At 41.2% G+C, this 144,179-nt stretch overlaps 2 protein-coding genes and 1 pseudogene across 22 annotated transcripts; 2 read left to right on the top strand and 1 right to left on the bottom strand.

Moving 5' to 3' along the window:
- The first annotated feature begins 19,608 nt into the window (after nucleotides 1-19,608).
- Nucleotides 19,609-21,632, top strand: LOC112930935 (U2 small nuclear ribonucleoprotein B'' pseudogene; annotated as a pseudogene).
- A 21,541-nt stretch (nucleotides 21,633-43,173) lies between these two features.
- RNF146 (ring finger protein 146) lies at nucleotides 43,174-65,748 on the top strand. Of its 14 annotated transcripts, none has more exons than XM_072764784.1 (5): nucleotides 43,713-44,215; nucleotides 44,496-44,624; nucleotides 53,996-54,052; nucleotides 54,193-54,297; nucleotides 63,996-65,748. In XM_072764784.1, coding segments are annotated over exons 4-5 (1,080 nt in total). In that variant the 5' UTR covers nucleotides 43,713-44,215; nucleotides 44,496-44,624; nucleotides 53,996-54,052; nucleotides 54,193-54,295; the 3' UTR covers nucleotides 65,074-65,748. The 14 variants fall into 14 exon arrangements, with proteins under 14 accessions (XP_072620863.1, XP_072620857.1, XP_072620917.1 ...); XM_072764767.1 differs by lacking the exon at nucleotides 44,496-44,624 and adding an exon at nucleotides 61,578-61,653 and having other exon boundaries at nucleotides 44,148-44,215; XM_072764762.1 differs by lacking the exons at nucleotides 43,713-44,215; nucleotides 44,496-44,624; nucleotides 53,996-54,052 and adding exons at nucleotides 43,174-43,286; nucleotides 61,578-61,653.
- On the bottom strand, nucleotides 50,943-112,253 carry ECHDC1 (ethylmalonyl-CoA decarboxylase 1). Of its 8 annotated transcripts, XM_072764712.1 has the most exons (8): nucleotides 112,139-112,219; nucleotides 111,348-111,417; nucleotides 111,104-111,249; nucleotides 104,719-104,940; nucleotides 101,071-101,213; nucleotides 93,383-93,435; nucleotides 91,418-91,498; nucleotides 67,163-68,164 (listed from the first exon to the last, which is right to left on the bottom strand). In XM_072764712.1, the coding sequence occupies exons 4-8, from the start codon at nucleotides 104,936-104,938 to the stop codon at nucleotides 67,756-67,758; spliced, it is 906 nt and encodes a 301-aa protein (XP_072620813.1). In that variant the 5' UTR covers nucleotides 104,939-104,940; nucleotides 111,104-111,249; nucleotides 111,348-111,417; nucleotides 112,139-112,219; the 3' UTR covers nucleotides 67,163-67,755. The 8 variants fall into 8 exon arrangements, with proteins under 8 accessions (XP_072620807.1, XP_072620813.1, XP_072620820.1 ...); XM_072764706.1 differs by lacking the exons at nucleotides 67,163-68,164; nucleotides 112,139-112,219 and adding an exon at nucleotides 50,943-51,800 and having other exon boundaries at nucleotides 111,104-111,244; XM_072764719.1 differs by lacking the exon at nucleotides 111,348-111,417 and having other exon boundaries at nucleotides 112,139-112,242.
- Nucleotides 112,254-144,179: the final 31,926 nt, after the last annotated feature.

Raw genomic sequence — 144,179 nt, 5'->3', positions numbered from 1 at the left:
CTTTATCACACACAGTTTTGCAAAGGTTGGAGGCAGGTCAAAGGCACCAGGCTCCAAGCTGCAACAGACTGGATAAAGCGAGTGGGAGAGAGCGCTAGGAAGCAGGCTGGGGTCGCCGGACTGAGGCCGGGCTTGCATTTACCTCCTCTCGGTACCCATGGGGGGGCGAGCAGGTCAGCAGGGCCCCAGGGCCAGCTGCACCCCTCCCAGGCTCTTAGCACAGGAGGGCCCCAGGGCCAGCTGCACCGCCCCCCACGCTCTTGGTGCAGGAGGGCCCCAGGGCCAGCTGCACCCCTCCCAGGCTCTTGGTGCAGGAAGGCCCCAGGGGCAGCTGCACCCCCCCCCCCAGGCTCTTAGCACAGGAAAGTCCCAGGGCCAGCTGCACCCCCCAGGCTCTTAGCACAGGAGGGCCCCAGGGCCAGCTGCACCCCCCAGGCTCTTGGCTCAGGATGGGGCCCTGGGTGGGCCCAGGGCACAGAAGGAGCTCAGCTGTCAGCCCCCCAGGGCGAGCCACAGAGGGCCGGTCACTCCATGCTGCTGGGGGCCGAGTGGGATCCCTGGGGTTTGGTGCCCGCCGCCCCTTTCCCCCTCCCTGGCTCCTCACGGTGACCACACCAGGGGGCATGTCATTCTATGAAATGGGGTGACTAAGGCACCCCCACCAGTGGTCCACCCTGGGGACCCCCGAAGTGATGACAGGAAGCCGTGGCCCCTTTGGTGTGTGCTGTACACAGCGGGAGCTCACTGTCACCCCCTCCCTGCACCCCACCGAGTGCCCCCGCTTTCCAGACGGGAAAGTTGAGGCCTAGACTTGCAGCTGAAGAGGCAGCCCTGGCCACGCTCGGCTGCCCGGACCCTGAACCTGGCCCGTGCGCCCCGCCTTGGCTCCCTGGGCTTGGGCACCTACTGGGGTCCCGGTGGGGGCGTCCTTCCCATCTTCCAAACTGGAGAAGCCCAGCTGTTGGGCTCCTCAAAGGAGGGGGTGTGTGCTGGCCCCTCCACCTGGCCCCAGGTTCAGGGGGCCCTGCTTCCATTCCTGCCCCGTGGGTCCCACAAGGTCCGGTAGCCGGGGGTCAAGGTAGGGGGAGGCTTTGAAAAGAGAAATGTTATTTCAGAAAATTCCAGGCATGTAGAGGTGGAGACCCAAGGACCGCCAGACGCCCCAAAATAAAAGTAACAATAAGTCGTTCCAGCCTAGAGTAAGTGTGCAGCCTTCGGAACATAATGTATGGGCCGCCCGGGGCGGGGGGCAAACCTGTGCCTTCTGCCTGGGTCCTGATCCCGGGGTCCTGGGATCCAGCCCCAGTCAGGCTCCCTGCTGGGGGGGGGGGGCTGCTTCTCCCCCCACTCTCTGCCTACCTGTGCGCTCTCCTCTCTCTCTCTCTCTTTCTCTCTCTCTCTCTCTCTCTGTCAAGTAAATAAATAAAATCTTCAAAAAAGTCCTCTAAGCTCCTTGAACCTTGGCACCGTCTACACAGAATGAATGCATCACCCCCACTGGGTAACCCAAACGCTCAAGCGCCAGTAGTTCTTTGCCAGGAAAACGAGGTGGGCGGGGGTTTGCGGCCTCGGGGAGCGCAGGAGGGCCCCCCTGGGGTGTCACCCCACCTGGGGTGACAAGGTACCTGCTGCCGGGGGACCCCAAGCAGCTTCGCGTCCCTGGGCGACACCTGGGAGGCGTGTGGGCTGAGCCCAGGTGACAAGCGGCCTCCTCTGCGGGGCACGGGCCTTGCGCTTCATCTTGAGGACAAGGGATGCGTCCAGGAAGGTTGCAGGGTGGGCAGCGGGGCGCCCCCGGGGACCCTTCTCAGGGACCCTCCACGGGGACCCTCCTCGGGGACCTTCCTCGGGGACACTCCTCGGGGACCCTCCTCGGGGACCCTCCTGGGGGCCGCGGACGGTGGCCTTTGGCGGAGGATGCGGAGAAGCTCCGCCGAGCAGGGGCCCAGGTTTCTGGTGTGAAATCAGCCTCGCCTCAAGGTACCGGAGCCCGCAGGGCCGCGGGGCCGCCGGAGCGTGGAGGGCGCGGAGGGTCACCCGGGGCGGGCCCACGGTGGGTGTCCTCCGGCGGGTGTGGGGGACCAGGCCACCGCCCAGGGAATCCCGGAGGCAGCCGCCCTCGGGGTCCTGTCCTGAGGCGGTGGAGACGAGCCCGGAGCGGAGCCAGGCCGGGTCCTGATTACAGTGGACGAACCGCGGGGCTCCCACCCAAGGCTGACCCGCCAGCAAACCGCCTGAGGCCGGGGGGGGCCGGGGGGGCTCGGGGATGAGGCCGCTACGGAGGCTGAACCCCGCTGGCCACGTTTAACCAGCGATGCGGGACCCGGGACAGGCAGACACACAGAGGTACGCAGAGCCCCGAGGAGGCGCCGACACAGGCGCTGGCGCTGGCGCTGGGAGGGACAGGTGCGATGGCATCACTGCGCGGCCAAGGCCACGGCCTCGGTCCCGGGCGTTCAGGGCAGCTTTGAGGCCCGGGCCTTGGCAAGAGGGTGGGAGGCGGCGGCTGCAGGTGCGGGGCCTGGGGAGCCAGCGGGAGGCTGCAGGGGCGCGCGGCCCGGGGAGCGGGGCAGGGGCTGCAGGTGCGCGGCCCGGGAAGCCTGACGGGGGCTGCAGGTGCGCGGCCCGGGGAGCCAGCCCGAGGCTGCAGGTGCGGGGCTCGGTGAGCGGGGCGGGGGCTGCAGGTGCGCGGCCCGGGAAGCCTGACGGGGGCTGCAGGTGCGCGGCCCGGGGAGCCAGCCGGAGGCTGCAGGTGCGGGGCCGGGGAGCGGGGCGGGGGCTGCAGGTGCGCGGCCCGGGGAGCAGGGCGGGGGCTGCAGGTGCGCGGCCTGGCGAGCGGGGCGGGGGCTGCAGGTGCGCGGCCCGGGGAGCAGGGCGGGGGCTGCAGGTGCGCGGCCTGGTGAGCGGGGCGGGGGCTGCAGGTGCGCGGCCCGGGGAGCCGGCCGGGGGCTGCAGGTGCGCGGCCCGGGGCGCAGGGAGGGCACCCGGGGCGGGTGTCACGCTGGGGGTGGGGGGCGCCTTGGGCTGCGGCATGTAACCCCCTGCAGCCAAGGACAGACACTTCCCGGCCTGCGGGACAATGAGGGCAGCCTGCGCCCCGCCACCCGCCGTCAACTCCAGGGCCCCCTAACTGCTGCGGGAAGCCGGTGGACGCGCACCACGCAGTCGCCCTCTCAGCCTCTCCCAACACCTCCTCCAGGTCTCTCTCAAATGCCCGCATGGCTCCCTAATTCTCAACAAGACAATTTTTTCTTTTACTTTCTCCTTTATTTATGCCCCTATCTCCTTCTCTATGAAAACACATTCAGTAAGGCTGGCTCACCCTAACCGGCCTTTCTAGCTGGGCCCAACCTAGATCTCTCCCTCCCTAACCCCCGGGGTTAAGCGTCTCAACTTTTAGGCAGTATTGCCTACTTTTTGCCCAAAACTGACATGCAATTTATGAATTTCCCCTTTTGTATAGGTTACTCTGGAAATAAATTACAGATAAAATGAAAAATGGGTGCAACAGTCCTTTTAAAAATGTAAAATACAGACTGTGATAGTAAGTGTGATCTAGTGTGGGACTCAGTTCTGAATCCCAGGATCAGGCCCTGAGCCGAAGGCCTGTGCTCAACCACTGAGCCACCCAGGTGCTCCCATAAAATACATATTTAATATAAAGTTTAAAATATGAAGTATAATCATATTACTAACACCAGTTTAAGGATGCCCTAACTCCTCCTCAAACACCTTGTGAGCCAGTGTTTGAATCATGAAGATAAATCATCAACAAGAAAGAAAACTGCTTACGACAACCTAGTAGAAAAAATTTACCAATAAATAATTCGGGTCTACTAAACATTATTTTGTATTAAGCATATTTTTTTCTTTTTTATGTTTGTTTTTCTTTTTACGAATACATGCGGTGGCAGCCCCCCATATGCAGCCATATTTGATGAAAACAGTTATACTCTTATATTTTGTAGCTCCATCTTTCACATATTGGCACACATTCAGCTCTGCTTTTAAAAATTAGATGATTTATTAATGCATGTAGTTGCTGATAGGAAGCATCTTGTGCTTAGCATATTCAGCAGAAATAGGGCTAAATTGTCTCCGTCATTGACGTCATCCTCATTTGATGTCTAAAAACAGAAACCTAATGTAATACGAATAGTATAGACCCAATGATAAATATAGAAGTTGTTTTCTGCCCAATAGAAACTCAGAAAGCCAGTAAAAATCTCCCAACTTCACAGTTCCTCCTAAATATAAAAGAGAGAAATGCTTGCTTTCAAGTCAGACCCTAAATCATAAAATCATTTCTGATCACAAGGATCAGAAAATCAAGCAATTTTCTCATATCTATTGTACATTGTTTTTAAACAATGAATTACCTTTTATCACCGACTCCAAACTGCTCATTTTTTTTAATTCCTTTATTTTCAAAACTTTTTTTTTTCTTAAATAACAGGGCATACCCTGGGAAACAAAGGTAAATTCTGAAGACTGCACTAAACTTGTGTATTTATATCTGACAAAATTCTAAAACTAGTATCAAGCCATTGATAAAGTAGCAAGGCCAGAGTTCCCTGTCAAAGGAGACTGTACAGGCCACCTGGAATCTCCCCCGGGCTCAGACACCTGGCTATGCCTGAAAAACTGCACTTTCCGGGGCCTCTGGGGGGCTCAGGGGTAGAGCATCTCCCTTGGGCTCAGAGCCTGACCCCAGGGTCCTGAGATCGAGTCCCGCATCGGACTCCCCGCAGGGAGCCTGCTTCTCCCTCTGTCTGTGTCTCTGCCTCTCTGTGTCTCTCTTGAATAAATAAATAAAATCTTTTTTAAAAATTGCACTTTCCTGTCATGTTTATTCATTCGGTTGGTGGGTTGGTTGGTTGGTTTAGGAGGTTTTTTGTTTTCTCAGAGTTTTTAAAGTTATAAATTAGGGAAATTTCATAGACCATATCTTGAATTTAATAAGGGATTTCTGTGAACTTTTTTATGAACAAAATTTACAAAAGCAGCTAGAGTGGGATGGCTGTGTATCTGGCTGAGCAACTCTGCGTAAGTAGTAATCATATTATCCAGTCAGCCTACGGGTCCTCCTATGGTGCACCAAGGTGGGCGTCCTTGGTTCTTTACCATTACTCCATCTCAAGGGCTTAGATGAAGCTAAAGAAAGCACGCTTACCTAAATTTGAAAAAAATAAGACAGTGATGTGGCGCCTGGGTTGTTCAGCCGGTCAAGTGCCTGCCTTTGGCTCAGGTTGTGATCTCTGGGGCTTGGATCCCCAGAGCCACCCTTGTCAGGCTCTGGCTCAGCGGGGGCTCTACTCCCCCTCTCCTTCTGCTCACTCCTCCCCTGCTCATGCTCAATCTCTCGCTCACTCTCTGTCTCAAATGAATAAAATCTTTAAGAAAAAAAATAAGGCAGTGCTGAGAGAAATAACTGATATTTTAGATAAGAAAAATTAAAAATGGAAAACAGCCAAACAGTCTAGGATGATAGACTGGGACCAAAATGATAGAATCAATAAGAAAAAGCAAGCATCCGTCTAGATTAAAGTTCCAGGAACTACACAGGAACAGAGAAGTAATGGCTATTGGCGTGGGGAGGGGAGGCGATAGGGGGGTGGGGGGGGATCAAGTCCTAAAGGTTTCACTTGATGATGAGCTGAATAGGAGCTGAGCGTCTGATGAGGCGCCTCAAGTAGCTGGTGGGGCCTTAGGGCTGTGGAGAGAGCGGGTCGCTTGTACCTCAGGGTCAGGTCCTGGCACCCAGCTAATCTGAGTGTCTGAGCATTTTCTCAGAGGCTCATAATAAAATCCCTTTAACTCTTAGTTCGGAATCTTGAAAAGTGACAGTTCACCTGTACCCTCAAGCCACAGTCTGCTCAGGTTCAGCCCCGAGCATTACTGGGAAATGTGAGGCCAGGGAACCCCAGCACAGGAGGTGGGCTTTTCCCAGGAGGGGAGAAGATACAGATTTGCCTAAACTCCAGCCCCCCTCTCCAGTCCACCCCTGTCTTGAAAGAAGCATCCAAACTGCAGCTAGAGCAGGGAAATGCAGGCCTCAGTTTACAGAGAGTGTGGTAATGTGTTGGATTCTGGGTATGGGGTTGGGAGAGATGGAAGGGAGGACTGCAGGAAACTCCACTCAGACTTGAAGTAACACAGATCAAAGAGCAGGAGGGACAAATTCTGGCGGGGATCCGGGGATGGGGGGCGGGTGTGGGTGGAGGAAGAAGAGCCCGAAGAATTAAAGTTCCTGTTACTGTTTTTAAAGCTTAACTTCTCGTTGAAACTCAGAACATCTAGCAGGATCCTACTTCCCTCTCACGGGCAGCTGCCACTCCTGACCCCCCACTGCACCCCCCACTCCTCAGACTGAGGATTGACCAAAGCCTGGAGCAGACCAGTCATCAGCTCAGCGCCTCAGCCCTATTTCTGCTGCATCTTGGATGACCGTGTCTTCTGTGCGGATAATGTCTCCAACACCGTATACCTCTAGACGGACACCCCGGACCAAAGCACATTCAAAATTCTTCCAGCTTTGGATATATCTCTTCTGGATTGCCACTCTCTTCCACTATATCCAAAAATTTCTTCTCCCTCAACATGTTGGTCCACAGTCGATCCTCCTCAATCTCATTAAGGACTACCATCCTTGGTCCTTTAATTTATCTTAATTTCTCATCCTTCTCCTGATTTCATCCAATTATCCAGCTCGGCTTCGTTTTCCTCATTCATAAATGACAGTAGTCATACTCATGTCACGTAGTCAATATAAGAATAAAGAAATAAATTAGGGAAAACACACAGCATTTCTCCTTGCTAAGAGCGAGCACCCAATGACCACTATCAATGCTGGTCCACCTGCAGTTTAGGATTTAGTACTTGAGAAACTCTCTTGCCTTAATGTCAGTATCCTTGTCCTTTATTCTTCTTCTGCGTCTATTTAGCAACACTCTGGTCCTAGGTCGACCAGTTACTCCCCTTCCACTGTCGTATCTGGCTGCCAAGCACTACTGAAAACAAATGCCACAACCACCAGAGCTGATGCCACTACCGACGGCAGGTCTGCCCCGCCAGCTGAGCTACTAACACCCCACAGCAAAGCTTTAGGTCCGCTGCTTCTCTCATTCCCCACAATGATGTTTTCAAACGTTCAGTCCGACTTTCTCCATCGCACTCAGCAAGTGAACTCCACTTTTGTAAGGAAGCAGAGACCACTCTGACTACGTCATGTGAGCCCTGGGCATGATATACAACTGATGAACCACGGAGCTCTACTTCCAAAACGAGTAATACGCTCTCTGTTAATTAATTGAATTTAAACTAAAAAAAGAAAAGAAAAAAATAGAGACCATCACACAAGAACATTCTCCACTTCCTGTCTCTCCGTATGACACAAACAAGTGAAAATATAGTCAGAGCTAGACTTATCCTTTCTCTTTCTGTGTTAGCTAAGTGGTTGTCCTGCATCTTGAATGTCAATCCTTCCATCTGTTCTTTAAATCACATCTGTCAGGGCAGCCTGAGTGGTGCTTCTATTTAGAATTTTAAAACTTGGAAAGAATAAAGGGAAATAAAATATAATTTTGTGCACCGGTTTAGTATCTTTGGATCCATTTTTACCTGTTGAAAATCCTTAGACTTCATGATTCAAGTTTACTGGTGAAGGAGAAAAATTCTTCTAAGAAGTTAAGACTAGGGCAGAGCGGGGGGCTCAGCGGTTTAGTGCTGCCTTCAGGCCAGGGCCTGATCCTGGAGACCCAGGATCGAGTCCCACGTCGGGTTCCCTGCATGGAGCATGCTCCTCCCTCTGCCTGTGTCTCTGCCTCTCCCTCTGTGTCTCCCATGAATAAATAAATAAAATCTTTTTTAAAAAATCACATCTGTCCATTTTTTGGGGACCCTCACTTAAATCAAGTGTATTTCCTCTCTTCTGTATCTTTAACGTCTCTTTTTCTTTCAGCATCTCTGTCTTGTCTCTTCATCTCCTAGTGATCGCCTTATTTTTCCTTTTCTTCTTAGAGCCACGTTGCTCCAAAGACCAATTATGTACTTACCTCCACTTCCCCGTTTCCTAAGACCAACTCAAACACTGTATCTGTGCTTCTTTATCTCCATTAAATCCAATCCTACAAACATCTTCCTAGTTGCTAAAAAACAGTAGACATGTTTCAGCTCTTACTTTACAGGACCTCTCTGTTATTTATCATCTTTCTTCTCCAAATTCCTTCCTCATACATTTGTTATGGCATTGAGTACTCTTAATTTTCCTCCTTTTTCTCCCATAGGGAAAATCTCATTCACTTACAGGATTTTAGTTACCATTTAATGTTAATACTCCAACATCTCAGTCTCCAACCCTGGTCTACTCCAACCCTGGTCTCCATGCAGCTAATGGAGAGTTCAAGAAAAACAAAACTTCTTGATTTGGATGTCCTATATATAACATGTCAAACTGTTATGTCCCAATTTGAACTCACCATCTTTCTCCTACCTTGAAATTTGCTTATCTTCTTTTTTTTTTCCTGCCTTGGCAAACTATCATATCCCATCCATTTTGTCAGTTCATAGACTATATCCAACCACCACATTTATCCAGTGATGAAGTTGTCCATTTTTTCCATAATATTCCTTAAGTCCATAATTTTGTTACTGCTATTCTACAATCTTTGTTGTACACTTAGCCTTCCACATAGTTTCCTACAAGACGTTCCTCACTGTGTCTGCCACAGTTACTGGAACCGTACTGATCACCCACATGGCTGCCAGGCATCTTCCCAATTGAAATGTCCCCCCAAAGCTCTCCGTTGCCTTTAACAAATTAGTAACAACTACCATTTTTTAAAAAACTTACTATGTACGTTGAGGACTTATGGGCCTCTTTGCTCAGAAGCCCCTGGACAGGCTCATTCTGGGAGACTTCCCCTCTCATGCAGCCTGTGCAAGTGCTGCCCAATAAAGCTTGCTGCATGTTCCTGCTTCTCATGGGCATGTTTCTTTCTTGATGAGCCCCAAATTCCTTGACCCCTAGCAGTGGTCACATTGTACTCATTTCAGGATAAAATCCAAACTTTTTAGCAGAGCATATTGGAGAATTCACTTTCTGGTCTTTGTATCTCCAGCCTCATTTCCTGCAAACACTTTCTTTTGCGTCTGCTACATGCCAACAGTAACCCGTTAATTGCATTTTCCTCACCTTTGTGCTATATTAGCTTATTTGTTGGGATAATAAAATAATACCCAAATGTCAGCAGAAACTTTAAAACCAACCAAGGTTGATAAAAGATCTGATCACTTCCTCTGAGGAGGCTCAATTCAAAAATCATTCATCCATTCCTTGAACAAATATTCAGCACATACTGACTACTCTGTACCTGGTATTCTTCGCAGTACTTGGAGCACATCAGTGAGTAAAATAAACACATGCCAAAAAAAAAAAAAAAATCCTGTGCTGGGAAGCTTCATTCTGGAGGAGGTTAGGGTAGCAGTTGGCAAATTTAAATACAGTGGACTGAGAAGATTTTAGGGAGGTGACATTTGAGTTTGGGGATAATATTTCAACAGAATCAACCTGGCTTCTAGGTTGAGAGTGGATATTAGAGGAAAGGGAACAAAGGAAGCAGCTGAGAAAATGGTGTCTTAAAGTAGACTGGTAGCAGCAGAGCTGGTGTAGAAGGTCAGGTTCTGGAATTATTTTGAAAGCAGAGCTACTAGATCTGCTCCTAGGTTATAGGTTATTCGTGGGGTATGGAGGAAAGAAAGGAGTTAAGGATGACTCCAGTATTTTTTTATGGGAGCAACTGAAAGGATTGAATGGCTATGGCTGTGAGGGGGAGCACTCTGGGTCAGGTCTTAGCATTTATTCTCCCTCCAAGCATAACCTCTCTCCTCAATGAACTGTGAGTGGTATTGCATATCAAAACTTTGAAAAAAAAAAATCTTGATCCCTAGAGAAAAAAAAATTTGAACCAAGCAATCCCATCTCAAAATGTACAAAAAAATAATGACAAGTGGGTTGGATCAGCATGTTCTAGATACTCTGATAGCCCATATGGTCCAAAGCATAGTACAAATCAAACTGCATCCATAATAAATGAGTCACAAACAGGAAACTTCTAGGACTTGCAAGAATGCAGTATAAATACAACTGGATTCGAAGATTTACCGTGAAAAAAAACCTTTGTTTTATAACCTTCCTCCTCTCTTCTGTTACCTTCTAACTTGTTGTTCTTTTCTCTTTTCTAAAATTATATTTTGTTTCTTGGCATTGGTTTTATCCTGAAATTAAAATGTGATTTCCGGAGCATATGTGGATTAAAGCTCATCCAAATCCATCATGTTTTATCTTAATCGGCCTCCTATTAGCAAAGCAAAAAGAGCCAAACCTACTACAGAGCCTAATTGGTAACAGAGGGGCGCTGGTGACTTTTCCATTGAGAGGAGGTGAAATAGGTACTTGACTCATGATGTGCCCAAGGAAAGTGTACAAACTGCTTTAAAAATAGAAAAGTCCTGGGATGAGAAGAATCAAATATTTATGTCAGCCTGAAAAAAAGAAAAAAAAAAAAAGAACAATGCATATATTGTAAGGCCCAGAGACTCAGGAACTCGGCATTCCATCTTGGGAAGTGACTTTAGGCAAGTCCTTTAACCTCTCTGAGTCAGTTTCCCCGGGGGCAGGGCATCAAGCTGTACTTTCTATCTTTTTTCTTTCTGCTTATCTTAGTCTTTCTTCCTCTCATCTGTACTTTCTTTCACTCCATCTTCCCACCCGACCTTCACTCTCCCTTTTTCTTCCTTCCTCCTCTTCCTTCTTTTTATTTTATTTTATTTTATTTTATTTTATTTTATTTTATTTTATTTTATTTATTGAGAGGGAGTAGGGGGAGAAGCAGAGGAAGAGGGAGAGGGAGAAGCAGACTCCGTATGTACTGAGCGGATGCAGGGCCAGGCTCCCCCACCAGAGATGCTCAACCGACTGAGCCACCCAGGGGCCCCTCCTTCCTTTCTTCCTCATGCAGGATTGAGAGACATTTAAAAAATAACAACAACAACAACAACAACATATCCAATAAAGTAATGGGAAAATGAAAATAGGAGTGGACAAGAGTACAAATAAATACACATCTATCAGCCTAGAAAGCACCAACAGAGCTGTGATAGTTGATCACTAAGTGATCAAACCTTAAGAAGATTGGAGTGCTTGGGTGGCTCAGTCGCTGAAGCACCCACCTTGGGCTCAGGTCTTCATTGTGGGGTCCTGGGGTCCAGCCCCACGTGGGCTCTGCTTCTCCCTCTCCTTCTCTGCCTGATGCCCCCCTCCCATGGTTCTCTCTCTCTCTCTCTCCTTCTCTCTCTGTCAAATAAAATAAATAAATTTTTTTATGTTAAAAAGATTTAGCTTAGGTTATTATACTTTGATTGGAATGAAGAGACTCAAGCAACACCACCAGTGGGCCAGGGCCAAGCACGCCCCCATGTGCCGGGGTTTGCACTTCTCAGCTCCCTGTCAGCTCCACTCCATCACCTGCAGGCAGGAGGTAGGTATTTGCATTCCCATTAAGGCCTTTTTCAAACTTATTCTATGCACTTCCTAGGTGGATAAACCCGGGAGGGTGCTTAAAGTTTCTGAATTCTGCTTCATTATCTGCAGATGCCAGGATAGAACATAACTCTGTGTATCACTACGAGAATGAAATATGTGAAAGTGCTTATTATATTCATCTTCCATTGCTGTATGACAATGTTGCCACAAGCTTAGAGGCTTAAAAAAACACCAGTTTATCATCTCAAATTCTCCACGGACTGGGAGTCTGGGCATGACTTCCCTGGACCTTCTGCTCAGGGTCTCATGGACTTGCATTCCAGGTGCTGTCCATCATGCCCTTATCATTTGAAGCTCAAGGTTTATTCGGACTGTTGGAAGAAATCTCCTCCTTGCAGCTGTGAGACGGAGGTACCCCTTTTTTTCCTGCCTGTTTGTGGGTGACCCAAGGCCACCTGCAGTTCTCTGCCACGGGGCTCCCATAGTGACTCCAAACATTGATGATTGCTCTCTTCCTTCCAGGCCAGTTGGAGTGAATCTGCTGATGTTTTGTTTTTGGTTTGGTTTGGTTTGGTTTGGTTTGGTTTGGTTTGGTTTGGTTTGGTTTTAATCTCCTTCAAGAGTTCATTCCATTAGATCAAGCTCACCGAGGAAAATTTCCATTTTGAGATTTGTCAGTCAACTGGTCAGTCATCTACTCGTAAGAGTGAAATTCCATCATAGTCACCATTTCTTCCACTCACAGGGTGCAGCTTATACAAGGTTACAGGTCATGGGGGGTGTCGTAGAACTCTCTCTGTTGAATGAAACACATCATGACACCCACTCCCTACAAATAGGACCCTTAAAACAAGAGGCTATCTAAAGTGCTGCCTGGCTTGATCTTTTTGACGAATTGAAGGTAGCGCTGACAATAAAGAAGGCGTGGTTTCCACCTTCACAGAGCTTGTAGAAAGTACTGGAAGAACAAAACAAACAAACAGAAACCCCAAATAAGTGAGTAAACAGATGGATACAATCTTTGCTAAATATGATTAAAGCTTCTAGTCCTTGAAAGGCTTTTAGCAGGGTGGTGACAATGTTCAGATGGCAATTTTAGAAGATGACCCTGAACATTATTAAGAAATGAGTATTTGTGGGAATGACTGGACCCATTTATGAAATTATTTGGTACTCTTTACTACACACAAACATAAATATGTGGCTTTAGTGAGACCTCAAGCCTCTTTCATATCAGCCTGCTTTCAATTCCACTTACAATGAAGGAGAACCCTCGTCTAATTTTATTCAAGGCTTAGAGCACAGTATTGGGACCTAACCCTAGTGAGCTCAATTATGATGTATCTGTGGCACTCTAATCACTGATTTCCCTTCTTTTGGGGGCCTTCTTGCCAGTAGATGTGATCTCATTGCAATTTTCTTCAAGTGGAATGGTTCATCATTTAGAATTAGTTTAGGTGCATATAAAAAAATAGTAGTGATTTAAACAAGATAATTTATTTCTACATCAAGTAAAAAAGAAATTTTTTTAAATGCCTGAAGATAAGTATTCCAGGGCTGGTCTGGGGCTCCATGATGCCATAAACCTGGGTTCCATGAACCTCAGCTCATGCTTTCTACCCCATAGTCCAAGGAAACTGGTCAAATTCCAGCCAGACTATAACAACCAACTGAAAAGGAGACCTGAAAAAGGAAGGTGACAAAGAGCACATGCCAGCTGCCCCTTAAGGAAAGTTTTCAGAATCTGTAAAAACAAAAACAAACAAATTAAAAAAAAAAAAAAAACCCTTCTGCTGAATTCTCAGTCACCTTGCTTACAACCCATACCTAGCTGCAAGGAAAATTAGAAAATGTAGACTTTTTTTTCCAGCCAACTTATGTCCAACTAAGATTCAGAGTTTCCATTAGAAGGAAAATGTAAACTGGAGTAGACAACCGGCAGTCTCAGTCACATGGTATGAGGCAGGAAATGAGTTTGAGTGGAGTAGGCTAAGTCTGCACCTCGGGGCCAGTTTTGTTCTAGGCTCCTCAGGCTAACCAGAAAAAAGGGGTCCCTTATGTGTGCTGGCCTAATCAACTAGAGTTCCCAGTATAGAATTTGAAGTTGGAGCCCCATTTAGAACTGATACAGCAGTTTTTTTATGCAAAAAAAAAAAAAATGGAACAAATGAAGCTCTTGACATAATAATAGTCAGGACTATCAGATACATGTGAGAGAAACCCACATTGACCTAGGTTAAGCAAAAGGAGAAGTTTTATTGGAAAGCTATTCATTTAATATTCAAAACTTAGAAAAATATCAAACAACCAAGACTTTGGAAGAACAGTTGTTGAACGAGCCTCAGGGCTAAACCAGACACTGAAAGGTCCTTCTGTCTATTATAATATTCTCAGGACATGCTCCTTACTTCCAGCTCTATTTCATAGGGGTAGGGAGGTCAGTTTTATTTTCTTGGATTTCTCACTATGGTAAATACGTGGAATGCATCCCAGCTACTCAATCATGCCTAATAGTTCCTGACCAGAGAAGAGATAGAAAGAGATTCAGTTCCTGAAAAGGGACTCTGATGTGCCCAGTTTGGGGAATATTTCCATCCATGGACCAATCGGTCAGTCCCCAAGAGAGCCAGGTAGATGAAAACAGGAATGTGTAGGCGCTGTACATGTAGACGGAGGAAAGCCACTGAGAAAATAAACTCAACAGTGGTCTACTAGACTTGGAGCTGACATACTAAACCTTTGGAAGTCCCAAACATTTGTTTCAATAGCAGAATAAGAAGAGAAAGAAAGAAAGAAAGAAAGAAAGAAAGAAAGAAAGAAAGAAAGAAGAAGAAGAAGAAAGAAGAAAAGAAAAAAAGAAAAGAAAAGAAAAGAAAAGAAAAGAAAAGAAAAGAAAAGAAAAGAAAAGAAAAGAAAAGAAAAAGAAAAGAGAGAGAGAATAGTTGTTTCTGTGTATATTTTAGAATTTTAATATTTCTTCAAGAACAATTTGAGAGTAAGATCCGTTTAAGGAATTTTTCATTTCTCTGTAGGAACAAAAGATGTTCTTGATTAAGAGAAGGGATTCCAATTCATTTGGTTTTATGGAAAGAAAACAGTTTTCAGACACATTATATTTCTGGCTTCATATAACTGAACTGGGCTTTTATCGAATGAATGTTACATAACCCTGGCTAGCTCTTCCCCCAGCTGCATGAGAAGAGCCAATGAAGCTCCCTTGAGCTCCTCTCCCAGCCAACCCAAAAAATACAGAGGAAGGGAACTCAACGGGTCCTGCCCTATTCCTTGGGCCAAACACTTTCTTGGTTTTCTCTGCTTTCTTCCACTGTTTGTTGCTAGATGGTGTGCTTTCCTTGACTCAAAGAGTGCTGACGTTCAGAATTCATATTTGAACTTTGAAATAGAAGCAAAGAAAGCAAGTCTTCCACAGGAGTTTGATCCTAGCCTGCTTAGGCCCAAATGGCCAAATCTAAAGAATCAGTGTATGACCAAGGCTAGTAGCCCAGCCACTGGATTTCCCCAAGGGAGTTCGGAGCCAACCCCATGAAGCAATGAGGTATCCCTTGGTTTTGTTTTCTGTGCATGATTTTTGTTTTTGTTTTAATTATGGGTATGGGTATCTGTTAAGAATAAAATTAAAGTGATTGTGATGCCGTGTCATGGCTAACCATACCTCTTTCCATAAAAATCTTTTGCAGTTCACACATACATACATACATACACACATTCACACGTTCATATGTTTTATCACAACTAAAAATAAATGTATGTATGTGGGGTTCTAACATCCTAGTATAGTGGAGTTCTAAAATTGACTTTTAATTCCTTTTTTTTACTAAGGAGTTTATGAGACCCCCTTAGTCAGTGTAAATGAGGATATATAGTATGCTTCAATCTGGAATCCTCTTATAATCTCTTCTACGACTGTGATAGTTTTTAGCAGGCCACCTACGTTGGGATTTGTCTTATTTAAAAGCCCTCATTACTATTTCCAGGGTAGTCTTTTTCTGTTATATCTACATGCTCAAATTTCTCTACCAGTTGATTTCTATAGAGAATTAACTCCTCTAATTTGTTCTATATAATACTTTCAGCCTGCTTTACTTCTTAACCTTGACATGATCTCTCTCTTCTCTCTCTCTGTCTTCTCCCCCCACTCCTCCTCCATCATCTCTTTCTTGGATAGATGGTGGATGGATAGGAAGGAAAGGAGGGAAAGAAGGGGGAAAAGAAAGGAGGGAAAGGAAGAAAGAAAAGAAAGAAAGAAAGTTCTCAGAGAGCAGTCATATTATATTCCACAAACATTGACAAGAAGAGTCATCACTAGCTGGGTTGGTAACAATTTTCATATTGGCTAAAACATGAGTATCATGCATGATGCATGTGGCCTAGGTCAACACTGACTAGTATCATGCATGATGCATGTGGCCTAGGTCAACGCTGACTACAGAAGTTGAGAAAGTATCTGTTTAACAATTTCACACATGACACCATAGAGGTTAAACATGGTTAAAATTCAGTTGCCTTCTCTTTTTCGTAGGAGCATAGCCACAAAGGCAATAGATTCACAGGTTGTTGCGGAGGGGGCAAAAAGAGGCTCAGAAGAGAGAGACTTCAGGCCGCCAAATATAAAGTCACTACCTCACTGCTCAGCCTTTTTTGTGCCTTAGGAATGAGTCGGGGAGAGGATTTGAAAAGCCTGGGAGTGGGTTTAATGGCCCATGCAACACCTGTGAGGTCAGGGAATTGGTAAGAGAGAGCCCTCTCTTCACCTCTATTGTTCCAGGGTGCCCTAGGTCATGCCCGAGAGCTGAACACAGTCAGAAGAAGTTAGCTCCTGCCATCTCACTTAGAAGTATCAGAAAGGGAGACAGAACATGAGAGACTCCTAACTCTGGGAAATGAACAAGGGGTGGTAGAAAGGGAGGTGGGCGGGGGGGGTGGGGGTGACTGGGTGACGGACACTGAGGGGGACACTTGATGGGATGAGCACTGGGTGTTATTCTATATGCTGGCAAATTGAACACCAATAAAAAATAAAATAAAAAATAAAAAAGGAGGTCTTCTTGACCTGAAGACGTTAATGAGCCTGTGATATGTGCTAACCTTGGAATGATTTCTCTTCTTTTTCTCTATCATTACTTGTGCCAGTTTGTACATACAATTACGATATAAGGAAAATAAGTTTGGATGAAGACACAGATAGATTGCAATTACTCTTCTTTTTAAAAAAAGGAATTAGTGTCTAATCTAGTTAGATATTAACTATGTTGTCATTACTCGACGGGGTATGACAATCAGATGAGGAGGATAGCACCTACTATGTGTTAAAGCACCAATATCTATGAGTAACTAAAATTGAAGAGTAAATTTGAACTGATTCAAATTTTATTCCTAAAGTATTGGCACTCCCGTTTTTGCATTGTGATACATGTAGGGCTGGAAACACTCGGTGTTCCATATGGATCTCCTTGGATCCCCTTGACCATCCCTGAGTGACCCTCTGCCAGTTTCTAGCCTGTCACTGAGATGCTTTTGTAAAACTGCCTGAGGGCAGCTGAGGCTATTTTGCTTACAGACTTGCAGCCAAGGAGCTGAAGGTGCCTGAGAGCCTATGCACCTCCTATTCCCCCAGCCCTCAGCCAGTCACTGACACAAAAATATGAATGCCTGGCTTTTACCCCTCCAATCAGGACAAAAGCCAAGGTGAATTTTACTTTTCAGAGGACTTCACAGACTCTGGAAAGCAGGCTGAGGCTCCTCTCTGGCTTCTTTTACTTCCTTGTCTTACTAGTCCTACTCCCTTTGTGGTGTCTCCCATGAGCACTTCCTTTACAAATCATGTGTTTGGGGGATGGTACACTTCTAAGAAACCTGATCTGAGACAATGGGCTGCCTTGAATAGAAGAGAAACTGATAAACTTGGACATGGTCTATCAGAAAATGCATTGGGCTGAGTCCACCCACAGAATTCTCCCTCCAAGAAATGACATCTGTCAGATGTCACCACAAAAACACAACGTTGAAATCCTCCCCAATCTAAGCCTGGATTATGAATCTTTTCATATCTTCAGTTTTTGTGCCAAAAGAGAGAGAGAAAAAAATTAAGTGAATATTCATACAAATTTAAAGATACTTGTATCTCATTGTGCAATTTTTATTTATTTATTATTGAAGTGTAGTTGACCAGTTGTGGAGTTTTTTGACAGAGAAATGAATCAGAATCTATTCGTTTTTTAAACTGTTAATGGGAATGTTGAATTCTATTGATTTACTCCAAAAAATAATAAAATGTCCCTTTCAGTTACTTTCTAGAGAAAGGTGAAGAACAGGAGGGAATGAGCAGGGCACAGGGAATGGAGACTAGTAGACTCAGTGCAAATCAAATTTGTTATCATGTCTGATGCTTAGAGAATGCTTATTTTAGGCCAATATCATCTGAATACGCTCACATACACTCTATGAATTGGAGACTATTATTACTTTCATATTTCAGATGCGTTTAAACTATGTGGGTCACTTATAAGCAAATTTTTCTACAATACAGCGCTGTAAATGTATCTCTCTTATGATTTTCTTAATAACATTTTCTTTTCTCTAGCTTACTTTATTGTATAATGTATAGTATATAATACACATAATATACAGAATATGTGCCAGTCAACTGCTTATGTTATTAGTAAGGCTTCCAGTCAACAATCGGCTATTTAGTAGTTAGGTTCTCAGGGAATCAAAACTTACACGTGGATTATCAACTCCATGGGGGCGCCCCTAACTCCTGTGTTATCTAAGGGTCAATTGTACACACATCCCCATATAGACAGACATCTGTGCGGAGGTATGTACCCACCTACAGTTCTGTGAGTTGGGGAATATTATAACCTTCATATTTCAGATGGGAAGACTGTAACACTGAGGTGCTAAACGTGTCCCGAGGTCATCATACAGTATGTGGCACACCTGTGTCTGGTCCCAGCAATGTGACTCTGGTGTCTGTGCCCTAACCCACTTCACTCAGCTACCTGTTCCTGGAGAGATTGAGAGAATTAAATAGAAAGAAACAGAGACTGAAAAGGAAAAGATGGAAAGTCAAACATGTAAAAATTGACCCACACACAACGATTAAGACTCGGACCAAAAGGTACCAACAGAGAGGAGCATGCACACATCCCACAGAGACAAGGTGAAATCGATATAAAAAGACTCCCATTGTAACACAATCACAGAGAAAAATCCATACACACAAAAAATAAGGCATGCACGCTTTATAAAGACACAGTGAGACAAACCAAGGCAGGAGAGGGGGTGCGTCTAAATAAGCAAGACTCAAGACAAATGGGACGTGCCTGCAAAAGGATCCTGGGAACCAGAATTCAGGCAGATGAGTCTTTTTTGCATGGATGGCTTTGTTGGTTTGATTCGAAGGGAACCATCGACCTTCAGTGATAGGGAGAAGAAGAAACTGATAGGAACTATCCCGTAAGGGAACGTTAAGTCCAAGATTCAGAATTTCTACTTGTTTCTTCCATTATCTATGGCTGTGTAAAAATCACTCCCAAACTTAATGGCTTAAAACAAGAACTATTTTATTATATGTCATTATTTTATGAGCCAGGAATTTGGGCATATGTACCTGGGCAAGAGTTTTGTTCTATAGGGTGCTGACTCACCCATTTTTAGCTGGTGCCTGGGTGGGGCTGAAAGATCTAAGGTAACTTCCCTCATTCACGTGATACCTTGCCACAGTCAACTGGAAGGATGGGGCTCAGCTAGGCCTCTCTCTCTCTTTCTCTCCCTTTCTCTCTCTCTCTCTCTCTCTCTGATCCTCTCTGTATTCTCAGACCTTTCTCTGTGGTCTCTCCAGCAGGGCAGTCCGACTTCTTATTTTTTGTCTTGGGGCTTTAGGAGCCCAAAGCAGAAGCTGCTACCCTCATAAAAACAAGCTCCAGAGCTGCCACAGTCTCTTGCACATAGTCTCTTTCTGTTTGTCGAAATAGCCTCATGGCGGCCCAGATTCAAGAGGAAGACAAATAGGCCGTGTCTCCTGATAAAAGGAGCACCAGAGAATGTGTGGCTGCCCTTCACCTGCCACACCACTCAAGCAGAAACAGGCCAGCGATGCACAGATGTCTGAGAAGCCAGCAAGAGTCCAAACCTTGGACACTTCCCAGAAGGAAGTGCTATGGGAAGCTAACTTGGAAGGCAGAAACTGTCTCTTGAGGTAACTAGTGAATTTGAGAGTTGGATAATTATGGAAGAGGAAGGAGGGCCCCGGGGTGGCTCAGTCGGGTAAGGGTCTGCCTCCAGCTCAGGTCATGATCCGGAGTCCTGGGATGGAGCCCCGAGTTGGGCTCCCTGCTCAAAGGGAAGCCTGCTTCTCCCTCTGCCCCTGCCCCCCTGCTCATGCTCACTCTCTCTCTTACATTCTCTCTTTCAAATAAATAAATTCAAAAAAAAAAAGAGAGAAAGAAGAAAGAAAGAAAGAAAGAAAGAAAGAAAGAAAGAAAGAAAGGAAGGAAGAAAGAAAGAAAGAAAGAAAAAAGAAAGAAAGAGAAGAAAGAAAGAAAAGAAAGAAAGAAAGAAGAAAGAAAGAAAGAAAGAAAGAAAGAAAGAAAGAAAGAAAGAAAGAAAGAAAGAAAGGCTGTGTTGTTAGAGTCACACACTTTGTTTGGAACTAACTAGATACACTTAACTTGGCCCCAAAGGTTATCTGTGTGCTCTTAAGTGTTACATTGCACCTATTGCCTTACCTGCCTACGTGACTCCCTGTTCCCACTCCACAGATCCTAAGTTCTGATAATTTGCATTGACCTTCATGTTTCTGGAGTTTCTTCCATCTGTAAATACAGTGGGGCCTGCAAGATTCATTACTAGCCCGTTGAGTCCGGATGACTCTCCTCTTCTATTTGTCGATCAAGAGACACACCCAACGGGAGGAGTGGAGACACGAAGAGCAATAGCACTGACAACGATGCAATTATATTAGCAGGGTTTTCCTTTTTTTCCCTGGGTCAAACGAGAATAGTTCGAGGCCACATGAGCGGTGTGCACACGGGCGTTGGCTCTGGAGTCAGGTAGAAATCTGCCAAAGTGTTTGCAAAACAGACAACTCGTGTGAGCTGGATCTAAGATGAACTGAGTACTACTTATTTTCTAGGATTGTTGGGATTATTCAAGAAAACGGATACCGTGTGGATAGCACAGAATAGTCCTTCAATACATAGAAGCAATGGTTACGAAGACCAGGTCGACCCCGCAGCATAAGGCGGTAGGGAGCTGGAACAAAGGAATAAAACCCAGGGGTGCAGCCCGGGGTCTGGTCAAGCCTTGGTGCACCTGACCAACGCAGGCCCCAGGCAATTTGAAACAGTTTAACTGCAAACACAGATATCAGACCAAATCATATAATTTACATGAACAATATGAAAGACAAAATTAAAGAAGAAGAATTGAAGTGATCCCTGTACGCCTTGTTTTCTCAGTTTGGCCCTGTGGTAGGTATTGTAGCTTTACAGACCATGAAGATGAGGGGGCAAGCTTTTGTTATTTTTAAGGAACTGGGCTCATCCACAAATGGCTTGAGACAGTTACAAGGATTTCCATTTTATGGTAAACCAATGCAAACCCAGTAGGCAAAAACAGATTCGGATATAATATCTAAAATGCGTGGCACTTTGGCTGACAAAGAATAGAAAAAGGGAAAGAAAAAAGCAAAAACTGTGGAACAGACTGCGACCACTGCAAGCAAAAAGCCTGGTCAGGGAGCACCAAATGCAGCAAATGCCCAAGGAAATTCAACACCAAATCCTCAGGTCCCTGATTACCCTCCAAACTATATTTTATTCCTCAACAATTTACCAGAAGAGACTAATGAGATGATGTTGTCTATGCTGTTTAATCAGTTTCTGGGCTTCAAAGAAGTACGTTTGGTACCCGGGAGGCATGACATTGCTTTTGTTGAATTTGAAAATGATGGACAGGCTGGAGCTGCCAGGGATGCTTTACAGGGATTTAGAATCACACCGTCCCATGCCATGAAGATCACATATGCCAAAAAATAACATATGGCATAGTTGTCTTTAAAGGACTTGGTGTTTTTTAAAGTGTTTGTTTTAATGACATTTGGTCAGGCCATTTTAATAGTTGGGATGTGGGGGAGTGACAGAGAAATTTTTGTGAATTCTAAAAAATAACCTAGTTTTTGTTTAGCCTTATTGAACTATAAAATATGAAGGCCTCATTTTTGTACAATAAACTTTTATTTGTATTCTATAAAAAAAACTTCCGTGCATCTAAACTTTAATTTCTAAATATTTTAATTATCTTCCATCTATAACTTACATGATTACACATACAATATGTACATACAGTTTATAAGTATAACAAAGATTTACATTCAGGCAGAAAATACATGTTACGCCATGGGTTTCACCCAAATTTATTTTCAGAATTCATTCTATTTTAAATTTGATTTCACCAGTGTCTGGTTCAACTGATACATTTGCTCATCCATTCTTAATGAGCATAAAAATTTAGAAGGTATTATTGTTGATGGAAAGTAGTAATTTAAAGGTGACATCTTCTATGGCTATCATGGCTGTGCGTGTGTGTAAGCATATTTAGAGAGCAATTATTTCTTGATTATTCTTTTTTTTTTGAAATATTGTATTCATTTATTCATGAGAGATGGGGAGACAGAGAGAGGCAGAGACACAGGTGGAGGGAGAAGCAGGCTCCATGCAGGGAGCCCCATGTGGGACTCAATCCTGGGACCCCTGGATCATGCCCTGGGCTGAAGGCAGGCGCTCAACTGCTGAGCCACCAGGGATCCCCTATTTCTTGATTATTCTAAGTGTGCTTAAATGTAGTACACTTGAAAAGTGTATATAGGACCCCAAAAGAAAGTTCCCGCTAGGCTAGTTGTCTTTGACTATAGAAAAGTAGTTAAAATAGATCCTTGCATCCCCTGAGTCTGGCATTTTCTATACCAGAGCCTCATCACCAGGACATCACAGATTATTTGTTTCCTCTTCTCTGTAACCTCCAATTAGAATTAATCTCTCCCAGGGGGCGCCTGGGTGGCTCGGGGCGGGGCGGGGGTGGGTGGGTTAAGCATCTGCCTTTGGCTCGGGTCAGGATCCCCAGGGCCTGGGATTGAGCCCCACATCCTGGGCTCCTTGCCCAGCGGGATGTCTGCTTCTCCCTCTCCCTCTGCCTGCTACTCCCCTGCCCATTCTCTCTCTCTCTCTCTCTCTCTCTCTCTCTCTCTCTCTCTCAAATACATAAATAAAATACTCAAAAAAAATTAATCTCTCCTTCATACACCTTTGTTTTAAAGGGGTGTATGTTGTATTTTTTTAAATAATTTTAGCATTTTTATTTGATGCTTTAAGAATTGTTTGTTCATGCCCATCTCTCCCACTTGATTACAAGCTCCTGAAGGCAAAAGACCCTAAACCTGTGTTCAAAATACCAACCAAAATGCAAATCAAAAGTCTCCATATGTAAAACACATTCAATAAAGGGGATTAAGTCTGCTAATGCACACACAGAAACCAGTCATGTACTTCATTAACCAGCCCAAAACAGTAACATAAAGTAATAAATACTAGCTTTTTACAGCAACAGAAGTATTTTTTAATATGATGGACTATTTAAAACATACAGCCTTACTGGAGTATTTATGACTGATTTTATTCCAAAAATACATCATCTCACATCTTGAGACAGAAGGGCAACCAGTGCAACCTCTGGATTGCTGACCCGGGCTACGCCAAGGGTCGCCCGAGGGACAGCAGCAGCAGCCAGGCCTTGGAACTTGTCAGAAGTGCAAATTGTCTGGCTGCACCCACATCTGCTGAATCAGAATCTCTGGATGCAGGAATCAGAAATCAGGAATCAGAAATCTGGATGCATGCTAAAGTTTGAGGGAGATTAATCCGAACATTTATTAAAATTCCAAGCAAGGAGAGAATTAAGGGGGCCTTTCGGTCTAACTCTTTACTTACTGGATGAGATGCAGAAGCCAAAAAGGGATAAAGCACTTGCTTCAGTGGCAGAACCAATATCACTTGATTCCAGACCCATGTCCTTCTCACTTTAACCGCCCTAAAAATGTCATTTTCCCTTAAAACAAAACACAGTGGTTTTGAATGAATACTAGGTGGAGTTTGAATTCATGTTGGATGGAATCGGGGATCCAAACTGCAGTCACTTGCTGCAAATTGTTCAATTAATCAAAAGATATTAAATAGAAAGAAGCAGGGTAAAGTTGCATCCTCTTGGCTGCTGGGAAGGAATCGGGCAGCCCGTGACCCTTCTATCCATTCTGTCCCTGAGCAGTAACCACACAGGCACTCGCATGTGTGCATGCAGGAATCCACGGGAAATTTCACTCCAGACACGCAACCCCATCACGATGAAGGCATTCCCCCTCCACGACGCGTTTAGGAACATCAGGCCTCCCTGTCTTGTCCTGACATTGTGAGCGGGAAAGCATTTGTTCTTCTACCGTGAAGTGTTATGTTGGGTTTTTGTGGATTTCCTTTTTCCAGTTGAGGGTGTATTCTTGTGTTCTTTCTTTGCTGAGTATTTCACGAGGAATAGATATAGAATTTTGTCAAGTGGTTTTTTTCTGTTTGTTGAGATAAGTTTTCAATCTGACTTTTCATTTTTAACTTGTAAGGTAGTGAATACATTGCTACATTTCCCGTTAAACCAGTCCTCTATTCCTGGGATAGAGCCCATTTGGTTATGACGAATTATCCATATTTGGGGGCTCAATTTGTTAAAATTTTGTTTGGGACTTTTATAAAGATGCTTATGAGGGATAGTGATGAGTAATTTTTCTTATTTGTTTGTTTTATTATGTTTCTTGGAATGCCTTTGCATGGTTTTGGAGTCAGCTTCATAGTAACTTCATAGAACAAGTTGGGGAGTATGACTTCTTCGTTAATTTTTGGAACAGTGTGTCTAGAATTAATATTGTTCTTCCCTTAGATATTTGTTAGAGTTTACCGGGTAAGCAATCTGAGCCTGGAGTTGTCTTTGTGGGAAGCTTTATAACTACAATTTCAATCTCATTAACATGTATAGGAGTATTTAGATTATTTATTTGTTCATGAATGAGCTTCAGGAATTAATGCTTTCAGGGAATTTGACAATTTCCTCCCTCCTTCTTGACCTGGAAACTCTCTCAAAGCATTGTGGTGAGGATAGCACAGTCCTCATCTCCTGTGTTTCCCATCTGACAGAAATCAGAAATCACTCTCCTTGTAACTCTAGGTGCAGTGTTTTGAAATTATTGTTCCATATTATTTATACATTTTTGTTTGTTCCTTATGTGTGGGTAAACTCCACCCCTGGTTCTTCAGCATGGCCAGAAGTGGAAGTGTTCTTTTGATTGGCCTTTGCATGTCATTTATTTTTCCATGCGTGGTCTCCTTTTTCCTATGCTTTTACTTTTACCTTAGCCACTCTTTTCTATTTAAATTCCATGTCTTGTAGAAAGCATATAATTGAGTCTTTCTTTTAAAAAAAATCCTAGCTATCTCTGCATTTTAATTGGTGTATTAGGCCATTTACATTAAATACAATTATCAATACTTATAGGTTTAAATCTATTAACTTTTGGTATTTGTTTTCTTAGTTTCCCATCTGTAATTTGATCCATTTTTCCTGCCTTCATTTGGATTGCATGTTGTTTTTTGATTCTATTTTATTTTTGTTCTATTTTATTCCTAATACTGTTAAGATTTTCTCTTTTTTTTCTTTTTATAATTGATTATGATGTGATTTAACATGGTTTTCTGAGTAATTTTTATTGACTTTTCCAGATCAGTGGGTTTATCAGTTTTCATCAACTTTAGAAAACATTTACATGTTTTGTCTTTAAATGTTTTTCTGACACCTCATCCCTTTCCTCTGGAATTTCAATTACACATATATTAGAAGGCTGGACATTGTCCTACTGGACCTGGATTTTTTGTTTTTTCAATCTAATTTTCCCTCCTGTACTTCATTATGGATAGTTTCTATTGCTATATCTTCAAGTTTACTGATCTCTTATTCTACTGTACCTAGTCTGTTCTTAATTCCATACAGTGCATTCTTCATATCTGATGTTGTATTTTTCCTCTCTAGAAGTTCCATGTTGGCCATTTTTATAGCTTCGATATTAAAGAAGATTTTCTTCTCATCATTTCATGTTTTTCTCTACCTCCTTGAACATGTGGGTCATATTTATAAGAGCTGTTTATATGTCATTGCCAATTTCAACATCTCTGTTATTTCCAGATTAATTCCTATTGATTCAATTTTACAATAGTATGGGTCAGAATTTTCTTACTCATTTGCAGAAGATTTTTAATTTTGATTTTGTGGATTTATAGTATCAGTTGCTCTATTTTGTTATATTCCTTTAAATTCTGTTAAATTTTGTTCCAGCGTGTTACTTATAATATGTAAGCTATAGGTAAGTTATGCAATAGGAAAGTTACCTATAATCAGATCATTCTGAGTTTTCTTTCAAACTTCATTATAGTGTGGCTGTAGAGTTAAAACTAAATTTCAAATGCTGCCTTGTTACCTTTGAGCCTCACAGTTCCCCACAGGCCTAGCTATGTGTTTCCCTGCTCTCATGGGAAAGTCTATCCATCTGGTTAGTTCCCTTATCAGCTGGACCAGCTGCACTGTACTGGGTTGTCAACTTAACGTGTCTCATCTCCTGCCAGTCCACGAAACTATTCAAACAAGCCGATCACAACATCTCATAAGAACCAAGGGGCACCGCTTGTAAACTACAAAGCCTGCCTGCATAGCCACATTGGAATTACTTTGCTCCCAAAGGCAATGCCATGTGACCCTCATGGAATTTGCTGCCAATCTCTTCTGGCACCATCGTTGGGTGCATGTGTTCGACAATCCTGTACTATTTAGGGTAGGAGACCCTTCCTGCACCAACAGGGTGAATAGGAGTTCATCAGAACAGAGCCTAAAGCAACTCACAGTCTAGGGATAATGTAATTCCATGAAGATAATACTCTTGAGAATTCTATCAGATGAGCCTTGTATTATATGATCTTCACACATTTTCAGGTAGGTACATGAACAATTTCCAAACCTGCGTGATTTGTAGGAATTATTCTTCTCCTCCTTCATGGTGGTGCTTTATGTGATCCTCAGGGAGTTTTCAAAACCTCTTCCCTATTATATGTAGATAACTTTTCAGCTAAAGACTCAAAAGATTCCTCTAAAAATCTCTGGAACTCTTTCTGTGCAGTTCTTTCCTCTCCAGTAATCTCAACAGCAAATTTTAGCCAACTTAGCCTCCCTAAATTTTGACTTTTTACTCGTCAGCTTAGCAAGACTCTTGGGTTCTGTTTGGGTTCCTATAACTTTACTGTGGCATGAAAACTCTCTCCAAGCTACTAGAAAATCTTAGGGCACATACTATTTAGTTGTCTTCTCTCAGGAGTCACAATTCTGTGCTGTTTGTTATCCAGTATCTGACAACTTTTACTTCTTACAAGTTCTCTTTTTAAAATTGTTTAAGGCAATGGATGTGGGTAAAATCTGACCCCTATTAGATTCATCTTGACTGGACGGGAAAGTTCTCATCTAAAATTTTAAAGTGTATTTTTAAACAAATAATTATGTGCTCAAAAATGGAAAAAAATGTTTGTTTTTCAAATAGAAGTAGAAGCTAAATTCCACTTTTAAAATTCTGAGAATTTATAGATGTGCGAAAGACTTTGTTTTTAAAGATTTACTTTGAAACCCTGGAGACTGTTGATTTTCACCAAGATGTATGTTATTCTTTGGCAAGTTTCCTATTTTTTCTCAGTGCTGTCTCTCAGATCTCTTGCCATCATATATCTCTAGATTAAAATAAACTCCTATCTGATCTTTCTGGCTCCACTCTCAACCTCGTGTTGGATCTCTTGCCCATCAATGCAGAATAGATTGTTCCTTACAACTCTCTTCATCATAATATCCCACTCAAACTTGAAAGATATTTTTCTAATGCTTACATAATTAAATAAAAACTTTCAAGATTTGGACTACTTTATAAACTAAACCACAGAACAAATGTTATTTATTAATAGAATTATGCTCTGCCTAAATTTAAAAAGCCCTAACTTATTTCCATTAACAATGTGAGTCACAGAGTCAATGGTATTAAACTGCAATATGTTTAGCTTCCCCCCCACCTTTTTTTTTTTATGCTTATTTGCCAGTATTTGAATGCTGCTTGAGGGATAATTCTCTTCATTTCTTGATCTATCATTTATTGAATGTTCACTATTTTCCAAGTGCTATGATATATATGTTAGATATATAGATGACAGTTATTATAGGCTTATATATAATATAGTGATTATGCACTTTACATATGACAATAATATAATGACATAATACTTAATTTTAATACAATCTTATGAAGTAGGACTCCACACCTATTTTCATTTAACAGTTGAGGAAATATTCAATTAGAGAGATACACAGTGATTGTATCACAGATATGAGATGTATATATGATCTTTCTGTTTCCAGAATAGAAAGATCTTAACAATTATATATAAATGAGCAATGTATGATGCAATTATCTATTTGTTGAGGGAATCCTGAAATAACAAATTACAATTCAAGCAAAAAATTATAAGAAAAAAGTAATATATGATAATAAAGTATAAAAGTCACAATGATTATTTAACAGTCATGTAATGTTAGAGGCTCCTGGGTGGCTCAGTTGGTTAAGTGTCTGCGTTCAGCTCAGGTCATGATCCCGGGCTCCTGGGATTGAGCCTGCTTCTTCCTCTCCCTCTGCCACTTCCCCTGCTTGTACTCTCTCTCACTGTCAAATAAATAAAATCTTTAAAAAAAAAAAAAGTCATGTAACTCTACATACTATTGCAAGCTCTTATATACCACACCACTTTTTTAAACTTAATTAACTACCATTTGAATAAATATCATTTGAATAAATACCATTAAGAATATAGCACAAAATATTTAAGAAAAATTTTCAGAGGCATAAAAGGAGTAAATAAATGTGCCATGTATTCTCAGTTCATTATGGTCAATTAGATGAAAAACTAAACCAAATATTCTCTTTAATAAGATTATATATAATAGCTATCTGTTGACTAAATTCTACAGCAGTTGCATGGTCTCTCCAAGCATACTTCTATATAGGAAGATTTTCAAGCATACTTACACAGAAAAATTTTTCACAAGCAAAATTTCAGTAAATTTTCTTAAAAGCTGCAGAAGAAAAAAGGACAATGCTACAAATGTAGACTAAGAAAATTATATACAAAACGTATACCTCTCCTTAAAAAAGTTCTCCACTGAGAAATCAAGTCTTAACTGCTTTTATAAAATTTAAGTACAAAACAATGACAAGAAAATGAGGGGGTGAATCCAAGAGATTAGAATGAAATAACAAATGAAAAATAAGAAAGCTATATAAGAGAAGAATCAATGAGGCCAAAAGTTGGAACTTTCATCTCAGTTAAAAGAAACTAATGTAAGAAGGGCAGCGCAGAAGAACGGGAGGAGCTGGTATACATGGCTTCCCTTGAACTATCATGAAAATCCTGGATGAGGGACGCCAGGGTGGCTCAGCAGTTGAGCGCCTGCCTTAGGCCCAGGGCGTGATCCTGGAGTCCCAGGATGGAGTCCCTCATAGGGCTCTCTGCATGGAGCCTGCTTCTCCCTCTGCCTGTGTCTCTGCCTCTCTGTGTGTCTCTCATGAATAAATAAATAAAATATTTTTAAAAAGAAAAAAAGAAAATCCTGGATGATATCTTTTTTTTTTTCCTTATTTGGATGAAATTGTTTTTAAATGGCATAGTACAACTCTTAGCTTGAAAGAAAAGCAAGAAAACTCTAGGAGCCATAAACATAGAAATCAAGCAATTAATAGAGAAGGGAAGGTGAAGCTGATGTCCTGGCCTACAGAGCAGTCAGTCAGATCCACGTGTAGGTGCTGGGGCTCCCAGGCAAGCAGGCAGATTGAGGTGGGACCAAGACTCTACATAATGGAAAGTGTTAACATGCTTCTCTCGAAACTGTAGTTAAAGCATAGTAACTGACAGTTAATATTTTAAAATATTTTTAAAGCTATGAACAACAAAATTAATAATTTAGAGAACAGTCAGGGAATGCACATTCCTTTCAAGCTCAAAGAAGATTTTCAGAGGTGGATCAGGTTCTGGACCGCAAAGTATTCTCCATAAATGCCGAACAATCAATAACATATGCCACATTCCATAACTACTCTGCTACTAGGATGAAATAACAAACCAATAATTTACAGCCTAATAAATAAATCAATCCAAATTATTGTAACAAATATCTGGACATTTAAAAGAGGTCCACAATTCTAGGTAAGTCATGAGCCAAATAAGAAATCCTAATAGTGTTTATTGTGAAGCATTAAGTCATGAATTATAACTAAAACCCCAATAGAATAAGGCTTGTGCGATAGAATTAAAACAGTTTCTAGAGGAAAATATATAGTCTTAAAACGTGAATATTACAAAACAAGAAAAACTAAGAATTAATGAGCTAGTTAACCAAGAACTTAGGAAAATAATAGCAGGAGGGACACATGGGTAGCTCAGTGGATTGAGCATCTACCTTCAGCTGGGGTCATAATCCCAGGGTCCTGGGATCAAGCCCCATATTGGGCTCCCTGCTCCTTGGGGAGTTTGCTTCTCCCTCTACGTCTCCTCCCTGCTTGTAACCAAAAAGATTTTCTTGAAAAGGACTGATAAAATAGAAAAATATGTAACAAGATTGATGGGAGAGACAGAGGAAGAGAGAGGGAAAGAGGCAGAGGAAGATGGGAAGAGAGTGTTGAGTTAAAGCAACTCTCTCTGGGGTGTGAGTATGCTCCCATTTGTGAGATTTCTGATTTCCATAGGTAAATATCACCACTTTTACTGATTTTAATCTACCAACATGATGTCACGGTACACAGATTGGGAAGAGTTGGCTCTCAGCGGCCAGTACAAGCCAGCTCTAGAGTACCACTGGGGAGAAGTCGCAAACAGATAATATTAGAGCTGCAAAAGAGTACACAGTGCAGTAGAAATTTAAAACATTATAAGAGAATATCTTGAATAATTCTGTGAACATAACTGAAAGCATGGGAGAACTAGACAATTTCTCAGAGAACTATATGTTACCAAATAGACCCAAAAGCAAACTAGACTAGAACTACATCATTAAGACAGTGAATTAATAGTTTAAAAGTTATCAATTATTTAAGAACACAAAACAATCAACTTGGCTCTTCAGGTTTTATAAATGAGATTTATAAAGCAATGGTTCTTAAAATCCAGCCCTCAGACCAAAAGCATCAGCAACGTCCGAGAAGGTGTCAGAAATGCCTTTTCTCAAGCTCTCCTTCATACTTCCTAAATTAGAGATTCTGAGTTTGATATCACTGAATCCGTGCAGTGATGTGCGCTGAAGTTTGAGAATGATTGTTTCAAGGAAAAGCCCAACCTAAAGTTACACAAACTATTTTAGAGCCTAGAAAAAGAAGAAATTCCCCTATGAGGCCATTATAGCCTTCTGTTCAGAATCAGACATAAATACTGTAAGAAACATTATAGGCTGATGTCACGTGGAATATAAGCAAACCTTCGAGCTAAGGTGTTAATTTGCAATGGAATCCAAAAATGCCTGTGTGTGTTTGCCTCGTCGGTGTGGGCCATGACTAAGTCGGGAATATCCCAGGAGCCAAAAGATGTTTTTATAAATGGATATCAATTACTAAATTTGCCACAGTAAAAAAGGAGAAAAGCCATGTGATGATCTCTATAGGTACAGAAGGTAGTTTGGGTAGGTTTAAATATCCATTCGTGACAATATTTCATTATTACTATTAACAGCCAACTAGACATAGAAAAGTTTTAACCTAATCAAAACTATCTTTAAACATTTAAAGCCTATAATACTCTGATAAAATTCTAGATCTATTCCTTTTAAATTAGGAACTACACAAAGATACCTGCTATTACCACCTCTCTTCAGCATTGTACTGGGGGTCCCCGTCTGTGTGGTGAAAAATAAAAGAAATAAAAGGTTATCAACCAGAAAGAAAGCTCATTCTTTCTTGGTGATTCTATTGTGAATACAAAAATTCAAGACACTTTACATACAAGTTAATAAAGTTCAAGAAGATTGTTCAATATGAGATCACCATCTGCTTACATACAAACATTAACAGGATTCCTCTGCAATAACCTTTGATGCACAATAACTTTAAAATTTTTAAGTCACTTAGGAATAAATCTAACAAACTTAGCAAAATATACGACCCTAGTTATTTAGTGATATAAACACGAAATAGATGGAGAGTATAGAGTGTTTGTGAAAAGGATGACTCAATATCTCAAAGATTTTATTTCTTCCCAAGTTAGGGTTGCCAGATTTAACAAACAAAAAAATAAAGAATACTCAGTTAAACTTCAATTTCAAATAAATAATGAATAACTCTTTTATATAACTATCTCCCAAATATTGTATGGGACATATTTACGTTAAAAAATATTGCATGGATACCTCTATCTACCTATCTATCTAAACATATACACATATATAGGCATTTACTTATTTATATTTATATAATTTATTATTTATCTGAACTTCAAATTTAACTGGGCATCTTGTATTTTACTGGGCAACCCTACACTAAATTAATCTAATGAATCAGTATTATCCAATATAATCCCAACAGGATTTTTTGTGGAATTTAGAAATAATCCTAAAATACATATGGAAGAGTAAAGCATGTAATATAGCAACATGAAAATGACTTTTCCAAGAATAATGGGTAAGGAAAATCTGCACTCCTCCTGGTCTCTCCTTTACTCTCACACGACAACTACCACACTAACAACACTCTGACACCAGCTGTGGGGGCAATTCTGTGACAGCAGCTGGGTGACCTACAATTTAACTTAATTCTGACAGTATCTACCCGGAGAAAGCATTAGATCCTTCAGGCTAGGGCTGTGTCTCAAGATGTACTTCTGGCCAATCAGCTATGACCCGGAGGTTCCCATGTGTTAGAAGGTGGAGGGGAAACAGTCAAGTATCCCCCAGACTGAAAAGGCACTTTGAGACCAGAAACTAAGCAGGCCACTCCCTACAAGGTGACCTGCTTACTGACAGCGAGGAGTGGGGGGAGAATGATGCGTGGCGACTGCATAGTTTTTCCCTGCAAAAGTCGGGACGTAGTCCACAGATGTTATAGAGTGAGGGGCCACGCAGAAGGACGTTGTAGTGAGATCAAAGGGTTTGCACACACCTAAGGGGGGTGCATGCATCTGACCGACAGCTACTCTTCAGTTAGATCTTGCAGCACCACCTGTGAGTCAGGAAGGGCGAGACCATGTTATCCCTAACAGACTCCTGGGAGGCCAAGACAAGTCTCCCTCCACCCCCATCCTGGCCTTGGTGGGCATTTCTGAAGTATGTATATTAATCTCCAGGGGCCCAGAACACATAGCCCCAAGGGATGTCACTGAGCAAACGTGAACAAAGTGGAGAGCCAAAGATGGAGTCAGTCATTGTCAGCACTCCTACACCATTATACCCTCCTCAGGTTCAATTAATTTGCTAGAACAGCTCACAGAACTCAGGAAAACAGTCTACTTACTGTTGACCAGTTTGTTATAAAAGGATATGATAAAGAATGAGCACCCAGAGGGAAGAGATGCATAGGGAAAGTCATGTGGGAGGGGGCACAGAGAGTCCGTGCCCTCTCAGGGCACACAACCTTCCCAACACTTCCATGTGTTCAGGGTCCTGGAAGCTCCCCGAACCTGATAGTTTTGGGATTCTTATGAAGGCTCCATCATGTAGGCGAGATCATAATTTACTCAATTTCCAGCTCCTTCCTCCCTTCCTGAAGGATAGGGGACTGGGCCAAAAGCTCCCAGCTTCTCCTCATGTCTTGATCTTTTTGGTGACCATTCCCCATCCTGGAGCCCATAGAGACTCACCCCATTAGAATAAAAACCACCACTGTCACCAAGGAAATTCCAAGGGATTTAGGAACTCTGTCAGATACGGGGGTTTAAACATCAAATATTAGAACAAAAGACGTTCCTAGTGTTCTTGTCACCTCGGGAATTATAGGGATTTTAGGAGCATTGTACAGGAACCAGGGCCAGAGACCTATATATATCTTTTTTTCTATCGATTCACAGGGAGGTTTTTGCCTTAGACCTGGATGATTAAAGAGACATTTTTAAGAAGTCTAATACAAAGCAAGGGAATGTCTTCCTCAAAGACCAGCTCAGAAACCTCAGCCCTGGTTACACCTGCATTGGCCTATTCACTCCTGCCAGGTGGCGACAAGAGGGAAAGGCACACCTCCACATCACAGTCCTTGCTTTCATCTGTTTTCTTCTCTTCCCATCAGGGACTCAAAGAGTGCTTTTGATTTGTGGCAATAAAAAGCAAAAAATGAAAGTATGAGAATTTGAAAATGAGTCATGACAGTCATTTGACCTTAATAACCATATTCCAGGCATGATCTGATCTTAGCCCCGGCCTGCGAATAGGTCCAGTGTCTAAGAGAAAAGTAGACCAGATGGGAGGACGGTGTCTGTAAGATCAGTCTGGAATCCTCCTCATAGATAGATGCAGCTGAGGAACAGGAAATCTGGAGAAAAATCATACTTACATAAAAATGCAGTCATGAGTAGTACTTGTATCAGTCGGGATTCTTTTAGGAGCAAGAAACAAAAATCAACCCAACCTAACAAGCACAGAGGAATATGTTGGAGGACTGGAGGATATGGGACATCTTTACACAATCTCAGAGTCAGTCTTGGAAAAGCAAGGAGCCAAAGCATCTATGGGGAAAATGGAAAGGAATAAGTCACAGCCAGATGGGATTGATCAGCTCCAATTGCTTTTTCCACCTTTCTTCACATTGCACGTGAGCTTCAAATTCCAAGAAGAGAGAAGCATCTGATTGGTATAACTTGGGCCACATGCAGATCCCCTGGCCGGGGGAAATGGGAACATCTTGATTGATAGTTCCTTGGTTGTATCCAATAGAGAAGAAGTAGTTTTCTCCCCGAAAGTTCAGGGCACCATTTCAAAAGAAGAGGAAATGGATTTTTGGCAGCCACAAACAACAGATGTCCACTGCACGACCAAATAACACAGGTTTTGGGAAATGTACCAACGTAACACAATGACATGGTGATTATCAGTTGAACCTTGGAGCAAGACTCTGATTTTTTATACATGACAGGAAAGATTTTCTCAAGATGAGTTATTCCAGGAAGCGGTTACTACTTGGGCAGAAAAAGGAGTAGGGTTGGAGGTATTATGCTGACACCAGGGTGTTATTCTAGAACTACTCCTGCTTACGGTGGCTGCTGGGAATTCGGTTTGTTGTGGGAGGTGCAGCCAGCAACAACCATGAGGAAAGATAAGCCACGTTCTTGAGCTTCAGTACCCAGGACAGCAGTTGAGCGTCCTCCCAGGTCAAGGCAGGCACCTCCAGAGTGAGTGGCGGGGAACTGATGCGCGCCAAGGACAAAGCAGAACAAAATAAAACAAACCAAAAACCAAAAAACCTCCCTCCCTGATAACAAAACAAAACAGTGCAGTTACTTGGGCTGCATGAGAGTTTTCCCTGGCTGAGGTGAGGATGGGGTTTCTTCAGTGGTGATGGGTAGACAGTCCATGGCCAGCGGAGAAGCACTCGAATCATCATCAGCAGCAGCAGCAGCCGGGAGATGAGATGCAGAGGGCAAGATCTGCTGCCTGCGGAGTAAGCACGTGCACCTGCACCCCTCGGGAGGACCGTGGGATCACTCTCGCGTCATGAGGTAGCCCACAAAGACAAAGAAGAGAAACAGGTGTGTGTGTAACCTGCGAATGGGTACATGTATGCACCTGTGCGTGTATAATGAACATAATGTCCATTTCACGTAGGAAATAGTTGTGACTTGTATTTCCAACAGTTTTTCGGCTCCCACTTAAAATATTTTGGCTGTACAGAAGCTTTCCGTCCTGGTGGCCCCCAATATTGTCCTCTCCTCTGCAGTGCTTTCCATTTCTTTCATGGTTGGGAGGTGCATGTCTACAAAGGACAGTATTGTGTCAGTCATTCACGTTAAAAGATCTTGGCGTGGGCAGTGGGCTGTCAGTGGGTGCTCCTCGGCATAGGCCCCGTGCTCCGTGTGGTCCCTGCTGTAACCAAGACCGCCCCCCCAAACGGTGAGCAGCTTCCAACCTGAAGGGCCACACTCCAAAGAGGACAGAGGAGCGCTTCAGCTAGTCCCTCTCTGCTCACCACCAGATATTCTGCTAATCAATAAATAAATGGTAGAAAAGGCTTCGTGTTGGTGAGATGGATTCTTGTTGGTGGAACTAAATGACATGGGGTAAAATTTTCAAAGATGCCTTCTGCTCTTGCTTGAACAGTACCCCAGAATCGAGGGGCCCCTGAGTCCTATTTTCCCAGGGGTGGCACCAAGACTTGATCTCTGGTGAAGTGTTTTGCCTACTACTAATAATTTGATAAATGGTTGCACGTGCAGAGGAATTTGTTCTGAAAATGGCTTTCTTTATAACCTGATAGAGGTTGTGGGGAAGTCGTTAATCCTCACCCACCTCCGGCTCTTGGAGACTACTATTAATTCACAAAACAGCTCAAGAGTTGCCCCCAAATAAGACTGGCTCAGGTCAATTCATAAGAACCAGTTCAACATCCACCGGTGTTTTCTTCTCATTTATTTCGTGATTTTATCTTTTATATCTAACTCTTGATCCATCTGGAGGTTTTAATTTCAAATGCCTACAGGACTGGAGCCATTCATATAAATGCATGAGACAAGCTGGCATAGAACAGGAGGTAGGAAGAATCGTGCCAAACTGCAGAGCACCAGGGGGCCACCACTCCTCTATTCATGCCAACTGTGGCCATCTGGGGATGAGCGTCCAGTATTGCTATATTTTCTGACTTACTTTTTCTTCACAGTTTTCTGAAACATTTGTATTTTGTCTAAAATTTCTCTGATTTTTAGAATACCAGGCAACAAACAGTATATATTTGTGGCCCAGTTACGGTACAAGGGTGGCCAGTCTGTAATATTTGCTTTACCATATAAGAGGTGGATGTGACATACTTTTTCCCTCCAAACAGGCAATTTCCCCCCCCCCCCCAAAATGTTGAAAACATAGACTTTCGTTTTAAATTCATCTTCTTCCTTTATCAAGTACTGTACACTTGTATACCAGGAGCTATTATTTCCCACATACTTGTATAAATTTGAGAATAACTTCTCCATCTCCAACAACATTTAGATTTTGACTTGGAATTTTTTTAAAAATACTTCATTTATTTATTCATAAGAGACACAGAGAGAGAGAGAGAGAGGCAGAGATACAGACAGAGGGAGAAGCAGGCTCCATGCAGGGAGCCCCATGTGGGACTCGATCCCAGGTCTTCAGGTTCACACCCTGGGCCAAAGGCGGTGCTAAACCATTGAGTCATCTGGGCTGCCCTTGACTTGGAATTTTTTTTTTCCTTGACATGGAATTTTGATCACAAATTAAGTCCTTATTACTTCAGATAATTCTTAAAACAAAAAACCACAATTTTTAAAACAACATTAATTTTTTAACACAGTAAATAATTAATGTTAATAGAAGTCATATTTAAATTCTTGTATATTTGTTTTATTTCTAAGTATTTGAGTTAAGTTTTTTTTCTAGTTATAAGAATCTTAAAGTTTATTCTTTTAGGTGTTCTAAATATATATATTCAAATATATAATTGAATAATTGGTCACTTTCTGGGCTAGCAAACATTTTACGTAACATGCAGAGTTTTTATTTGTTGAAAGCTTGCAAGGGCTCAACAGTAAAACTGTCATGCCTTGGAACTGTTTATTTTTTAAAGGTTTTATTTATTTTAGAGAGAGAGAGAGAAAGAAAGAGCATGACACGGAGGATAAGGGCAGAGGGAAAGAAAGAAGCAGATTCCCCACTGAGCAGGGACTCGGCCACGGGGCTTGAATCCAAGACCCTGGGAATCACGACCTGAGTTGAAGGCAGCCACTAAACCAACTGAGCCACCCAGGTGCCCCAGGAACTATTTTTTGAAGTAATTCCATTATTGGATATATGTCTTGTGATTCTAGTTATTTTTATTTTCCTAAAAAATATTTTATTTACTTATCAAAAGTTTTCAATGGTCCTATTTTTGCTCTTTTAGTACTGTGATTTTTATTCAGATAATTCATAACACCAAGTTTTCATAACACCAAGTAGAGAATAAATAACATTTATTGATGCCAACGATGTGCCTCTGTTCTATGAGCACTGGGGAGTAGACATTCAAGGTCCCGCTTTTCAAGAAACTTACATTCTCAGAAGCAAAGACAGATAATAAACCAAGAAATAATGTTTTACAATATCAAGTAATGAAAAATACTCTGGTGAGATTAAGAGTGTGGTATGAGGGGACTCCAGGTGGCTCAGTTGGTTAAGTGGCCACTTTTGGTTTGGGCTCAGGTCGGGATCTCGAGGTCATGAAATCAAGCCCCACCTTGGGCTCTGAGCTCCACAGGCCCAGAATCTGCTTGGGGTTCTCTCTCTCCCTCTGCCTCTTCTCTTGCTCTCTCAAATAAATAAATATATCTTTTTTTTTTTTAAGTGTGATGTGATAGGAAGTGACAGGCTGAGGAATGTGGAGGAATTATGAGTAGTCAAGAAAAAAGAAGAAACCACCTCTCTGAGGAAGTGACATTGAAGACATTGTTGACAAGATGTCAATATTGATTTCCTAAATCCTAGCTATTTTGAGGAAAATGTGATAATGCAAAACATATTTGCTGCCTGTGTGACTGCAAACTTAGGGTGTACTGTTTAAGTTTCAGTTTTTTTAAAATAATGATCAAGCTTTAAAACTACAAATGATTCTGTCAAAAAAAATGAAATAGAGCACTTATCTGTCAATACTCCGTGAGTGGTCATGTCATCCAAGAAAACAAGCATGGATTTGGGAGATAATAGATTATACTGTCAATATAAGACATCTAAAAATCAATACATATGCATCATATGTTCATACAACGAGTTAGGAAAGGCACGCTTGACTTTACAAACTGTAAAATTCTGACTCAGTGACTGTTTTGTGTTGTATTATTTTCCAGGAATACAATTGTCAGAATTCGGCTGTAAGTTCTGGGACTGCAGTAGGAACACTGAGAACTAGTCAAAGAGACAGCAAGGATTGCCACAGTAGGTAAAGGAAAGACACAAGTAAAACCGTCTACCATACTATTACTTACCAAGGAATTCTACTGGAAAAGTGTGCATTATTTGATTACGGTAAAGAGAATGACGTCAAATGGTAGGACAGACTACGCTACGAATCAGCTCTTGGGAAAAAAAAAATCTATAACTGAGATGGAAAAATTTGCATTTCAAAACTTCCCCTTGGCTTTATTTATATTCATCTGCTAGCTATAATGACCAGTGCATTTCTGAATCTGGTTTCTCCTGTTTCCGGACATACGAGATTTGCATCCACACAACTGATAACAACGCTTATCAGATGGTTGCTGGCACACAGGCAGAAATCTAGCTTAGAGGCGGTACATGAAATTGCCCAGAGCCAGGGTTCTCAAACTTTTTGGTCCTAGAAAATGATAGAAGACTCAAAATTAACTGCTATTTATATATGTTCATTAGAAAGTAAAACTGACAACTATCTAAAATATTAACTCCTTTAAAAATAAGAACCCCATTGGGGTGCCTGGGCGGCTCAGTCAATTAAGCATCCAACCCTTGATTTCAGTTCTGGGCATGATGACTGAGCTCTGCATCACACTGAGCTCCGCACTCGGCAGGAAGTAAGCTTCTCTCTCTCTCTTTCTCAGCCTCTCCCTGCACTCATGTTCTCTCTCTAGAATTTAAAAAAAAAAAAAAAAAGTTCAAAAACTAACCCCATTAAGTATAAACATAGTACCTAAATATTTTCTGGGAAAAAAAACCACACCCTGTATTTTCCAAGAAAATTACTTAGTGAGAAGAATGGCATTATCTTATGTTTTGTAAATGTCTTTCAGCCTGGCTTAATCGATATAGTCAAATTCTAATATCTCCTTCTACATTCAGTCTGTTGGTACATCACACAACATGTAACCTCTGGAAAACGTCACTATACAAAGGGGCAGAGGGGAAGGTGACTGAGTGAACCAGGCAGCTAGTATCTTAATATTAATATCAAAATAATTTTCACCCCTGGAACCCTCTGAGATCTCAAGGACGCTCCCCCCCCCACCCCCAGAGGATAGAAAACACTTTGAAAATCATTGCCCTAGACTAGCTACATCAGTGGTTTTCAACAAACTTTTCACTGTAACACATCATAATCTCATGTGTGTTTTCGTGGATGTCTTCGGATATTCGCTAAACAAAATGAGTATTTTCATTATTAAGCAAAACAAATAGCATCAAACAACTTGGGGTGCTAGGAGAATAGTAGGGGGAAGTGAGGGTGCCCAGAGAGATACCTAGTATTCACATATACTTTATGTGCTTGTGGAAAATAGACAGTGGGTTAGGAACACTCAGCACATCCTAGCAGTCTGTGACAACTCCTTTATCTTTGCTTCAAGGAAGCAAAATAGAATATGCCAGTGACAGTAACGTTATTACAGAGATACCTTGAATCAGATAGGCTCTGATTTATTTCTTTAAATCACTTGAAAGTTTGAGCATTTTAACAAATACTGGAAACCAATCACTCTTTTTTTTAAGCTTATTTATTTATTTATTTGAGAAAGGGAGAGAGCACGAGGGGGAGGGGCAGGAGAGGGAGAGAGAATGGGAAGCAGGTTCCACGATGTGGGGCTCAATCTCACCATCCTGAGATCCCGCCCAAGAGTTGGATGCTCAACCAACTGCACCACCCAGGCGCCCTAGGAACAAATCACTTTTAAAACACTTTGGGGATCCCTGGGTGGTGCAGCGGTTTGGCGCCTGCCTTTGGCCCAGGGCGCAATCCTGGAAACCCGGGATCGAATCCCATGTCGGGCTCCTGGTGCATGGAGTCTGCTTCTCCCTCTGCCTGTGTCTCTGCCTCTCTCTCTCTCTCTCTCTCTCTCTCTCTCTCTCTGTGTGTGTGTGACTATCATAAATAAATAAATAAAAAATTAAAAAAAATAAAATAAAACACTTTGGACAGTGTTGAAAGGTGCTGAACTGTCTGTATTATTCATACGTAGAAACTGCCCAATATCTTCCAGGTGGCTGGTGGAAATGGGGTGCATACTATTTCATATGGCCAGTTCTCCTCTTTATATGAATTTGCTGACAAATAACAAGCTTTTATTCATTTATATGTTATCTGGGATATAAATAAGTGTGCACAGATTCATTCATTCTTTCAACGTGTATTTATAGTTTCTCTGATATGTCAGGTACTATTTTTGGCAGTCAGGATAGAAAAGAGAACACAAATTCCTGTCCTGGAGAAATTTATGTTCTAGTGTGGCGAGACACACAATAAAGAAAAATACACCAACTAAATCATACCTTACTTTGTGATAAGCTTTAGAGAAAAAGAAGTAAAAGGAGGGGAATAAGAAATACTGGGACTAGGGGATGCCAGGATTTAAAATAGGGGGGCAAGAAGAGGACTGCCTCGAAGCATGGCTCTTGGGAACAGTCAGAGGAAGGGAACCATGATGGGGGAGAGTGTTCTAAGCACAGAAAACAGCAACTGCAAAGACTGAGGTTGAGAGCTTCTGTAGAGTCTTGTTGGATCACAAAGCTGAGCGAGCAGTTTGTGAGGCTAGGGAGATAATGAGGGGAGAGTCCTAGAGCCACGATTAAGGACTTTGGTTTTTACTTTGTTTTGGGGAGGCCGTGGGAGACTCTGAACAGAGGAGAAGTACGATCCGACCGTCTTTTAATACGTTTGCTTTGGCCTCTGTGTTGAGAACAGACTCAAAGGGAAAGCGAAGCAAAGACAGAAGCAAGAAAACTAGTCCCTGGGCTATTGCCATACTCCAAATAAAAGATGATGTGGGTTGTAGCAGAAGGGGTAGGTAGCCATTTTCTGAATGTGTTTTGAAGGAAAAACCAACAGATTATTTGCAAAGCAGATAGGGGACATAGGAGAAAGAGGGATTAAAGATGAGTTGGGATACGGAAAGATGCAGCTTTTCACTGAAATGATTTAAGATTATAGGTATGGCTGAAAGACCATCTGAAGCCTGAAAGGGCATTGTAGTGAGACTCTTGTTGATTAATTCCTTTCTTGTGTGCGGACAGACAGATAGGGTATTGGTTACAATATGCGTGTATTTACTGAAACTGTTCAAAATATACACCCAGAGCCACAGAAGAATCCTGAATGACTTCTCCTAAATTAAAAGTCTTTATGGATCAGCAAACTTACTTGTGTTCTGATCCCCATCCTACCTTGAATAAGAAAGTCTCTAACCTCGTTAGAGCTATTTCTTGGGTCGATAAAATAAGCATTGAATTCGGTGAGCTCTTACAGTACCTGCCTGGGTTCAGATCCGTTTGTGTAAAATGGGAATGACCGTAGTACCTGCCTCACTATTTATTGGGAGCTGATATGTGCACGATACCGTTCACTCTATTATATCTTTTTTTTTCAGGATTTTATTTTATTTTTTTAATAAATTTATTTTTTATTGGTGTTCAATTTGCCAACATATAGCATTATATCTTAAAGCTGGAATCTTTGAGTATGGATCAAATTTTTGGCCTTATTTTTTTCGTGGGGTGTGTAGGTCAGAGGAGTAAAACCGGTGGCTAAGGAGAACACAAAGACAGGATGAAGCTTAGAGCTGGAGAACGTAATCCTGGACATTATTACACTTGCAGAACTTATTTTAAAAAAATACTGCTTTTGTTTAAATCATTTAGCATCACTGAGCCAGGCGGCCCTCTTCCAGAAGTAGCTGTATCCTGATATATATATATACTTCTATAAACCTTGAAATATTATTTCAGAAGAATAAAAGAAAATGTGGCATCTCTCTCCATATACAAGGACCCTAAAAATTTGCAACCTTCAAATGCAACAGCACTGCAAGTAAGAAACATGGAGTGTTGAAATATATATATATTTATATATATATATATATATACATACACTCTTTCAATGCATGCTATTCCCCCTTCCTCATTTTACTATAAATCGAGAAAAAAAATAGGATTCCGAGGAAGACAAGGCATAGGCCACCGTGCAGCGGGGGCTACTGCCCAGGTTCTGACATTCACAACCGCACCGGTGCAGCCAGAAAAGCGCTTTCTTTAGTCCCAGACCCTCCTGCTCATCAATCCCTTCCTCCAGCTTCCTAAGCTCCAGTCGAAGGAAAACAGGTGCAAAAGGAAATGAATTTTTTTTTTTTCCGATCCAATCGCTCGGCCGCCAACAGCGAACGCGGCAGGTGTCAAAGGCCCCCGCGTCCAGCGAGTCGCCCCGCGGCGGCATCGGAGCAGCGCACCTGCCGGCGCAGGCGCACGGGGAGGGCGGGGCGGGGCCTGGGCGGGGCCTGGGGCGGGACCCGGGCTCCACTTCCGGCTCGCGCGGCCCCGCCCCCCGCGGCGCGACGGCGGGTCACGTGACGGCCGCGCGCGTTCCCGGCCGCTGCGGGCTCCGGGGCCGGAGAGGGAGGCCTGCGCGGCGGCGGCGGCCGCCCGAGAGGTGGGAGTCGGGGCGCGGCGCTCGCGGGGCGGGGGACCGGCCGCTGCGGGCTGCTGGCGGGGCCGAGGCGCGGCGGCGCGCGGTGTCACGGCGGACGAGCCGCGCTGCGGTGGGCCGTGCGCTGCGGGCCTGCGAGGGGCGGCGGCGGCGGCGGCGGCGGGGTCAGGGCCGGGACGTAGGTGGACGCCCTTGGGCCGGCGGGCCGCGGCTCGGGCGTCGGAGGGCGGGGGCCGGCGGGAAGGCTGCGACGGGCGCCGCGGCCCCTGCCCCTGCCCCGGGCGCCGGCCCCGCGCTGCCCCCGGCCGGGGTGCGAGAGGCGGCGCCGCGGCCATTACTGCGCAGCCGCTGCCGCCGGGGCCGCCGGGGCCTCCCCTCCCTCCCCTCCCGTCGGCGGCGGGGTCGGGCCTCCGCCCGGGGCGTCCTGCTGCTCCCGCGGGGCGGCCTCCCGGGCCTCGGGGCGCCGCGCAGCCGGGGCGTGCGGTCCCTCGTTGTGTCTGTCTCCGGAGCGTCTTTGGCTGCTAACTCTCCCCCCTCCCCCATCCTCCTCCCTCCCCTCCCCCATCCTCCCCCTCCCCCTATCCCCCCTCCCCCCCTCCCCCTATCCCCCCTCCCCCATCCTCCCCCTCCCATCATCCCCCTTCCTCCCCCATCCTTCCCCCTCCCATCCTCCCCTCTTCCCCATCCTCCCCCCCCTCTGCCTCCCCCTCCCCATCCTCCCCCCATCCTCCCCCCATCCTCCCCTCTTCCCCATCCACCCCCCGTCCTTCCCATCGTCCCCCCCCCCATCCCCCCGAGTGTCCGGGTCTTGCCCAACACCCAGAGCAGCCCCTCAGCCTTGCCCTCCGTGAGCCCGCCGCGTCTTCGCGTCTTGGTCCTTGTTTGGGTGATGATGAGCAAAGCTCGGGAGCAGTGGACGCGCCTGCAGCCCCGTGAGCCCCCCCCCCGCCCCCACCCCCCGGGAGGGCATCCTGGAGGCGGAGGCCGCCGCTTTGTTCTCGGTTGCCGGGTTCGCCCCGCGCCCCCCCCACCCCCCCCCGTCCGTCTGAGCGCGGCTCTGGGGCAGTCGCCCGTGTCCCCACGGGGTCACGCCCCGTCGGGCCCCCACAGCGTTCCCCGGGCCCCACTTGGTCTGCGCCGGTGTTTCTCTGTCCCCAAGCGCCGGTTCAGGGACGCTTTTCAAGTTTCACAAGTACTTAGGTTCTGTTTCAGGGAGATTTTCTGTGATGTTGGAGCAGTGAGGAGTCGGGGGAGGAAGCCAGCCAAGAAATGATGGGAAAAGCCTTGTCTTCAGAGCCTGATGTCTCAGGTGCCCCGGGCACCCCCCTCCCCCCATCTCTGGTGTGTGTACTTTTCAGATGGGATGTGAAAGCGTAACCTTTTCAGATGGGATGTGAAAGCGTAACCTTTTCAGATGGGATGTGAAAGCGTAACACTGGCGTTGAAAGCGCTGTAGGATTACAGACACCGGAGGGCTTAAGACTTTTTGTCTTTTTAGCAAATGACAAGTCTGTGTTCGGACTCCTAAAAAGACCTGAAGTGTGGGACACACGAAGATGACCCCCAGGAGTAACAGGATTTATGATGCTGGCTCTGCCGTTTCCATGACCAACAAATACTGTTTGTCTTGAATATTGGAGTGCCCTAAAAACACATGAAAATAGGTCAAATAAATCTTTTTTTAAAATATTTTATTTATTCCTGAGAGAGACACAGGCAGAGACACAGGCAGAGGGAGAAGCAGGCCCCATGCAGGGAGCCCGACGTGGGACTCCATCCCCGGTCTCCAGGATCAGGCCCTGAGCCCCAGGCAGGCGCGAAACCGCTGAGCCACACGGCGCTGCCCCAATAAATCTCTTTTTAAAGAGAAAACCAGAAAAGCAAAAGCCAGACTAGAAATAGGCTTTGGATGTGTTTGCTTTAGCCTCGTGTATCTTAAATTGGAACATTTTGTTAAGCCGGCTCTTTGATTTAGAATTTATGTTTCAGATGGGCTGATGTAAGTTGCAGGGAAAATAAAAATCACGGTAAACAGTTGAGGGTTTTGTTATTTCCTGGTTGTTAAAGACTTGATAGAGTTATAACATCAGGGACACTAGTTTTCCAAATAGCTGGTCGTCAGACAGAAGGAAGAAAAAGGAAATGGCGTTTTTTCTTTTAGGAGACACGTGTCAACGGGTGAAGTATTTTGTTTTCTGTTTCCACCAATTTGAATTGTTAAAAGAATAGGACAGGTTTTTGTTTTTTTGTTTTGTTTTGTTTTTTAAAGAATCCAGAAATTTTTTGACTTAGTATAGAAGAAAAAGAATAGTATTGGATCTTTTCTTTTCAAAACATTAGTCTGTTTAGAGAATATTATTTTCTTTTCACAATACTAGCCTGTTTAGAGAATAGTATTTTATGTATTAGGCATTTAATGGCATGAAATGCCTGATACACTGTCAGCTGGATATTTGAATATTTTCCCCCCAGTGTCAGTAACAGAGGGTGCTGACCCCTTTTTTCCATTCCCTCACTTGGTTCCTGATTGCGTCTAAGGAATCTGAGTTTGTGAAACATCAGGTTGGATTAGGAGTAATCTTTGGGTATGGAAACCATTTTATTAACATTCTCCTACAGCCACTTGTGCTTATTTATGGAATATTTAGTGTTTATGGCTTATTACCTTTTGGAATGATTAAAATTAAACATGTTAAATGCCTGTTAATTAAAGTATTTAGAATTACAGAAATAAACAGAATAGGGTGAAATAACTAAGACACGGGAGTTATGACTTGACCAAGGTCACACATATAATTAGCAACTAAGCCTTTTTCATTTACAGTATGGCTACAATCTATGAAATTTCTGCTTAATCTTATCAGATTAAAAGAGTATTTGTTCACATTCACATTTCATATTTTTTTTAAATAAACTTTTTAAAAAATAAATTGCAAAGGCCACATTTGGTGGTGGGGATGTAAAGGTTTAATGCTTGGATATGAAGATTGTGAAGGTCATAGACTGCCATGCAGTATTTTTTTTTTTTTTTTTTAAGGAAAGTACTAAATAAGGGAAGTAATTCTTTAAGATAGTGTAGTTTTGGGGCGCCTTTGCGGCTCAGTCAATTAAGTGTCTGGCTCTTGATCTCAGGTCATGTGTTGATCTTAGGGTCTTAAGTTGAAGCTCCTACTTAAAAATAAAAATAGTGTGATGTCAGGTATTGGCTCCCATTTAGTTGAAATAAGTTTTAACTGAAAACTTTTCTTTCCCAGTGTGACCTGGCTTTCTGTAAGCTGAGTTTTAGCAGGGGATGAGAGGGAAAGCTAAAAATGGAAACATTAGGGCATTTAGTTACCTCTCTCAATTTGTGACTCTTTCTTTAAAAATATTAAGATGTATCTGCTAAATTACACCCCATCTCTCTGTTCCTCCTTTCACTGGTCTTTGCTCTTTCTTTCTTCCTTCCTTCCTTCCTTTTTTTTTTTTTTTTTTTTTTTTGAGTTTGTATACCAAAAGTTGGAAAGTTTGAAGTATTTTTGTCACTGCCAGCTTTTATATAGAATATTTCCTGTTTTGTGTATTTTTGAATTTAAAAAGAGTAAAACTATTTTATTAAACATTAGCTGTCAGTAGTTGGATAAATACAGGAAGTCTTCAAATCTTTATAATGTGATACTTTATTATATACTTCTCTCTTTAATTAGTTCTTTTAAAAAGAAAATCATTTATCTGAATCTGTCATGTGGGAAAAAAACGATGTTTTTTTTGATTTGTGACTGACTTGAAAAGTGAAATTGTAATTAATCCTAGATATTTTCAGAGAAGATAACAGCATATGCAAATAATAGGAGTGTGAATTTGTTGAGTGGTCACAAATTATAAATAGTACAGTATTACTTCATTTTCAGTTATACTTTTTTTACTAATTGGTTGAGTGGGTAAATGATTTAAATTCACTGACAGTCTCTAAACTCTTTTATATATTTTTAAATTTAGTCTGTCACCCTTTTCCCCCAGAATTAAGAGGCAGAAATATGTAATGTGGTTTTAAATCTTTTCTGTTTTTATGTTACCTTCCTTTTTTTTTTTTTTTTTTTTTAATTTTTTATTTATTTATGATAGTCACAGAGAGAGAGAGAGAGAGAGGCAGAGACACAGGCGGAGGGAGAAGCAGGCTCCATGCACCAGGAGCCCGACGTGGGATTCGATCCCGGGTCTCCAGGATCGCGCCCTGGGCCAAAGGCAGGCGCCAAACCACTGCGCCACCCAGGGATCCCTGTTACCTTCCTAATAGTCCTTTTCTGTACGAATTTTCACCTAAAGAATCTTAACCCATTCACTAATTGGTATTTGCATATCAAAATATTGTGATAAATTTTACTATAGTAATTCATAAATTATATTGATTTTGGTATGTAATTTACAAATCATTCATTGCAGTGGGAAGTGTATGTTTGAATTACTTATGTTTGCCAAATTAATTCTGGCTTAGAGTTAGAATTATACTATTCTATCCTAACATCTTTGGTTGAAAGGTGATTCTTTTACCTTCCCCCCCATTAAAAAAAATCTGGTTCCAAATGTAGAAGTTTTCTGAGGACTACTACCCATCACCATTCTGAATATTACGTGCTATTCCTTGTGTTGTGCCCCCTTGGCCTTAGAATTCTCCGAGATTACAGTGGAGGGATCAGTTTGGCAGAATTGGTATCACTGAAACCAGTCAATTTTGATTAAATACAATATGCACTTTTCTTTTTTATCTGTGCCAGAACAGGTGTGGATAAAGTAACATGGAGTTCATTTTCTTTACTCAGCAATTCTGGTAGTAAGTTGTCAGTTTTGTATTTTTAAGAATTGTTAATATGCAAGACATTCTAAACCAGCATTACACAGTATGGTAGCCAGTAGCAACATGGGGCTGTTGGGCACTTGATATGTGGCTATTCTGAATTGAGTTGTGCTCTAAACGTAAAAATACACAATAAGTTTCAAAGTGTACATATGCACAAGAATATAAAATATATTAATAATTTCTTTATATTGAATACTTTGGAAACGGTAATGTTTTAAATATATTGGGTTAAATAGCATTTTTAAATTAATTTTACTTGTTTCCTTTTATTGTTAATGTGGCTAATAGAAAATTTGAAATTATGAATGTGGTTTGCATCATATTTCTGATAAATAATGCTATTCTAGACCTGTTCTCTGAGATACAGTACATTGAAGAAAAGATCTTTTCAAAGAAACACTTGAGTTGGGACACCTGAGTCACTCAGTGGTTGAGCATCTGCCTTCAGCTCAAGGCATGATCCCAGTACCTGGGATCAAGTCCTGCATCGGGCTCACCACGAGGAGCCCGCTTCTCCCTCTACCTGTGTCTCTGCCTGTCTCGTCTCTGTGTCTCTTATGAATAAATAAAATCTTAAAAAAAAAGAAAAGAAAACTTGGGTTTGAATCCCATCTCCCAATATTGATAGCTTTGTGACATGGGGTTAAATCCTTATGGGTTTGGGTTTCCTCATGTATACAGTGGGTGTAGTCATATCTCACAGGATTGTTTTGAGGATATCCAGAGCTTCATGAACTTCTTAGTATGCATATGAACCACCTCGAGATCTGATTTTGTAGGTATGGAATGGGGCTCCAGAGTTTTCATTTGTAAGGGACTCCCAGATAAATGCTAATATAGTTGGTTGGGGACACAGTTTACATAGCTAAGATCTAGAATACTGCATACATTTTAGTTTATTTTCCTCCCCCAACCATTATTGCCCATTTAGAATCTACTTTGAAAATTATGCATGGGATATAGGAATTGGAAAAGTCACTGTAGCTTGCAAGATTTATTAAAACTGGTTTTATTCTTGTTTTTTTTTTTTATCTGTGCATTCTGAGAATTCATTGCCAGTGAACAAAAAAATGATATGCTTGTCAAAATGGCTTGAATCTTATATTTGTAAATGTTATATTTTAAACTCTTTATTTTAAAAAAATGTATTTTCTTTATTTATTGAGAGAGAGACCCCCAGTGAGTGAATATGAGCGGAAGGGAGGAGCAGAGGCAGAAGCAAACTCTCCACTAGCAGGGAGCCCAACGAGGGGCTCCATTCCAGGACCCTGAGATCCTGACCTAAGCCTAAGACAGACCCTCAACCAGTTGAGCCACCCAGGCGTCCTTATTTTAAACTCTTTAAAGAAATGATTAGAACGTAGGTATCTTTATATCTTTTGTGACTGGGTGCCTTGTTCTCAGAACTCAGATGTTGTGTTATGTTGAATAAATATTTCAATATTTTCTCTCAACAGTTACTTTAGGAAGTTTTCCCTTCAAGAACTATCACTTCAAGTCAACAACTGATTGGCAGTTTACTAGCCACTTAGAGATAAAAGACAGTCTTTATCTTTAGGAGGTTCATGGTTTAATGGAACAATAAAAAGCAGACAATTTCAGTGTATGAAGTTCAGCAATAGAAAAATGTACAAAATAGAGTGGAGGGAATGATTTTTGGGAGGTAGTCACAGAAAGTGCTAGTACAGTAGCATTCATAAGCTGTAAAAGAGCTAGTTTATACCAGCAGGAGGAAGTTCAGAACTACAGAGGGGGTTAGAGAACTATGAATCATTTGGTATAACTAGATTCTTAATCTGAGAGTGGTGGTGGGAGGTAAGACTAGAGAGAGATTTTGGTTTCAGGTCATTAAAGCCTTCGGGTGCTGTCCTTAGGAGCTTCCTTTATTGTATAGGCTGGAGAACCAGTATGGGGCTTTTTGTATGGGAGTCCCGTCTTGCTTTTGTAGTATTCACTCAGGCTCAGTGAATAAATTTGAGGGGTGTTCCTGAGGCAAGATAATCAGACTGAACAGTAGTTCGGGTGGGATGATAACATGTCTAAACTAGGACATTCACCGTGGCTAGCGAGTAGATTCCAAAGATGTTACGGAAAAAAATTGACAGAATTTGATTGGAGAAGGGATGAGAAAAATGATTTTCTGTTTTTCTCCATCTGCATTCCTTGATTAAGCACGGAAGCTGAGATGCCCCTGCAAGATTCACACAGACGTGGGGGTTTGTGGAGAACACGTAGATGAGAGACAGATGTGAGAGAGCCAAGTAGTCTGTTAAGCAGAAAGTTAAAATGGTGAGCTCCACGTGGAGTAGGAGAAGAAAGGAGACTGGGAACTGGATAAAGAAAAGGAGGCCGTCAAGAAACTGGAGGGCCTCGTAAAACCAAAGAGCAGGTGTGGGAATGAGTAAGTGTGGAAGGACCAGAGCTTGGATCTGAGAGTGAGATTAAAATGACAGAGGCGGCAGTGCAGGTGGCCTCGAGCTGCAAATGTACACATCCTGCAAATGTACACATCGTGTTTTGTTGCTGTAGGGACGGGGGTGAAGTTCACTGAATTTAGGATTTTAGGAGTTGAAAACGGGGAACGGTGTTTCTCAAATTAGATTCCGTGGACTACCTGCGTCACTATCACTTGAGGCGTGATTCCTGGGCTTAACGCCCGTCCGTGTCTCCAGCCTCAAAGCTCCAGGATTAGGGCCTGAGAGTGTGTATCTCTAATGAGCAACCTCAGTGGGGCAAGTTTAGGAACCTCTGAGTTAGGAGTCGGGTGGGTCCTGAGGGGGACACTTGATGGGATGAGCACTGGGTGTTTTTTTGTATGTTGGTAAATTGAACACCAATAAAAATTAATTTATTAAAAATAATAATAATAAAGCTGAGTACACTCCCCCCCCCCCAAAAAAAAAGTCGGGTGGGTCATATTTAAATCGGCTCATGGTGGTGTGTCAGGAGTTGGGATGGAGAGGATGATGAACAGTGAAAGTCCAGTGCCTGCCCGGCAGGGGTTAAGCCAAAAGAGCCGTAGGGGTTCGGTGCGGGCGGCGGGCGGTGGTGAGCCTTCTAGGAAATACGGGTTTTGTTAACAGTCATGGTGACCGTAGTGTTTCCTCTTGTCCTGTGTGTGGGGATGGGCAGTTTCTGTTTTGACAGGCCTGCAGGAGAGAAACCAGCCAGTCTCCTGTGCTTTTGTGTAGGGCACCTCAAGGGTCAAGTGAAAGGGTTTGGGGGTGGGGGTGTGGCCAGACCATGGAATCCACCTGATGTGAAGAGTAAGTTTCCAAAGTCTGAATAACAAAAAGGTGATTTAGAAACTTTTAGTCAGTTACTTTCGAAAATCCTCTGGTAGTGAAACAGGATTTTCTGTTCTGTGAAACAGCGGGATAAGCTGGCTTGTATTCCATCTCACTGGGCAAAGTTTCTATTAAAGATAAATACTTAACGTCAAACACTAACCCCCTGTACCGGGGGAGCACGTGGACCTGGAGGAAGGCACCTTCCGTCTTGCTGTTCCGTGAGGCTTACGGTCTCGAGTCACCCCGCGTGCTTGGTTCTGAGTTCTGTGCCGGGTGATCTGCTCCTGTGCCGGGCGTCGCCAAGTGGAGGAGATCGAGAGAGAAGAGAGAGGATTCATAGCCGAGATGATGTTTTGGTTGGTGCTCCTGGATTCCCCAGATAAGAGGCATCTTGAGAAAAATTTGGATTAATGATCAAATTTGGCTTAATAATCGTAAACTTAGCTGTACCTGCAAGCAGTAGGAGGCCCTAACCAAGGTGATGGCCTGGTCTCCTCACAAACTAGGCCCCCGTAGAAAGGCAGTGGGTATGGAGTACATTCCGTGTGGGCTAATGTGTCTGTAGAGAACTTGTTTCACTTTAAAAACATTTTGGGATTGTGGCCAAATTAACATAAAATTCACCATGTTAACCATTTTTAAATGTACAATTCAGTGTCATTAATTACATTTACAGTGTTGTGCAAGCATCATCACTGTATTTCCGCAACTACTACACCATTTTAAACAGAAATTCTGTATCCATTAAGCAATAACTCTGCTCATCTCCCTAGCCCCTGGTAACTTACCAACTTTCCGACTCTGAACTTGCCTATTTTCATTATTTCATATAAGTGGAATCATAACGTTTGTCCTTTTGTGTCTGGCTTTTTTTTTTTCTGTAATACTTTCAGGGCTCATCCAGGTTGTAGTATGTATTAGAATTTCATTTTTTTTCTATGAATAATATCCCATTGTATTTATATTCCACATTTTGTATATCTGTTCTTCTGTTGGTGGGTACTTGGATTGTGTCCACCGTTTGACTTTTGTGAATAATTCTGCACTGAACATTGGTGTACAAGTATCTCTTTCAGTCCTTATTTTCAGTTCTTTTGGGTATATACCCGGAAATGGAATTGCTGGATAATATAGTGTTTTTATTTAGATTTTTTGAGGAACACCAAACTCCACAGTGGCTGCAGTAGTTTTATTAATATCAACAGTGTACAAGAGTTGCAGTTTTTCCACGTTCTTCCCAATGCTTACTATTTTCCTTTTTTTTTTTAAAATTATAGCCATCCTAATAGATGTGAAAGGCAATTCTTGTGATTTTGATTTACATTTCCCTAATTACATACAATGTTGAGCATTTTTTAAATGTATTTATTGGCAATTTCTACATCTTCTTTGAAGAAATGTCTACTCAAGTCTTTTGTCCATTAAAATTTTTTTTTGTCTTTTTGTTGGGTTGTAGGCATTCCTTTATATACTGTGGATATTAAACCCTTCTCAGTATATGATTTGTAAAGATTCTCTCCCATTGTATAGTTTTTTACTTTTAGCTTGCTTGACAATGTCTTTTGATGCCCAAAAGTTTTAATTTTGATGGAGTCCACAATTTGTTTTTTCTTTTATTACCCATTCTTCTGGTGTCATTCATATCTAGGAATCTATTGCCAAACCCAGCGTCATGTGTTTATAACCCTCTGTTTTCTTCTAAGGGTCATATGGCTTTACCTCTTACATTCAGATTGTTGGACTGTCTTGAGTTAATTTCTGTATATGGTGTGAACTGGAGATCCAACTTCATTCTTTTGCATGTGGCAGTTCACTTGTCCTAGCATTTGTTAAGGAAACTGTTCTTTCTCCCATTGAATGGCACCTCTTTTTAAAAATCAGTTGGCCATACAAGTATCGGTTTATTTCTGGACTGTCTCTTCTATTGGTGTATTTGCCTATTCTTAGGCCAGTACCACGTTGACTTGATTATTGTAGCTTTGTATTAAGTTTTGAAATTGGGATGTATGAGTTCTCCAACTTTGTTCTTTTTCAAGATTGTTTTGGATTATCTTAAGGTCCCACAGTTTCAGATGAATTTGAGGATTGGCTTTTCTATTTCTGCAGAAAAGGCTGTTGGAATTTTCATAAGAATTATGTTGAATCTATAGATTACTTCGGGTAGTATTGTCATCTTCAGTCTTCCAATCCATGAACAGTTGTTTTTCCATTTAATTGGCTCTCTTGATTTCTTTTTGCAGTGTTTTATAGTTTTCAGTGTGCAAAGTCTTTCCCCTCCTTGGTTAAGTTGATTCCTAAGCATTTTATTCTTTTTAGATGCTGTTATAAATGGAATTTTTGAGCATTCTCTAAAATGGTTTCTTGATTTCCTTTTTGGATTGTTGACTGCTGGATACAGAAACACGTCTGACTTGTACATTGAATTTGTAACCTACAACTGTGCTGAATTTGTTTATTAACTCTAGTAGTTTTCTTAGGGGTTCTTTAGATTTTATAGAAAATAGAGACAGTTTTACTATCTCTGCAAATAGAAATAGTTCTACTTCTTCATTACCTTTTTGTATGCCTTTCATATCTTTTTCTAGGCTAATTACTTCAGTCAGCAATTCCAGTACTGTGTGAAATAGCAGTGGTGAAAGCAGGTATCCTTGTCTTGAAGTTTTGTCATTTTTAAGATTAAAAATTTGCCACTGAATTTCATTAAATGAGAGGATCATACATAATTGACTAACTTTATTGATCTTAAAGTCTATAGAAGTTGATGAAATAATTTCTTTTGCAGCACAGAATGAACCAGCAGTGGAAGACAAAATACTGCACGCTATTTGACTGCTGGTGAAGATGATCTTTTTTTGTGACAGACAACTGTGGGATCTGTAATAGAAATGTAAGTATGGCATCATGATTTGTCCCAAAGAGGCAGTAAATTAAATGGACTAATGAAATGCAGTAAACGAAGTATATGTTATATTTAGTTCTAATTACACAAAATGAGCATTTATATATTGAGTTTTAGATGTTTATTGAGTTAGTAATTTTATTCATGTTAAATTATTGTTAATGTAGATATTCAGGAATCTTATCAGGAAAAATTTCTGTAAAAGTGAATGAAACTGAAGACAAAAGAATTTGCTCAGAGAAGGCTGAAAAACTGGAAAGATCTCCAGATCTTCTAGGTTCTTCTTTATCTTTACATAATAATTTACTTAAAAGCCAAACTAGGCAGACAATGTCGGCTTTTATAAATAAGAGGGACTTAACGGCTATAAAACACTAGTTATTAAAAGCTTATTTCACTAAATTAAAGTTTTTTTAAACTTATTGATTTTTTTAAAATAAAGATTTATTTAGTGCGGGGGAGGAAGGAGCAGAGAGAAGGGGAGAGAGTCTTAAGCAGACTCTGTGCTGCCCACTGCATGCGGAGCCTGATGGGGAGCTTGATCCCACAATCCTAAGATCACGACCTGAGCTGAACCAAGAATCGGACGCTTAACCACCTGCACCACCCACACGTCCCTAAATTAATGGATTTTTTAAGAAAATTTAATATATGATTGCATTTTAATTAATACTGAATTTACTCTAGCCCCCAGTTTTACTAGTTGTGTTTTCCTATCACAAAAATCCTAGTTTTTGTGAAATAAGCTTTAAATTATTGCATTACCTTGATCATGCCCATATTGTATGTCATTCTAGTCTTGAACATTTTTACATGATGAACATCATATTTCTATCTTCCAAGTTAATATGAATATTATCCAACTTGCTGTCACTCATGAAGAATGCAGTGAACATTTTACTGACTTTCATAGTTTTGGTGATTACCATGTTTGAAATAACTGGACTAGAGAGTGATCTTGTAGATACTATTTTACATATAACTATTGGTATCTACTTTTCAAAATGATGCTTTGATTATATATTAAAAGTATGGCAATATCATTCTCAGTTTTGAGAATTTGAAAAAAGAAAAATGAAACCAATAAGCAGTTTTCTTTAAAATTAGGGTAAATATGTCTTATTTAATCTTCATATATCATTTATCTATATACATACATACTTTTTAATCCTGTAGATTAAATATTATAGGTGCTGGCTGTCAAGGAACTAGACTATGGTCTAGGAAGTGGGACATAATTATTAAACAGTGGAAGAAATGTCATATTGAGGTAACCATAAAATGCTTTTGGAACTGAGAGAATTTAGCCTATCTGAAGGGTTCAGAGTGAGAAAAACTTTTAGGTTGGTCTTAAAGAATAAATAGAATTTTAACAAGCTGAGAAAATTAGGAAGTATTTTTCAAGCCAAGGGAATGAGGGAGGGGCACAGTTGTCTAAGTATCAGGGCATCTTAGGGGAGTCAGGGAGCAATCCATGTGGCAAGGAGGGTAGGGAGAAAGAGACTTCAAAGTTAGTGAAGGGAGTGTTTGTTTCGTACCTACTATATTGCTAGGCACTACTGGATATTTGATTTGGATTATTGAATTTAATCACTGAAAAATGTCAATAGCTCATTGACTGGTGAAGAAACAGAATTAAGAGAGATGAAGTCATTTTACTTAGGTCAGTGTTTTCCAAATTTCTCTGAGCATAATTCTCTGGGGCACTTGTTAAAAACACTGATTTTTTAGAGTGTAACACAGATGTGTGCAGATTTCCAGGGTAGAACAGACCAGCTAATACTTACTTTTGGAGAAGTTTGGGAAATGCTCTTCTGGGTCACTGTGGTAAGAATAAATGATGGAGCTAGTATTTTAGCTAAGTCTTGTTTACCCTAAAGGCCAGTCAGTGTAACTGAAAGCCGGTGCTTTAGGGATGTGGATTAGATAATGCAGGCAGTAGAAAACTGTTGAAGTTTGGAGAGAAGACTAATTAGACATGATTGAACTGAGAAAAGATGAGGAGGAGAAAGGACTGAAGTCAGGGAGTCCACTTGGGAGGTTAGTATTTGTACAGGAGTGTGTCTGAGAAGCCAGAATTGGGGTCACAGGCTTTGCTAATGAAGGGGACATAGTCTAAAGAAGTTTTTGTCATGGAAAAGAGAAGTGGCCAAGGAATAAGGGATCATCAAGGATGGCTCTAAATTTTATGCAAGATGGAAAACAAAGGAAGAGGATGCAGATTTAGGAGAGCAGAGAATTTTGGCTTTAGTCCTGTTTGATTTCAGGTCCTTGAAAAATATTGAAGTAAATTCTTTGAATACAGATTAGAAATACAGTTCACATGGCTCTGGAGATTAGATTTTGGGAGTCATGGCGGCATGTGTATTATTTTGAAATATTCAGTAGATTGTCTAGACATAGAATGTAGTGTGAAAATAGGGCCACACACAGAGCCTTTGTGAAGAATACTAGTACTTAGCTAGAAAAAAGAGAAAACAATGAAATAGGAGAATTGGGAGAGTGTACCATCATAGAAATTAATAGTATAAAGTTTTAGAAAAAGAGTTGGTGATCATAGCATTCAGTATAATGGGATCAAATATATTGAGACTGAAAGAAACCATTAGATTAATTATGGTAGTTGATTTTGTAATTTAAGGGTAGGGAATATTATCCAAAATCTTGAGGGAATTGGGATGGTACTAACACCAAAAATTGAGGGTTTAGCTTTCAAAACAACTTAGAGTGCCCTGTCCTGAGCGAAGAGGAATAATGATAGGTAGAGTGAAGATAAAGATAAATTTCAATGGTTCATTCTTACCTAATTTCTTAATGATAAAGTAGTCCAGGATATCTCTAAACTAAGAAGTTGGAGAAGATGTGTAATAGTCTTTGGGGGAAATATGGAAAGAAAGTTGTCTTGAAAAAAAAAATTGTCTTGACTGGGTAAAAAGTTATCAATAGGAGGCTTGATAGTCTCTAGCAAGTCAAAATAGCTAATTATACGTGGTGCTCACAACTTTTGCACCATACATTTCACTATAAAAGTAGAAATTTTCATGAGTTTAATAGTTAACTTTTGTTAAGCCCTCTCCTTACTTGACTCTTCTTTTTTTGTAAATGTCTCCCTTGCAGCTTTTGTGATGGTGGTGGTCACTTTATTCTCCTTGTCTCTCTGACCACTTCTTAACATCTTTTGTAGGCTGTTTTGCCTCATTAGTAAATATTGGAATAATCCAAGGTTCTGTGGTTGGCCCTTTTGTCTGCTTTCTCTACAGGTTTAATTTCAGTGTTCATTTACTTTCATGTCTCCAAGAACCATGTATTGGTGACTCATCAGACTATTTTCAGCTTAGATTTCTTCAGAATACCAGTCTTCATCTGGAGACTACCTATCTTCATCTGGTGACCTTATAAATATCTCAGTCTTTATGTCTGAAACAGAATGCTCCTCAGATTCTTTTCTTTGTTTTCTTTTTAAGATTTTATTTATTCATTTATGAGAGACACAGAGACACAGGCAGAGGGAGAAGCAGGCTACTCACAGGGAGCCAGATGTGGGACTTGATCCTGGGACCCCAGGATCACGCCCTGAGCCGAAGGCAGATGCTCAACTGCTGAGCCCCTCCACGTCCCTCAGATTCTGAATCTTGATGGGTGTGCCACCATTGATCAGTAACCGAATGCTTTGTTTCGTTTCCTCAGTATTTCTTATATTCGTTTGTCGAAACCTTACATCTACACCCTCCCTCCCATTATCTTCTGCCTAGATTACTAGAAGTCCTAGTTTCCTTCCTGCCCCATGCCCTTCTTCCTCCCGACCACTGTCCAAATGATTTTGATAAACTACTAAGCCTAGTATCACTTCACAGCATAAAACCTTTCAGTGAATTCCTGTTGCCTATGTAGGAGTTCATTTGTTGACCAGCTTCATAGAGATCCTGAACCCTTTGAAATTATATGTAACATTTCATCAAATTCTTCTTAATAATGCTTTGATGTAAACATGTTGAAGAACCTTTGGTATTCAGAATAAATGTTTAAGCTTATTAAGATAACGTAATGTACCAGGTCTTCGCAGTACTTCATCTTGCATGGTATATTTCATCCACTCAAAGTACATCTGTCCCCTTTCCTTGTTGGTCACCATTCTTTCCCTTGTGCTGCCTGGTACCTGTTTCCTTATCATAAAACCAGTGAGAAATGCACGTGTCCACTAACTTCTCAGCCCCTGCACTTTGGTAGCAAGTAACAGTATGCATCTCCTTCCTAGTACCATGGGAGATGCTCAGATAATAGGTCATCTGTTCAGAATTGAAAGGGAATACACAGAAGGACTGGAAGTGACAGAGAACCCCCGAGGGTTGTGGTAGAAACTCATTCCTTTATCAGTCTGTGAAGTTTCTTAGTAACTCGATGGCGGTGCTTATGTTTGTGTAGCCGTAATTATCTGGGGGCATTCAGTAGCCGCTGAGAGTGCAGACTCTGAAGTCAGACCATCTGGATTTGAAATTTAGATTTGGAGCTGGCTCAGTCACTTATGAACTGTGTGACTTTGGGCCTATCACCTGAGCTTTCTTTACAGTTTCCTAATCTGTAAAACAAGGAAAATTATAGACCCATTTTATAGGGTAATGTGAAGATTAGAAATAAAGTACAGTGCCTGGCACATTTTACACAATATAAATGTTGTATTTATAATTTAATGTAATAAAAAAATGCACCAACAAACACCCAGTAGAGATTAAATACCCACCATTTGCAAGACAGTGTACAATATGAAAAGCTAAGAATTTTGTCTTAAGAACTTCGGTCATTGTTTAAATTTGAAAGCTGTATTTTTAACTTGTATTAAACTTCAAACTCTTTACATTCCAGCAGAGCTAATAATTTGAGGAATTTTTTTTTTTTTTAATAGTCAAAGTTTTGAGAAGGAAGATGACATGTTTTTCTGATAGGTCTACACTTAACAAAAAGTGGTGTGTTAACTTACTCTTTGTTCTCTTTTTGATGTTTGTAATTGTATTCTGAGCCCAGAATGTTAAAAACCTGATTTGTGATATCTGGAATTTTTAGCACTGGCTATAGTTCTTCAGTACTATGTAAGCTAAAGACCTTTTTCATTTATAGTAATTTTATCTTTCTTTTGATAAGATGTCTTCAAGAGTAGTAACAAATCTGAGTACTTAGAGATTGCCACTAACTCTACCCATATAGCTCTATATTTTTGTCTTGAAAAGAAGGCTTATTTGTCTTCCACAAATATTATACAACATACTTTCCTTATGGGAAGAAGAATGGAACTTTTGCTCAGAAGTTATATCACATTAACAATTCAATTAGTAAAAAAAAAGTGTCTGAAATGGAAAGATTTGAAATGAGAAATGTTTACTATGTTCTTCAGAGTTGAGCTAACAAATTTCTACATATGAAATCATTCTTAGTTTATTTAACCAGCAAGTAAATTCTGTTTTCCAGAACAACCTCTGGAGTTTCCAAAGACATTTATTAGTTAGGGAACGCCTCTCTTTGACTGGCATTAACTCTTTTTCTGATCCTTTCTCTACAAAAAGAAGACAGGCATCTCTTATTCATATTGGTATGTTCCTCTGCACACATTTAGCCTCCAACCTACTTGACGGTCATTGAAGCTGCGTGAAACAGACTTTGTAGGGTAGATTAAAATGGCAAGAAATATAATGTTGAAGTGTATCTTATAGGCAGGGTAGTAGTTTGGGTTGTTTTGTGTTTATCTTGTTATATTATCTTAGTTTTGTCCATTGTATGTGCCTCATCTAGAATTGTGTAAGAAGAATTTACTGAGTTTTACTTCTCATTTCTTGGTTGGTGATAAAGTATACTTGGCAAATAATCAATTTACAATTTGCTATGGCAGATTGATAGTTGAAAGTGCTTCAGAGAAAACAATGAAGTTTTAGCTGTCTGGTGTCTGGTTTTGATGAAGTTTATCCAACTTGTATCCTTCATTTTAATGAGGGAACCGTAATACCTGCCCAGACAGTTGTTTTGACTTTCTGAGTGTGTTGCTTTTCCAGTTCATGCCTTCCCCTGGGATGGTTGTAATTGATTTTTTTTTTTTTTTTTTAGTCTAAAGTTATGTTTAGGTTTATTCATTTATGCAAGAGTTGTAAGATATTGATCATATTAAGCAAGGTAGAAATAATGTTTTTAGGTTGAAAACTTTTTTTATTAGATAAGCTAAATTATCTAATGGAAAATTGACTTTTGGGGTCAGTTTTACCTAAATACAACAAGGTTTGGGATTATGTTGTTTTCAAGTATGGCATTCATCCAAGTTACACGTTGGATATTTTGTTCACATTTTACAAGGCTTTTATTTTTCTTTCTAAAACTATGGGCCTGTCCTTTACCCAGAAGTTACCTAGATAGTTTAGTTTAAGATGTGTACTTATGTATAACATCGCTGCTTTTTTTTTTTTCCCTAAGTAGTGATGAGCATTAGCCCCTCTCCATTTCGTCTTATCAGTAGAATCAGAATGGATGGATGGCTTTCTCATTTTTATCTTCTTAATTAGGACTTTAAATAAATACAGAAATTGAAAAGGATGTAAGAATATTACGTACTACTTGTTCTCCCATTCAGTAGTTGATTTTAGTTCTTTCTGTTATCAAAATGTTTAAAGCTATACTGCGGTTTAAAAATGTAACAATAGAAAAAAATGTAGCAATAGAACCTGATGAATTAAAAGAGGCTTCCAGGGACCCCTGGGTGGCTTAGCGGTTGAGTGTCTGCCTTCCGCTCAGGGTGTGATCCTGGGGATCTCAGGATTGAGTCCCATGTCAGGCTCCCCGCATGGAGCCTGCTTCTCCCTCTGCCCGTGTCTCTGCCTCTCTCTCTGGGTCTCTCATGAATAAAGAAATAAAATCTTTTTTTTTTTTTTTTTTTTAAAGGCCTTCCAGTATAGTTTAAATAGGTTGGTGGCGTCATGAACCAGTTGAGAAGCAAGCACTCTCACTTGTAACTTAGGTTAAGTTACAGGATCTTTGAAGGCAAGGGTTTATCTCAAAATACTTTGAAGCTCCTGTAAGTGCCTATCACGTGTGAAGAGTTCCTATCTGGTAGAAATTGCCATAAGTTGGGAAAAAAGTTGTACTTTACCAGTTTATGTAACCCAGAGTTTCTAGTAAAGGAGTTGATTGGAAATGGAATTAAAGGTTGAAAAAAAGAGTTTGGAAATTAAAAATTAAGTATTTCTTAGTGATGAGTTCTTTCCACTGAGACCATGTGCCGCTTCCTTTTCTAGGTAAGTACTGCCTTTTCAAAACTCTGGCATCATTTTCAACCTTGCCTGTTGAGGAGCCAAGGACACAGTAAAAGCAGTAAGAGAATAGGTGGTTGGGCTGGGTGTGCTGTGATGAAAGCCTAAGAACATTGTTTTGCAAGTTTTGATGAACATGACTTTTTTACTGACTACCTCTTTTGTCACCACTGTGCCCATTTTTGAATGTTTGATCTCGGAAAAAGGCAGAGATCCTTATGGTAAATTCTAAATATTCCTTGTTTAAAACAGTGGAATCAGCTGGTGAGAGAGAGAGATGGTCATTCATTTTAAGCAGCAGTTAATTAAAAAACAAAACAAAACAATTAATGGTTGCCAGTCTCTGTGAGACCTTCACCTCTGTTTCTCAGTCATTACTTATCACTGGTGCACTCCCTCTATCATTTTCTCCCCTTTTAATATGTCTGTGGTTTCTTAGGGCTATGGGATAAAGTCAAATCAGATGCTGCTTTAGCGGGCCGCAGAAAGACTCATTGTTTGGCTTCTGATTCCCTTTATCATTTCGCCTCTTGCTGTTCCATTGCTTATTTGACTCCGTGCCGTGTATATGTCTCTGTCTTCAATCTCTTCCACTCACTCCCCAGGCACCTCTGCACCCTGTACTTTCTAGCCTGTGTCCGTCTTCCCATCTCTCATTATTATTTTTTAATAAGTATCCTAACACAGTAGGGCAGGAATTAGGCCATATTGTGATGATATGCTTGCTTGCCTCTGTGTTTCCTTATTTAACAAAGTAGGTGTGTCTCTTTAGATCCATCAATGCTCAGTGTTGTATGTGGACTATAGTAGTTTTTAAATAAGTGTTCATTCTCAGTAAGGCAGGAGTTAACAAATTTCATGTCAGTGTTGAAGCCCAATACCATGCAGTTTGACAAATCTTGTCCTTGTGCTTCAAGGCATCTTCAGTATTCATGTCATGTTTCTCCTTTGTTTTTACATGATTGTAACATTGTGGAGAGGTAGTGATTACAAAGTGTTTTCGTTTAGTGTTTTTTTTTTTTTTTTTGTATTGCGGGGGGTGGGGTGTGCACTTTGGCTCTTCTCCCCTAAGTTTCATAAACTGATTTGTAGGTAAGGAAGTTTAGACTGTGGGTTTAACGGAGTGCTGAAGAGTAGGGGAGGGAGACTCGGGCTTTTAGGTATCTTCTCTAGCAGCGGTTTCCTTGTGGAATAGCTGCCTTATTTCGCGTGACCCTCTCCCTTGGCCGCCTGCAGTTACCACGCCCGCCCTCACTGTGCCTTCAGGGCCCGTCTGTAAGTGCACAGACAGAAGGCTTAGGCATTCCCAGATAGGTACAAGTAAATGCTTTACAAAAAAGTTTTATCAGACGGTTTAACATTAACATTTAAAGTAAAATAAAACTCAAAACGCCTATTTTATATGATGTATTCTTCATTGAAAGACATGTTTATTTTCTTAGCCAGTTTTGTGTGTTCCGTCGCTGGCAGGTCTTGTATGGGAATACGGAGATGAGCCAAGTGGCCTGTTTCTTGCCTTTACCAGGCTTATGGGGAACACTGGCTTGAACAAAATAAATTCACACATAAATGTAATACTGCGATTCTGATAAGTGCTAGGAGTGAGAAGTACATGATAGGAAGTTTAAAAAAAAAAAAAAAGAGTAATTTGACCTAGTCATGGAGACTTCTCCAGAAGGATATAAAATGGCTAGTAGTTTGTCAGTGGGGGATATGGGAGGCAGGAAGTGAAGTGTTCATATAGAGAAAACCTATTGGAGGGAGTGGCCAGTGTGGATGGAAGCCTGATCAAGGGAAGGTCTGGTGGGGATGAGGCTGGTATGGGGGCTGAGGAGCAGGACCACTGCAGGATACAAACATCCTGGTCTTTATCCTGAAATCAACTTTTTAAGCAGGAGGTAAGACTGGAACAATTTAAAAGGCATATTCAGGCATTTAATGAACACTGTTTACTGGATGGCTAGGGCAGAGATGGATAGTAGATGGATTCAGGAGAGTGGGATCACATTGGTAAGACCTGCTGATTTGGATGTGAGGAGTAGGGGAAGGGCAGTGTCAGTGATGGATTTCAAATGGCTTGAAAAAGCATATGGATAATGTTATCCCTGGGGGTGGGGAGCTTTTAGGGAGTAAAAAAGGAGGAAACAGATGAGTTTATTTTTGGCTTAACATTTGTGCTTCTCGTTGCTCCCCACAAGTAAAAATTCATGACAGAAAAAAATCAAGGATTTTTCTGCACAAGTTAAATTATTTTTCTCTTTCTTTTTTGTTTTCCCATTTTCCAGTGTGTAGCACACATATACAGTAGGTGCTTAATAAGTGTTTTCTGAATTGTTGAATTAAGAAATTGGAAGAGTTGAAACGCAGTTTTAATGTTACGTGTATCTGCTCTCCTTTTCTTAGGATGGCTGGCTGTGGTGAAGTTGATCACTCGATAAACATGCTTCCTACGAACAGGAAAGCGAATGAGTCCTGTTCTAACACTGCGCCTTCGCTCACTGTCCCCGAATGTGCCATTTGCCTGCAGACCTGCGTCCACCCCGTCAGTCTCCCGTGTAAGCATGTGTTCTGCTATCTGTGTGTAAAGGGAGCTTCATGGCTTGGAAAGCGATGTGCCCTGTGTCGACAAGAAATTCCTGAAGATTTCCTTGACAAGCCAACCTTACTGTCCCCAGAAGAACTCAAAGCAGCAAGTCGAGGAAACGGTGAATATGCGTGGTATTACGAAGGAAGAAATGGGTGGTGGCAGTATGACGAGCGCACTAGTAGAGAGTTGGAAGATGCTTTTTCCAAAGGTAAAAAGAGCACTGAAATGTTAATTGCTGGGTTTCTGTATGTTGCTGATCTTGAAAATATGGTTCAATACAGGAGAAATGAGCACGGACGTCGCAGGAAGATTAAGAGGGATATAATAGATATACCAAAGAAGGGAGTAGCTGGACTTAGGCTGGACTGTGACGCCAGCACGGTCAACCTAGCGAGAGAGAGCTCTGCCGACGGAGCGGACAGCGTACCAGCGCAGAGTGGAGCTTCCGTTCAGCCCCTGGCGTCTTCTGCAAGGCCCCCAGCATCGGTGGATGGTCCCTTAACAAGCCCTGCCACGCCGTCCCCGGATGCGAGCACTTCTCTGGAAGACTCTTTTGCTCATTTGCACCTCGGTGGAGACAGCATAGCTGAAAGGAGTCACAGGGGGGAAGGAGAAGAGGATCACGAGTCGCCGTCCTCGGGCAGGGTCCCCGCACCAGACACCTCCGTGGAGGAGACCGAGTCCGATGCCAGTAGTGAGAGCGAGGAAGTACCTGCGCTTGGTGCACAGCACTCCTTGACCCACCAGAGACTTTTGGTTCCTAGTGCAAACCAGACAGTATCTGATCGATCAGATCGATCGGGGACTGATCGACCAGTCGCAGGGGGTGGAACAGTGAATGCTGGTGTCCGGTCTAGAAGACCTGATGGCCAGTGCACAGTAACTGAAGTTTAAATACAACAGTCTTCAGCTCCAGGCTCAAAGTTAAGGCGGCACTCTGTAAATTTCTGCCCACGTAACATACTCGTCCCTGGTAGTGCGTTGTTGGGAGCTGGGGGGGGAAGGGGTGTGGGGAGGACAGACCTGTAATTAAAATGTCTAACATGTCTCTGTTGAGGAATTTATTTAATATAAGGAACTTGGCGTTAATAGTTGAGAGCTGTTTAGTAATAACCCAGTTTTCTTGAGGTCTGTTTATTTCATAGTTTTTAAAAGTTTCTTCAGTTCCTTCGGCCAGCGTGTGTGTTTTATCTGTGCATTAACAGTCCTCATCTGACTCTTGCATTGTGTCTTACTTTTCTGCATGGATTGACATAAAACCATTACTAAAATTTGGCACCTCTGAGGTGTCTGGTATCGGTATGAGCAGGAAGCTTAATGTGAGAATAGATGTGAATTCGGGATTTTAAAATAGATGAATAACAACTATTAAATAGTAAAGTTACCGAAATGGAAGTGTAAAGAAAACAGCTAATAACTCCTGTTTCAGAATCTTGTCTGTAACATACTCCATGGCATTTCCCATAGGCTCTGCTGTCTGGTCCTTGTAGTTTGAGGTTTCTCTTGACCTGCATTTTTCTTTTTGATTACAGAATTTATAATTTAATAAATACTAGAGTTTACCAAAAATAACTTGTCCGTTGTCTGAGTGTGGAAAGAGGATGAAAACATTTTGACATTTGTGGCCAAAGGTCAGTAACCAGGTGGTGATTTGAATCGGTTGTGCTCAGCTTATTCAGCTGCGCAGAAGCTTGGTTTTTTTCATAGAGAATATGTAAACCATCTCCTCAAGCAATTGCGTGGAATAAGTACGTATGGAAGTAAACCTAATGCTCGGGGGACCTAGACGTCTGACGTAACTGGTAACAGGCACCACGCACCCTGTAGACTGTCATTGCCAGCCGCCATTAGTGGCTTGACGCTAATGAATCCAACGGTAGGCTTATTTATAAACAGCATTAGTAGACACAAACTTAAAACGTAAAATCTGTGGCAAAGTAATAAGTCTTGGATTAACTTGGTGATCCCGAATTTGGTTCCGAAAAATGGTAATGTTTGTCTTAATATAGTTTAACTCAAAACCGTAGGATTGTGTTGAAGTGTATGCAGGTTATTTTTAATGTTTTTCAAATGTGAATTAAATGTTACCATAGCAAATACAAACTGTCACTACTTTGAAACTAGCTTTTATCTCTTGTTGTAATAGGTTAGAGTTGGGAGTTAAGTCTTACTTTCATGTTCTTTAAAGCCTGTATTACAGAGATAATCATGAAAGTGTCAGTTGTGCATTTGTATTAGGTCTACTTTCAAAATATAGTTAGTTATAAAAAAGAAAGCTGTTTTTCAGAAAAAAATAGAAATCTATATAATGCAAATGTATGTTCTAGGATGCTTCATGAGTGCCTTTAACATCTGAGGAAGTTTTGATGTAAAGCTAAATTGTTACTACATAAGCAGAAGTATTTTTACTACTAGTTTGGAAATCCCAGGGCATATACATCCTGGCAAATTTTATAGTCCATAGACTTCCCACAAGATGGCAATTGTTTAGTAGGTGATTATTTTTAATTTTGTTTATTCGTGAGACACACAGAGGCAGAGACACAGGCAGAGGGAGAAACAGGCTCCATGCAGGGAGCCTGATACTGGACTCGATCCAGGGACTCCAGGATCATGCCCTGAGCCAAGGGCAGACACTCAACCGCTGAGCCACCCAGGGGCCCCTAGTAGGTAATTTAAAGTAGAAAACTAATTATTAAAACATCAAATAAGACTCCCAAGTTCGTGGGGGGGGGGGGGGGTGAGTAGCATTTTTATTGAAGGAGGGGCCATTAAAAAATTAAAAAACGAGCCATTCCCCAATTCTTTATAAAGATTTTATTTTTTTATTGGTTTTTAAATGCTTTCTACACCCAGTGTGGGGGTCAAACTCAACAACCCCATGATCAAGAGTCACATGCCCCAATGACTGGCCCAGCCAGGTGCCCCTCCCCAAATCTTTATTACCTCCCAGCTAGATAGAGCTGAAGAAAATGGTTGATCATACCTTTTAAGATTTTATTTATTTATTCATGAGAGAGACAGGGAGAGAGAGGCAGAGACACAGGCAGAGGGAGAAGCAGGCTCCATGCAGGGAGCCCAACATGGAACTCAATCCCAGGACCCAGGGGTCACGGCCTGGGCCGAAGGTGGTGCTAAACCGCTGAGCCCCCCAGGGGTCCCCAATCATACCTCTTCTTATCCTGTCCCTGACTCCTCTCCACTTTTGTTCTTTAGTGCAAATCTCAGTACGTTATTTTTGTAAATTACTTCCAGATAAGACAGAAAAAGTAGTATGAAAAATAACCCAGGGATAGGTTTGTGGAAAGGTGTTTCCTTTTAAAAACTGGTCTCTGGTTACAGTGTAAGAATTACTGTGGCAACTTATAATTTTTAGACCAAAAGTGTTATATATTCTAGCCAAATGTTTCAGATTACTTGATGATTACCCAAATATACGGAAAACTAGATCAGTAAGTCAGTGATTGAAAAAAAAAAAACAAAAAATCAAACAGCATAGCCTTTAAAGTAATTCTGGTGGAACGCCTGTGAGTGTCCAACACTGGAGCTCCCCTTGAGCCCTGGTATTTTGTCCCCCTACTTATTAAATTTTCCTTTCCTAGCAATGGCCTCTCTGTTCGCAGGTCCACCCCACACCGTTCCTACAAGCTCCTTTTCCATCTGTAAGGCCTCCTCCAAACAGAGCTCTCTGCCGGAAGACACCGACCTTTTCAAGGCTCTGATGACTTGGGGAGGCCCCTGGGTGAACTGCCCGAGCCAGGCCCGCGCCTCCTGCAGACAGCCGGCCTCGTCCGAGGCGCCCAGCACCTCCTCCACCATGCCCAGGCTCAGGGCCCTGGCGGCGTCCAGAGGGAGGGCGCCACTTAGCACCTTGAGGGCCTGCCGGGCGCCCAGCAGCTCCACGAGGCGGGCGCCGCCGCCCCAGCTCGGCACGATGCCCATCTCCCTGTGGACGAACCTGATCTCGCCGTCCGCGGTCATGAGCCTGCAAGACAAGGGCGAACCTCCGTGAGTGAGTCCGCGCCGGGGCCGGGCCTGGGGGAAGGCCTCGCTCCTAAACGCCCGCCTGACCGCCCCCAGAGTACGGGCCCCGAGGGCAAAGGCTGGGGCCGAGAGGTCGGGTCACGCTGCGGGGGACATGCGGAGGCGAGGCAAGGGCCATGGCTCTCAAGAACTGGCTCTTGGTCCGGCGTCTTCACGGTGCTTGCGCGAGCCCGCGGGGAGCCCAGAGGGAGCCCTCGGGGAGCACGGGGAGCACCGCCTACGGGGCCGAACGGCTGGGGGCCGCGGGCGGAGCCAGCAAGCCCTGCGCTCCCTTCGAAGTCCGTCGGGACCCAGGAAAGGGCCGTGGGCCACGGGGTCAAGACGCCACCAGCGCTCCAGCCAGCCCAGGAGGCCACCCTGGGGAGGCGACCCTGGGGCGTGCACCGATGTCCCCAGCCTGCAGGGGAACAAACAAGCCCCAGACACCCCCGCGAGGCCGCACCCTGGACCCCGGCAGGGCGGCCACTGCGTGTGCCGGAGCCTCCCCGGGACGTGGGGAGAGGACACGGGGGGGGGGGGGTAGGGGGGGGGACACGGGGAGGGACACGGGGCGGGGGACACGGGGGCCAGTGCCCCTCCTTGGCCCTGGGGAAGACCACAGAGCAGTCGCAGCCCGCCGAGTAGGCAGCCCGACACCACAAACCCCACGTGGGGCCCAGCCGGTAGGTGGGTGACCGCACACCTTGAGCAATCACCGTGCAAACCTCCAGTGTGGACCCAAGGTCATGTCTGAGCTTTACAAAAAAAATTTTTAAGGTTTTATTTATTTATTCCTGAAAGACACACAGAGAGAGGCAGAGACACAGGCAGAGGGAGAAGCAGGCTCCTCTCGGGGAGCCCCATGTGGGACTCGACCCGGGGTCAGGACCTGGGTCAAAGGCAAACCTCGCCACTGGGACCCCCAGGCACCCGTGAACTCTTGTAAGTAATTGTGTTGGGAGACCACAAGCCTTTGATGCAAAGTGCGTAGCTTAACAGAGACTGCCGGGCTCTGACGACAGATGGGCTGCATATGACACCCCGAAATACAGCAAAGAAAAAGACTCATGGTATAAAGATGATGAGAAAGACTAAACTACTTACCCCTGGGCTTCAGTGTGCTTGTTTATAAAATAGAATAATAGTACTTATGCCATAGAATTAGGAATATTAAGTGAGTTAATATATAAAGGTGCTTAGAATATATTTGCCAGAATTCGTCTAAACAGAAGGAATCCTGGATTGCATTTGTGTGTTTAAAAAACCATCACTGTGAAATCTGCCTCAGTCCCAGACACAGGGCAGTATTACACTTTTATTTGGAATATAGATGTGTATATTTTGTGGCCTCACAGGGCCCGACATACTGTAAGCTATGGGTACTGGCTTCTAGGAAGGTGGCTGCATTGACAGCAGGGTCACTAGGAGTAACAGCAATGTTTCTGCTACAAGATGAGTATAAAGTGGTTTCCTGTAAAAGGACTTGATCCCTAAAGTACTGAAAGTGAAAGAACTATACTTACACCGGGAATCCCGACAAATGATGGTTGTACTGTCCTGCCTCAGAGACATACACACCATGTTTATAGATAAGCCTGAAGTAAATATAGCCAAGTTGATTTTAAAAAATTGAGAGGAAGTCCAACTGTAAGAGACTCCTAACTCTGGGAAACGCAGAAAGGGTTACAGAAGGGGAGGAGGAAGGGAATGAGGTGACTGGGTGACAGGCACTGAGGAGGGCACCTGATGGGATGAGCACTGGGTGTTAGACTTAATGTTGGCAAACTGAGTTTAAATAAATTTTAAAAAACACCAGAAAACACAGACACATCTAAGATTAACGTAAGGAATACTGTGTAATACAAGTAAAAGCACAAATATTTTCAAATTTTAAGGAAGGCCTGTCACCAATACAGTAACAGTAATACAATGTCATAAATCTAAAGTTTGGAAACATTGATTTTATTGCTACATATATATATATATATATATATATATATATTTTTTTTTTTTTTTTTTTTTACTTGAAGTTCGATTTCCCAACATATAGTATAATGCCTGTGCTCATCCCACCAAGCGCCCCCTCAGTGCAGAAACAGTCATTTCCATCAACTGTAGTCTGGGCCCAGAAACTGCTGGGTCCTTTTACAGGGCGGTAAGCACCGGGAGGACAAGCCCACCGCGATGTGAGCTAACAGTCCCTGCGGGGTCCACCTGGGCAGGGGTGCCTGCACTGCGGCCTCAGCCCAGCTTCCTCCCCGACCTCACGTCCCCGCAAGTCCTGACAAAGCGACCCCAGGAGCCCAAGGCCCAGAAGGAGCACACAGGCCCCAGGGCCCCGCCTTCGGGCTCACCTCTGCAGGGCCTGCGGCGGGGCGGGGGTGGGGGGGGGAAGCTTCGCAACCCCCTGCTCGCCCTCGAGTGGTCCCGCGGGGGTGGCGGCGACACGCACAGTCCTACCGGACCCGGGCGTACCGCAGTCAGGGCTCTGGAAGGACCCCAGGCTGTCCCCGTGTCCCTGTGCAGGCACTTGGCACTGTATGGACTCAGCTAGTATTTTTGGGGCAGGGCGACCCCCGGTAGCTCGCCCGCCCTTCCCACGCCCCTTCCCACGCCCCTTCCCACGCCAGGCCGGGGCTCACCACTGCTGCGCACAGACAGGCAGGTTTCATCCCGCATACGCACAGCTAAACCCTTGATCTTCCAAAGAAACACAGGAAACAAAACTGCAGACAAATCCCACGCGCACACCAATGAACATGAACATTTCTGCATTAGCAAAAACCTCTTAAAAATGCAAATTAAAACTTGATTTTTCATTATCAAAATGAGAAAAGCGGTTTTAAAAGATTATACCCCTGATAGGACAGGGTGCTCTCGCACAGATGCTCCTCGGCTGCTGGCACTAGGATAAAGGGGCCGAATCTTTCCTGAAGGATAAGGTGGCACTAACGTATGAAAGACTCTGGACATTTTCTTACCCTTGATGAAGTACTTGAACTGCTCACGGGATTCATTCTAAGGGAATAATCTGAAATGTGGCAAAGCCTTGTGTATAAGGCAGTTGTCCCAACATTAATCATAACAAGGAAAAACGGGAAAGCACCAGAAGAGGATACATTAGTGTATCCGTATGGATGGAATATCTTGTACTTGGTAGACTCATGGTTTCGGGTATATTCAATGATAGAACGCCATCATTTTATAAACTATACTCCGTATGATCCTAGTTTTTTAAAATAAAAAAGTATCTATTTTAAAGAGACCTGAAGAGAGCACGCCCAGCGCTGGCAGGTGCCTCGGGAAGGGAACTGCAGCTCCTGTCCCGCACAGCCCCGGACTGGACAGCCGCCGAGGGGTGCTCGGGGCGCTCGGGGCGCTCGGGGCGCGGGGCGCCTGCCACCCTCCGGCCCGCCCCGACCGACCCTAACCAGCGGTCAGCACGACCCCGGGGGCGCGGTTACTAGAACGAGCAATGTCCCTTTACAATTAGAAAATGCAAGAAACATTTTAAAAATCTCGCCGCCTGTGTCGTTGGCTCCTGGGGCTGCCGGAGGAGCTCAGCGGGTCCCCGCGGGGCCGCGCACCCCGGGGGCTCTTCCCCCTACGGGCCTCCCCGGCGGGCCCCACGCCCCTCCTCGCTCACTTCCCAGCCCGCCTCACGTCCTCACTGCCTGAAGGTCCCCCGACAATCCAGGGTAACCTCCCGCCGCCAGCCCCGGCCCTCACGGCACTGGCGAGGCCCCTGGGGCCAACCGGCAGCAGGCAGGGCACCGGCCCGCGCCCTCGAGTCCTCGCTGCCCCTCCCCGAGGCCGACTGCCAAGGGGGCCCGCCGTGGGGCCAGGCCTCACTGAGGAGCGCGCGACGGGCACGTACGGTGCACGCCCCGCACCATACTAAGAACAAAGTAACAGGAGGCTGGAGACAAGAACATATTAAGAGGACCATGAGGGAGCCAACACACTGACAGCCCGCGCCCGTCCGCGTCACACGGACCGGGCCGGCTTCCAGGGAGCGCGCACAACGGCGTGGGCCGGCACCCCGGGGCCTGGCGCCGCGGGCAGGGGCGCGCGCGGGCAGGGGCGCCCACAGGGAGGGACACCCACGGGCAGGGGCACCCACGGGCAGGGGCGCCCACGGGCCCAGCCGACCTCCGTTCGCTCCGCCGGGCCGAGCCGAGCCGAGCCGCCAAGCTCCGGCCTCCCGCCCGCCCTCCAGCGCCGCCCTCCAGGCAACCCGTGGCTTCCCACCACGGACCCCTGCACCCCCGTGCGAGCCGCCAGGAGGTAGAGGCTCCGCAGAGGAAACCATCCCAGCAGGACGGAGCAGGAGGCTCCGCGGGGCCCAGCGCCTCCCACCCAGGGGACTCAGGAGCGCCCGCCTAGGGGCTAGCCTGTCGGGGATCCAGAGCTCGGGGAGCGCAGACACCGGACCCGCACTCCAGAACCCGGACGCGGCTGCGGTTTCCTCCAATATCCTCGCGGTAAAAGCAGGATGTGAAGGCACGACTGGCTCCCGGCTGGCTCCCTGCTGAGCCGCCACTTCAAAGAGGCCACCGGCACAGAAACCGAGTCAAGGCCTGACTGCGGAAGCAGGTGTGTATTACAGTTGGCGGGATTCGCCTATGCTGTTAAGAACTTTTTCCGAATTACAAAATATTTCAAATACACAGAAAATAATAAACTCATGTACCCGCTCCCCAGATTTTGCGGATGTTAACACTTTGCCACATTGATTTCTGAACTCTTTTCTGTCATCCTTTTCCCTTCTCTTCCCGGCTTCTTTCTCTCTCCAGCCGCAGCCAACATCCTGAAGTTAGTGAGAATCCTTTCCGTGCATGATTTAACTTTTAATAAATACTCAATATGTTTATCCAACAGTAAGCTTCTGCATGAAGTAGTATTTCAGTTTTATGTCCAGTACCACAAAGACAGTCCACCTGACTGCCAGCACCACGCTTAAATTGTTCAGTATTTGGCAGGTAATTTCTATATTGAAAATGAGTCCATCCAACTATCCTAGTGTGATGACATGAGCCATTATGATAGTTCAATTAGCCCTGTCTACTCTGGGGGATCCCTGCGTGGCGCAGGGGTTTAGTGCCTGCCTTCCGCCCAGGGCGTGATCCTGGAGTCCTGGGATCGAGTCCCATGTTGGGCTCCCTGCATGGGGCCTGCTTCTCCCTCTGCCTCTGCCTCTCTGTCTCTCATGAATTAATAAATAAAATCTTAAAAAAAAAAAAAAAAAAAAACTTCTCTACTCTGATTTATCATTTCCACTGCTAAGGACCTTTAGAGTTGTTTCCTGTTTTTAGCTACTATGAATGGTGCTATGAACATTCTAGAACCTGTCTGTAGATAACATTTGTATATATTTCTATTGGATTTATATTAGGGTTTTTTATTATTTAAATTCAATCTAGTTAACATAGTGTGTTATTAGTTTCTGGGGCAGAATTTAGTGATTCATCCATTGCATAGAACACCCAGTGGTCATGACATCAGGTGCCCTCCTTAATGCCCATCACCCTATTACCCTATCCCCCACTCCCCTCCCCTCCAGTAGCCCTCAGTTTGTTTTCTACTGTTAAAAGTCTCTTATGGTTGCCTCCCTATGTTTTTATCTTATTTTTCCTTCCCTTCCCCTGTGTTCATCTATTTTGTTTCTTAAAAGACGTATGAATGAAAGCATATGGTATCTGTCTCTCTTGGACTTAATTGCACTTAGCATAATCCCCCCTAGTTCCATCCACATCATGGCAAATGGTAAGATTTCATTCTTTTTGATGGCCCAGTAACATTCCATTGTATTAGGATATATACACCACATCTTTATCCATCCATCCGCCAATGGACATCTGGGGTCTTTCATAGTTTGGCTACTGGGAACTTTGCTGTTATAAACACTGGGGTGCAGGTGCTCCCTCAGATCACTACATCTGTATCTTTGGGGTAAATCCCCAGTAGTGGAATTGCTGGGTCATAGGGCAGCTCTACTTTTAACTTCTTGAGGACCCTCCACACTGTTTTCCAGAGTGGCTGCACCAGTTTTCAAGCCCACCAACACTGTAATAGGGCTCCTCTGTCTCCACAGCCTCTCCAACATCTAACATTTCCTGACGTGTTAATTTTAGCTCTTCTGAGAGGTGTGAGGTGGTTTCTCATTGTGGTTTTGATTTGTATTTCCCTGATGCCGAGTGATGCAGAGCATTTTTCACATGTCTGTTGGCCACTTGTAGGTCTTTTTTGGAGAAATGTCTGTTCATGTCTTCTGCCCATTTCTTGACTAGATTTTTTGTTTTGTTTTGTTTTTTGGGGTGATGTATTTGATAAGTTCTTTATAGATTTTGAACACCAGCCCTTTATCTGTTATGTCATTTGCAAATACCTTCTCCTATCCCTTTTAGTTTTATTATTTCCTTTGCTGTGCAAAAGCTTTTTATCCGATAAAGTCCCAATAGTTCATTTTTGCTTTTGTTTCCCTTGCCTTTGGAGATGGGCCTAGCAAGAAGCTGCTGTAGCCGAGGTGAAAGAGGTTGCTGCCTGTGTTCTCCTCTAGGATTGTGATGGATTCCTGTCTCACATTTAGGTCTTCCATCCATTTTGAATTTGTCTTTGTGTGTGGTGTAAGGAAGTGGTCCAGTTTTATTCTTCTGCCCGTGGCTGTCCAATTCTCCCAGCCCCATTTATTGAATAGACTGTCCTTTTTCCATTGGATAGTCTTTCCTGCTTTGTCAAAGATGAGTTGATGACAGAACCATTTCTGGGTTCTCTAGTCTATTCCATTGATCTCTGTGTCTGTTTTTGTGCCAGTACCACACTGTCATGAGGATCACAGCTTTGTAATACAGCTTGAAGTCCAGAATTATGATGCCTCCAGCCTTCTATTATAGTTTTGTAAGTTAAAAGTTCAACAAAAGACTCACTAATTTAAAATCAAGAACTCAGTAGGGCTGCATTCTGTTCTGGAGGCTCCAGGGGAGTCCACTTGCTTGCCTTTTCCAGCTTCTAGAGCCTGCCCACAGTTCTCGGCTCATGGCCACACTCCTCCATCTCCAAAGCCTGCACCGATGGGTTACATCCTCCTCACACTGCATAAACTCTGTCACTAACCCTCCTTTTCTGACACTGAACTTTTCAGCATCCTTCTATAGCATTTTTAGGACCCTTGTGGTTACACTGGGCCCACCCACCAGGATAATCCCTCTGGTTTAAAGTCAGCTGAGTATCAACCTTATATTCACCTACAACCTAAGTCTCCCTGACCATACGATGTAACATACTCACAGGTTCCACGGCTTAGGATACAGATATTTTTGGAAGGCCATTATTCTGTCAACCACAGACACACAGGAATAGAATTACTATGTCACAGGGTATGTGACATTCTGTGTTAGCAGATAGTGGGCATTTTCCATTGTGCCACCTTATATTCCCATTAATACTCTTCTGAGAGCTACAGTTGCTTCACACCCTTGATAACACTTGACATATTCTATCTTTTTCATCTTAGTTTTTCTTGTGGGACTGTAATAAAAAGGCGTCATTTCAATTTGCATTTCCTTAATGGCTAAAAAGATTCAGTGCTTTTCAACCATATTTTTTGGGCCACTCAAATAACCTCGGAAAAGTCAGTTTGAGTTTTCTGCCCATTTATTTTAACTGGGTTGTCTGTCTTACAGCTTTGGAAGAGTTCTTTATATATTCTAACTATGTCTTTTATCAAGATATAAATATTGAGATAATCTCTCCCTCTATAGGCTGCATTTTCATTATTTTAGTTATGTGTTGATAGAAGTTATTACTACAGTCCAATTTATCAATTTCTTTATTTATGGTTAGTGATCATTGTGTCCTGTTTTAGAAATCCTTGATACTTCAAGACCATATATTCTCCTGTTTTTTTTCAAACAGTTCCACTGTGTTACCTTTAACTTTTATATCTGGAATTCATCTTGAATTGACTTTACACATATACATATACTTAATAAAGAGACCATTCTTTCCTAATGCACTAAAAGCGTCATGTTTGTCTTAAATAACCCTACATTTTGGATGTTTCTGAACACTATTGGTCAGTTTCTCTATCCTTGTATGTACAAAAAGCATCTGTTTAAATTAGTTTTATAACAGGTTTTATGGTAGGTATAAGCCAACTTTGTTCTTTGTGAACAAAGAACAGGAACTATAGTAGTTCCTCCTGGTACTATGCATTCCCATATGAATTTCAAAGATTGTTGATACATACACACACACCCCACACACACACCAACTTGCTGAGATTTCTTTTGGAACTACATTGAATCTGTGGATTATTTGGGGGGAGAGGTGAATCTTTACAATATTGAGTCTTTTATTCCATGGACATGGTATATTTCTATTTCACCATTTATTTAGGTCTTCTTTAATTTCTCTCAGTATTGGAGGCACCTGCATGGCTCAGTGGTTGAACGTCTGCCTTCAGATCAGGTCGTGACCCTGGGGTCCTGGGATCGAGTCCCACACTGGGCTCCCTGCATGGGAGCCTGCTTCTCCCTCTGCCTGTGTCTCTGCCCCTCTCTGTGTATCTCTCATGAATAAATAAATAAAATCTTTTAAAACAAATTCTCTCAGTGTTGTTTTCTAGCTTTCAATGTAGAATCCTGACATGCCTTTTGATTTGTTCCTGTTTTTGTTTTTGTTTTTTTTCTAAAGCTACTCTGAGGGACACCTGGGTGGCTCAGCAGTTGAGCATCTGCCTTCAGACCAGGGCATGATCCTTGGATCCTGGGATCAAGTCCCACATCGGGCTTCCTGCATGGAGCCCACTTCTCCCTCTGCCTGTGTCTCTGCCTCTCTCTTACTGTCTTTCCTGAATAAATAAAATAAAATTTAAAAAAAGCTACTCTGAATGTTATTGTTCTTTAAATTTTGTTATTTATTTGTTTGCTGCTGGAATATAGAAATGTTTTATTTTTATTAACCTTGCAGCCAGAAAACTTACAAAAGTCACTTATTAATTCTAAAAGATTAGCTATATATATATTTTTGGATCACAATGTTGTCATATGTGAATAGTAGGCTTTCTTAAAATCCAATCCTTATAATTTCTTTAATCTTGTTTTACTGAACTGACTAGGATATCTAGTATAATGACAGTACTCTCCTTGTTCCTGATGTCAGAGGGAAAGCTTTCAATGAGATATTTGCTGTAGGATTTTTGTAAATGTTCTTTATAAGACTAAGACAGTTCTTTCCTGGTGTGCTAAGAGTTTCTATCATGTATGGATGTTGAATTCTATCAAATACTTCTGCATCTATCAGATTGTAACGATCTGTCTCCCTTTTTTGTTAATATGGTATATTACACTAATTGGTTTCAAGGTTAAACCAATCTTGAATTTCTAGAATAAGCCCTTCGATTAAATTTGGTAATACTCTGTAAAGGATTTTTATATTTATGTTTATGGGACTAGCCTATAATTGGCTTTCTTATAATTTCATTTCTAGGTTTTGGAATAAATATTGTACTCATTAAAAGAGTGGGGAAAAAAAGAGCTGGGAAGTATAACTTCCTTTTCTATTCAATGAAGAGTGTATGTAAGACTGATGTTCTTTCTTTCTTAAATGTTTGGAAAACCTGACTGATAAATCTAAGTTTTAAAAACTAAGATTTCAGGGATTGGTCTGGAAGCTTGCTGCTGATTTGAGTCCTAATCTTTCCACACATCATCCCCCAAATTACAAAATTAATAAGGAGTGAAAGAAAACCACACCAACGGGATTACTCAGAGACAGAGAATACTGTATCCTTGAAATTGCCTTTAAGTACAGAAATAAACACCAAATTAAAAAATTATTTCCTGCTGCTGTTGTAAGCCAATAGGCACAAACTGATAAAGAGGAGGCTTAGGACATCTGTGTAAAACAGGACAGGGAAAAGGAAGACTGAGGAAGTACAGTCAAAATCACCCCCAGAAGAGAAAATCCAACACTATGTTCTAAAAACTTGAGTGCAAATTGGGGATTTGGTAGTTCATAGTACTGGCTATAGAAAAGGAGCTTGAAAATAAAGGGTAAAACTGATAGTTTGAATAAGCACAGCTTCTGAAGAAAGACCCAGATTAAGTAGAGAAGGTGTGGTTCCCTTGGAGAAATAAAAGAAAAAAATTAGAGAATAAAAATAAGGATTCTGTAGAAACAAAAGGACTCCTCTCCTATTTGGAAATCCACTGTGTGACTAATGCATCCATTCAAAAACTAAACTGTGAGAAGTTGGCACTCTCAAATTAGGAATCCTAGCCACAAAATACTCAGAAAATATCAAGCTAATCCTATAAAAAGCTACTGTAAGAATAAAGCAGAACACGTAAATTCAAACATTTCAGCTGATGAAAAGCACTCCCTCCCCAGGAAAAAAACCACGAAATAGAAGAAAAACTAGTCATGACCATTCCAAAATTAATTCAACATCTTCAAATAGCATAGTTATGAAAAAATTTAAAAAAAAATCTTGAGTCAGAAATTTAAGCATATTTTTGAGAGAGCACACATGTGAGAGAGAGGAGTGGGGGTGGGAGTAGGGGGAGAATCTTAAGCAGGCTCTATGCCTAGTACAGAACCTAGCACACACATGGGGCTCGGTCTTACAACCCTGAGATCATGACCTGAACCGAAATCAAGAGTCAGATTCTTAACCATCTGAGCCAGGCACCCTGTGAACCAGGAATTTAAAAACCTGGAGTGGAAATCAACCCCTAGACACACACATAAACACACACACACACACACGAATAGGGGCTGGGAGATAAAACTGAACTCAAGAAAAATAAAAGAAAAAGAGGAGAATACGTTTGAATAAAAATTTAATATATATTATTTTTAAGATTTTTTATTTATTCATGAGAGACAGAGAGAGAGAGGCAGAGGGAGAAGCAGACTCCATGCAGGGAGCCTACGTGGGACTCGATCCCCGGCCTCCAGGATCACACCCTGGGCTGAAGGCGGCGCTAAACCGCTGAGCCACCCAGGCTGTAGGGCATTTTTAAAAAGCAGGAAAATGACCAAGAGAATGAGAATTGGTTAAAAAAAAAAAGAAGAAGAAGAAGAAGAAGAAGAAAAAGGAGTTGGAGAAATAAGAAGTCCTATATGAATAACTAAAACTGATAAAACAAATATTGAAAGCATTCACGGGATACCTGGGAAAATGGACTCTAAAGAATCACCTCAGACATATCCTAATAAAGTATTAGACTTTACATATAGAGAAACCTCGGGACCTCTAAGCAAAAAACAATAAAAAACTTATAAGCCAAAATAATTATAATGCCACTGGACTTATCAAAAGCAAAAAGGTACCAGACCAGATGGTTTCACAGGGTTTACCAAATCTTTACAGACTATGTAGTTCTGATGCCATCTGAGATAGAAGATGAAAGAAACATTCCAATTTTTTTAATGAAGCGTAACATTAATACCTAAGTCTGCTACATATAACACAAAAAAATAAATTAGACCAATATTTGTCTATTCAAGTGTGCAGTCTCCAAGATGACACCCAATGATCACTGTCCCTGGTATTTACATCCTTGTGTATGTCATCTTTTCCCCTTGAATGTGGACTGGACCTAGTGACCCCTAGTGACCCTGATCTAATAAACAACACAGGAAAAGAAATGGGATGTCCCTTCCAAGATTGTGGGTTTCTGTCTTTCTATTCTCTTTCTCTTAGAACCTCCTCAATTTGGGGGAAGCAAGCTTCTAGGTTGTGAGTAGCCCTGTGGCAAGCCCAGGCAAGCCCAAGAAACTCCTATTCCCAGCAATAGTCAGTGAGGACCTGCCAACAGCCTCTCGAGTGAGTTTCGACACAATCTTCCCTCAGTTGAGTCCTGGCTGACATCTTGATTACAGCCTCATGACAGACAGACCTGAGCCAGAGGCACCCAGCCAAGCCACATGCAGATTCCTGACCCCTGGAAATGAGTAAAAGGGATTTATACTTTAATTGACATTAGAAATCAATTATTATAATCCTGTATGTCTAAGAAGAACAATCATTTATCTTTATAGTTGGTAAAAAGCATTTAGATGAAATTCAGTACCTCAAAACTCTTAAAAGAATACGAATGGAAGGATATTCTTTAGCATGAATCTATATACAAATATATACAAATATGAACCTCAATCCTACAGCTAGGATCTTACTTTAAGTGTCCAACTCTTCATTTTGGCGTGGATCATGATCTCTAAGTCATGATGATCTCAAGCCTCATGCCAGGCTCCACATTCAGTGGGGAGTCTGCTTTAGATTGTCTGTCTCCATCTCCCTCTACCCTTTGCTCCCCCACCCACTTGCAAACTCTCTCTCTCTCTAAAATAAATAAATCTTGGGCAGCCCTGGTGGCTTAGTGGTTTAGCACCGCCTTCGGCCCGGGGCATGATCCTAGAGACCCAGGATCAAGTCCCACGTTGGGCTCCCTGCATGGAGCCTGCTTCTCCCTCTGCCCGTGTCTCCACCTCTCTCTCTCTCTCTCTCTCTCTCTAATAAATAAATAAAATCTTTAAAAAAATAAAATAAATAAAATAAAATAAATAAATCTTAAAAAAAAAAAAAAAGATAGGTGTGAGAAACACTAGATGTATGTCCACAAAGATCAGGAACAAGAAAGCAAGGATGAAAAAAATTTTAAAAAAAAGAAAGCAAAGATGGCAAATCTCTCTACTACTGTTTAACATTGTACTGCAGGTATTCACTGAAACAGTAAAAATAGGAAACTATCAGAGAAATAATAATTAGGACAAAATGAAACTATCTCTATTGTATAATTGGAAGACTAAAGAATCAATGATAAAACCAATTCAAGCAACAGAAAAATTCAGGAAGGTAGCAGCATATAAAATTGCCATAAAAATAACCTTCATCCTATACACAAAAAAGAAATTAGATAACATAATGGAAGAGAAAACTCAGTTTTCAACAGCAACAAGAGCAAAATACTTTGAAAAAAACCTTCCAATTACATATTTCTTTTTAGGATTTTATTTGAGAGAGAGCTAGATCTATTACATGGTAAGATCTAGTATCTAGCATAAGATACATCAAGTATCTGATAAGTTTGTGATATGATAGTGATATCCACAGAGGACCTTCTTAAAGAAATAGTATTGAAACAAAAGGATAGCCATTTGGGAAAAAGAGAAAATAACATTCATTACTCCATAAAAATAAACTCAAGAATGGATTAGGTATATAAATAAAACACAAGACTATACACAAGTACTAGAAAAAAAACATAAGTGAATTCCTCTATAATCTGGACATATGGAAGACTTTTTAAAAAGAACTCAAATCCAAATGCAATAGAAGAAAGAATGGATAAATAGAACTACAATAAAACAAATGCTTGCATGGGAAAAACAAATAAAACATAAGCAAAGACAAAAGACACAATGAGAAGCTGGACAAAAAAAAGCTGAATACATAAAAAATTTATCATCAAAAATGGCAAATATCCCTAATATTTAAAGAATTATAAAAAATTAAGGGGAAAAAAGCCAAATATTCTGTAGAGAAATAAGCAAAACATGAATAAGTATTTCACAAAAAAATATATAAATGTTTCTTAACCACATGTAAATATGATCAACCTAACTTACTTTAAGAGAAATGCATGTAAAAGCTATACAGAAACACTATCCTCACCTGTTAGACCGACAAACATTCAAAAGCTTAACAGTAGCCTTTGCTGGCAAGGCCGAGTCAAACAGATTATAGAAAATTTTAAGAATGGTGTATTCCCTATGGAAGAGAATTTGGCAATATCTAATGAAACTAAACATTCATTTCACCTTTGATTCAGCCATTCTCCTAGAATTGATCCTTAAGATACACCGTTAATAATACCAAAAAATATACACAGCTATTCATTACAACAGTGTACATATTAAAAACAAAATTCAATCAACAGGGATGGGAAGAAAGAAAAAAATTAAAAATGAATACAAAAACTAAATGAGCTAAACAAGTATTTCAAATGAATAACATAACCACATTGAAGGAGGAAAAGCAACAGGGAACTAATAAGTTACTTTCGAATATGATGCAATACTTTATTTACCCTTAGTCTAGGAGACAAAGAAACAAAGAACAATGGGCAAATCTTGAACTCTTTTCAAATGGTGATGTTACTGTACATACGGTGAAGTAAAGCCAGGGGCGCTGTGTTGCAGGAGGTACAGTAGGGAATGGAAGGAGAGAATAAATTTGTGAGAATAGACTGGATTGGGAGATACCAAGTAGAAATTCACCATCTCTAATAAACAAATGGATTAAATGAATGCATGCCATAGCTTTGTTTGCTAAAAGAGTCCAGAAACCACGATACCAGTAGCAATGAGAGCACCACCAGGCATCCAGATCTTGGTTTTTAAAAATATTATTTCCTAGTTAAAAGAACCAGCACTCAAACCCCCTCCTTCCCCAAGAAAAAAAAAAAACAGCAGTGCTCCTATGAGGTATGTCTAAATCTATGGTCAGAAAGAGGAAGGTATAAGATGCCTAGAATATCTTGTACTCAGAAACTTAAGGAGGCATTTGAATGAATGGATGAATGGATGGATGGATGAATGAATGAATGAATGAATGAATGAATGATAGGGCATATCAAAAGGATACAAAAGCCAGTGTGAAAGGCTTCCCACTGGCCAAATCTGGGACAACTGAAGCATCAGAACAATCAAGGACAGTAATGAATCATAAACCACTGAAAACAAGCATTTATTTATTAGTCCACACTGATGATAAATATATACATACATACACACACATGCAGGGAAAGGGGCAAAGAGGACTTTTCTTTAGAATACCATGTAATACCAAGTAATACACATGGATGAATGAAGTTAGAGAAACACAAACACACAACCATCATAGTAAAGATGGTTTCGGAAAGAATCATCAAGGAAGGCTAAATCCAGTGGAGAAAGTTTGGTGAAAAACAGAGTATTAGACTTGCCTGCAAGCATCTCTCAAATATTATTTATTATCGCAAAGGGGAAATACTCTAGTGTTTGGAGTGGGTAATCAAAATTAGCATCACCAACAAGAGGCAGAAGAAACACCTGGTTGCATCCAGATGTGATACCTCAGGAACAGTATCATTTTTGCATGGATGTTATCCAGACATATAACCTGAATCCAATAATGAGAAAATACCAGAAATCCTCAAAATGAAGACTAATCTATTAAAACACAAAAAGCAAAACCTAGTCTGTTTTCTTTAAAACATCAATGTCATGAAAGACAAAGGCAGGCTGAAGAACTCTTCCAGATGGAAAGAGAGTGAAGAAACCTCGACAGCTAAATGCAGTACATGATCCTACAAGAGAGGAAAGCAGCGCTGTCCTGGACACCATTGTCTAACTGACAAAACTGACGCACACACAGTATACTAGATAAAAGTTCTGCATTGGTGTTAAATTTCCTGCATCTGACAACAGTACTGAGGTTATGTAAGACAATACTCATTCTCCTACATATATGTGTATATGTGTGTATAAAACATTAAAGGGCAAGATGTTTGCAACCTACTCTAAAATTTCTCAGAAAAAATATATACACTTACATATATAGATGTATGTACACATATATGAGAGACAAAATAAAAACGAAATACCAAAATGTTAAAAATGTAAAAACTAAGTGAATAGTATAGGGAAATTCTTTATATCATTCCTGAACGTTTTCTACAAGTTTCTAATTATTTCCAAATGAAAAAATGCAGTTCTTTGTCTTGCACCAAATTCAGTAACAAAAAATTAAATATTAGATATGTTATTAAAGTATCTACATGGTTTTGCTTGCCAAAAATTGATGCTAAAAGCCAAGTAGTCCCAGTCTGTCATTTTCTCTTTTCTAGGGTAGTTTTGAGATATTTTTCTTTTCTCTCTGTCCTTCCTCACTCCCCTCTTTGAATGATGTCAAATCAGAAAGTGGAATAAAGGAATGAGTGTTCTAAGTCCCTCCTAAAGCACATTCCAGAATTTTGAGCTTAAAACCAATCTAAGAAACCATATTATAATTACTCTTAAAAAATGAGGCACCTGGGTGGCTCTGTCAGTTAAGCATCTGCCTTCCATTCAGGTTATGATCTTAGGGTCCTGGGGTCGAGTCCCACGTGAGCTCCCTGCTCAGCGAGGAGTCTGCTTCTCCTTCCCCCTCTGCCCCTCCCCAGCCCCTGCTCATGTGCTCTCGGCTCTCTCAAATACATAAAATCTTAAAAAAAAAAAAGTATGAGTGAGCCTTTATCAATTTGACATATATAGCGACTATTATTGATGTTTTCCAAAAAGAATCTAAATAAAATTTAAAGAAAAATTTACAAAGGTGACTTTAGAGTAATAAAGTTACCGATTTTCATTTAGTGCCCAAATGGGTGAAAGGTGACAACTATATTCTCTGTGCCAAGCCCACATGTCTTAGGCAGAATGCTCCCACGAAGATGGCCGTGCCCTAGTCCCCGGAACCCCTGCACCTGCACTTCGCATAAGCAAAGAGGCTCTGCAGATGGAATTTTAGGATTACATACACTAAAAAAGGGAGGTTATCTGAGTGAGCCCAATTTACCCACATGAGTTCTTAAAAGCACAGAACTTTCTCCAGCTGGAGTTACAGAGATGCAGCAGAAAGGTGAATGACAAAAACTCAAAGTATGAGAGAAACTCAACTCCCCACTGCCATAGGGGGCCACATGGAAAACGCAAGAAGGAATGCAGACATCCCCTAGGTGCAGAGAATGGTTCGCAGCTGATAGTCCTCATGGAGAACAGGGACCTGTCCTACACGTGCAGAGAACTGAAATCTGCGGGGTGGAATGAGTATGAGCCTGGCCCTGGTTTCTCCCTGAGTCTCCAGAACCCAGTGCTGCCAACATACTGATTTTGGCCTTTTGTGACCAGGTTTAGAGAAACCAGTTGAGCCCAGCCAGACTTCAGACTATACACTGGTGAGAGAAATTATGTTGTTTTAAGCCACTAAATTTGTAGTAATTTGTTATGGCTGCAGTAGAAAACTAAAACTCAAATAAGTATTTTTATTTCTTAATTTTTATTCCATTCTAAATATTTTAATTAGGGTTAAAAATTAGAAGCAAATTATCACAGTTCTAGCTTTTTGTTTCCTCATATCAATTTTGTCACTAAAAGGGAAACATAATGTTTGAATGACTAGATTCTGAGCACTAAGGAATATCAATTTTTTACTTGATAAGTTAGTGTTTTGCTTTTAAAAATGTTTTTAAAAGGGCAGCCCCAGTGGCTCAGCGGTTTAGCGCCACCTTTGGCCTGGAGCCTGATCCTGGAGACCTAGGATCGAGTCCCATGTTAGGCTCCTGGCATGGAGCCTGCTTCTCCCTCTGCCTGTGTCTCTGCCTGCCTCTCTCTCTCTCTCTCTCTCTCTCTGTGTGTGTCTCTCATGAATAAATAAAATCTTTTAAAAAAAATTTTTAAAATGCCATTTTCTCTAAGAACATTTTATATGAAAACTGACTCAACTGAATGCAATTTAATATAGGGGTCTGTAGGTACCAAGTAGACTTGATGGTTCCTGAACTCTGAAATATTAATTCATTTTGCATATGATCAGCTGGTGCTTACAGGGTTTCGAGATAGCCAGAACGCTGCATGAGCTCATTTCTTTGGAATATTCATAATCAGTGTATCTCTCATCTTCTGAAATATTTCCCATGGGTAATGGAAGAGGAGCAGGGATGAAAATCCTAGTTGAGTGAATTCCAGGCAATTCTCCACGGTAAGAAAGTTAGCTAAAAAAGGCTAACATATAACCCTTGAGGAAGGAACTTATCTTTTCAGTTGGATGCTATGAAAGCTTTTGGTGTTCTTTCCGAGAAAGCAGATATTTTTAGAATAACAAAGCAATTTGTCATAGAAGATAACCAACAATGTTGGAGGAAAGACCAGCTAGAGTACCTCCGTTGACCTACCACCTCCTTGTACCTGTGGCTAGTAAGGTACGTCAGTGTGCAGTCCTCTGTTTCGGCATCTAACTTCTAAGAACTTTTCTGGGGAGTATGTTGGTTAAAAATGCCTGAAGAGTTGAAGATAGTGCTCTTCAAAGTTCTATTGTAAAGGATCAGTTTCTACCATTTGTTTGCAAATTCTTGTGGATGGTGAAATCAATAATTTTGTAAAATGCAGTAAAACTATATAACTATAAAAATGAAACAAAATCCCAAGACATGTAAATTTCTTGAATGGCAGTGTCTATGGGATATGGGAGCTAAACATATGTTTAATGAGTGACTCAGCTGAATGTACTTTAACATGAGGGCCTATCCATACCAAGTAGTGGAGCCACAAATGAGCATGTCTTCACTGGCAAGATGGACGTATCTGGTATATTACTAGCTCTAGCTGATGAGGGCAAGCACCCTCAGACATCTCATAACCAAGAAAGTACATATTTTACGAGACCCCAGAACACACGAGACCAAGTAGTCTCTGACTATCTTTTCCTGTGATTTTGCCTTTTGTCCTAAAACCCCACCTATCCAAACACAGATCAGGAATGACTATGAAGGATAATGCTAAAGTCTAATAAGTCTAATACATGCTTACAGATGAACACCGGGCTCTACGTTAAGATATCCAGAAGAGGGGGATCCCTGGGTGGCTCAGCAGTTAAGCACCTGCCTTCGGCCCGGGGCATATCCTGGGGTCCTGGGATCGAGCCCCATGTCAGGCTCCCTGCATGGAGCCTGCTTCTCCCTCTGCCTGTGTCTATGCCTCTCTCTCTCCCGTGTCTCTCATGAATAAATAAAATCTTTAAAAAAATAAAAATAAAAAGATATCCAGGAGGTACCTGTAAGGCTTAATTTGTATTTACTTTTACGTAGAGGATTTTTGAATGTAAAAATGCACGTTCACATACAGCTTAGAATTCCTTAAATATATTAGACATTTAAATATACATTTTTAATATATTACATATATTTTTAAAATTTATTTAAATTATATGTTAAAAACTGCCTGTATTTCAGCATAAAGTGAGAAAAGTAATCCTTTCACACACACAGATCATTTTAAATTTAGCCTCGCATCATCCATAAAGCCAACGACCACTTCCTCTTCACAGAATCCAATGTAGTATCGTAATGCAACCTGCAGTGACGACGGCAGAGGGCACTGTCACAGAAAGGAGTGCTTTCTGCTGTGTTCAAGATTCCTCCCTAGGTCAGAGTACAAAGAGGCTAAGATCTTCATAAACTGTCTTATACACTAAAACTATTTTAATATATCTACTTATGTGAATACAAAATGATATATTTCAACTGATAAATTGGAACCTGAGTCATAAATCATAATAAAGAAAAAGAATACTATGTATACATAAACGTGGTGAATCTTTCCTCATACTATTTCTAGTACTATGTGATGCCATTTATAGAGTTCAAAAAGAAAAACAGAACATATCAGTTATAGAATAATTTCCTTTTTTAAAAGACTTTTTCAGATTTTTTTTTTTTTAAGATTTAATTTATTTCTTTGACAGAGAGAGAGAGAGCGCAGAAGCAGGCAGACTGAAAAGCAGAGGGAGAAACAGAGCCCCTGCTGAGCAGGGAGCCCGATGCCAGGAACCCGGCCGGAATCATGACTTGAGCTGAAAAGGCAGACGCTTACCTGACTGAGTCCCCCAGGTGCCCCAGTTAATTTTATTTTCTTAGGAAATAAGGAAACAAGTACTTTCATAATAAAAGAGATTAATTATCATAGAATTTAGGGTAGTAGTTTCCCTTAGATGGAAATAAGGGGGCTGTGACTTAGGAGGGGCTTGTAGGAGACTTCAGGAGTGCTGTCAATGTTCCCATTCTTAACCTGTATCATGGTAACACAGGTTCCCATTTTGTCTTGGAAGCAGCTGCAGTGGTCTGTGTGTGATACAATGAGAACCCAAATTGCTTTATAGTCATCTCAGACATCTTAAGACTAAAATGTCACAAAAAAGACACGGACCTAACATCTAAAATGTGGAATTTCAAGAAAGTATATATAAAGAGCTCCTATGTGCTTTCTGCTCTCAAATGTCCCCCTCTTTATATCATCATAGCTTGTTAAAAAAGCTTGTTAAAAAACAAGCTTTTTAGGCTAACAGAGAAATACACAACTTTGAGGAAGGCCTTTTTGAATAATTAGGGTTCCTTTGGATCATACAGTGAATGCAGTCCATAAATCTCTCTCCTCTCTTCTGTTCTCTCCCTCTTTCTAACTCTAACCCTAAAATACAAACATATCTCAATCGAGGTCGCCCTTGACCAAGAGTTCCCGATGAGTGTCTGGACTCTGGAATCAACATCCAGGGGATCTGGGTAAGCGGTGGGGGTACAGAAGAGCTGATGGAGGAGATGCCCCAGGTCTCCAAATTCAACGGATGTCACATACCAGTGGTTTGGTTTGCATTTCGTACTTCAGGACACAGTGGGTTTGCTTCTGTTTCCCAAGCAACAATTTTTTAACCCAAATAAACTGGCATTGAGTAATTAAAAATAAAATTGGGAGGACAGAAAGCAGGCTGCCCACAGATGCTGTCAACAGTCAGGGGCTCCTCAGCCGCTGTCATCTTGTCATCCCCTTCTCTGCAGTCAAGGAAGACATTTCCTCACTTCCTGCGTAAGGGCTGCTGCACCCTTGGGGCTTCCGTACAGATGCCCCTGCTTCCTGCCTCTTCAACACTGGCAGGATGTAGGCCTCATTGTATTCCTGGCAATCTAGAAGCAGACGAGTGACACTCATGACGCTAAATGCAGCGCTCACACACTTTTAAGTAAAACCCTAAACATATTGTTTAGAGTTGGATGGTCGCAACGAGGGGACTGTATTATAATCCCATAGGAGTCAGACAGGATTTGAAAAGGGGGCTTTTAGGGGAATCCCTGGGTGGCTCAGCGATTTAGCGCCTGCATTCGGCCCAGGGCATGATCCTGGGAGGGGTCCCGGGATCAAGTCGTGCATCAGGTTCCCTGCATGGAGCCTGATTCTCCCTCTGCCTGTGTCTCTGCCTCTCTCTCTCTCTGTGTCTCTCATGAATAAATAAATAAAATCTTAAAAAAAAAAGAAAAAAGAAAACCATGAAAATTTGTGAATCAAAGAAACAGACTTGAAAGGGAATGAAAAAGCTGAATTAGTCACCATATTTTTTCTTCTAGCCTACTGCCCTACATGCCAGAGAGGAATAGCTTTCGCTTTAAGTCTCAAAGGGAGAGTCAAAAATTTAAACATGGAAAGTCTCCTCCTAAGTGATCCTTCCAGGATCAATAAGGAATAGGAAAAGAGCAGCGAGGCCAAGATTAGCCTTAAGGTTGAAAATCATCCCCAGTGAAAGGAGAATTAATAAGTTTAAAATCATGCCAGGGCACCTGGGTGACTCAGTTGGTTTAACATACAACTCTTGGTTTTGGCTCAGATCATGATCTCAGGGTCATGAGATTGAGCCCTGAGTCAGGCTCCTTGCTGGGCATGAAGCCTCCTGTGGTTCTCTCTCTCCCTCGCCCCCTGCCCTCCCCAATTGTGTGCTCTCTAAAACATAAAATAAATAAATAATAAGTTTAAAACTATGCTGAAATATTACCATACTGGCATTTATGTAGAAGTATGAGAGTAGTAAGGTAATCAATATCATGTGTATATCAGTGTGTACCTAGGTTAAGTGTTATGCCAAACATCTACATATTCATTAAATCATTTAAATCTATAAGCATTTAGCAGAGATTATTTTTATTTTACGAAGAAATGAGACTCAGATAAAATACAGAATACAGTCAAATACAGAATAGTCAAATACAGAATAGATAGATAGATAGATAGATAGATAGATAGATAGATAGTCAAATACAGTTGACCCTTGAACAATGTGGGGTTTAGGGGCACTTACCCACTCCCATGCAGTCAAAAATCTGTATAGAACTTTTGACTCTCCCAAAACTTAACTACTAATAGCCTACTGTTGACCGAAACCCTTACTGATAACATAAACAGTTGATTAACATATATTTTGTATGTTATATGTATTATGTACTATATTCTTACAATAAAGTAAGCCAGAGGAAAAAAAAATGTTATTAAGAAAACCATAAGGAAGAGGGGTGCCTGGGTGGCTCAGTCAATTAAGCATCTGACTCTTGACCTCAGCCCAGGTCATGAACTCTAGGTCCTGGGATTAAGCCCTGCTTCGGGCTCTGAGCTCAGCATGGAGTCTACTTGGGATTCTCTTGTTCCCTCTCCTTCTACCCCTACCCCCACTCATGTTCTCTAGCTCTCTCTAAAATAAATTTTTAAAATCTTGAAAAAAAGAAAAGAAAAGAAAAGAAAGAAAGAAAAGAAAAGAAAAGAAGAAAAGAAAAGAACAGAAAAGAAAAGAAAAGAAAACCATAGGAAGAGAAAATACATTTACAATAATGTTCTGTATTTATTAAGAAAAATCCATGTATAAGTGGACCTGCACAGCCAAAGTAGGGTTATTCAAGGATTGACTGTATTTAAAATGGCAAATTGGGATTGAACCTAAATGTATCTTAACTCCAGTGCTCAGACTCTTTACTATTTTGTGATTTTATCTCCAATTATGTGATATATACTACCTTCTCTATTAGAGAGGCTGAAGTGTGTAAGTCTGAGCTCAGCACAGAGTCTACTTGGGATTTTCTGTTTTTCCTCTCCTTCTGTTCCTACTCTCACTCATGCTATTTCTAATTTTCTCTAATTTTCTCCCATAATCTGCCCAAAAGCTCCACAGTAGTACTACCAATCACAGTAAAGATAAGAAATGGACCTCAGAGAGCCTACATTTATTGGTAGGAGGACAATTACAGAAGTGCCTCTTTCTTCATTCTTTTTTTTTTTTTTTCTCTGTATAGTTCTTTTGAATCTTAAAATTCCATATATTTCCTTGACTTCCTTCTCCAGGAATTTTGCTAACTTGGGTTTAACTTTTTCAAAATCATTTTCCCTTATTAACTTTTTAAAAATGCACAGTAACAAAGTAATGATAGAACTATACTAGATTGAATAAAATTATCTACTTTAATAAACTGACAAGAAAAAAATGAAAATGCTCACGAACTGATCATCCTGTTTAAGAATATAAATAACATTTATATTTGCACAAAAAATAAGTCTGAGTTTCTTGATTTTATTTGTGGAGGGAATAAAGCAATTTTCATCTTACCTGAAATCACAGGCTGTAGTAACCTCTGCTCCTCCACCTAATGCCCGACCTTGAATCAGTGCAACACTTATTAAAGGGAGTCTGTTTAATGAAGAAAAAATGGAACTACTTTTCATTTGAATTTTAATTTACAAATAATCCTTTAAAAAAACTTGAGATGCAGTAGAAACAAAATTATTGAACTATGTTTATAATGACAAACACACCTCCAAGGAGGGTGGAACCCTGACTGTGCGCATCATGAGGAATAAAATAGTATAATTCTTAAGATATAATGATTCATACTAAATGCTATGTCAGTTTATCAAACTACCTCCCTGAATCTAGTTTTAAACTATGAACTATATTTTTATATGTAAGTAATAAATATAAAATATACCAAGTATATATTATAAATACTATATTTGATATATATGTCTTACATATATTTTTATATGTTACTAACTATATTTTTTAACTATATATTGTAACTTTCTTCCAAATAAATAAATGTTTTTAACATAGTATACACCTCTTATAACTTTTCAGCAACTGGAAATCAGGAATAATTCAATGTGATCTTACCTACTCTATTTTTATTGATGTCAAGTTAGATGGCAAAATTAAAGCTATATCCAAAGGGATGAAATGTGGTAGAGAAGACTAAGCTCCAAAACTGTGTCATTATAAAGATTCCTATCAAAAGTCTTTTTTATTACCTATTGAAATGATTGATAAACTAATTCTATATAAATGAATGGGCCTGTGGTAAAAATAAATTTCTTCACCTTTCCTGTCCTTGCAAAGACCCACTTTGGAGGAGTATGTATTACAACTTAAATCCAAAATACTTTGAAAGTATGGAATATTTTGTAGGTTATAGCTTCTAACCAAGTGCAAAACTGCATGTCTAGGGACACCTGGGTGACTCAATGGTTGAGGGTCTGCTTTTGGCTTAGGGCAAGATCCAGGAGTCCCGGGATCAAGTCCCACATCGGGCTCCCTGCATGGAGCCTGCTTCTCCCTTTGCCTGTGTCTCTGCCTCTCTCTCTGTGTCTCTCATGAATGAATAAATAAAATCTTTAAAAAAAAAAAAAAAAACTGTGTGCCTAAAGTAATAGAAAATTTATTAATACATTCTGTTTCCAAACTAAAATGATTTTTAAAATCTTTTATGATTTATCTAAGAAAATGTCAAGTGTAACAGGGAAAGAAAGGTGAAGAGGAAATAAACAATGCAAAAAAGTATTTTAGAATAATCCTTTGATTCCATTATTCTTTCTAGGATCTCACATATGAAGAGCAACAAAAAAATGTGATGTCAACTAGTAGGTATGCTAAATAATATGAATCCTTAGTTTTTATAATTTTTAAATTATTTTAATTTGGAATACTGAAGTAGAAAGCTAATTAGCCAAAACATGTCAAAGTTTGTAACCAGAAATGCACAGTGGAAAAAAAAAAAATGCACAGTGACAGGCCAAGAAGAATTTTCTTCCTTTTCTCCATCATCTAGATGCAAATTGAATCAATTTTCCTCAGAAACTTAAATTTGTACAAGCCTTCACCAATCCATAGTTCTTTTTCTCTCTCCTTAGATACAGACCACTTCACTCTGCACTCTATTAATTTTGAATATGAGATAAACTTTATGTGCCATCTCTTGACCAGTGTCTTTATTCTGATCTAAAAGCACTATATAACTTTTTCATGTCTATACCTAAATAAAGCTAGTAGTATAAGCTCCTTATGAAATGTGTGCTATATCTTAAAATTCTTATTATCCCTTCTCTTATTTTGTATACCTGTGCATTCTTCACTAACATTTAATTAAATGACTGTCCTTGATAGCACAGATTAATACTTCATCATTAAAATAAATGTAATTTGAAAATCAGGTATTTTTTAACTGGTCCAAAACACAGAACAATAAAGAACTGTTTTTGTTTTTTAAGAAATAATATTTTAAAAAGAAAGGTACATTACCTCATAAGTCTTGTTAAGGTGTTTTGCATGAACATACATAAGGTCATTCCATCCTTTAAAGAAGAATAAGCATAAATAAACACAAAGGTATAATGTAAATATATAAGAAGTTTTTTTTATTTTTTTCAGGATTTAGAAAGCAATGAAGCCAAAAACATACCCAATCTTTTTTAAAGGTTTTTCACTTAAAACTCTTTAATGCTGTCAGAAAGGCAAATGATGCAGTATTTGATTTTGCTGGCCTCTTAGAGCTCTTTGAGCTTAGCTCTACATGAGATATTAGCAAAGACTTAGGCCTAAGAGTCCAATCACACACCCCAAAAAAGTGTGAAGTTCTACTCAGAGTACTTTGGGAGAAAGAGGCATACGATGCACCCACCTATTAGCCTAAATTCTCATCCCCTTAAAAATCTAAACATATAAAAAAAAAAAACAACAAATTTCTTAAAAGTACAGTTGACCCCTGAACAACACAGGTTGGAATGGCATGGGTCCACTTACATGTGGATTTCTTAGAGCACAGGACTGTGAATGTGTATTCTCTTCCTTATGGTTTTCTTAAAAACATTTTTTCTATAGTTTTCTTTATTGTAAGAATACAGTATATAATACATATAACATACAAAATATGTGTTAATCAACTGTTATCAGTAAGGCTTCCACTCAACAGTAAACTATTAGAAGTTAAGTTACTGGGGAGTTAAAAGTTATATAAAGATTTTCAACTACACAGGGGTCGAGGGCCCTAACACCTACATTATCCAGGTGTCAACTGTAGTCTAAACTCACTGCCTCTTCTTTTTTAGGTCACATATTTCCTTCAATTTAGTTTAATCTATTCAGTCTTCTCTCAAAAGACTCCCCTCAAAGGTTTCTAATAATATTCTATTTGTTAAATGGCTTTTCCTTATCCTTGTCTTCCTGTCTCCATAACACAGGTATCTTACCTTTGACCAGTTTCTGTATTTTAAAATCCTCTGATGGTTTCTAGTAATACTTTCTACTCTTGATCCTCTTCCTGTTTCTTTGATTGTTCCCTTCAAGTTTTCTTCATTGTCTCTTCTTATTCAGCTACACAGGTAATGTAATACATGTAAATGCATGCATTCCTCAAAATCCAATCCATGATTCTCTTTCTTTTCTTTGTCTACAATTTTTTCCTTGGAAATCTCATCCATCCCCATTGCTTCAACTCTTGTTTTCATGTAGACTCCCATGACTCCTAGGAATTTAACATTCTGCCAATATTTCAAATTCAGCATGGCAAAACCAACTGGGAGTGGAAAGAGCTGAGTTTCAATCCTAGTGCTACCGCTTAATAATAACATGAACTCGAGCAAGTCTTAACTGAATGGAGTTTGCTCATCTGTAAGGAAGGAATGAGGAATAAAAAATACCTACTGCTCTATTTGACTTAAAAGATGGTTAGAAAAATGAAAATCTATAAAAGATCACATAAACAATAGGATACCACTCTATAAAGGGATCACATAAATGTGAGTTCTGACTTAAAAAGGCCTTCTGATCAATAAGGCTCAGAATTTTGTTATTATCTTTGATTCTTCCAATTCATAGTTCACCCACAATCAGTTACCAAGTATGTCCTTTGAAATATTATAATATAAATCCCTTCTTTCTCTATTTGCACTGCTGCTACACTAGCTCAGACTGGTGTTACTCATACTTAGATTAGACAGTCTTGTTTCCTAACTAGTCTCTCTGTATTTAATTTCTTTTTCATCTGTAATATAGCTTGTATCCTGATGCCTGATAAACCTTCCTACAGAATGGTGATTTCATATCGCCAAGAGAACAAAGTCTGAATTCCTTGGGAGGAATTGATCTCACCTGATTCCAAAATAATTTTACTAACTTTATTGACTACCATATCCCTCATCCCAGTATCCTAACTTCAGCCATAACAAACTATTTGCCATTCCTTTAACACTTTATACTTTACTGTTGGTCCTCTATCTTTGCTCAAACCATTCCCATTATTTGGAATAGCCTATTCTTGTCTCTACCTATTTCAAGGAATGCCCAGTTCAAATAATTTTTCCATCAAGATTAGTTTTCTCACCTGTGTTCCTGTGGTATTTTTATTTTTGTAACTTAGCTATAGTACTCATAGATTGTTTTGTATGCATTGCATTTGTGTCCATTATTTGACACATTATCTATACAAGATAGGGACTAGGGAACATAAGTGGAATGTGGTCCCAGTTCCTAGTCCTCAAAAATCTTATAAGAAATAAATGCAACATGCATCAAGGTACATTATATCATATAAAGTATTTTAGGAAATGCTTGAACAAACTGAGAAGAGTGCTGAATAAGAAGCGATTCATTTCAATTGGGGTAGGGTAGTTGGGAAGGCTTTATAGAGAAGGGAAGATGGCATTTACTAGGCCTACACAATTAGCCTTTTGAGGCTGACAAAAATGCCCTTTTTTTCCTCAGAAGTTAATACAATGTTTTACATATATGCTTTTGAAGTTAACTGAATCAGATGAATTTTAGATGGAGAACTATGTTATTCTAAAACAAATGCTGTCAATGAAAGGTAAAAACCAACATAAATTAAATATAAATTTCCTAACTGGAAGCCTTTATAACAAAGGTCATTCTATATTATAAACACATGAGAAAATTAACACAAGTACAAAGAGCTAAAAGGTTCAAAACTAGACTGATTTGTATTCCATTACAATCTATGCAATACAGGCAGCACCTCGGTGGCTCAGTTAGTTGAGCGGCCAACCTGTGATCTGGACTCAGATCATGGTCTCACAGGCCATGATATAGAGCCCCACATCAGGCCCCTTGCTCAGCAGAGTCTCCTTGAGATTCTCACTCCTCTCCTTATGCCCCTCCCGCTGCTCATGCGCGGCGCACGCCCGCTCTCTAAAATAAATAAAATCTTTAAAAACAAAACTCTGTGGAATAAAGCCTGTTAAATTATATCAATAAATTAATTTTAATAGCACTATTTTCCATTATACTAGATCTAGAGTACTTAAAATTCTAACAGAAGCATCTAGTATTGGTAGAAATGAACGTGAAGCAGGTATTTTACTGTATACTGCCATAATTCTCATTCAAAAGATAAGCCACACTAAAAATGTTTCAAGGCAGTATAGAACAATGGTTAACAACACAGACTGTAGAGCTAACATGCCTAGGTTGAATCTGGGCTCTATAACTTCCTAGCTGTTTTGGCTTTGGAGGTGATACCTAACCTCTCTGTGCTTCAGTCTCCTCACCTAGAATAGCATAGTAGCAGCTCTCTCATTAGGGGATATTTAATCATTCAGTAATGACCAAATAAATCTGACATATAAAAAACATAGATAGTGCCTGATACATCGTAGGAGAACAGGAAATTTATCTAGCCCTGCTATTATTAACATTAGTAACAGCACTGGCAATCAGATAATGAGTATGCTTCCACTTTAAATGTATCATAAAGTAGAGATCCCACTGTACTAGCCAACATGACCTAGGGAGAAAAAAAGATTACATATGTCCCCCAAAACCATTGGGCCAAAAATGGTAACATACTCAGGCCCTTTCCTGGGCTGTAGGAAGAAAATAAACCAGTGAGAGACAAACGTCAGCTTGTAAGATTATAAACTGAGAAAAAGGAACCAATGAGAAGCTAAACTTGCTCTGATGAATGAAGGCTAGAAGCTGGAAAGTAACAAAAAAAAAAAAAAAAGTTTTAAGAGCTGCTGCACCCAGTGATACTTATATCCTAGATAAATGATACCCTGAGGCCCAAACCTACTCCAGGAGCTCTTACTTGTATAACAACTATGGGAAGCACACTGCTTAGACCAAGTGTCAAAAGCAACTATTAATCTCGTATTTACTCCAAGTCACATTTATCCCGAGTAGAAAAATGCCAGCCTGTAAAAGTATCTTCCTAGAACCATAAATGAGCCTCTCTTTTTCCCCTAAGTTCTTGTGTTATGGATTTATTAATTTCCTCAGAGTACATGGGACGGTTTAGAGACAATTAGAATAATTGGTCTCTAAATTAATGATGCTAAAATGAAACTGTACAAAAGTAGTAACAAAAGCAAAAAAGTCAGATGAGAACTTTGAGGTCACTGCAGGAATTTAAGCAAGAGAAAAAGAATGGACAACAGATTGGCAGAAAAGCACCAAGAAAGGTCAGGGAGCAAAGGAAAATTATTGCCTTCAAGCTAGATTAAGAGTATAAAGGTTTCTAAAATGCCAGACTTTTCCACGGGACCTTATGCCCATTCATTGCAGAATAAGTAGGTTTATTTCCCCACATCTTAAAGGTTATAATTGGATCTGGCTGATTTCTGCCTTCTGAAAAAAGGCTTCTGATAGTCTACAGAACACCCGGTGGTGTCAAATCCAACTCTTATAATTGGGCTAGTACTTAACGGTAGATTTTTTTTCATATTTTATTATTTTCTTTGTCCCATAACTTTTCAGGCTAATGTGTGTGTTATGCTAATCTATCTCCCTGCCTCAACCTTTTCAACCAAGGATTAACTGCCTAATAGGGACAGCTGGAGCTCGTTTTCTACTCATTAAACAAAAAACACCAAAATGAAATCAACTTCTTAAGACACCAGCTACATTTTTAAAAAAGTAAACTGATAAATAAATATAATAAAATGTTGATGGCTATTAATGCTATTATGGGTACATGAGGGTTTCACTGTATTAGTCTACTTCTATTTAAATTTGGTAATTTTCACTAATAAAATATTTTTGAACTTTGAAAAAATACAGTGGCAAAAACATCAACATAATTATCTCTTTTTAAAAAGTCATTTATTAATCACTTTCAAGTATCTTGTTATAATCAGAAGGGACTGTATCCAATTACTAAAATCATCATCTATTCTAGTTTTCTCATCATCCTCAGAAAAGCAAATTTACTACATAAATAAACACTAGTGATACATCTGCAACAACAAAGAGTAAGTATATTAGAGAAGAGCTTCACTTAGAGAAAGGCTGTTCACAACGGAATGTTAAGAGTTTTCAGACTGTCTCAGCTGTGAAGGGCAGATGCATTTATATGTGCAGGTGCAACTCATACAGATGTGTGAGCCTCAAAAGTCCTGAGGCCATTTTATTTTTTTTTTATTTAAATTCAATTAGCCAACATACAGAACACCATTAGTTTCAGATGTAGAGTTCAATAATTCATCAGTTGCATATAACATTCAGTGCTCATCACAGCCCGTGCCCTCCTTAATGCCCATCATCTAATTACCCCATCTCCTGACCTACCTCCCCTCCAGCAACCCTCACTTTGTTTCCCATAGTTGAGAATCTCTCATGGTTTGTGTCTCCCTCTCTGATGACTTCCCTTTTAGTTTTCCCTCCCTTCCCCTATGATCTTCTCTGTGCTTCTCATGTTCCACATATGAGTGAAACCATTCTCAATGGGGAAAAACTGAGAGCTTTTCCCCTAAGATCAGGAACATAACAGGGATACCCACTCTCACCACTGAAGTTCAACACAGTACTAGAAGACCTAGCCTAAACAATCGGACAATAAAAAGATATAAAAGGCATTCAAACTGACAAAGAAGAAATCAAACTCTCACTCTTCGCAGATGACATGATACTTTATGTAGAAAACCCAGAAGACTCCACCCCAAGATTCCTAGAACTCATACAGGAATTCAGCAACACGGCAGGATACAAAATCAATGCACAGAAATCAGTTGTATATCTATACACTAACAATGAGACAGAAGAAAGAGAAATTAAGGAATCAATCCCATTTACAACTGTACTAAAAACTATAAGCTACCCAGGAATAAACCTAACCAGAGGTAAAGGATCTGTACTCTAAAAACTACAGAACACAGTCAGCAGTGGATCATCTGCCTTCAGCCCAGGGCGTGATCCCGGGGTCCAGGGATCAAGTCCTACATCGGGCTCCCTGCATGGAGCCTGCTTCTCCCTCTGCCTGTGTCTCTGCCTCTATCTCTCTCTGTGTCTCTCATGAATAAATAAATAAAAATCTTAGAAAAAAAAATGATGTTGGGAAAATTGGGACAGTGCTGAGGCCATTTTAAATCTTGGTTTTATAAATATTCATAGTTCTTTTTTCTCAGGCGTATAGAAATTAGGATGATTCTACTTTCAGCTTTTACGTGTATGCAAAATAAAAAATCCTGACCATGTGATCTAAAGAGACAGAGAAACACGTTTTAACTAGAAGAAAGGAAAATAATCTTTCACCTTTTCAGGGATCTTTTCCTACCCAACTTACATCAGACCCAAAATAATCTATTATTGCATTTTATGTATCCAGTGTCTTTTATGAACAAAGTGAAGTGCCTAGGATTTCAATCATTCCAGAGATAAAAAATTATAATCAAATAAATCGCAGGCCATATAGCTAATGATTAGATGACCCAGGGCAAGAATCCATATATTTGAATCTACAGCTTAGTGCTCTAATCATTTGAACACACAGCAAATTTAAGCCTAGTGATGCTACAAATAATAGATCATCTCAAAGATAATAACATTTATCAATATTGAGATCTTTGATATAAAAATAATAGCTACCTTTTTCAGGCACTATCCTAGCAGGCACACTATATACATTATCTTGAATCCTCATAATAGCTATGTGAAATACGGAATTCTCATTTCTAGATTAGGAAAATAAGACTGAAAAAGACTAAGTGATTTGTCCATTTACCCAGGTGTTGAAATCAGCATTCAATCTAAGTCTATCAAATGAGAGCTCTTACCTAACAATGTGATGCAAATATAGATCATATACTACAGAGAGCTATATGAGTTGTGGAATACTATTAAAACATTATTACCTACATACAGCTCACACTTATAATTAAATGGCAATGAATACTTATATATTTCCCTTCCTTCTTTTTTTTTTTTGCCTAGGGGATACAGGTGGAAGCCTAGCCTAGGTAGGCTTTCTTGGCGGCCTAGGTTCCTTGGAGGATATAGCCCAGGTTCCTTGGAGGATAATGGAAGATGACTAATAGTGGAAGATGATTAGGATACCTTTTCTATCAGGGTAATTCAGACACGAATGTTTTAATTGTTATCATCTGTTGAAGCCTACCATGTGCCAAGGCTTTGCTGGGTACTTTATATATGTACCTCATATAAAATTCCTCATCATGAGATGCTAAGAGTCTTCCACTTAAAAGACCTAAAACTCTTTTTTTTTTTTTTAAAGAATTTTATTTTATTTTATTTATGACAGTCACAGAGAGAGAGAGAGAGAGGCAGAGACACAGGCAGAGGGAGGAGAAGCAGGCTCCATGCACCGGGAGCCCGACGTGGGATTCGATCCCGGGTCTCCAGGATCGCGCCCTGGGCCAAAGGAAGGCGCCAAACCGCTGCGCCACCCAGGGATCCCAAGACCTAAAACTCTTAAAAAAAAAAAAAAAAGACTTAAAACTCTTGCTGGTTTTAATGGGCTTTAGTGATTGCTAATCTTGTCCTTCCTTCCCTTCTCCCATTCCCACTATGTCACACTACTTACGACTTGAATTTAAGAAGAAAACCAAAACCTCTGATCTTTGGAAATCTCTTGTCTTAAAGAGCAACTATCATAATAACTATATGTAAAATATAAATATCTTAGCCATAGATACCTGATAAATATGTGGTATCTAGTGCATATTTCATACAATACTTGCCTCTGGAGTCGCTAGTGCTTTCACAGCATTCAGATCAGATCCTGAGGAGAAAGTATTTTTTGCCCCACGAACAATGAGACCTTTCCCCTCTGTCCAATTTTCCAATTCAATCACTTTTTCCAGAAGCTGTAGCATCATAACACCTGCCAGAGAGAAGAGGGGGAATCAAAGCAATAAGATACTAGAAAAAGAGAAATAATTTAGAAACCATCAACTGTCAAATAGGACTCTTAGATCCTACGTTTTACAATATTAACTGAATATTTATCAAATGTCTTTTGTGTTGGTATCATGGGATATATACAAAAGAGGTGTATTTGACAGTCCCTCCTTTAGAAGTTTACAATACGTTAGTAATCTCTCTCCCTTTCTCTCTGTCTTAATTAATAAATCACACAAATACATGGTTAGATAGAAAATGAGAATATATGATACACGTCCTAGAAATAGGAAAATTAGAATGAATAAAACACATGGTGGTAAAAAAATATATATATTTCTTAAGGTTAAAGTCAAATATAGACCTGACTTCACAGTAGTACACACTGTTGCAGTCAACAAGCTCAACAAGGATTATAAAATCAACAAGCTCCTAACAAGAATTATGCCAGTATTCCTAACTCAAATACAGTATTGCCCCAGAAGACGGAGATCTCATAATCTATCGGGTATATGGTACACAAAACAAAGGTAAGATTCCTATGCTATTCACATGAAAACTATTATAACAGGATGTTAGTTCAGGAAAGGGATAGTACATATCATCTTGTTCCACAGTTGACAAACTATGCTCTAACCCAAGGCATACTATAAAAGGCTGCCAATAAGATAACTACCAACCATCAATTCTATGATTTATAAATTACATTTTTACCTTAGTATTATTCCAAAATTCTTTGGAACCTCTTTATAATGGGCAAATTTAAAATGGGAACAGCAGGGACTATAATTCTTATCTGCAGTGATCACACAGGTGCATAAAGTTCATAATGCTATTAATGATTAAGCTTACTCTTGTCTCTGCTTAAGAAAATGATTTACAAGCCAATATAAAGAGGATTAAAACTGGCAAAGATTCTGTATTACAAGGTTCCAAAACCTATAATATAGTCCCCATTAAATTAGGTACACTACTCTGGAATATAAACCCCATGATGTCAAGAACTATTAATTCTCTTTGCTGTTTTCTAAAGTAGCCAATAATGAAGTGGTTTCACAATGATGCTAATTGTTAAATGTTACTGATTCATAAGTATCGAATGCAGCTATCCTTTCTAATTGCAAATTATGACCTAATTAAGATTGTAGCCCTATCCAAAGATGTCCTAGGTGTTTCAGAAATATAGTTCTTGTTTTCAAAAGATTTATAGTCTAGTAGCTTTTTACGAAAAAAAAAAAAACCCACTCATTAGAGTAAGAATAAATCTATATAAGTAAATATGGACTTTCAGTCATCCCTAAAATTTAAGCTTCTAAAAAAAAGTAATGCTGATTTTGAGTATGATACATCTATACTAGAAGTTAATCTTGAACTCATCTTTTTGACTTTGTAAATTAAGGGTTAAGAGTTGGAAGGAAGGGATCCCTGGGTGGCTTAGCGGTTGAGAGCCTGCTTTCAGCCCAGGGCATGATCTCGGGGTCTGGGGATCGAGTCCTACATCGGGCTCCCCACAGGGAGCCTGCTTCTCTCTCTGTCTGTGTCTCTATCTCTCTCTCTCTGTGTCTCTCATGAATAAATAAATAAAATCTTTAAAAAAAAAGAAAAGAAAAAAATAGAGTTGAAAGGAACCTTAAAGGAGTGCCTAGGCTGGGTAATTTTCAAACCAGGGTATTGGGGTTGTGTGATGTGGCTCACTTATCTTCTCCTAGACCAAATCAAAGCACCTCTGCTCATATTCATTTTAAATATTAGCCATGAAATGAATATTGGTTTCCATTTGAATAATAATCTTTACTAATATAAATTCTTTGTAATTTAATTCAGTAGTAATTTAAAACAATTAATCTAGTCTAATTCTCTAGAACAGTCTTACTTTTCTAATGTTACTTATCCTGAACTAATATTAAAATTTGTTTTTGGGATGTCTGAGTGACTCAGTGGTTAAGGATCTGCCTTTGGCACGGGTCATGATCCTGTAGTCCCAGGATCAAGTCCCACACTGGGCTCCCCGCATGGAGCCTGCTTCTCCCTCTCTGCTTCTCTTCTCTCTGTGTCACTCATGAATAAATAAAATCTTTAAAAAATAATTAAAATAATTTGCTATTATTCTCTGAACCAATTAAAGGTATAGGGATATACTGTCCAGTAAAGTAGCCACCATCCTCATCTAGCTTTTGAGCACCAGAAACGTGCCTAGTCCAAACTGAGCTGTCCAATTAAGTAAGTAAGCTGTCCAATTAAGTAAAATACCAGATTTCAAAGACTTGGTATGATTAAATAAAAACACATTATAAATAATTTTTCATATGAGTCATATGTTGAAATATTTTTGAATATACTGGATTAAATAAAGTATGTTAAAATTAATTCCACCTGTTTCCTTCTACTTTTTATTTTTTTATTTTACTTTTTAAAAACATGGCTACTAGAAATTTTTATTTACATATGTGGCTCACATTTGCGTTTGCATTATACTTCTATTGGATAACACTAATAGAGACATCTCTGAACTATGCTGAGAGGAAAGAAAAGTCATCTTGTGCTTTAAAGATCCACCACTAATAATTTACAAAGTTTACAGTCTACCAAATTATGTATATGGGTATGAAAATTTATTGAGGCATTTTTGAGCACAGTATTTCAAGTATTATAAAACATAATTTATCCCTATGAGGTGCATAATGGACACTCCGAGCATTCAAACATCGCCTAAGTCATCCTGACTGGGTAGTCAGCAAATGTTAATCATTTGCTCTTACACAGTATCATCAACCACCAGTGAGTTACATCACTGACAAACAGAAACTGCTAAAATCACCCTGAAATATGTAGGAGTGCTAGATACTCAGCAGTGTTACTCATTAGCTCTTGCATGACGTCATAGTAGTATAATTCAAATTTGCACTTTGGCACAAAATTACAAATGACCACTGTCCTAGACTTTTGGGTCCCTTAAATGTGAAATTTTTACATGCTCCTTCTATTTGCTAGGCAGCAAATCCAAGTGTCAGGGAAGGAGCAACACATAGGCAAGGACAGTGTTTTCACTGATTACTGGAATTACACGGTTAAATGACAGTCTTATTTCAATACATAGGGAAAAAAATTTAAGTAATTTTTTTCATTTATAAGTTTTTCTCTTTACTTTTCAAATATTTTTGAAAGCTCCTTCCCTTTGTCTCCCAGTGACATCAGCTCAACAAATGAAGTCATTAGGAAGTTAGTAACTGTCAATGGAAAAAATAATCAAGGTTAATTTGAAAGTTTCCTTTCTATCAACAACCATATTTACGGATTTTAAAAAATTAAAATATTCAGAATTAGTTTTAAAAAAGTGTTCCCGGTTAAAATGATGGTTTTGAGTGTTCTCTGTATGTATATTCTAAGAATACCACAACTTTCAGGAATTCCATCACCAGAGTAGAGATAAAAATGTGATAGCAGCTTAGAGTTAGTGTCACTATTTAGCAAAAGAAAGACCTCTATACCTGAGAAAGCATTCATTTTACTTGGGTTGTTCAGGGTAAGAATACCAATGCCACTGTCTTCCTTCTGAAGGTCAACGGATCCACCAGGAAACTGTTGAAGTTTTTTTTTTAAATCTTCCTCATGGAAGCCATGAGATGTATTATAAAGGGACAATCCTGTTTGATGTAGTAATTTTGTCCTTACAGACAAAGATGATGTCTTCAGAAGATTTCCTGCCATTTCTGGAAAACAGAAAGAAATATGCAGTAGTCCAGATGAATGCTTTTCTAATATTATATGTTAACAGACTTTTTTTGTTTAATTGGGACCACTTCCCACTTCTAAAGGCACTCTGAGGAGACAGTGGGTATGGAAATCCTTTCCTTTTCCCTCTTTCTCAAACCAAATAATTCACAAAGTATACCATTTCAGTACATCGCTGAGAGATGATGATGTATTACAGTACATTTACTGGTATCCAATACACCCAGATGGTTGACAAAAATGTTGCTGTTTTGTGTTTAGCACCATCTCTGGCCTCCTGGTAAGTCTTTCTCATGATAGGAGTTCTTCCTCCAACTCTTTAACTTTTGCAAAATCTAAGAATAAATTCAGTCCAATGTCCCCTTGGAAACAGTCTCTATGCAGAAATGTTACAAAAGAAATCTTATTCTCTAATAGAAATTGCATTCTTAGCATTATTCTTCCTTATGCAGTGCTTTCATAGAAAAAGCTGAGGAATATGGGGAAAGAAATAGGAATGTGTGCATGGCATGCTTAAAAATGCAGAGAGTAATGCTGAACTTAAGGGTTTAGATGTAGATTCTCTGGTCATTGAGCACATCCAGGTGAACAAAGCCCCCAAGGACTTACAGGGCTCATGGCCAGATTAACCCATACATGAGCTCTCCCTGCCACATCGAGATGATTCTTACTGAAAAAGAGCAGATTGTTCCTAAACCAGGAGAGGAGGTTGCACAGAAGAAAAAGATATCCCAGGAGAAACTGAAGAAACAAAAACTTATGGCCTGGGAGTAAATACTGCACAGAATCAATATAAATAGATTTTTTTTAATTTAAAAAAAAAAAAGGAATGTGTGTATGGTTTCCTGTGCTCCCCAGAATTTTGTTACTCTTCTCACTTTATATATACATCCTGGATAATGTCATTTCTGCCGTAATGGTTTTTGCCGTATGTAAGCATTTTTTGCTGACATAAAACATTCAGAAGAGTATACAAATCACAAATTATAGCTCAATGAATTTCACAAGGTAAATACATTCAAGTCAATGACACCCAGATTAAGAAACAGAATGTGATAAAAACCAAAAACCAAAAAAAAAAAAAAAAAAAAAAAAACCATGAAGCTCAGAAGGTCTATTGTGTCCTCTCAATCACAACTCCAAATAAGAATGATAATTACCCTGACTGGGACGCCTGGGTAGCTCAGCAATTGAGTGGCTGCCTTTGGCTGCTGGTGCGATCCTAGAGTCCCGGGGTCAAGTCCCACATCAGGCTCCCCAAGGAGCCTGCTTCTCCCTCTGCCTATGTCTCTGCCCTCTGTGTGTGTCTCTGATAAATAAATAAATCTTCAAAAAAAAAATAATTACTCTGACTTCTAATACCCTAGATTAGTTTTTTGTTTTGTTTAATTTTATACGAATAGTATAGATTCTTCTGTCCCTGGTTTCAACCTTTTGTGACATCACATTAGTGTCTAAATGGCCCATTCCTCCCACTGCTGCATTTTATTTTATGAATACACTAAATATTTTATCTATTTATTCATGAGAGACACAGAGAGAAAGAGAGAGAGAGAGAGAGAGGCAGAGACACAGGCAGAGGGAGAAGCAGGCTCCCTGTGGGGAGCCTGATGTGGGACTTGATCCCAGGACTCCAAGATCATGGCCTGAGCCAAAGGCAGACGCTCAACTGCTGAGCCACCCAGGTGTAGCAAGGTTTTTGTTTTGTTTTGTTTTGTTTTTCAATAGCTTCTACTAATAAAAAGATCAAGTCCAATGCTCATTTTCATTGGGCCCTTATTGATATCTTGAGTCTCTCATAACATCTCTACCCACAGTCTACATCGACACCAAACAACTAGAATTCCACAAATTTACCATGCTATTTTACATTACGACATCCCCAATATAATATCTTTCCTTCTTCACTGACCTGGTAAGTACCTAATCATCTTTAAAAACTAAATTCCTAAATTTCCTCCTTAAGTGATTTCCTAAGCAGAGATAATTATTCCTTTTACTTATCCCATCCCAAGATAGCATATGATTACATTTCAACATACTTTACACATCATTTTAATGTTATTTTTCATTTGCCTCTCTCACCAGATGGAAGCTTCCTGAGAGTAGTTCTCTAAGGCACATACCCTCTGTCACTAGTGCCTAGTATTAGTGCTCAACACAAACAGGTACTTGAATGCTTCATGAAAATAAATCATCAGGTTGGCAAACGGAATACCGCAAGCTTGTTTTATACCTTTAGAAATATCTCTACTATGTGAGTTATAAAATGGTCTCAAAAGCAGATGGAGAACAAGTCATCTAAAAAAGATTACAATATGATCTCTCTTCCACTTTAAATTGTTTCACCTTCAAAGGACACTTCAAAGACACTGTTAAAGTGTCTCAGCAGAACACTTGCAACTGTGTAAGTATCTAAAAATATTACACAGTGGAAAGCAATCCCCTACACAGATATACTTTAGAAACTTGGTGTTGAACAGTGTTTCAAAATTTCTTCAATAAGATAACTTTGAATACCAGTATCAAGGAGACCAAAATGTTCCTTAAATCTCCTCTAAAAGACTAAAATGTAATTCATATTAGATACAATATGACCTAATGTGCTGTGATACATGGTAGAGAGTTTAACAAAAAGAATGACAGTGAGTGAGGTGCTTGTTGTCTTTGAAAACACCACCCACGAATAAGACCTTGATGCCATTTTTCCAATAAAAAAGGCGTCCTAACTTCCTATCCTAAGTGCTGCGACTCTCAACCGCCGTAACTTTACTGTTACTGTAAAGTTCCTTATGGTCTTACTCTCTACTCCACAATTTATCCTTTCTTCCCTACTGGAAGGGCACTAACTAGTAAATATCAAGGCTAACAAACTGACATTTCTTCCATGTTTTAGGAGCTTAGTTTATCAAAACACAGTCTCTTGGGATGCCTGGGTGGCTCAGGGGTTGAGCGTCTGCCTTCAGCTCAGATCGTGACCCAGGGGCCCTGGGATCGAGTCCTGCATCAGGCTCCCCACAGAGCACCTGCTTCTCCCTCTGCCTGTGTCTCTGCCTCTCCCTCTCTGTGTCTTTCATGAATAAATAAAATCTTTGGGAAAAAAAGTCTGTTGTGGTTTTTTTTTTTTTTTTTTTAAATCTTTCATTTCTGAAATGAAATGGTACAATCTGCCAGACTTGCCTCTATCAATAAGACAGATGCCCAGGCACTCAGGAGCATCGATGAGCACCAACAACCGAGGCCAACTTTAAACATTCCTGGTGGTTAAGCGGTGTTGTCTCTGCCTTTACCATTAATCTCTCCCAATTTTCCATATGGTCAATTTCAAAATTCATTTCATAAACACTCTATTTCTTTACGTAGAAGATTATTAAACAAAGAAATAGTGGAGTGGCTACAAAGGCGTCTGAAGTCCGGCAGGTCTGACAACTACTAAAGAGTCCTTATTAGAGGTAGGGCTATTTCTTAAAAACCAGTGTACAATCAGAAACTAGACAACAGAGAATTAGAAATGAAGCTCCTGCCTCCAGTAAGTTAAAAAACTCTTATGGGCAGGACTGCGTCTTATTCACAGCCTTTAGCATACAGTTTTACATTTAATATTTGTGGAACTAAATGACCTCCAGTGTGGTTATTACTGTCTAGGGATTACAGTACCTACTAATTTTTAAACTAAATATAAAATCTCTATTTGCAAAATAGAAAAAGTTTATCTCACTGTTGGGTTTCTCGGATATGTAGCTACAGCCGTGCAGGGGTACGATTTCCTTTTCATGTTTACAAAGTGGCTTTGCATACAACATAATCTCTATTGTTTCACTAATAAAAATATTAATACTTTTAAAGAAATGAAGTGACAAATAATAAGACATCACTCTATCTACAATACGTATAGCTGGCAATATATATTTCACAAGGATCTGATCAGTAATGTTCTTTGTCCTTTAACTAGTTAACAAGACTTTTCTCACAAGAGCAATCGTAGGTCAGGTCTAGCCTATCACGTTCGCTAACTTTCTCAGGATGAGAGGCAATTTACCCTATGATACTGAGGTTAATACGAGTGACTGTCAGTGGCAAACTTGGAGAACCCGAGATCTGACCTATTTTTGCCTTCACCTTCACCTTCCAAAGGAGGATGCTGGTTTTGAGCTAAAGTCCAGTAATGCAGTGTGGAGCTTTGTGTACTAGACAGCAAAGTGAAACTACTTGCCCTGGAACTGCTGTTATTTTGGATTTTCTTAGTTCTGTTCTCCCTCTTTCACTCTAAGAGGCTTATGTAGTAAAAAGAACCTGGGGCTGCCTTTACCTCGTCCCATCTGAAGATCAACTAGAGCAGGGCTCAGGGTTCCTTAGGCCTGTTTCTAGTCTAGGGAAAATAAGCTCTCAAGACCACTCATCAGGTCAGTTCACGAAACTGAAAGGTGCATACACAAAGTCAGAGCCAAAGGCAATATGCCCAAACTTGCTTTGCCTGGATTTGCTCTGTGCATGTCGTGCCCCTGGAGACGTCAGATATAGAATGGAAAAGCAATGGAAACTCAGCTGAAGCTGAGGTCCTGATCTTTTCCATATTTACCATGACTTCAACATTCAAACAAGTACCAAAAAAAAAAAAAAAAAAAAAAAAAGTGATAAGAACTTCAATGGCTATTTTGGAAAACTAAATCTGCCTGTTCTCCACAATATTCTGTTTAGGGAAAAGAACAAAGAGTTAAACTAGAAAATAAGGAATAAGGCTTACAAAATGATTGGCCTTTTTAAATTATTTTTGTGGGATAACAAAATGAATGAACAATATGCCCTCTCTTCTGTAAGGAGCCTGTCCCATACTCACACGTCACCTCTCCAATATCCAACAGCAAAAGGGCAAATTGTGTGGACGCCAGCAGATCTATGATCACCTGACCTTTAAGTCCTTACAAAATTTAATATACACATAACTAATACTTTTGCCTCATTCGACATCTTTGATATGCTGATTTTTCCAAGGAAATCTTTTAATACACACTGCAAGTATCCTTCTATGAGTTCCATTTCTTCTCTCCTTTCCCATTCCTATTCCCCTTGCACTACGAAGTCTCCCTTCTGCTCTTCTCTCCTTCTGTTCCTTTGTGCCATGGAGGAGCAGCACAAAAACTCAAGGGCATTGCTTAGGCCGACTAGGTTTGCGGATCTCAGGTTTACAGACCCAATTCTGGAAAGTTGGTAAGAGCCTAGTAAGTACACTCTCACGCCAATTCTAAACCCAAAGAGCAAATTAGACAAGAGTCCAGTGCTAAGGAGATGGCCAAGCATCGGCCATTCTTAAACCATTACAGTATCTGACGGTACCAAAGGGCTGAAGTTCAGATTCCAGGTAAGCACGGGGTTAAACAATCAGCACGTTGCGTTTCTTCCAGAACGATATGGCAACGAGGAAGTTCTGACAAAATCCTGAGTTTGCAAACTTTCCTCTAGACAAAACATACATCTAAAATCCGCCGTGCAGGATGCTTTGCTGTCCTGTCACAGACGGTCCCTGTCAGCTCAAAGAGCTGTCCTCCAAGCCACTGGAGGAGGGTGAGAGAGGAGGGCCTTGTGGACACCTGAGACCACCTGTGCTACTCTCTCCCGTTTTGGTTCAAGCTCTGCAAAGGTTTTCAAACACTCTTCCCCTCCTTGCACGAGGAATAAGCTAGCTTTTCTCTTAAAAGCCGCATGCAGGGATCCCTGGGTGGCGCAGCGGTTTGGCGCCTGCCTTTGGCCCAGGGCGCGATCCTGGAGACTCGGGATCGAATCCCACGTCGGGCTCCCGGTGCGTGGAGCCTGCTTCTCCCTCTGCCTGTGTCTCTGCCTCTCTCTCTCTCTCTATCATAAAAAAATAAATAAATAAATAAAAATAAAATAAAATAAAATAAAAAGCCGCATGCAGAGGGGATCCCTGGGTTTAGCACCTGCCTTCAGCTCAGGGCGTGATCCTGGAGTCCCAGGATCGAGTCCCACGTGGGGCTCCTTGCATGGAGCCTGCTTCTCCCTCTGCCTGTGTCTCTGCCTCTCTCTCTGTGTGTCTCTCCTAAATAAATAAATAAAATCTTAAAAAAAAAAAAAAAAAAGCGGCATGCAGGGCTGCCTGGGTGGTCCAGCGGGTTGAGCACCTACCTGGGGCCCAGGCTGTGACCCTGGGGGGTGGAGTGGGGGGTGATCCTGGGACCCAGCCGAGCCTCAGACCCCTGCTCACTGCGGAGTCAGCTTCTCCCTCTCCCTCCGCCTCTCCGTCCTGCTCCTGCTCTCTCTTGCTCTCTTTTCTCAAATCAATTAATTAATTAATTAATTTAATTAAACCTTTAAACGAACAAATCTCACACCCCCCCCCCCCCGGAAAGCCACACATAACCCGTTGTACCATCTGCCTGAATCACGGAATCCACAAGTGAACACGAATGCATATACTCCCACAGCCGGAGGAGCAGGTCCTAAACAACGACAACAACAACAACAACAACAGAAAGCCGCCACTATTCCAGACCTGTCTTTCAAGTTCCCATTTCCCTTTCCACCTACTCCTACCGCCTGCTTGCACACTATTTTCATTAAGGCTCACATAATCGGTTTAAATTTTTTTTTTCTTTTTTTAAGATTTTATGGGATTTATTCACGGGAGCCACAGAGGGGGAGAGAGAGAGACAGAGACAGAGAGGCCCAGGCAGGGCGCCCGCTGGGGCTCGACCCCGGGGCCGCGGGGTCACGGCCCGGGCCGCCCCTCTCCCTCCACCCGCCCCCCCCCCCCGGAGGGAGGCCGCAGCCTCCTCCCACCGCATCTCGCGAGGCGAGGCGAGGCGAGGCCCCCACCGCGGGGCCCGGCCACAGCATCACTCACCGGGCCGCGGCTCCATCCGCCCGCCTCTCCTGCAGGTCAGGCAGTGGCAGGTCCAGGCCGGAGCAGCTCTTTTAAGCGGTCCTCCCGCCCCCCGCGGGCTTCAGAACCGCGCTCCCCGGGCCGCCCCTCCGACCCCGCGCTGCCCCCGCGCAACCTGCCGTGTCCGCGCCTCCGGCATCCGCAGCGCCCGTGGCTGCTCCGGGCCGAGGGCGGAACCGCGACGAGGCGGGACCGGGGGGGGGGGGGTCATTATGCAATCAGCAACTTTTTTTTTTCTTTTTTCCCTCCCTCCGCGAGGCCCTGCTGAGCCCTCTCACCACGCAACGAATTTAAGTGACACTGTGGGATCTCACGTCCTCCCCGCGCCGCCCGGCAGAGGGCACTGGGCCTCCGCGGCCGCCGCCCGCCGCGGCCCCCGCGGCACACAGCGCCCCGCCCGCCCCCCCCACTTCCGCTCTGCGCGCCCTCCTTCCGCTCCCCTCCGCCCCCCTCCGCCCGGCTCCGCGCGGCCGCCGCCGCCCGTCCGTTCCGCCCGAGTGTCCGGCTCCCCGCCGCGGGCACCTCCGACGCCGGAAGTCCCGCCCAGGCGCGCTTCCCCGGGCACGGGATGGAAGGACCGACGGCGCTGACTTCCGGGGCGCGGGGCGGGGGCCGCGGCGGAGCGTTGGCCTTCGGCTCCCCGCGGGACCGCGGCGGCGCGGGATCGAGTCCCGCGTCTGGCTCGCCGCGGGGCGTCCGTCTCTCGGTGTCTCGAGAATAAATAAGATCTTAATTTAAATAAATAAATACGGGGACCCTGGGTGGCTCCGCGGTTTAGCGCCGCCTTCAGCCCAGGGCGTGACCCCGGGGTCCCGGGTTCTAGTTCTGCGTCGGGCTCCCTGCATGGAGCCTGCTTCTCCCTCTGCTGTGTCTCTGCCTCGCTCTCTCTCTCTCTCTTATGAATAAATAAATAAAATTTTTGAAAAATAATAATCAGGGATTCCTGGGTGGCGCAGCGGTTTGGCGCCTGCCTTTGGCCCAGGGCGCGATCCTGGAGACCCGGGATCGAATCCCACGTCAGGCTCCCGGTGCATGGAGCCTGCTTCTCCCTCTGCCTATGTCTCTGCCTCTCTCTCTCTCTCTGTGACTATCATAAATAAAAATTTAAAAAAAATAAAAAGAAAAATAATAATCAGGGACGCCTGGGAGGCTCAGCGGTTGGGCACCTGCCTTGGGCTCAGGTCGTGACCCCGGGGCCCCAGGATCGAGTCCGCATTGCCCTCCCTGCGTGGAGCCTGCTTCTCCCATTGCCTGTGTCTCTCTCATGAATAAATCAATAAAATCTTAAAAAAAAAAAAAAAATAGAAGCAGTTAGTTCTTGAACATGTTTTTCTGCGTTATTGAGCCGGAAAAGTATTGGTGGCAGGACCCGCCGGGGCGCAGCGCAGCGAGCGCAGCGGCCGCGCCGGGACCTCCGGGCACAGAGAGCGGGGCCCTGGCCGCCTGCGAAGGGCTGCGGGCCTTGCCCGGACCGGAGCGGGTGGGACCGGGTGGGATCGGGTGGGGACGGCGGGTCACGCAGGAGGACCGCGGCCGCAGAGGCCGAGCCCGCGGGGGGCGGGAGGCGCGCGGAGGCGGGGTGCGCAGCCGCAGGGGTGCAGGCGCAGAGCCAGCACGGCGGGAGCCACCTGCGCTGCACTGAGCGGGGCTGCAGGGGCGGCGGGCCGGGCGGGGCGGGGGCCTGGTGCTGTCGGGGTGCAACCCAATGTGCCTCTGCGGACTGAGGCGTGCAGACCAACTATTCAGGCCTTATCTTTTTTTTTTTTTTTTTAGGCTTTATCTTTTTAACAAGCATTTAGTAACTTGCGAGTTCTCAGAATTTTTTTTTTTTTAAGATTTTATGTATTTATTTATAAGAGACCCAGAGAGAGAGAGGGAGGGAGGGAGGGAGGGGCAGAGACCCAGGCAGAGGGAGAAGCAGGCTCCATGCAGGGAGCCCGATGGGGGACTCGACCCCGGGACTCCAGGGTCATGACCCGAGTCCAAGGCAGATGCTCAACGGCTGAGCCACCCGGGCTGCCCCTTATCATTATTTTTCAAAAAGTTTATTTATTTATTCATCAGAGAGAGAGAGAGAGAGAGGCAGAGACACAGGCAGAGGGAGAAGCAGGCTCCCCGCAGGGAATTCAGTATGAGACTCAATCCGGATTCTGGGATCACGCCCTGAGCTGAAGGTAGACGCTCAACTGCTGAGAATTAATTTCAGAATATTTAAAATACATGAAATTTTTGAACTCCATCATAGTGGCATTACCGATATATGATTTGGTTACCTTTTTGAAATCAATTTTGATCTCCAACAATGTACATTACAAATGATAGGTAAACAAAGAACATTTTGACTGTGTTGTATTTACCCTTTAGCAGATAGTGTTTGTGTGGTAGGCACTCAAATCTGTTCATGTTCTAATCTCTAGAAACTGTGAATAAATTACCTTAACAGGCAAAACAGACTTTGCATATGTAGCTAAGTTTAGAATCTTGAGATAGATTACCCTGGATGATCTGCATAGTTCTTGGCCCAGGACAGTCTAATAAGACACGGCCAAAGTGAAACTCATGGCCTCTAGACACAACAAGACTACCCAACTAGGTGATTCCTGGAGACAAAAGTAGCAAGTCACTTTGTTCTTGGAACTTACTAGTCAGGACCCAGAAAGTGTACCAACCAACTAAATCATTATGCATGAACTTATGCAGGCTCTTGGTTGAAGGCTCTTAGTTGTTTCTCAGCTGTTGTGGAAGAGGCACTTTTCCACAAAGTATGGTTTCACTGCTAAATTCACTTAGATCTGGAGTGGGATATTGGAGAGTCGTATGCTTTTAAGATACTTCAGCTAAAGTGCAGATATTTCTTTTTGAGATGTTCAACCAAAGAAGCTTAATACAATTTTACTCAGTATTTTGGACACCTCTCCTAATAAGATGTCAATATATGGCATCCCTAAAACTCTCCTCTAAGGCTAACAGGAATGATGCTACTATATTCTGCTCATTTCTTGGTGGTTATGTGGTCTTCTCAGTTGCCCATTATTATCCACTTTGGGGTGGACAAATGAGCCAGGCTTTGTGGAGTCCTGTGTAAAAAAACAGACAAGGAAAGCCAATAAGCTACTGACCAATGGTTTAATACCAGAAAAAGACAGACTTGGAGCTAGAAGAAGGGTGTTGCAGACTGGGGATCACACAGTAAGAGCAAAATAGGTGAATGCAAGAAACTTGCATCCTATTTTGTGTTAGGAATCGGCCCATAAGAGAACTTATAGGGAAAATTTTCCCTTGCTTTCTAATGGATAGCATGTGTACCAAAGGAGCAGGGGATGGAGAAAGAATGCTGCTATATTTAACTGATTTAATTTAGTGGGAGTGGAGGGCTGAGCAACAAATCTGATTAGGGATTCCAATGGTTGTTTCCTACAATGCCGAGAAGAACTGATTTTGTCAGTGGTTGCTCATCATCCAGCTCCAGACTTAACCATCTGGCAAAACTGTTAGATCTAATGAATGAATTCAGCAAAGTTGCAGTATATGAAATTAGCATACAAAAATCAGTACCATTTCTATACACCAAAAACAAATTTTCTGAAAAAGAAATAATTCTATATCCAGTAGCATCAAAAATAATAAAATACTTAGGAATAAATTTAATGACGTGAAAGATCTCTACTCTAAAAACTGCAAGACGTTGAGGAAAGAGATTAAAGAAGTCACAGATAAATGAACAGTATCCTCTGTTCATGGACAGATGGAATTAATAATTCTTGAAATATCAACACTCCCAAAGCCATCTATAGATTTAATGCAGTCCCTATCAAGACTCTAATGGCATTTTTTTAGAGAAGTAAAAAAAAAAAAAAAAAAAAAAAAAAACTCCTAAAATTTACATAGAACCACAAAAGACCCCAAATAGCCAAAGAAATCTTGACAAAGAACAAAGCAGGAGTCATCACACTTCCTGATTTAACCCTGTACTGTAATGTTACAGCCAGCAAAATAGTATGACAAGGCATAAAAAGACAAGGATCTTCATAGTAATTTTTTAAATATGAGACCTAAAGCAGAGCAACAAAATAAAAAATAAACAAGTGGAACTACATCAAACTAAAAAACCTCTGGGATCCCTGGGTGGCGCAGCGGTTTGGCGCCTGCCTTTGGCCCAGGGTGCGATCCTGGAGACCCAGGATCGAATCCCACGTCGGGCTCCCGGTGCATGGAGCCTGCTTCTCCCTCTGCCTGTGTCTCTGCCTCTCTCTCTCTCTCTCTCTCTCTATCAAAAATAAATAAAAATTTTTTAAAAATTTATAAAAAAAAAAAAAAAAACCTCTGCACACAAAAGAAGCCATCAAAAAAATGAAAAGACAACCTGAAAAGGAGAAAAAAATATACACACCCTATGTATCTGGGAAAGGGTCAATACCCCAAATATATAAAGAACTTATGCCACTCAGTAGCAAAAACAGAAACAAAAACAAAAAGAAATCCAGATAAGACCAAAAATGAGCAGAATGCCTGAAGAGATATTTCTCCAAAGAAGATATTCAAAAGACTAATAGGCACATGAAAAGATATGCAACATCACTAGGCATTAGGAGAGTGCAAATTAGGAATGCCTGGGTGGCTCAGTGGTTGAGTGTCTGCCTTTGGCTCAGGGTGTGATCCTGGTCCAGGGATTGAGTCCCACATCAGGCTTCCTGCATGGAGCTTGCTTCTCCTTCTGTCTATCTCTCTGCCTCTCTCTCTGTGTCTCTCATGAGTAAATAAAATCTTTTTTTTTTTTTAAGAGTGCAAATTAAAACCGCAGTGAAATATCACCTCATGCCTATAAGGTTAGAATAGGCATCATCCAAAAGGCCAGAGACAGCCTGCTGGCATGACCTTGGGCACTGTTGGTGGACCTGTAAATAGGTAAATGGGAAACATTGTACCACTATGGAAAACAGTGTGGAGGGTCCTCAAAAAATTAAAAATAAAAATAAAAAATCTAACTACCATTTGATTCAGCAATTTCACTTCTAGAAATACATCCAAAGGAATCAAAAACATTATATATATATATATATATATATATATATATATATCTATATATATCTTATGGTTTGTTCCCTTTTCTCTCTTTTTCTTCCCCCTCCCATATGTTCATCTGTTTTGTGTATTAAATTCCACATATGAGTGAAATCATAAGGTATTTGTCTTTCTCTGACTGACGTATCTTGCATAGCATAATACACTTCAGCTCCAAAAACATGATTGCAAATGGTAAGACGTCATTCTTTCTGATGGCTGAGCAATATCCCTACATATATAATATATATATTATATATATTACATTATATATATAATGTAATATAATATATATTATTTTATATATATATTACATCTTTTTTTTTAATACTACATCTTCTTTGTTCAGTTGATGGACATTCGAGCTTTTTCTATAGTTTGGCCATTGTTCATAATGCTGCTATAGACATTGGGGCATGTGTATCCCTTTGACTCTGTATTTTTGTGTCCTTTGGGGTAAATACCCAGTAGTGCAATTGCTGGGTCCTAGGGTAGCTCTATTTTTAATTCTTTGAGGACCCTCCACTCTGTCTTCCACAGTGGCTGCACCAGCTTGCATTCCCACCAGCAGTGTAAGAGGGTTGCCACATCCTCACTAGTTTTTTGGGTTGTTTAATCTACCAACTTTTCTTTTATGTTTGCCGATTCTTTCTTCCACAAGTTCAGATCTATGGTTGAGCTCTGTAGTGATATATATATATATATATATATATATATATATATATATATATATATACACATATATTTGGTTATTGTGCTTGCAACTTTAAAATTTCCATCTTTATTTTTAGAATGTCTTTTTCCTTTTTTTTTTTTTTTGAGACTTTATTTATTCATGAGAGACACAGAGACAGAGACAGAGGCACAGGCAGAGGGAGAAGCAGGCTCCCTGCAGGGCGCCCGATGTGGGACTCGGTCCTAGGACCCCGGGATCACGCCCTGAGCAGAAAGCAGGCACTCAACTGCCGAGCCACCCAGGCATTCCTCTTTGTCCCTTTTGATAATGTCTATTTTAAGAGACATTATCATGCCTTCCTATAGATTTTTAAACATAATTTCCTTCAATTCTTCAAAGATATGATAGCTGCTTTGAAGTCTTTGCTATAGTCAACATCTGGACCCTCAAAGTTTCTGTTGCTTTCTTTTTTTTTTTTTAACTGTACATGGGCCACTTTTTTTTTTTTTAAGATGTATTTATTCATAAGAGACACAGAAAGAGAGAGAGAGAGGCAGAGACACAGGCAGAGGGAGAAGCAGGCTCCATGCAGGGAGCCCGATGTGGGACTCGATCCCCGGTCCCCAAGATCAGGCCCTGGACTGAAGGTGGCACTAAACCGCTGAGCCACCCGCGCTGCCCCATGGGCCACTTTCTTATGTCTTTGTATATCATATCTATTTATATTTCTTTGACTTTAAATTTTAGATAACATATTGTAGTAACTCTTGATATGATTCTCTCTCACCCGTTTGGTGCATAATATTGTAGTTTGCTTGTTTATTTAATTACTAGTGGTAGTATTTTAGTTTGAAGTTTCTGATGTTGCTCCTGAGAGGGCACATCTTTGTGCTTGCAAATAGTTACCTGGGACGATAATGGTTTAGGAGGGTGCTCTTTAACTGCCTCTTTCCCTGATCATACCCAGATGTTAGACTCCTTTAATTGCTAGTTGATCTACTTTTTTGTTTTTACCATTCCCTTGAACTTAAATTGGTACACACTTTGACAGTTAAAGTTGGGCCTCATTTTAGAGGTGGTTCTGAAGCCAGTGTATGATGATTGCTTTGACCCCACAGTGATTTTCTTAGGTGTCTCTTTCTCTGTTTCTGTCTGGTAAACTTACTGGCAAACTTTTTGACTTGTCACTCTCACTCCCAACACACCTCGATTGTTTTTAAGAGCACCCTTAGCTTTCCCACGCTGTGCTTTACATAGAATTAGTTCATTCCGGAGACCTACAGAATTCTCTGTTGTAAAGACCTATCTTTTTCTTCTATGAAAAAAAAAATCTCTGAACTGTGGAACTGGAAGTCGAGATTTCTCTAAGTATGGTACCCTTCCTTTAGGAAGAGAGTACTGATGAGAGGTGGTAGCCTCTGGCCCACTTGGCTGCCTCTCCCATAGTGGAATTTCCACCCTCCAGATGACCTGATAGGAGAGAAATCAAAGTCTCAGTCTCTCGGCCCCAACATTCCTATTCTGTCCTATGAATAGGGTCTAGGTGGGAAGGGAGGCTTTGACTTCTCATGAAGTCACCTGGAATTTAAACCCTACAAAATGTAGCTATTGTATTTGATAATTGCTGGCAGGCTGTCTGTTGCACAACAGTTAAGCCACAAGGGAACCCTATGTTCTTGGCTGCTCTTGTCTGGAGTGAAGTTTCTTTCATGCTAAGTGTCAACAAAGAGGGGAGGGAGGAGATTGTGATTCAGATGCTCCAGATTCTCATTCTTCTTACTGAGTCTTAGTAGATTTTCTTGAATAAATGTGTATTTATTTATTATATGCCCTTATGCCAAATGCCATATACATTAATAGTTGTAGCTTTTGGGGGGGCACCTGGGTGACTCATTTGGTAAAGGGTTTGCCTTCAGCTCAGGTTATGATCTCCGGGTTTGGGGATGGAGCCCTGCATCAGGCTCCCTGCTCAGTAGGGGGTCGCTTCTCCCTCTCCCTCTGCTTCTGTGTATGCATTCTCTCCCTCTCTGTCTCTCTCTCTCTCCCTCTCGAATAAATGGATAAAATCTTTAAAAATAAATAAATAAACAGTTGTGGCTTTTTAAAACAACTGTTACCAATTATGCTTATTTGGCTGGAGATGGATCCATAAACTCCTGGTGTGGCCATTCTAGAAGTAAGACTCCTGAAACTGATTACTTTTGAGACAGTAACTTTAATTAAATCGGGAAGAAAGAATAAAAATGATTAAAAACCCAAAGGGTGGTGATGAAGTGAAGGCAAAGGCTATAGACCACTCTTCTCGCTGTGTTGATGCAAGGTAGGGTAGCTAAAAGAGCTCGGACAAGAAGTACGGGACAGAGGGTTGTTTGTTGGTTTATTTTGTAATGAGGGCAATCTCTTTGAATCTCTATGGATTTTGGTGTTGAAAGTAATAAAGAAGTAAGAAGGCTTGACAAGGGGGGAAACAACAGTTTTTCCCCAAGTAGAAAAGGATGGAAACATTAATTGGAAAAGCCACCGTGTGTCTTTTGATGAAAGGAAGGTATTACAGTATGTCTTGAGATGGAAGACAGGACAGATAAAGTACATTCTGAAATATGGCTCTGATCTTGCTAAAGCATTGATTCTCATGTGTACAAGGGGATTGCAATTAGGATTTTCCAGGGCCTTTTGTTTGTTTGTTTGTTTTGTTTTGTTTCCTCAGAAGCAGGCCTTAGTCTGAGGATTCAGTGCAAGCAGATTTTTGAAAGTCACCAGGAACAAGATGAGGTGGAAGGAAGCACACGAGGTGTCAGTAAGCACGCTACCACAGAAGGAAAGTAGAGCCTAATCCCCAGGAAAGCTCTGGAAAACAGCGCAAAAGCCATACTACAAGAAGTCTCCCTTCTAAGAAAGGAGGAGAGCTGGAGTATGTACAGCCCCACACCAGTGACTCAGTGATAGGTGACGCTGGGGATGTCCGTTTCCTACCGTCTTGGCCTGATGTCAGCTTCAACAAAGTGAGTTTTGGCAGCCTGAGGGGAGCTCTTTGACAAAGATTCAAAAACCAAGTGTGACAAATTGTGCTGGCGTGTGTGGAAATTAGGGACAGTACACCGACAGTGCCTATTACTTTTTCATGCCAACTCACCTCTACTCTTCTCTTTCCCCAGCCACTGACCCAGATTCTGCTCACCCTTGTATACGGCAGTACTAATAAAAGGTGTGTCTAGCCATGCCAGGGAGATGCCTCGGGATTAATAGCCTCAGAATATTGGTTAAAGACCACAGAAGTCAAATGAGACAGTTTCCACTGAGACTGAATGGAACCCTTGTGGGACTGGGAGACTAGGGAGGGAGAGAAAAACATTTCTTAAGATTTCTTTTTTTTTTTTTAAGATTTCATTTACTTATTCATGAGAGACACAGAGAGAGAGGCAGAGACAGGCAGAGGGAGAAGCAGGCTCCCTTTGGGGAGCCCGATGTGGAGCTGGATCCCAGGACCCTGGGGTCAGGACCTGAGCCGAAGGCAGACGCTCTACCGCTGAGCCACCCAGGTGTCCCACTTCTTAAGATTTCTTCAGAGAATATGATTATGAGTCTGCATGAAAAGAATTACGTTTCCTGAAATTGAGGTGAAAAGATTGCAAGAATTTCATGATATCCAATCAGCACTATCTCGATGTACAGTAACATCAGATATTCTAAGGAATAGAAGTGAAGAGTGTGGGTGTGATAATAATCAGTTTATGGACTGGTTTCGTAAGTTAGTGGAAGGTTAAAGAGCTTAGGGACTCAAAAGTCCTAGAAAAAAAAGAGCAAAGGTGAAGTGTGAGCATGGAATTAGGCTAAATAGAGAGGGAAGAGAAGCCAAAAGACACCCTCACGTACTGAAAGATTCCAGAAGGGGAAAGGAAACCAGAGGCTATCTGATGGCTAAGCTTAAGTGCAAGAAATAGGGGAGGAAAACCGATGTGGAAGAAAGAATCTAGATAAAGGTAGAGACTTGGGATTTAATCTTCAAAGTGAAGCAGTTCAGGCTTGTCAGACTGAAGTGAAGTAGAGATGAAAGGTTTTGGAAATAGGGAGCTTGAGAAATTATGAGACCAGGCTTTCTGATGAGTCATTTATGTACCTAATGGCAAGGAGTCAAAAGCAGAAGAAAGCCCTTACCTTAGTATCAAAGTCATAAAAAGAGAGGACGTGGGATGTTTTATAACCGGGAGATATTACAGTAAAGATCTGGAAAGGATGGCATAATTTTCAAAATTACGAAAAAAAAATTCAAAATTATGCATCGTATGTCAAAATTATTTTGATATTTGACACAGATATAATGTTTACAACTTTAGTCTTTCTGATTCACGCAGAGGAAACTCAATCAGGATGAAATTCTTCTTTGGTTTCAACCATTATTTTAAGATTCACCTACTGGCATGATAACATTTTAAATGTTATACTAAGGTCCTATTCAGTAGAATTAGACTGTCACCTGAGAAACTTAGTTGAGAGCTGACTGCTCACCCAGTGAACAGGACGTGACACTGATTTCATTTATAGATGAGGAAATTGGGATCAAGTAGTTAAATAAATTGCCAAAGACCTCCCAGCTTCTAAATGCAAAAGTTATCATTGGAGCCCAAATCTTGTGGGTTATTATTTTTTTTATAGTGCTTCAGTGATTGCTATGTTTCTCTTTTGTATCTGTACTGCATACTGAGCTATATATTTTTTTAAATGTTCCCTCCATTTGGTTTCTTATACCATTTTTAGAGCTTCTTCTACCTCATTTTTTCTTTTCCTTTTTTTTAAGATTTTATTTATTTATTCATGAGAGACACAGAGAGAGGGAGAGAGGCAGAGACACAGCAGTGGGAGAGGAGCCCGATGTGGGATTGGATCCCAGGACCCTGGGATCATGACCTGAGCTGAGGGCAGATGCTCCACCCCTGAGCCACTCAGACGTCCCACTTTTTTTTTCCTTTACTCAGATTTATGTCTGAGTAAAAAGAAGAAAGGGCATTTTAAGTCTGCCAACAAATATTTCTGCCTGTGTGGCAACACAACCAGGCCCATGTAGAGGAAGGGAGTGAGCAGGGGATCCTTGGGTGGCTCACTGGTTGAGCATCTGTCTTTGGCCCAGGGCGTGATCTGGAGTCCTGGGACCGAGCCCCATGTTGGGCTCCCTGCATGGAGCCTGCTTCTCCCTCTGCCTGTGTCTCTGCCTCTCTCTCTCTCTCTGTCTCTCATGAATAAATAAATAAAATCTAAAAAAAAGAAAGAAAGGGAGTTAGAGGGTTCAAGGTTTATATTCCCAGGGTTGGGTTCAGTATTCTTAATTCCTGTCTTATATTCTTGTGCAGGTCCTGAGTCAATTTGCCCTCAAATTCCTTTCTAGGTCTGGCTCTATTGTGCAAAAGAATGAACTCCACTGCCAGTTGGTTTAGGGCCAATGTGGAATAGCAGAGAGAAACTGAATGGTGAGGGGAAGAGAGATGACATGCTCTGTTCTATCTCCTTGACAGCTGTGCCCTGAGTGGCAGCAGTTGTGTTTCCTAATGTGACTCCAGCTCCCGAGAGGTGATGGCCCCCTGTGCTCAGATAGTGCAGCCTCTACCTTTTGTCCCTTCAGGCTGAGACAGGGGGGAAACACTGGTTCGCCAGTGTTGCTTGCCTCTGGATGGCCCGGATGGCCTGTTGGGCTTCTAAGTTTTTCATCTCCTTTTTTTTTTTAAAAGATTTTATTTACTTATTCATGACAGACACAGAAAGAGAGAGGCAGAGACATAGGCAGAGAGAGAAGCAGGCTCCAGGCAGGGAGCCCGATCAACCACTGAGCCACCCAGGCACCCCAGTTTTTCATCTCCTGTGTAACCATCCTCCAGCAATAAAGTCCTGCTGTTTTACAAACTCAGGTCGTTTTTCATATGATAGAATTTTTATGTGGAACTTAAAAAAACAGAACAAACAAATGAATAAACAAACAAAAAGCAGAAACACAGTCATAAATACAGAGATTCACTGATGGTGGCCGGAGGGTTAGACAATGGGTGGGGGATGGACAAAATAAGTGAAGGCGCGTGGGGGATATAGGCTTCCCGTTTGGGAATGAGTAAGGCAAGAGGATAAAATGCATAGCATAGTCCATGGTTCTATAATATAGTCCATGGTATTATAACATAGTTGGATAATGTCATATAATAGAGCCCATGGGTTTATAACAGTGCAGTCTGGCAACCGACAGTAGCTCCTACGCTGTGGTGAGCACAGCATGTTGTACACCTGAAGCGGATGCATCATCATGTGTCAACTATATTTCAATTTAAAAAAATGCATTCGGGTAGTTTTTGTTTTCCTGATTGGCTCCCGATACCCATGTACTTTATACATCATTATAAAGCTCAGTGCACTTGTGATTGGATAGTTAATAGATATACATTTAATAAACACACTCCATGCACTTGTGAGTGTATATTTAATACACACAGGTCTTCTTAGCCAAACTCTACATTTCATGAGGGCAGAGACCATGCCTGTATTTGAGTAATTGCTGGATGAGAGGTGTTTAGTCATTATTTATTGAATGAATGGATGAATAAGATGTGCCATAAGGTCTTTTTTTTCTCCTCAAAGCACCTGTCATCTCTTGCTCTGGAATAAGAAGGTAAAATAACAACAACAAAAAAAGAAGTTGCTCTTATCAACGCATCCTCCTGTCATCCAAGAAAAGTCAACTCACACACAAAAATCGAGTAACATCTGCCCAAATGGTTAAAATAAAAGTGGAACATATGTAAAAGACTGTGCGAAACCAACTTGAGAAGCTGACAATGGGGAGGTTAAACCTGTTGGGGCTTCATAGAACCAGAGTAAACCAGTGAGCGCTGAAGCAGTTTTATTTTAACTGGAGGCCAGACCTGTTGGCCTGGCCCAGCAGTTTAGATCCAACAGGTGTGATCCTGGAGATCGAGTCCCACTTCAGGCTCCCTGCATGGAGCCTGCTTCTCCCTCTGCCTGTGTTTCTGCCTCTCTCTCTGTGTGTGTGTGTCTCATAAATAAATAAAATCTTTAAAAAATATATTTTAACTGGAAACTTGTTCCTTCCCGTCATCTTTTTCTGCCAAATGGTTTGTATTTGAATGAATCAGACCAATGGCTCAAACGTATTTGGAAGGCGCGATCAAAGTCAGTAGGAGAGAAGGGAGGATGCATCTTGAAATTTCAGAAATCTTAAATGATGCATTAATTTGTAAGGGGGCAGAGTCATGTGTGCGCTCTCTAGAAGTCACAATCTGGGCAGCTCCTGGGGGTTTTTCAGATCTGTTTTCACCACAGAGGCAGAGCTGGCTGTGGATCTCCCTGACTTTTATGGACCACCTTCTAGCCTCCTTTATGAGGGTAGCAGGAAGGCAGCAGGGTGGGGAGAAAGGGAGCTAGGAGTTCAATCTTTTGCTTGCCATGGTCTTGAGAAAATAACCATTTCAGTTCCTACAAAAAGAAAATGGAAGAGAGTGAAACAATACTTGAAGTAGGAAAAATAATCTGGCCAGCACCAAAAAATAATGAGCTGGAAACAATCTCTGTGTGTAAAAAAGTTGCACAGTATAAAATATTTCTCTGGAACCCAAATTCTTTTAGGTAATATATTTTAAATGCTACTCCGGAATGTTCTTACCATCCACTTAAGGGGCAGAGAACTTCCAGCTCTTTCAATTAATTTATTCACTCATTTTTAAAGATATTTATGTATTTATTCATGAGAGAGGCAGAGACGCAGCAGAAGGAGAAGCAGGCTCCACGCAGGGAGCCCAACGTGGGACTCGATCCCAGGTCTCCAGGATCACACCTTGGGCTCAAGGCAGGCGCTCAACTGCTGAGCCATCCAGGGATCCCCCCTATTTTTTCCAGCTCTTGTAATTTAAACAAGAATATAAACTAGGTGTGCTACGTGCAACCCAGAGGCTAGCACACATGCAGCACGGCGTCTACACACAGCTTCGGTGCGCGGCTGCAGTGGACACACTTAAAACAGGAGCCCGGAGGCAATTGAGGGACACACACACAGACACACACACACACACACACACACACACACACAAAGACATTTAATAGTTTGTTGTTTACATTTCCAATTTTACAGCATTTCCACTTCGGCTTATCCTAAAACTCAACCAGACAAATCAAAGTCCTATAATAACTGCTGGCTCCGCTTGGACTTGCAAAGCAATCAGAAACACCTTCGGAGTCTCTAGAGGAGAGTAGGCAATGGCCATTCAACCTCCTTGCGGCCAATATATATATATATACACATACACATACCACACATCAGAGAGAGTCAAAAAATAGAGGTACCTTGCAGGTAAGGCATGCTCGGTGTGTTCCAGGAGGATTTCTCACCAGCAAGTTCCTTAAAGTGCACGAAGGGGTGAGGGGTGGGGGATAGGTGGGTCTAATTGCCTGGGGAACTGGAAGCATCTTCCCAGGTCTCATAAAGGACTCGGAGGAGAGGGGAGGAAGGGAGGCCGCTCCGGCCTCCAGGAGGGCACCCCTTGCACCCAGGCCTTGGAGTCCTTGCAGCTGCTTCCCCTGCGGTGTGGCTGAGCCCATCTGCCTGCTGCCTGCATCTTGGGCCTGGTCCCGGGGCTCTGGGACACCAGGAGGGGAGTTGTGCAACACGGTGGGTGAGAGGTGGCAGTGGAGCGAGAGGAGGAGGGGGAAGGACAAAGATCTCCTGTCTACACAGTGGCTCATCTTCCTCCCCTGCCCCACCAAGCAGTCGGGTATTGCCCCCCCAAGCTTAGGCAGCCCCCCATGTTTGCACAGTGTCCCCAGGGCCATCTCTCCCTGAGTCGGAGCTCAGCATCTTCAGGGCCGAGTAAATATTTGTCGCATGGATAAAACACCTGTTCCAAAATTCACTAGTTCCCAGACTAACCAACCGTGATGCCCACAGCTATTTCAGAAACTCTTGGCTATGTATTTTGTCTTCTTTTCTTTTCTTTCTTTTTTTTTTTTTTTTTTAAAGATTGTTATTTACTCATTCATGAGAGACACACACGGAGAGAGGCAGAGACACAGGCCGAGGATGGGCAGACGTGGGACTCGATCCCGGGACTCCAGGATCAGGCCCTGAGCCAGAGGCAGATGCTCAACCGCCGAGCCCCGCGGGCGCCCCTGTTTTCTTTTAAAAGCTCACTATGCTACCTACAAGCAAACACATGAGTCACTTGTACAGCCCTTGGCCTGGAGGAACTAGAAATGGAAAGGAATTAGATCTATAATTATAAATTATCCCAAGGTAGGAAATCATGGGACCCTTAAAACTGGGGTATCACGCGAGTCTCAGTGTTGAAGAGTAGCGGCATCTTACCGGGCTAAAGTGGGGGAAAAAAGACGCTTCAGGTAAGGCAGAGGAGGTACACAGGTATGGAAGGATCCAGCAGTATGCTTCTTGCAGAGAATTGGAAATCAAGCTCTCTAGCTAAGGTAGGGAGAATTACAGGCGCCCTCAACGTCTCCTGAGCTGCGTGCATTTCTCAATTCTTGATTGCAATTGTTGAGGATTTGGGGCAAGGGTGAGGTAGGTTCAACAACTGGCCCTCTTTATCTCTCCCTCTACCCACCCCCTTTGCTATTTGCTTTTAAAAACCTTCTTCAAAAGCAATGCCTTTCCCAGCTCCCTTACCTTGGTCAAGGCGGTAAGAGTAGATGTAAAATGGGCAGGAACTTGAAATGCACTTGAAAAGGAGGGCTTGCCTTTTGGGTTTGGTTTGGTTTGTTTTCATTGCACATTTTCCTAAATTTAAGTTCAATTTGCCAACAGACAGCATAACACGCAGGGCTCATCTCATCACAGCCCCCCCCCCCTTGATGCCCGTCATCCCCCACCCACCGCCCCTCCTGGGACCCTTGGTTGGCTTCCCAGAGTCAGGGGGGGTCTTGGTTTGTCCTCCTGTTTGAATATCTGCTCCCCCACTCTTACTCCAGCCAGAGCTTCCTGTGGTGCCTGCAGCCTCTTTTGCGTAGATTTCAAAATGAACACACAGCAGAGCCACAGCATCTGACCAGTGGGTCCAGGACTCACATAAGTGCCCAGTGCTGTGCAGCACTGACAGCTGTGGTTCTTTTCCAGGCAACATTGCAATCGCAATCTGGCGCAGAGCAAGCAACCCATGGCACCTTTTTTTTTTTTCAGCCTAATTTCAGAATCAACTGAGAGAGAAGGAGAGGAGGAGAGAGAGTGGGTGAGAGACAGGGAGAGAGAGAGGGAGGGGGGCAGGGAAAGAGCAACCAGGCCCATAGGGAGGAAACATCTCTTTTATTATGAAAGTCCTACTTGGAGGAGGAGGCTGCGGGGTCCTTGAACGCCAGCTCCAGGAGAGAGACCCTAGAAGCTAGGGTTCCCCGGATCCAGCTGCCACACGTTTTGCACACATAGGCCAAGGGGAGAAAAGCAGAAGGGCTGCATTTGCAGGCGGACCCCCAGGGCAGAAGGGGGGGGGGGCGGGTGAAGTAGCCACATCTAGCCGGAAGGCAATTTCTCTCTATAAAAATGCATGATTAATGTCACTTCTGAGGGTTCCAGGCGAATTAAATTAAAACAGAAAGGGGCCAAAAGAGTGGCTGAGTTAGATGGCTCAGCAAACACTCGCTGCATTCTTTCCCTGCCCTCTCTTGCCTGATTATGTCTTTCTTTATCTATTTTTCCCCCTTTCTTTTTTATCTTTTCCTTTTGATTTACTTCCTGCCCTTCCTCCATGCTTCCAATTCCACCCTATGTGAATGATAATGCATCCTGTACTGTTGGCTACCACATCCTGTGCCTTAGGCTGCAAATCAGTGTATGAAACATTGATTTCCTACTAGAAACATAGGCCAAACTGAATGTGATCCCTTTCAAAAATTGGTTTGGGGGCACCTGGGTGGCTCAGCGGTTGAGCGTCTGCCTTCAACTCAAGGTGTGATCCTGGGGACCTGGGATGGAGTGCCCCGTCGGGCTCCCTGCAGGGAGCCTGCTTCTCCCTCTGCCTGTGTCTCTGCCTCTCTCTGTGTGTCTCTCATGAATAAATAAATAAAATCTTTAAAAAATAAAAATTGGTTTGGGTATTGAATTGATCTTTGTTTATGGGGTCATTTGGTCTTAACTATTAAAAACTTCTAGCCCCTCAGTATGTTATTGTCAAATTTCTTAGAGGTTTTCTATTTCCCACTTATGGTTAGGTTTTTTTTTCCTATTTTTTAAGATTTTATTTTGGGTAGGTTTTATTTTTTTTAAAGATTTTATTTATTCACAAGAGACACACAGAGAGAGGCAGAGACACAGGCAGAGGGAGAAGTAGGCTCCCTGCAAGGAGCCCGATGTGGGACTCCATCCCACGTCCTGAGCCGAAGGCAGAGGCTCAATCACTGAGCCACCCAGCTGTCCCCTTTGGGTAGGTTTTATAAAGAACAACACACTTTTCCTAATTTAATATGAGCTGAGCTTATCATGCTTTCAATTTCAAATATTTTCAGATTACATGTAGGTCATGAAACAACACCGTTGTGTCTCCATTTTCAACACCATCATCATCTTTTTGATGGAATTTAAACATTGATGTTGAGGGATTGACAGCAGAGAAAAATTTAAAAGCTCAGCCCTGGACTTAGTGATGTAGTTAGTAGCAGGAAGGAAGGATGGAAGGATGGCAGGAAGGGAGGAAATAGGGAAGGAAAGGAATGGAGGGAGACAAAGAAGGGAGGAGAGAAGGAGAAAAAAAGGCATAAATTTAAAAGCTGTTACTTGGCAGCTTGGTGACGTAAACATGAGAGAAGTGAATGAAGACTGCCATGAGGAAACTGAGGCACCAGTCCCATTTGCCTCAGAACCAGGAGAGAGAAGCAGCAGCACAGGGAAGGACAGCCTACAATGACCACGATGGAGGCAGAGCGACAAATGGCACTTGGGTCCACCAACTAGACAGTCTGGGTCACGATGCCAAATATTAGACTTCTGAATCCACTTACACGTGTCATTTCCAAAGTATTTATGGCTTTTGGACATGAAAGGCAATGATGTGAGCAGAAACATAAATAACTTAAAGACTTTACATACCAACATAGTTTGGGAAGACAGAAGAGAGTTCAACAGTATGAGGATGTCGGTCTACCATCAACACGGATTTCGAGAGCTCTTTATTAGGGCCAGATATTTCGTAAGATTTGGGGAAAGTACATTTCTGTTCTATAGATTGGTGGTTTTTTTTTAACATTCAATAGACCTAGCTTTTTTTTTTTTTCTTTTGCACATACTTTCCTGCGGAAGGCGTGCAGCACCCGGAGCATTAGAAAAGGGAAAAGGGAAAAGCAGAGCTGTTCCTCCTTCAACAGCAATAACATTTGCTTCTTTTAAGGACCTGCTTCTCTGGTCTTCCCATATTTAGTAAAGCGAGGAACAACGGAGGGAGATGCATTAATAACACTGGCAGGTTTATGTAGCAAGGCCTGGAGGTAAGAAAGAAAGAAATCGGGATACAGTGTGCGTTTAAGCCAGATCAGAGGGGATTTTCCAGGTGGTTTTTTTCTGGAATATTTAGGAAATTAAAAAAAAAAAAAAGTGCTCCTGACAGTAGTGAGTATTCATTTCCCTCATATGGGACTTGTGACTTGATCCGGCTCTGATCTGTGCGGCAGGCTTGGTTGGGGCGTCCTGGCATTCCCCAAAGACTTCAGATGATGGGGTCAACATTCTTCTTGCCCCTCTCTCAAGCACGGTGGATGGAGGGAAGGAAGGGTGCACTGCTCTAGTTCAAGGAAGTGCATGCCTTAGGTTTTCTCTCGTTTGAGGAGAAAGACTTGGAACCATCCTGCAGGAGGCCACGGTGGGATTCAGAAGGGAACTCAGGGGACCTGGCCTCCCAGCCCCAGGGAAATGACTCAGCCCCGCTGTTGTAGGGCTTATCTGATGCACCGTGGAAGTTTAGCCAGCTTTTCTAGCTGTTCTTGGTAAGAGGGCTAGTCTACAATAAAATACCTTCCTTATACCAGAAATAGGAATACTGTATGGAAAGGAGGAAATATGGACAGAAAATAACTTTTTATTCTATTGTGAAGAGTCTTTCAGCAGAAATGGGTTTTGGACTTTATTGAATTTTGTTTTGGTTTCTAGAGAAATAATTATATATTTTTGGCTCTGACTTACTGATTGAATTGATTATATGAATACATACTCTAATATTAAACTATTCTAGTATTCCTTGATTAGAGCCACGTAAAATAAGTGTATTACTTTTGGTGTATGACCGAATTAATTTTGTTGGATTTTATTTAGGGGTTTAAGAAAGTATGTTTATAAAGAATCGCTGCTTTAATTTTTAAGTGCAAGTTTGACTTCTTGGATGAAAATGTTATGAAACCCCTGAGTTCTTAAATTTTTAAGTGTTTTTTTTTTAATCTTTATTATTACATGAGTTTTATTGCATTATATTTAGAGAATATGGCCTATGCCATTTCTGTTTTTTGTTTTGTTTTTAAAGATTTTATATATTGGGATCCCTGGGTGGCACAGCGGTTTGGCGCCTGCCTTTGGCCCAGGGTGCGATCCTGGAGACCCAGGATCGAATCCCACATCGGGCTCCCGGTGCATGGAACCTGCTTCTCCCTCTGCCTATGTCTCTGCTTCTCTCTCTCTCTCTCTCTCTCTCTCTCTGTGACTATCATAAATAAATAAAAATTTTAAAAAAAGATTTTATATATTTATTCATGAGAGACACACAGAGAGAGAGAGAGAGAGAGAGAGAGAGGCAGAGACACAGGCAGAGGGAGAAGCAGGCTCCATGCAGGGAGCCCGATGCGGGACTTGATCCTTGGACTCTAGGATCACGCCCTGGGCTGAAGGCAGGCACTAAACTGCTGAGCCACTCAGGCGTCCCCATTTGTGTTTTTTTTGTAATTTGGAACTTCCTTTGTGGCCCAATAATCAAGTTTTGTGAATTTTCCATGGTTATTAAGAAGTTGTATTGTTTATATGGCACAGATTTGGGGAAATTAATAAATTTTATTAGTTATATTATCAGATTATCTAGGTATAATTTCTACCTACTTTTTCTATCAAGGACTGAAAGGTATGTTTATATTTTTTATTAGCATTGTGTTTTGGGTGGTTTTCCTTTCAGTTAAAATAGTTTTGATATCATATGTTTTAATGCAGTATTTTTTAATACATACAGATTACTCCATAACTGATAAACACACACGCTGTTCCTTGTGAATTTTATCAATAAAAGATTACGGCCTTCATCCCATTAAATGTACTTTCCTTGAATTCCTTCCTCCTTGCTAATTATATCATCAGTTCGGCTTTAAAAATTATATTCATCTAGTATATTGTTTATAAAAAACCTATCTGTTTGAGGTGCTTATTAAAAAATTGGAAAGATTATGATATAGATTCTTTATGGCTCAAACTTCCTTCTATTCAATAGGGATTAAAGTATTTTTTATTAGATTTGTAATGCTCTCTCCTACTCTTTAAAAACTGGAACTCCAGAAATGAGATTATATATTGATGAACAAATTTGAAACCCATATATAAGAAGTGTCTCTTTATGATGAATTAAGTAGACTAACAGTGACTTCAAACATGTAGATGATTATAGGATGGCCTTTGTTAAAAGGTAAAGAGTTCTGAGCAATAGTTTTAGGTTACTTTAAATTCAACAAAATATAAACAAATCTCTGATTATCTCTCCTTAGATTTAAACCATATTAGCCATAGTAACATTAATTGGGTTTTCTAACAAAGTAAACTGATGACCATGATGCCTTAAGTGGAAGAGAGAAAAAAAATAAAACCTAAACAAACAAGGAGGGACAAGATTTCCTGGCAGCACAAGCCCAGCATTTATGATGATTTCTTTTATTTAATCATAAATGACTCCTTCAAATTACCATGTAACTGAGAGTGCACTGTTTACAAAATTCATGGTGTTGGTTGGTGCTTATGTTGTACCTCGAACCAGTTAGGATTCTTGTTCTCCAAAGTCATAGCACATATTTGCACTTCTACCAATAGCATATTGGGGCTCCTATTTATCCACGTCCTTGTCAATTCTTTATATCATCAAATTTTAACTTTTGTCTGTCTCATTGGTGTGAAAAGTTTAAGCATCTTTGATGGGTTTACTGCCCTTTCTTTTCCTCTCTGTGACCTGTCTGTTCGTATTCTTTCCCTATTTCCCAATTTTTTTTTCTTTTCGTGATTTGTAGGAAAACATTTTATGTTCTGGGTATTAGCCATTGATCAATTATGTATTGTCAGGGGCTCGACAGAGCTAGAAGAGTGTGCCTAGCTATTGTGCATCAGAGTAGCCAATTAAAACAAGAACCCCAAAATGAGAAAGGTGGGGACTTAATGAGCTACTTTAAAAAGAAAAATATTTTTTTTTATTTATTCATGAGAGACACACAGAGAGAGGCAGAGACACAGGCAGAGGGAGAAGCAGGCTCCATGCCGGGAGCCCGATGTGGGACTCGATCCCAGGACCCCAGAGTCACACCCTGAGCCAAAGGCAGACACTCAACCACTGAACCACCTGGGTACCCCATTTGTTTATTTTTTATTTATTTATTTTTTACTTAATGACTTACTGCCATGGTATGAGTGAGAGGCTACAATTGGAGAAAGAAAGCGCTGACTTCTCACCTCCCTTCTATTCTTCCCTGTGGGAAGGTACATCTGTTAAGGGTCAGGAAGGTCAGCCTAGACATGGGCCTTGTCTTCCTGTGGAAGGAGAAGCAAACAAAATGCTCCAACAGTTTTTATGAAACTTGGGTGGGCAGAGGCTTAGGGGGAGGAAAGTACAGGGCAGAGTAGAGACAGGTGTCTTCTGGGCTTACCCCTTCCCCCGACAAGGTGGTCTCTGCCGGCGTACCTGAAGAACACCTCCACCCTAGTCCTCAGATCAGAGACCTAGGAACGAAGGCACAGGTTCAGAGAGCCCCACCCAGCGGGGTCTGAGCCCTTGACTGCAGCTCCCTTCGCGGGCCAGGAGGTCACCGTGTGCAGGATGCACACCTCTGATATGGGGAAGGCAGTTTTCTCCAGAAGGCCTGTTGGGAAAGCTTTTGTAATTGCCTGTGGTCAGGCCTGAAAAACCACACATAGGGTTTGAACCAGGAGCTGGACTCCTGTTCTGCTGCAAATGTCTTGTCCCTGTATGTGATTTTTTAAACTACTTCAATAAGTCAGACTACTTTTTTTTTATTCTTTTTGGTCCTCAAGTCATAACTCCTATGCATTTCCTTATCGTATTTAAGAGTTTTAATATGATACTGACTTTTGTGTATGGTATGACATATGGATATAGTTTATTTTTCTGTATTTATAACCAATTATATAGCATCACTTATTAAATCAGCCATATTCTCTCTGTCAGTTAGCAATGCCATTTGCCATATAAGAAGTTTCTGTTTATGTGTGGTTCTGTTTCTGGGCTTATTATTCTATTCCTTGGTCTTTTGTCTCTTTCTGAGCCCACACAAGGTTTTAATTATTATTGCTTTATAATAATATTATATAATATGTATAACGATAATATAGTAGTATTCCTTTATTGTGGGCAAATCCTTCCATCCTATTCTTTTTCAAACTCGTCTTGGCTGTTCTTGGCTATTAGCTGCTGTATATAAATTTTCAAACCACTTTGTCAAGTTGCAGAAAAATCTTGGACATGATTTGGAAAGGAGATCACATTAAATGTTTAGGTTAGACATGATGATAAACATCTTTCCTGAAACACCTGGCAGGCTCAGTCAGTAGGGCATGTGACTCTTGATCTCAGGGTTGTGCATTCAAGGTTCAAGCCCCATGTTGGGAGTAGAGTTCACTTAAAAATAAACATTTTTACTATGTCAGAAAATCTTCTGCATGTGCTTGATTTATTTCTTTAATATCTTCCAATAAAGTGTTCTTATTGTCTCCACTAAGATTATATTATTAGTTTTTTTTTAATTCATTTTATTTCTCTTTGGTGTTTTTATTTTTTCAGTCAATGTTATGAATGCTATGTTTAAAGTCATCATTTGCAATTGTATTTTTTTTAAGATTTTATTTATTTTATTCCTGAGAGACACAGAGATAGAGAGACACAGACACAGGGAGAAGCAGGTTCCCTGCGGGGAGCCCAATGTGGGACTCGATCCCAGGACCCCAAGGTCACGCCCTGAGCTGAAGGCAGACACTCAACCACTGAGCCACCCGGTGCCCCTGTTTTCCCTTTTTTGAAATATACTTTGGAATTTCCTTTATTGAGGGTTTATTAGAGGAGAATAAATCTGGTTTTGGTTGCTGTTCTTATGTTTTAATTTTGCTCACATTCCTGAATGATAGTTTATCTGTGTATAATGACAGGTTGACATTAATCTATACCAGTACTTTGAAAATGTTCTGGTTTCCCTCGTTGAGACTGAGAAGTCTGCAGTGAATCTTACTATTTCTTTGTAATCTTTTGTTCTGATTGCTCTTAATATCATCTCCTGGGATACCTGACTGGCTCAGCGGTTGAGTGTCTCCCTTTGGCTCAGGCTGTGACCCGGGAGTCCCAGGATTGAGTCCCGCATCAGGCTCCCTGCATGGAGCCTGCTTCTCCCTCTGCCTGGGTCTCTGCCTCTCTGTGTCTCTCATGAATAAATAAAATCTTTTAAAAAATCAACTCCTTATCTTTGCTTTTCTTTATTTTTACTATTATACGTTGTGGATGAATTTTCCTTTATATATTCTGATTATGAGGATTTGCCCTTTATTAAATATAAACATTTATTAACTATTATCTCTTTAAATATTGCCTCTTCCTTTTTCTTTTTCTTCTTTCTTATGGAACACCACACACACACACACACACACACACACACACATATATAATATACACATATAGGTACAGATATATACATATATACATTTTTTTAAACATATTTTTTCTCATTTTATCCTTCATGTGTCTTATTCTCTCTCATATTTGTTCTTTACATTTGTGTGCAATTTTTAAGAAAATTAATTTACATCTGTCCTGTCCCCCAGTGTTTCTTATGAGCTACATGTCGTCTGTGATTTAAAGCACATTGAATGTTTAAATTCAATAATCATGTTTTTTTTTCTACAACTTCAGTTGTTTACTTTTCAAGTCTGGCCAATATGTGGAGGCAATACATCTGGTTAATTGCTTCATTTTTAGTTCTTTCTCCTTCTTCAAGCACTTAAAGGCTTTAATTTTGTGAGTTTCCTAATTCTGAGATGTCAGGTCATGTTTGGCCTGATTTTATCTGCTTGACTTTTGGACTTGTGAAAGCTTGGGTGAAATGTAAGCCGTGTAAAGAGAGGTTTTGCCAGAAGCCCAGAACTCTGCCAGTGAGGACAGCAGCAAATTTATTTCTCAGCTTGGCACTTCCCGTGCCACACAAGTAACATAAATTAAATCCCTCAGACTGCCCGAATCACACCTGAGTTTACAAATTCTCAAGGGAGAATTTTTCCTCACCTACAGCACAAATTAAGACAGAGATTCAGACTGTCCAGATTTTTGTCTCATTGAACATTTCACAGAAAGCATCCAAATCCCACAGCTCTGTGCGGGACAGGGAAGGCAGGGCTGGGTTCTAACTCTGTACCTGGAGTGGTCCCAAGCCTGATTTGTTTTTTCCGTCCTTGTTCTTAAAATCTGAACCTTTAGATAACTCAGATCGGCAGATCGCCTGAGGACTAGGTCATCTCACCTTTGTAAAGCACCAAGGGCAGTGATCTGTGGATAGTAAACATTATGTATAAATACACATTAAATAAATAATAGAAAAGGTCACATGAAAAATGGTTGGTGGGACCAAGAATGTTTAAGTTGGACAAGTGGTGACATTTTGTTAGGGTTGAGGATGAGTGTGCAGACCATCTGGTAGCTCTCACTACTCGTTTCAAATGTTTGAATGGTAGAGAAGTTGAGATAGATTTGCTCTGTGTGACCTAAAAGAACAGTATTAAGATTGATCCATCAATAAACACAGCACCCATTGTTGTCTGGCGCTGGAAACTATAAAGAACTGAAATACCATCATTTGATTTGTTTTCTTTTAAAAAATTTCACATTAAATCATCAAGTTTAAAAAAAAAAAACATTTGAAAGTTTTCAAAGCACGATTATTGGCTCCACAATCTCTTGTAATGTGGAAATAGTATGATTTGTGTAACCATTCTTTTGTAGACTTAGTTTTTGCTCTCAAGAGTACCATAAAAAACATCCATACCATCTTTTTAAAACATCTCTGATAAATTCCCTAGGCTGCTAAAAGTGTCCAAAGGTCATGAATAAATTTTAAAGGCATTTGGCATTTTTTTAAAAGATTTTATTTATTTATTCATGAGACACACACACACACACACACACACACACACACAGAGGCAGAGATACAGGCAGAGGGAGAAGCAGACTCCCGATGTGGGACTCGATCCCGTGACCCCAGGATCATGTCCTAGGCCCAAGGCAAGCACTAAATCGCTGAGCCACCCAGGGATCCCAGTTTTAAAGACATTTGATATTTGTTTTCCAACTTGTTTTCTGGAAGGGTTGGACCAGTGTATACTCTAGTAGCAGTATATGATGGTGTTTGTCTCATTTCTGTCATTTCTTTTCTGGGTGTATTTACTATAATTTTAAAACCAGGATCTCAAGTTTACATATATAATAGTACAAGTGTTGCTCATAAATTATACACCATATTTGTCTGATAATGATACGCAGTTGCCAAATTGATGGCTATATAGGTATTATAGTTATAATAACTTGTCATGGCTTGTCATAACTTCCACTGCTTCTGTTGAACAGTCCCCTTGTTTCTTTTGCCTAAAGGAGTTGTCTACTGATGGTTCCATATGGGATGTTTGAGACCTGCATGGTTTTAGATGTCAACCATAACTACCTATTGTAGTGATAGACATAGAATCTAAGAGTAAATCCATTTTAGCTTCCTTCTCCTATGACATTTTCTCTTCCCACAGTAGCATGAAGTCCTTGAGAGCTAACAAATGATGTTTATTAAATATCAGAAACTATCATCTTTAGAATTTAAATGTTTTCCTTTTTTTAAATTTTATTTTATTTTTAAATATTTTACTTGTTTATTCATGAGAGACACAGAGAGAAAGATAGGCAGAGACACAGGCAGAGGGAGAAGCAGGCTCCATGCAGGGAGCCCGACGTGGGATTCGATCCCAGGTCTCCAGGATCACGCCCTAGGCCAAAGGCAGGCACTAAACCACTGAGCCACCCAAGGTTCCCCCTAAATGTTTTTCTTAAACTTTGAAGGTATTGAGGTTGCAATCTAAATTTTACTCAATACAAAATTATATTGTTATGGGTGGTGGGAAGACTGAAGCTACATTTGCTAATGTATTTTAGTAAGTTATTTAAATCAGTAAATCAGTGATCCAGAATATTTATTGCTCTTCCACACTGAGCTATATCTTACAAACTTTCCCTGGGAAAAGAGAGTTGTAATTATATGATCAAATTATTGCATTAGATCAAAAGTGAGTATCTCTACTTGCATGACTGAATCAACTTCATTCATTTAAACCCTGAAGTTGGGGATCCCTGGGTGGCTCAGTGGTTTAGCGTGATCCTGGAGGCCCAGGATTGAGTTCCACGTCGGGCTCCCTGCATGGAGCCTGCTTTCCGGTCTGCCTGTGTCTCTGCCTCTCTCTCTCTCTCTGTGTGTGTCTCTCATGAATAAATAAAATCCTTAAAAAAAACAAAAAACCCTGAAGTAAACTTACACCAACTCCTTATGTTCACAAGATATCTTCATTTAAAATTCTTTCTTTCTTCTTTTATTTATTTATTCTTTTAGAATGAAAGGCTTCTTCCTCTGTAAATGTGGCAGGAGTCAGTCCATAGACAAGACTGTTGATTGGGGTGGCAGGCAGCCTTCCTGTTACCCTGAAGAAACGTTGTATAAGCAACCACCAACGCCTTAGACAGGTATCTCAAGGCCTCTTGATCTTGTGGCTCTATCATATTTGGACACACAACCATGTGCAACTGGAACTCGTTTCCTTTACAGTAGAGTTCAGAAATCAATCCGATGAAACGTGGGTGCTTTTTTTCCTCTACAGCAGCCATCATTTATATTTCAGAAATGCTTCTTGTGAAATCTCTAAAAATTTAACTTTAGAAAAGGAAAATACCATAACTGGAAAGTAAAAAATCCATACTTGTAGGGAAAATGTGTCTGTGCCATGTGCCTTTGAATTGATGACCAACTGTTTTTGTCTAAGTGAATGTAGCAACTTATATTTGAAAAGACAGCAAGACACAAATAAAATATAACTGCCAGCTACTTTGAAAATTGAGTGAAATGTTATCCTTTGTGATCTTTCAGAAGCTTGACGTTTATGGTCTTCTGTTCATCAGCCCCCAAGACTTTAACGCAAGTTACAGGGATGCAGAACTGGGGCTGTTAATCAGTGTGTAAAGCCACTGCTCATGCTGCCGCCCTCCTGCCTGGTTTATGATGGCTTCTGATTCCTTATTCCATTACACGCTTCTCCGGGCCACCACCCTCTTTACTTCCCCCTGTACAATCTCTGCTCAACCAGTTCACCTACAGGGAGAAGTCTCCTATCTTTTCACTATCAATTGAAATGCTACACGGTCTGACTAATCCAAATTGCACACTCAAATTTTACTTAATATGTGTATAGCAACCTACCTATTGGGGATCCCTGGGTGGCTCAGTGGTTTAGTGCCTGCCTTTGGCCCAGGGTGTGATCCTGGAGACCCCAGATTGAGTCCCACATCGGGCTCCCTGCATGGAGCCTGCTTCTCCCTCTGCCTGTATCTCTGCTTCTCTCTCTTTCTCTCTCTATGTCTCTCAAGAATAAATAAAAAATCTTTAAAAAAAAATAAAATAAAGTAAGCTCTTAAAAAAAAAAAGAAACCTACTTATCTTGCCGATATCACATAACTTTACCTTTAGAATTATATTCAGGCTGTTAATTTTGTTGACTTTCTGTCTTTATTGTTTTGAACTTATTTATTAATAGCTTTATTAAATTTCATACAGTCTAATATAATAAATCTGGACATAACAGGCCCTTAATAAATACTTGTCACCTATGTTTTTCCCATTGCATATTCTTTCCTGCTTTGTTGAAGATTAATTAACCGTATAATTGTAGGTTCAGTTCTAAGGATTCTATTCTGTTCTGTTGATCTATGTGTATATTTTTTGTGCCAACACCATAATGTTTTGACTACTACAGCTTTATAATACAACTTGAAGTCCAGAATTGTGATGCCTCCAGCTTTGGTTTTCTTTTTCAGGGTTATTTTGGCTACTCAGGGTCTTTTGTGGTTCCATATAAAATTTAAGATTGTTTGTTCTAGTTCTGTGAAAAATGCTTTTGGTATTTTGATAGGTATTGCATTAAATCTGTAGACTGCTTTAAGTAGCATAGGCATTTTAACAATATTTATCCTTCTAAATCATGAGCATGGAATGTTTTTCCATTTCTTTGTGCCCTCTTCGTTTTTTTTCATCAGTGTTTTATAGTTTTTAGTGTTATCTGTCTTTTACCTCTTTCATTAAGTTTATTCCTTAGTAGCTTACTGTTTTTTGATGCAATTGTAAGTGGGATTATATTCTTAAGTTTTCTCTCTGCTGCTTCATTATTAGTGTATAGAAATGCAACAGATTTTTAGTGGACTCTTGGGTTTTCTATATAGAGTTTCAGATCATCTGCAAATAGGGAAAGTTTTACTTCTCCCTTGCCAATTTGGATGACTTGGAAAAAAGACAGCCTCTTTAACAGACAGTGTTGGGAAAACTGGACAGCGACAAGCAAAAGAATGAAACTGGATGACTTTCTTACACCACATACAAAAAATAAATTCAAAATGTACTAGAGACCTAAATGTGAGACGTGAAACCATAAAAATCCTAGAAAAGAACACAGGCAGCAACTTCTTTGACATCAGCCATATCAATTTATTACTGGATATGTTGCCTGAAGCAAGAGAAAGAAAATAAAAAATAAACTATCAGGACTACAACAAAAGAAAAAGCTTCTGCACAGAGAAGGAAACAATCAATAAAACAGACAACCTATGGAACAGGAGCCAATATTTGCAAATTATATATATATATATATATATATATATATATATATATATATAATCATGGAAATGCAAATTAAAACTACAATGAAATATTGCCTCACACCTGTCAGAATGGCTAAAATCAAAAACACAAGAAAAAATGTTGGTGAGGATGTGGAAAGTATCCCTCACGCAGTGTTGGGGGAAATGCAAACTGGTGCATCTTCTGTGAAAAGCAGTATGGAAGCTCCTTAAAAAATTAAAAATGTAATTACCATATGATCCAGTATTTCTGCAACTGGGTATTTATCCAAAGAATATGAAAATACTAATCTGAAAATATATATGCACCCCCATGTTTATAGCAGCATTATCTGTAATAGCCAAATTACGGAAGTAACCAAGAGTCCATGGATTGATGAATGGATGAAGAAGGTGTGATATATATATATATATATATATATATATATATATATATATATATATAATGGAATATTACTCAGCCATAAAAAAGAATGAAAGCAGGCAGCCCGGGTGGCTCAATGGTTTAGCTCTGCCTTCAGCCCAGGGTATGATCCTGGAGACCCAGGATCGAGTCCCACGTCAGGTTTCCTGCATGGAGCCTGCTTCTCCCTCTGCCTGTGTCTCTGCCTCTCTCCCTCTCTTTGTCTCTCATGAATAAATAAATAAAATCTTAAAAAAAGAAAAAAAAAGAAAAAAAAAAGAAAAATCTTTCCATTTGCAGTGGATGGAGCTAGAGAGCATAATGCTAACTAAAATAAGTCAGTAAGAGAAATACTGTTTCACTCATATTCACTCAAACAATCACGTTGTTTGACTCATACATGGAATTTAAGAAGCAAAACAAGTGAACAAAGAAAAAAAGAGACAAACAAAACCCCCAAACTCTTAACTATAGAGAACAAAGTGGTGGTCACAAGATAGGAGATGGGGGGATGGGTGAAACAGGTGAAGGAGATTAAGAGTGTATTTATTGTGAAGAGCACTGGGTAATGTATAGAATTATTGAATCACTATATTATACACCTAAAACTAGTATACCATTATATGTTAATTATACTGGAGTTAAACACACAGACACATACACAGACCCACAAAAATGTGTCTCTGTTAGACTATTAACCTTTAGAGGGTAAGGTTAATCTTTTTGTGTCCATTCCTATCACAAGATACTTCATAAATGTTAGTTTTGTAAATCAGTGTAGGTATGCATGTGTTGGTAATTGAAACCAAACTTGGTAACGGGCTGAGATACGCAATGAACATCCTGCATGAAGGACAATCCGTGGTGTTCTGGAGTTTATTTACGAGACACAATTGATACATAGTCAGCCATTTTGTGAGCTAGTTGATATTGATATCTGGAAAATGTCCATGATAGAAAAAATGTACAAACTGGAAATCATCAAATATTACAATCAGGGTGTTCATTTTTGTCTCTTCCCCCACCAACCAAAAACCAGTTGTAAACACTTACCAGTAGTCACATTCAGAACCTGTTAGAGTGGTGGGTGATGCAGGCGGTAAAGAATTGCACCAAGCATAGAACAACAAGCAGGACAGAGGTTATTCACTTTCCAAGGTAGGAGAGGGACCAGACATCCAGACCTCAAGAGAGATGTTGGCCCCGTGAGAACTCTGATTCTAATGCTTTGCAAACTGCATGAGCTACACTAACTGCCTTTCAACAGAAGACTGATTTTCCACTGACCAAGAGGTTCAGATGGAGAAGGTTCTCTCCTCTTTCTTATGTGGAGAAATGGACCAGAAGGAATAATTTGTTGGGTTGGCTGTTTGTAGTTCTTTTCAAGTTACATTGCTTGTTCGTTTTGTTAGTCTACACTTTATTTTCTTCATTTTTCATGTTTAAACTCAGCCTCTGAGTAAAGCCATTATCTTATGCTTACAACAGGAGTTTAGGATGAATTTAGCTTTAGAAAATAAAGGAATTGACTTAGGTTTAAGGTTTATTAGAAGAGATATGTTAAGACAATATAAATGGAGACCCTGTGATAAATAAAGATAAAATAGTAGTGATAGGGTAGTAATACAAAATGGACTTGGCTAGAATTGCCAAACGTAACGTGGTAAGGATGACAAGGTGTCCATCTCATTAAGTGCTCTACTCAACAATATGGGCACAACTACTAAATGTCAGGCCTTGTGCTAAGTACATGGGATTCATTAGTGTTCAAACCAGTAATGTTCCATTTCTTCATGAAGCTCACAGTCTAGTGGGGCATCTGATAATTAAAGAGTTAAAATCTCGTGTGTGGTTAGGTGCTCTGAGGGAATAGTGCACGATGACTGGCTCAAGCTTTCACCGAAACACAGAGAATGCTCTCATTCTTCCATGCAACCTCCAAGGAACGTGCTTTTCTTTAACATCCAGTTCTCCCAATTATAACATTATTCATAAACTTCTTTTGGTGGGGAGCAGTAGGAACCAATTCTGACCAGCATAAGCAAACCAGGGAATCTGTTGGAAGACAATGAACATATCTTAGAAAATCAAAGGAAAAAATCAGAATATGGGAAAGGAGGGAAGAAGGCAGATCCAGGAATCCAGTAGCAGGAAACCAGATCTTCCCTGCCATTTAGAGCGTTCGGCTGAACTAACTCCCAGGCTCAACTCCCCTCTTCTGCTTGACCAGTTGTCTTGTGCCAGTCTCAGCCTATCAACAACCACTGTGTGGCTGGATTGGCCTAGTATTTCTTGCTATGATTGCAAGATGCCCTTCAACAATAACCATTAGGAAACTTTGGGGAAACAAAAGTTTATTACTTATGAGTCCTGGAAAGCACATGGCATATCAGGGTCCACACAGAGAGGTTTGCAGGAGAGAGAGAGGGAGAGACAGAATGCACAGGCTTAGGATTCTGGTTTTACTCTGATCAAGGGTGGAGGACTAGGGTTTCACTAGCTCACTCTTTAGTGATGAAAACAGAAGTTAAGAGTGGAGAATTTACAGCATGGGAAGAGAAAAAAAAATGGCCTAGATGGCCAGTTATTGAAATCAACCAAGATCTCTAAAACAAAGGAGGTTCCGTGGGGTTAGGGGGCCTGACTCATTATCTAGTTGTGTAGCTGGTGCTATGTTTATTTGAGATAGCCTTCTTTGAGATGGATGCCTCTCTGAAGTGGATGCTTCAACAAACAAAGCTTAAATCAGGCACTTGCATTACAAACAAACAAACAAACAAACAAAAACAACAACAGTCAGGGTTTACACTACAGTCCATCCTGTGCTTGCCACAGCATCAGAGTTTAAGCTAAGGACACAAACTGCCTGAGTAGCTGATACACTTCAAGCCAGGGGTAGGGCTCAGTGGTAACCCAGACATTGCACATCTAAACAGGATCAGAGTAGCAAATCCTGTAATAATTCTTTAGGCAATAGGCTGAAGTCCAGTCCATCGTCATTGTCCAAATGTAAAGGCCCAGACATAAAAAGGAGT

Source organism: Vulpes vulpes, chromosome 1 (assembly GCF_048418805.1).
Source record: "Vulpes vulpes isolate BD-2025 chromosome 1, VulVul3, whole genome shotgun sequence".
NCBI classification, from domain to species: Eukaryota; Metazoa; Chordata; class Mammalia; order Carnivora; family Canidae; genus Vulpes; species Vulpes vulpes.
Note: the sequence above shows the minus strand (reverse complement) of the source record. Positions and strands in the feature narration are given on the sequence as shown.

Bases quoted from the DNA above. Each gene is read 5' to 3' on its own strand.
- ECHDC1 (XM_072764693.1), bottom strand. From the start codon at position 111,390: ATGCATTCGTGTTCACTTGTGGATTCCGTGATTCAGGCAGATG. The intron at 101,214-104,718 runs GTATAGAGGTCT...TCTCTCTGGCAG, and splicing joins TAAAATGAATGCTTTCTCAG to GTGTTATGATGCTACAGCTT. The intron at 93,436-101,070 runs GCAAGTATTGTA...TCTTCTTTAAAG, and splicing joins AAGCACTAGCGACTCCAGAG to GATGGAATGACCTTATGTAT.